The following is a 144,179-nucleotide window of genomic DNA, read 5'->3' on the forward strand; positions in this document are numbered from 1 at the left end:
ACACACCTGGGTTTCTCGTAAACACATAAGCAGCGTTCTTACAGGCTTTTGTAAAGTGCGCATATGCAGGAAAAGGTCGCATAACAAACGTCATAGGATGGAGCCCAACAACAAGTCAACACAGCAGAAAGAATTCAACATTCCTCGGAGTACAGTGGGAAAAGCACATACACAAACTATACCAATTTATACACACCAATGTAATATCAACTGTCCCTCACATTCTCAAAAACAGTATATGCTTGTAGACAGGGGCAATCCCAGAGTTTTATGTAAGAGGGGAAACCCCACTTTTGCAGTGCAATTCCACTGCAGGTCATGATGCAAAGTTAAGGAAACAAACACAGCAACAACTCTGAAAATAATGCAAAGCACAGAAAATAAAAAAGTGAAGTCTTTCTTGGATGCAATGTTTGTTATTTACACAAGCTTTGTGGGGAAATTGCATTGCTGTGGATAAAGCAGTTTACTGGCCGAGCCGCATGTATACAGGGGTAAAGAGTACACCGCTTATACAGTGCAAGCGGAAATGCTACTTTCTTGCAAAAAGCCGCTTTGTGGTGTCCATGTAAACAGTCAGTTACATCATAAAATACAAAAACAGTGTAACCAGTGCATATAATGGATGCCATGAAAGCAGAATGTAAACAAGAGAAATTATACATCATCTATGGCAAACATATTACTTTAAATCATCAAGTTGATAAAACAGCTTTAACTGATCTTGTGAATTCTACTCATAGAATGATGCATTAAGTCACTGATAACACATTTTAAATGTTAAATGTAGTCGTGTGCCTCATATTTAAATTCTCTAAACGCCTCGATGTTTCGAACTTCTGTTTGGCTTGGAGCAAAAAAATGAAGAAGAACTTCTCCGTGAATATGCCAGGGCCTTAATAACAAAGTAGTAACAGATTCTTACCCGGCAGCTAAGACACTTCCATCAGTAGAAAAGGCACAACAGAGGCCATTAGTGAGAGGGGCGATGGCTTGAGGACTCTTCTCATCAATGCTCCAGAACCGCACCAACCTGAAGAACAAGCACAATGGATTGTTCCATTTACCGTGTGATTTCCAGTGCCTTACAAATGTATTTCTTTTAAACGTAAAAAGCAAACCATGAAGCCATATGCTAAACAGGACAATATAAAATTAGACTCAAGTTGTCTTAAAACTTGGCTAACTAGTTAAAATAATTTTATAATTTCATTTTTAAATAAGCAAAACAAGTAATATGCTTAGTCAGGAATATATATTTTTTAATCCCCATGTCCGCCAATTTGTGGAGCACAAACAGCTTCATTTTCTCAGGAAGAGAAAGACGTCTCCACCCTGAACTGGCAGGAGGCACAGCTAGGCAGATTTAGCAGAAACTGGGCGCCTCAGTGATTAATGGATGTCATATGAGAGGCATGTGATCTTTCCCAGAAAGAGGCCCTGCAACATACAGTTGTGTGAAAAAGTGTTTGCCCCCTTCCTGATTTCTTATTTTTTTGCATGTTTGTCACACTTAAATGTTTCAGATCATCAAACAAGTTTAAATATTAGTCAAAGATATCACAAGTAAACACAAAATGCAGTTTTTAAATGAAGGTTGTTATTATTAAGGGAAAACAAAATCCAAACCTACATGGCCCTGTGTGAAAAAGTGATTGCCCCCTAAACCTAATAACTGGTTGGGCCACCCTTAGCAGCAACAACTGCAATCAAGCATTGGCGATAACTTGCAATGAGTCTTTTACAGCGCTGTGGAGGAATTCTGGCCCACTCATCTTTGCCGAATTGTTGTAATTCAACCACATTGGAGGGTTTGAGCATGAACTGCCTTTTTAAGGTCATGCCACAGCATCTCAATAGGATTCAGGTCAGGACTTTGACTAGGCCACTCCAAAGTCTTCATTTTGTTTTTCTTCAGCCATTCAGGTGGACTTGCTGGTGTGTTTTGGATCATTGTCCTGCTGCAGAACCCAAGTTCGCTTCAGCTTGAGGTCACAAACAGATGGCCGGACATTCTCCTTCAGGATTTTTTGGTAGACAGCAGAATTCATGGTTCCATTTATCACAGCACGTCTTCCAGGTCCTGAAGCAGCAAAACAGCCCCAGACCATCACACTACCACCACCATATTTTACTGTTGGTATGATGTTCTTTTTCTGAAATGCGGTGTTACATTTACGCCAGATGTAATGGGACACACACCTTCCAAAAAGTTCAACTTTTGTCTCGTCAGTCCACAGAGTATTTTCCCAAAGGTCTTGGGGATCATCAAGATGTTTTCTGGCAAAAATGAGACGAGCCTTAATGTTCTTTTTGCTCAGCAGTGGTTTTCGTCTTGGAACTCTGCCATGCAGGCCATTTTTGCCCAGTCTCTTTCTTATGGTGGAGTCATGAACACTGACCTTAACTGAGGCATAGTGAGGCCTGCAGTTCTTTGGATGTTGTTGTGGGGTCTTTTGTGACCTCTTGGATGAGTCGTCGCTGTGCTCTTGGGGTAATTTTGGTCGGCCAGCCACTCCTGGGAAGGTTCACCACTGTTCCATGTTTTCACCATTTGTGGATAATGCTCTCACTGTGGTTCTCTGGAGTCCCAAAGCTTTAGAAATGGCTTTATAACCTTTTCCAGACTGATAGATCTCAATTACTTTCCTTCTCATTTGTTCCTGAATTTCTTTGGATCTCGGCATGATGTCTAGCTTTTGAAGATCTTTTGGTCTACTTCACTTTGTCAGGCAGGTCCTATTTAAGTGATTTCTTGATTGAGAACAGGTGTGGCAGTAATCAGGCCTGGGTGTGGCTAGAGAAATTGAACTCAGGTGTGATAAACCACAGTTATGTTTTAACAGGTGGGGCAAACACTTTTTCACACAGGGCCATGTAGGTTTGGATTTTGTTTTCCCTTAATAATAACAACCTTCATTTAAAAACTGCATTTGTGTTTACTTGTGTTATCTTTGACTAATATTTAAACTTGTTTGATGACCTGAAACATTTAAGCGTGACAAACATGCAAAAAAATAAGAAATCAGGAAGGGGTCAAACACTTTTTCACACCACTGTATAACACACCCCTATCACACTCCACTAATGCTTCATGAAAGCTGCTTGCTGCAACACAAACTATCAGTAACCTAGATTCCATCCACTTTGTGCTGTTTCCATTCAAATGGCCTTTTATATATAAAAATGGTGTGCGTAATGTCATGCTTAAAAAACACTTTGTCGCATATGTTTTGGTTTATCGCAAAATAAATCTGCCCTTAAGCTGTTTCCATACAGAAATGTGTGTATTTCGGAAATTGTGTACCTTTTGCCTCCCAGATGACTGTAATTCGTATTTTTTAATTTAAAACATCTCTGTGCACAGAAATCTTTTGTATCATGGGATAATTCCATGAATGCCATCTATTAATTTGAATGGTGTGGAAAAGCAGGTTTAATAAATAAACGGATGGCTACCACGATTAAATTAATCACAAAGAATGGCCATTCATTTGTTCTCCATGCACTTATCAATGACATGTGCATGAGAGATTTGTGTTGGCACTCCTGGAAGTGTCATGACACAGATGTGTTTGCAGCATCAGATCTGTGCAGGTAGGCCATTAAGACCAATCCATAACAGTGCGAGTAATGCTTCACGTACAATAAATTGGCTTTCAAGGATGTACAGTATAACATGTCGTCATGATTAACACAGGCTAACGACTAGGGCAAATTCTATCACGTGACATAATATTTTTGCATTAAAGGCAATTTTCTCAAAAAGTGTTTCCAAACCAGTTTGTCGTGACATTTAAAGTATCAACATACAGTTTATGCACTAAAGTTAAACAGAAATGTATGATGTCGACACCCCCAGATCATCACCGATCCTCCAAATTTCACAGTGGGTGCAAGTCACTGTGGCTTGAAGGCCTCTCCAGGTCTCCGTCTAACCATCAGATGACAAGGTGGAGGATGGGTGAGGATCTGGAGGTTCTTCAGCAAGGCTGGAATCGGGCAGATTCATCTTTGTGAAGGACGCATGAATCAAGCCACATACAAGGATATCCTGGAAGAAAACTTGCTTCCTTCTGCTCTGACAATGTTCCAAAAAACACTGAGGATTGTTATTTCCAAAAGGACAATGTTCCATGCCACATAGACAGGTCAATCAAGGTGTGGATGGAGGACCACTGGATCAAGACCCTGTCATGGCCAGCCCAATCTCCAGACCTGAACCCCATTGAAAACCTCTGGAATGCAATCAAGAGAAAAATGGATGGCCACAAGCCATCAAACAAAGCCGAGCTGCTTGCATTTTTGTGCCAGGAGTGGCATAAAGTCACCTAACAGCAATATGAAAGATTGGTAGAGAGCATGCCAAGATGCATGAAAGCTGTGATTGAAAATCAGGATTATTTCACCAAATATTGATTTCTGAACTCTTCCTAAGTTAAAACAGTATTGTGTTGTTTGCATTATTCAAGGTCTCAAAACATTGCATCTTTTTTGTTATTTTGACTAGTTGTCATTTTCTGCAAATAAATGTTCTAAATGACAATATTTTATTTGGAATTTGGGAGAAATGATGTCAGTACTTTATAGAATAAAACAATTTTAATTTTACTCAAACACATACCTATAAATAGTAAATCCAGAGAACCTGATCATTTTGCAGTGGTCTCTTAATTTTTTCCAGAGCTGTATGTTTCTAGAAATGTACATGAGATGCTCAGAATTTTGAACAGTTTAAAACCATGTAAATAAAAGAAGCAATTTTCATCGGACTACTTTAAGTTGACAGTTTAAGGAATCTTTTCAATTACTTAATTTAAATATGTATTTATAAAATGTCAAATTAATATGTTATATGTACAGCTAATATGTACAAGTCATGGCAGGTTGACATTTTAAGTTCAGTTAATTTACTTAAATTAAAAATTCAACTTAATAAAAAAGCAATGCAAACTTAGTTCTACAAACATAACTTTTTACGGTATTAATAATAAATATAATAAAATGTAATGTTTTAAACGCCACCTATAGAAATTTGTACTTCATTTATTTCAGTATTTTGAATCTATTTTTATGAATTTTCCTGAAAACAATGTGGTGGACCATTTCTGGTGCTATACAGCAAAAAAAAAAATATTTTGATGGCTATGTAAATTAAATTATATATTTTTTAGAGAGAAATGTTATGTCTAAGCTAAAAAAATATCTCCCTGTTAGGGAATAAACAGGCATACTTGGTCAAAAATGATAAGGTAATTATTTGTCACTAAATGTGTCTTGACCGATGAAATAGTGTAGTGTGACTGTTGAAATTCTTTGAATTGCAATTCAGTAAATTCAACTTCCTTTCATTCCAATTCAAATTCCAATTCAACTTCCTGTGGGGCGTGGCCAATTAAATTCAAATTCCAACTCATGAATTGAGTTAATTCTGAATTTTTCACAACCCTGCCCCCAACACTTCCATAGTTTACTAATTTTAAATCATGACTTGTACACATAACTAATATTGGCATTGTATTCATGCTGTTTAGCCAGAGGGGAACTGGCCCCCACAGTGAGCCTGGTTTTCCCCAAGGTTATTTTTCTCCATTAACCAACATCTTATGGAGTTTTGTGTGTGTGTGTGGGGGGGGGGGGGGTCTTAATATAAATATAATTTACTTATTTATTGTATTAAAGGCGCAATTTACAATAATATTTTTTATTAAACCGCACTATTTTGACTCAGACATGACTATATTACAGTTATTTTTCTGTTAAAGCATAATTTTCTGTAATGCTGCTTTGAAATTGTGTTGTGAAAAGCGCTATACAAACAAAAATGACTTGACTTACCTGTCATCAGTGACACTGGAAATGTGCCGACCATCGTGACAGAAGGCAACGGAGCGAACCCATCGATCATTTGCTCCTCCAGCAAATATGGGCGAGGGAGGAGGGAAGAGATGCCTGGAGGAGAGATAAGAGATCAACAACATGAGCTTGAGAACATTAAACCACACCAAGGAGAGAAAAAAAACTGCAAAGACAGAGAGAATAAGAGGAAAATGAAAAAAGCAAAGTCTTTTACCCCAGCTCAAGCAGAATGGTTGCTGAATGAGGGTCCCATACTATGACACGGGTGTCGTAGGAAGCTGTGGCCAGCAGAGCCCCATCAGGAGAAAACTCACAGGACACCACATCGTTATGATGACCCTCTAGCTTACGGACCAATGTGTACTTATCCATGTCCCACAGGAAGACCTGCAATGCAACAAATGTTTGTTATAGCCCACTGTACCATTTCATTCATAAAATAAACATGTCAAGAGTTTCACAAATAAAATTAAACAGCAAGATAAAATGTGCTCAGTGTCATTTTTAGAAAATATTTTAAGCACTACAACCAAACCCAGACAAAAATTGCAAGACAGTAGCACATGCCATTGAAACAGCAGGGCTTAGTTGAAAATGTCAAATCAATGCACAAATTTCAATCTCTACAGAACAGATAGCAGTTGCAAGTAACTTTAACAAAGTCAAATAAAATAAGCATACTGCTCAATTTTAAAAATAAGATGTATGCTAAAAATTACAAATTTGCTTATAAATACTGCAATGTACATACAGAAATAATATTTTTTCTCATTACTACATAATGTGGAAAAAAAAAAATATACAAACAAGTAGTAACTTAAGGTAACATAATGTTACTCCACTGGTATCCCCTTTCAGTTTAGTTCACTTGAGTTTACAATAGGCTTGCACCGCGGCGGCGGAGGCCTACGAAGAGACACAGATACTGCAAGAGAAGAGAACATTTCATGGCCAAAAGGTTGACTCCTTTGGCAAACACAGAATACAGAAACATGTGACTGACAACTTTTCTAAATCACAATCAGCTATGAGATTTTCTAGAGCTTGCTTTGCTCCAGCACAATGCTTCAGTTTCTGGCAAAAATGCAATCAAACGGGCTCCTGTTTGCCTAAGCATCCTTGTTACTCTTTATTTGTTCCAGCTATAGACATTGCACTTGAGCAAAAGCATACATTTCCATTTCAAAAGCTATTTGTAGTTTAAACATCCTGGTGTTGGTAGTGAAACTACAATGCTTAAGTGAGATGAAAGGGCTTCGGTGTGCAAGAACTCTGCTGGTATTCAAATTAAGCAAAGCCAGATATTTTGCAAGACATGGTGTTACTGGTATGATTCCATACATATTAGGAAACTTCTGTTTGCTCCTCTAAATGCTTAGGCATAAGGAGAAGCAACTTATAAACTTTGAGAACATCACAAAATGTGTTATTCAAAAAAACATCCACATGATAATAGGACTGGGCGATATGAAAAAATATTGCAATATCCGATTACATCGTCAACCCCCCTGCCGAGGGTCGGTCAATATTTTTGCTTTATTGATTCTGTTTTAAAAATTAAACTCATTTATTGAAACACAAAAAATTGAATTTATAAATTCAGATTGCACTTTAAACAAAGTAAAAAAGAAATAAAATAACGATAAAAAAAAAAAAAACTTATATAACCACCTCTGCAAATCCAAAAATGTACCATCTCCAACTATCATGCAAGTATCTGCCTACAACAACAGATGGAAAATTATTAATAGCCTACAAATTAACAACTAAAGAGTAAAAAATGTAATGATGATAATTACTAATAAACCATTACCTCTAGAAAGTTCAACACAACCCACTTAATTTCTACTATTTATAAAATTGCTAAAACAGTTTGTTACCTCACTTAGTCAGTGCTTAAACAAATAGAAAAAAAAACAGTTTCTCTCAAGCCAAATAAATTCCTTTGTGTTTCCAAAATAATGCTGCCAAATGTGTTCTCTAATCAAATTTGTGTTCGTATTGCGTTTCGTAATTCAGTTAATGCTGCCTAAAGAAAAGAAAATAGAACTAAATATTAGGTTCAAGGTGAATGTGTTATTTTAAGATGTTTTGTGTTAGTTTCTTTAATACAAATATATATTACACAAACACACACACACGAACCTGCAGAGTTGAGTTCACAATGCATGTTAAGCACGAATTGCTCCGTGGAAATAAAGCAAACTAAACATCACCTCCTGAAATGATCGGAGATCATTCGCTGCATTCGCATATGGGGCTTTTCCACTGCACGGTACGGCTCGACTCTGCTCGTTTTTTGGGGGGTTTTCCACTGTAGATAGTACCTGGTACTTTTTTTTTTTTTTAGTACCACCTCGGTTGAGGTTCCAAGCGAGCAGAGCCGATACTAAAGGAGACGTCAAAACCCTGCAGATCGCTGATTGGTCAGAGAGAATAGTCACTACCAGCGTCACTGGATTTGCGACACGGGACATCAACCCGCTAGTTTTAAAGTTAGCAACAGCGATAGCAGTATCATTTGTTCATGCGACTTTAGAATTGTAAAAAGAAATGGCTGTGCGCAAAACCACGCCATGGTCAATAAACGAGGTGCAGACGTTCCTCTCGTTAGTAACCGAGGAGAGGATCCAACGAGAGCTGGATGACGATCAGCCTATAATCCCACCCATATTGAGGCTGCACTAAACTGCAGTGGAAAAGCAAGCTCAGAAAAGTAAAACGAGCAGAGTCGAGTCGAACCATAACGTGCAGTGGAAAAGTGCCATTAGACAACACTATTCTTGCAAACAGTTTTGAAATGACTGAAACAGAAGAGAAGGAGTGATAACTCTTTACATGTGCATGTTCCATGAGATGCCTCTGAACAAACAAGCGCACCAGAGACACACACTGATGGCTTTTCTTTTTTCTGTTCTTAAAAACTTAAGTGTGTTTCCTCAAGCGCGTCTTTGTCTAACAGCATTTCTTATCATGCGTCATTCGGAGACATCTTACAGGTTGCCCACCATTGTTGCGGGTAGCTGTGCAAAATTACCTGCACATGAAATACCTGCATTTGAACGAGGAGCTTGCAAATAAGGAACTGGATTTGGCGGGTGCTAATTTCACACCCTGGGCTACTGTTTAATATATTGGCGACTACCAGATCCATGGTTTTGCCATTTCTCTATATTGTCGATCATCGTCTGTAAACGACTGTTGCAATCGGCATCGGGATATTTTTAAGATATCGTCGATATCTGATTACTTCTACCTATCGCCCAGCCCTCCATGGTAAATGTTTTCAGCATGGAAAGTATTCACAAATCTGCTTCTGGTCCCAGTCTGGCTTCTTGCATGATGCAACAGGAAATCACAAATTTACGTAACCAGTTTGCTCAGTTATAACATAGTCCCTACTTTTCTGCAAAGTACTGTAATTCCAAATTGGACCCATATTATCGGACTGCAGGCAGACTGTTGGAGCACAAGGAGCCCTTTCATTGCTCACACATACCAGCAATGCTCCCAATACCCCCCCCCCCCAATCAACGATGAACCCTGTTACAAGAGTGTGACTAGGGGTTTTTTAACAGAAAAAGAGACCAGCTGCCTAGCATCGTGGCTCAGAAACACATAGGTGCCATAAGTTCAGTAAACTAAGGCACTAATGAGTGGGGCTCTGTTTCTACTGGTTGGCTCGTGTACACACACAGCAGACACAATGCCTAGGGCTCCTGTTTAAACTGGATGATGTTAGAGGAGAAATGGGATGGAAATGCCACTGAATATAGGGATGGAAAGGAGATAAGGAAGGGAAGGGGGTAGGATGGGAATAAGGAGGAGTTTCACTGCTAGGTAAGTCAACTCTACTAAGAGATTAGGTAGAGGAAGGGAGAACTGTGACAGCAGAGGTAGACAGACATGGAGCAGAACCTACGTACAGGAAACCCTTGCGGGCAAGAGCATGGAAGCCCTTGGGGTGTGGGCACGGGCACATGAGCGTCCAACGGGGGCCGCGATGGCAGCCGTGCCCCACGTGGTCCGCACCGGCTGCTCTATATGTCAGCGCGGCGCTTCCCTCAAAATCACTCAAACACAGAGTTCTGCCACCACCTGGGACAGGGAAATCAAGACACTTATGGACATACACAACCGTACAGTTCAACAACTGCAGCCTGCTCAAGGACGGAGAGTTAGCTAAGAGCTGGAGGCACTCAGGTGTTGGATTTGGGGATGTCTTATTGACAACTTTGAGAGGAAATCTGGAATGCTTTCCTTGGTGTGATGCCTTAAGGGCTTACAACCATATATAATCAGCATGACAACTTAATGTCAAATTGTTTTTGATATTATTTAGAGATCTCATCCGCTATGTGGCCTATATAAGAGAGAAACATACATGAGAACACCTGTTAAGGGTGCATCTCATATTCAAATTCTTTAGAAATAGACCGTATAGCCTTTCACATGCATAAAGTCTATCATGTTATAAACTGTATTTTTAGGTTTTTGGGTGGAGATAAGAAAATAGTCACACTGAAAAGTCATTGAGACATTTGCATTTCTTTCATCTACATGTGTATAATCAGTCACACATACAAAAAACTGAATCTTGAACCACATCTACAGGCAGGAGCAGATTATGACACCGAGCATTATGATGCTTAAAACATTAATTTACCACTCATTGATTGGTCATGGCACAACTAAAACAGGCATTAGCAGACAAACAACCCAACACATTAAAAGAGAGGAATAAAGAACTGTGAAACCTACCGCTTTTCCTGCACCAACAGAACAAAGGACTGATGAATCAGGAGAGAAAGCGCTGCAGTAGACCCAGTTTTGATGGCCACGTAATACTTTCACCATGTTACCTACAAAGAACACAATTTAGGTTTAAGAAATATAGCGATACACATCGCATTTCATTTAGGGTTGCTGCTAGATCAGATTTAACATTTACAGCTAGAAATATAAACAAGGTGAGCTTAATCATAAATATCACTTGATATCACAGAAAGAGCGCAGAGGAAAAGTAAAGAATGTCTAGCTTTGATGCTGATTTTTTCTTTTTTAAATACTCTGTATTTCTGCACGACTTCAGAAGTGGGAGGTTTACCTTCCCAGAATTTTAGATTTCCCAGGGAACAATAACAAATATACTTAAGATAATGTATAAAGATAATTTGATAAATAAGTAATATAAGCTACTTAAGATAATGGTGAAATTCTTTCGAAAGAAGTCCCCATGATGACCATTTTGAGACTGGGGGAAATTTAGATGAACTATGGCCAACATTCCTTCATGCTTTGTGTAAAAATAAAGTTTGTAAAAGCAAGCTCTATTTGATCTCAAAGTTGATGAGATTCAGGTGATCCCCTTATAGCAGCAGTTTGTTGTATTGGAAGGAAAATAAGCAAAGATTCCATTGGGCTTGTTATCCAATTGATTTCCAACCATTCTTTCCTGATTGCTGGATTTTGAGTGGGTGAGCATGTGCATGCTTGAGTGAATGCATGTGTTAAAGTGGGAAATAAAACTTAATGGCTACGAAATGAAAACAAAGGACTGCTGAGAACAGAGCTGAAAATACTTGTTCTAACCAAAGAGAACTTCTATTGAAGAGAGCTAGATAATTTTACTTGGGGTTAAACTCTAGCGTGTTAATCTCAACATGAAAAATCCTTTGCAAAAACTTTAAATGTGATGGAGAATAAATCATTATTGTGTGGCAACTAATTAAGACATGCACAGTATCAAATACAGCTAAATTTGGTCCTCACCGTCATCTTTGAGGTCCCACACACGTAGAGTCTTGTCTCTCGAGGCAGAAACTAGCACTAAACTTCCATCTGGGGCAAATGTCAGGTCCCGCACAATGTCTGTGTGGTCCATCAGGTTCAACAAAAGCTTTCCTGTGTACAGGAAAACAAAATTGAGGATAAAGGTAGTAAAATAGCCTACAGCCAAATCACTCTGGTTCAACTACAGTTTACAGTACAAAGTCCATGCTAATCGATTCTGCTGCGTCAATGCTTTATCCCCATTAACAACAGCTGACCGTTCCATCTTGGGAGCGACATAGTTAAATTCTAGAACAAGTAGGGCAGTACAGGAGTGGTTATACATACCAAATCATAAATTTTGCATTTTAAAAACCTTTTTTAGTCTCTTAATGAATAAAAAAAATTGGAAATATTTCAAGGCACTTTGTTTTGGAGTAAAAGGCAACTGAGAAAATAGAGCAGTTCCACTGCATGGATGCAACTGAATAGCTTGGAGGCATGTCTAAGCACAATAACAGCAACCTGCCAGGCTAATCCGCATTGAATCCCTACAATTTGTTTCATCTACAGTGACTCGAACTCTTAACAAGTATTTCTGAAAATTTGATAGAGGTTAGTAACAGGGCCAATTTGCAACCTGTCAAGCGTGAATACAGACGTTCACTGAGCTTGAAAAATTACAGGTATATGGCACAAGCCCCATCAAGATACTGTACAATACACTGCTATCAGATTTCCAGGGGAAAACGATAAAGGCAACTGGAGGAGGTCTCACATCTTGAAAAGACCAAGTCTCTGTTGAGTAAATTTATGGCACTGAGGTTTTAGTTAGGAAGGAGGTGGAGTCATCTACTGAACAAAACATCTCTAACTCCTCAGAACAACCAATGGCAGTGTCTGTACAGGACCTGCCTACCTATTAATACATTTTGCAGCTGGCAGAAAAATTATTAACTCTGAAGTGCTGCCAATGACCTTCTGCAGTCAAGAACCACCTCCCTGTTTTATGAAATGTCCAATACAGCGTTTGGCAGAGTTCTCCAAACACTGGCTCATGTTATGATCATTAACAAATGGTGGAATGTTACCAGAGGCTAAAAGACAGCACCCCAGTGGCCATTCTCTATGAAGCAATGGAAAAATGGTTCAAAAGTACGAACAGCAGTTGTACTGTGAAAGGGATAGCACACCTCTAAGAATCGATCACTCAGATTTGAATAAATATGTTATAAAGTGTGTTTGTTATTGACTGGTGACAAAGAATTGCACTGAAATGCTAAACAGTGGTCAGCAGGTGTATAAAAGGTGTACATGAGCTGAGCACTATAAAGCAATAAAAAGAACAGGTCAAAATGACCAAAGAAACAGGGCTAATGAGATCATGTCAACACCTTATATAACCACCTCTCCTGCCCGCGCACACATCTGCTGGGAAACTGAAAAACAGGAAGTGACCATGCAGAAGAGTTGTAGTAGAAATTAATCGGTGGAATCACTGAATTTTATTGCACATTTACTGCAATCTGAAATGAATAACAAGCAAGTTATTCTACCTTGCCCATTTTTATTTATGGTATTAATTGCTAGGATCATTAGGATTATGTAAAAGTTGCCACAGTATTTGGACACATGACCTGCAATCTTAATTATAAAAGCCTACCTAACACTAATCTTCCAGTAACTAAAGACAGAAGGATCACATCACCCCTACCAAACTGGATTAATCTTAAATGCTTGGTTCAATAATGCACACCCTGAAAGGAGCCTCACCTGTATAGACGTCCCAGATTTTGATACGGCCATTGTTGAGGCCAGTGGCCAGCAGCAGCTGGTCCTGACCAAATTTGAAGCGGTGCCATTCGATGTTCACGCAGCGACTCTGCTTCTCAGGAACAGAAGAGCCAAAGGCCAGCCCCCACACAATGTCACCGCAATCGATGGTGTGCTCTCTAGGCTCGCCTGGCACCAAACTGCCCTCACTGTTCTGCCGAGAGAGTCGTCGAGGCCCTGCATTGCTCGACCGATCTTCCTTGCTTACAGAACTGCGACAAGGAAAAGAGTTGATTACACATGTTGGTATGATTACGTTGTAGGGCTGGGCGATAGGACGATGTAATCAGATATCGACGATCTTGCAAATATCCCGATGCTAATTCTGACACTCATTGACAGACGACAATGATTGACAATATCGGAAAATAGAAAACCCAAGGATCTGGGAATTCGCCAAGTATATTAAACAGTAGCTCCTGTGACCCACCAAATGCTACAAGGCTGAATCCAGCTACTTATTCACAAGCTCCTTGTCCAAATATGGGTATTTCATGCATGGATTAACTTTGCTCATCTACCCGCAACAGTGGTGGGTGACCTGTAAGACGTCTCGGAATGACACATGACAAGAAATGCTGTTAGAAGACATGCGCTTGAAGAAACACTTTAGTCACTTTCATCTTTGTTTCTTTACTACAAAGATATATCTTTGTATTAAAGAAACAAAAGGCGAAAGTGATTAAATTGTAAAATAAGAACACATTCACCTTGAACATAAAAAATTGTTCCATTTTCTTTTCTTTAGGCAGTAGGGCTGCAACTAACGATTATTTTGATAATCGATTAATCTAACGATTATTCGACTATTCAGCGATTATTGCAACGATTAATCATTAGCTCTTAAACGATTATTAAGCTTGTGCCCCGACTTAAAAGGTTGTATTAAATGTGCTTACTAATAATAAAGAGGACAAAATCATCTTTTAAAAATACCTCTAAATGACATTCACTGAATTAAAGGGGAAAAAACACTTTTTATTAAGTTTAATTCAGTAAAGAAATTCACTGCACTTTTCACTGTGTCTTGTTTTCCATTTAAAAATGTCTAAAAATCCTTATAACAAGATACATTTACTTGAGAAGCAACATAAGGTATTTAGACTTGCTTTAAGAGAATGTATCTTAAATATACCCTACCGGTCAAAAGTTTTGAAACACTCATTCTTTATTATATATATATATTTTTTTTTCACAATTTAGAATAATAGTAAATTCATTAAAACTATGGAATAACATAAATGGAACTATGGGTATTATGTTGTGACTAAACAAAATCCAAAATAAATAAAAACTATTATATTTTAGCATCTTCAAAGTAGTCACCCTGTGCCTTGAATTTGCAGACATGTACTCTTGACATTTTCTCAATCAACTTCTTGAGGTATCACCCTGGGTACTGAACAGTATTGGAGTTCCCATCTATATTGTGCACTTATTGGCTGATTTCTTTCAGGAAGTCATCAATTTCAAAAAACGTTTTTTTTTTTTTTTAATTACATTTTAGTTTTATAATTAAATAAAATTAATATGGTGGCACAATTATGTTTTTGTCTACAAAACTAATTTCAAACATTTAAGCATACGCCTTCAGATCAAAAGATTTTTAAGATCATGAGAAACATTTCGGTCAAGTGTTTCAAAACTTTTGACCGGTAGTGTAAGTGTATTTTGTATATACAGTAAGTGTATTTTTTTCACTTGGTTACACTTCTGCGAGTGCAGTAGACAAAACATACTTATATTCAAGATCTATTCTCTAAAATATCTTATATGCTGTTTCTCAGGTGAATTAATCTTTTTTTTTTCCCAAAGGATTTTTAGATATTTTAAATATTTTTACAATTATATTTCAACATTCTCAGATAACAATTTTTTTTCTTCAGCAGTATAGCTGCTAAAGTAAATGTACGTTGTTTTAAATGTTTTAGATATTTACATTGGAAAACAAGCCAAAACAATCATATTTTGTTGCAGTGTATAATGGGGCGAAGACTACCCTCTCTCACCTTCCTGTTCACTTCAATCCATCTTTAACTCTCCAAAAAACAAATTCTCTCTCATTAATAAAACTGTGTATTGCCAATTTTCTTCACAATAAGAAATGCATGGTGACGCATATATTATGATTCAATATGTCGCGAGCCATCACGTTATAATCTAGCTGCATTAAGTGTAAGCGCTCAAGGGAAAAGCATCCCCGCAACAGTGTATATCAGCCAGGTGCAGTTTCAATCTCCCCCCCTTAGATCGAGACACTTCGCGCAACTCATACCAAAGGTGCTGACCGCACAGAGATATGCCAGTTTCGGAGTTTGTAGTTATTTACATGACCTGCTTCCTTATTATTTGAACTTTAATAAAGCTATAAAGCACGAAATATAACTCCATTTAAGATGTAACGCCGGGGTGTTTCCTTTAAAAAGCTCCGACTCCGCTTATTCCACAACGAGAGTGCTTCTGTATTTACTTATTTTGTATTTTTGCATTATAATTCCCTCATACTTTGTGATCTACATCACCTGAAGTTGTTTGGAAAGTTTAGAGCATCAGCACCAGGCACGAACTGCTTTGCTGCTCTTGCGCATCATCATTAAAGTTTAATGTTATCACCAAATTCAAACAATAAATGTTTTGAAGCTTCTGAATGTGGTGACCAATCCTGCTAATTCAAACAGATGTGCTGCATATAGCGCTCTCTCTCCACGATCTTTAGAGTTCATAGAAACATAATAATTATAAAATAAGAAAGCCGAGACTCTTTTTCACCCCCATCCACATCCCTATCGGAGTTGGGCACAGTGGAGACAGCCTCCGCCACCCTCTCATTTACCCGCCTCGTAATTTGACATGATGTTATCTTAAGCTAAAACTTTTTCTTTGCAGTAATTTTCTCAACAAGAATATCCAGCTCTTGTCTACTGAAGTTTTTGTTTCTTTTCCTCCATGTCAAATTAAAAGTTATCAAATGGTTAGCAGCAAATAAATTCTTCTTTGACGGTTTATGTCATTAAACTAACACATTTCACGCACTTTACATTCAAAAAAATTATCACGAGGTGCTTGCTAATTAAAAAAAAAGAAAAAAAAAAAGAAAAGGTTAATAGATAAACTTATCGTTACAATTTACCAGTGTTGAAGTACTGAATTTGTTGTAGGCTATTAGACAGGGCAACTCCATTAGCAGGCTAATCAGACAATGTCAAAGCTTATCTTTTTATTCTTAAGATGTTCTTAAGAAAATATTTGAGAACGTAAACATTTTTCAAGAATTGCTCTTAGGAACGTCATTATGAACTTATAATTTATCCTAAGAACATTTTTGTGAATCCAACCCCTGGTCTTTTTATGATCGGATAGCTATCTGATGAGTGAAAACGCATGAAGTGGCCAACTGTAAACAGAACCTTGTCGTCACCAGACGTCTGTGATTTCATGTACTGATTCGGATGGGACTAAAGATCTTTGTGTTTATTACAGAGGTGGGAGTGTCTGTTTTTTAGATGTGGGCATTACAGAAGATCATGTGCTCTGGATGCAATCACACTGAACATATTAAATTAATTTTGAAAATTTCTTAAATTTTAAATGATCATTTTAACAATACATTTAAAAAAAATAATTTATTGATATAATTTTAATTTATTAAAGTCTACAAACAATATCCATATTGAAAAGTGTGCAGCAGGCAGAAGAATGTCACGCACAAGTACGATCTTAACAGTAGTTTATGCAAGTCAAACACATGAGAGAAGCGTTGTGAAAATACAATATCAGCAAATCACAGACATTTGCATTCGGACAGGATTAGATTTCTCAGTGGACCCTTGAGTCAGCCGAAAAACAGTAGGTAATTTGCTCTGAAATTTTCACAGTGGTTGTGTGAGGAAAAATACAGACATGTCAGATTCAGATGGGATTAAAAATCACAAAAGTACGTCTGCGACACAAAATTCCTACAAAAAAACTATTCCCGTCCGAATATGGCTAATGACTCTGTTTAAAGTAAGATTGAAATATGAAACAGACAGGCCCATTTTCTATTTAAAGTAGTACCAGAAACTGATCTGGGTAATGCATCGTTAAGCCATCTCTGTTTTTGTTTTTTGTAAACAGATCTGGAACATTTATTTCCTGCTGTACAATGATTTATTTTAATTGCTTTCATTTCATTGTGTACACTCTTCAAATGGTGTCCCTTTTGTGTAAAACTACAAATAATTTGCAACTGAAAAAGGTTTTATAATACCATGTCTTTTATGGATGTAGCATGTACAATGGTTTGTTTTACTTCTGACAGTCAAATAACCTCCCTGTTAAAGTTTAATTCTGTTGTTAGCACTGCTTTTGTTGTAAAACTAGCGGTCTACTTTTAGAAATTATGATGGCTATTTGCATAAGCATTTAATAAATCCTGGGAGAAAAATGTTGCATTAAATCATGTTCTTCAAGTATGCACAGTCCCAATTTATATGCAGATTGTTGAGGGTGAAGTTGGATTGCTGCATCCAACTCTGGCAAAAAACAGAAAAACAAAACGAGACCAATGGTATTTTTAACGTTGAAAAGCTGTTCTGCTGAGGGCAAGCAGCCAAAGAGCATTGATGCAAACCTCATTATGAGGACTTCACATTCTGAGTAGGACAATGGCAGTTTTGGCAGGCCCATGTACTCAGTGGCTGCCCTTCTATTTACGGCGTAAGGTGAGATGATGAGTGGTGACCTATGCAGTGTTACTGATAGAATGCTAAACAGGACCAAACACTGGGCACCACTGTGGTGTAGCCACCATGAATGCCCAGTGGGCCAAACCAGACGACCAACACACGCGAACACTGCCTTTTGTCAGTCCATAAACACACAAGCTGTATTGTATCAAATCACAACAAAGAGATTGATGTGTATACTCACAAGCTTGCTAAACATTTTTTCCATGGTACAAGTCTAACAATTCGATGCCCTTGAGACCAAGCGAAGTAGGAACCGTCAGGTGCAAAAGCTACAGTCCAAGTCTCCCGTCCAGACTTCTGGTCAAAGGGAGCAACAGGAGGTAGGAGTTCCCCGATGAACTTAGCGTTACCTATTACAACAGAAAACAAATCAATATAATCATGAGTAAAAAGAGTTAAATGCCACTATTTTTAAACAATAATTTATACATAGGCTATATGGCATTTAAAGAAGAAAAAGATGAGGTTTTGTTCAAAATACAAGAATGGGTTGAAAATTAAACTAATCTAAGCTATTTGTTTTCAGCAAAGGTGTCTGAATGAGTTTAGAGTCATAAAGGTACATTACAGCTGTATACTTTACAACTATTTTTGTTAAATTAAAATCCTTATATTTGTTGTCAAATTTATTTTTATTTTTTTGCAAATGTTGAAAAATGTAAACATATATAATGATGCATATAAAAATGCTTTTTTTCTGGTGGGGTCATGTGCAACTTTACTTGTCTCCATACAATAAACACAATTAAGCCTGACTTTGTAAACACACAGTTTATATGGTGACTCATTGATTGAGAGAGCTGGTGGTGACGCAAGAATTCTGGAGAGACTGAATGTGGGGGAGACTACTTGTTCTTCACATAGAGTCACATAAAAGATTCGTTCAAAATGAACTACTTTACGCACACGCCCACGCCCACAGCTCGGTGTGCGCTTAAGTAGTTCATTTTGAACGAATCTTTTACAGTAGTCTCAGAGACTGATTCGTTCATTTTGTGTTGGTCGCCTCTTCGTTTCTTACGTGAAAACCGCATAGGCGCTGTACAGGAAACAGAAATGATTAGTTCACCTTTCAACTCTTTTTACGTGACAGCCGTAAACTATATGTATTGCTCACACAGGAAACAGAAATTATTAGTTCACCTCTCGAGTCATCTGGTCCGAGTCGCGTGAAAAAAGAACGAACGATTCGGACAAGAAGATTCCAGAAGTGAACTAATCATTTCTGTTTGTCATAATTTGTCCTTGGCTGCATCATCATTTTTCCTTATTGGGACTATAATCAAAGTTTGCGTAAGTAGACGTGTTGGGGGGGGTTGGCTATTGAAAATGTAATTACATTTAATTTAATTCTGCTCAAATGAACGAAATGACTTGAATAAAGATTCGTTCATTTTGCTGAACGAGAATGTAAGATCCAAGTCAGTAAAATGAACCGATCTTCCCATCACTAGCGTGAAGCGCATTAATGCTCGAGCATATTTCGACAAATTCAAAATAACTGTCATTTTCAAACGTCACATTTTAACGGTTACATGTATTGCAGTCTCGTGCTAGGACTGTTCGATTCCTAAGAGTTGGGAATCGACTCCGACTCCTGGTTTTGGAATCGATTCCAGACTCATTTTCGATTTCGAAAAAAAAAGGGAGGTAAAATTAAATCTCATAATAAACGTGGGGGGTGGGGTGGGTAGTAGTTCAGTGGTAGACGAAATAAACAGTCTAAAAATATCAACCAGTTCCCCCAAAAGGAATCGACTCCAGCTTTGGAGTCCATTCCAACGTTTCAAGTCGATTCTCGATTCCCAACGCCACGGAATCGATTCTCAGCATTGTCTCGGGCATTTGTTTGGGTTCTATGTGCCTCTCCGGTTAATATTTTGCAGGTATGTCTTGATTTACACACTGACAACACAAACAATGGAAGTAGGTGACACGCAATAAAGCCATATAAAAGTGTGATTTATGTTAGATACAATTAAGGAATGTTAAAATAAAGCAAAAAATGAGTAGGCATAAAGACCCCTCCCCCATGTAAAGCAGCAGAAGTAGCGAGATAAAAAAGACTCACCTATTTCATTTTCGTTGACAAAATCTGGGAAGCTTGCCATCTAAATTGAAACGCGTCCCTTAAACCTACGTCTTCTTGGTTACCGAAACAAAAATCTTCAAATGAATGCGCGAAACAAACGGCGAAGGGTTGTATGTGTGTGTCCTCAGTAAATTCGATGCCTGGGAATGCGACGTGTCGAGCGTCGGCTCAGCGCTTAATAGATTTAAATAAACGACAATTAAATACGACTATTCAGAAAAATAAATTAGATTGCTTTTTTCTTTTCTTTAAAGTACAATTGTGCTTAACAAAACTGAGATTAAAAAGGAACCAAAAAACAGCAAATAGTTGTCTATCTCAAACTGCGATGTACTCTGTTTGAAAGCTGTGTTTTACAATGGCTGCAAGCAAGGGTTCTGGGGATTCGAACAAACACTCTAGTGACGTCATACGGGCTGCGATGGCAGAGCACCTCCCTTTGATTTGTGCAAATACTTTTAAGCGTGGCCTCTGATTGGCTGGATACTCGAGAGCTAATGAATGGAATGAAATCGTGTAATAGGTGCTGATATGTACCAAAATATCAGGTAGCTATTAAAAAGAGAGCACCAGACAAATTATCCTTGAATAAATAATATCTTTGTTCTTGTGTCTGTCTCACAATATACAAGAGTGTCCAAATGCTATTTCTGTTTCTGCTGTTATTGTTATCACATACATACTTTCTGTGTGTATGGAATGTTTTGTGATTAGTGTGTGGAGACTCTCATAAATCTGTTATCTCTTTCAGATTTGCTTATCTTCTGCAGGTGTCTTTTGGCTATATAGCTTGTGTCTGCAACCACTAAGTTGGCTTTGCATAGACCCGGCTATGCTGTATGCATCTCCGTAAATCTCAATAAGGCTCGCATGAATCGTGGTCTTGTCTTTGTCTCAACACAGGTTTCATACAACAAAGAGTCCTAAAATGGGGTAAACTGGCAGACGTCACTCTCTTCAGCATTTCACAGAGTTGCATCTAAAGCTAGCTATACACTAGCTGCTTTTTCCAATGATTTTCATGTGTTCGCTTCATTAACATAATAACTAGCCAGGCTGAGGGAGACAGAGCACCTCTCAGTGGGAGGTGTTAATCACTTGAGCGTCAGGACTCCTTGCCGAGTTAATGGCTTCAATCAGGGGCAGACTGGCCATAGGGAGAGCCGGGACTTTTCCCGGTGTGCCGGCTATGAAACAGGGCCGAACAGGTGGCAATAAGCTAAAACGGGCTGCGACTGGCTGAAGAGGGCTGCAAAACAGCGCCACGATATCATCAACTTTTGGGTCATTTTCTATGTAAAATCCAGGGCCGACTTCTCTTTCCAGTCCACCCCTGGCTTCAAGCACTGAAAAGACACATATATGTTTTGTTTGAAAAAATCATTCTGTCACTGAGAAGAACTGACAAGATGACAAGCTGATCTGAACTTTTTTTATAATCACACTCAGCTGCATATTATCACAAACACTGATTAAAATTCATAGTGATTCTGTCATTCTGCAGAAATAATACAAAAGCAACTAATGACGGATAAAAATAACATTGACGAACATTTTAAAGTTTCGGTGCATTTTTAAATATAACCTTGTGAAAGCCATCTGAACCATGAAGGAAATGCAACATTGTAACTATTTTAACGCCTGTTTTGGAACAATCAAGCAAGCTACAGGTTTGAAAACACACCAAATCACTCTATTGCAATTGCAATTTACATCTATGTATTTGGAAGATGCTTTTATCCAAAGCGACTTACAGTGCACTTATTACAGGGACAGTCCCCCTGGAGCAACCTGGAGTTAAGTGCCTTGCTCAAGGACACAGTGGTGATGGCTGTGGGGATTTAACCAGCAACCTGATTACCAGTTATGTGCTTTAGCCCACTACACCACCACCACTCGAGTGGTGCAATTTTACTCATGTTGTTATTTTGTCAGAGAGAGATAGTTGCGGTGAGTTGTTATGTGTGTCACCCCTCCACAATTTTTAATCTGCAAATGTGTCATACCTCTGACTTAAGAGAGCGAGATCTCAGCAAAACAGTCTGCATGTGTGAACCCTTGGCCAAAATGAGTTGTTTTGAGTTTGCTAGTGTAGAGCCAGCTTAAGTATGGCCAAGGTCAACCCCATGTCCTGTGCTTTATAAATGACAACCTGAAACATTTGAAAGAAAAATGTTGTCAGATAAGACTAAAGTTGAGCTATTTGGCCTGAAAGCAAAGCGTTGGGGAGATTTTGACAATCCCAGCCCTACTGTCAATACCGTTTATGTTCAATACATTAATTATGGCCCGTAAGGAGTCATTGTGAAGGAGAAATTTGAGGTGAGTGTATGGCTTTTGTTTAACAATGAACACGAAAGAACTACAGACATTATTTAGAATTTTTGAGTGGAAAAGTATTTTAAAAAAGTAACTTAAAAGTAATTAGATATGTGATTACTTTTTCAATAAAGTAATTAGTAGAGTAATCTGATTACAATTTTAGTGAAATAATTAGTCATTTGTAATGGATTAGGACTATTTTTATGTAATTTAACAACAATAACAACATCATGCATTGGGATTTTGTTTTTGTTTCTGGAAAGTTTATTGCTATCAAGTGGCTGTTTCAAGTTCTACAATTTAAATGAGCATTTTTCAAACAGACATGACCATCAGAACAGCTGTTATAGCTGCTAAAGTGCTGTGTGTTAACTTAAAGAGAGTGAAATAAAGTGTTGTCTTTCATTCTGGAGAAAGGAAGTCTTCTGAATACAAATGACTTTTTAAATGTGTATGTTATAGAGAGGGGGTGGGGTATTCTTGTTGGATCATTTTGGGTGATGGAGACACAGTAGGCACTAGGCTACTGACACAGTAAGATATCTTGCTGTGTCCTACAGATAAGAGAGATACAATAGTTTATATTTGTCTTGTTTGCTTATGCATAATAGTGATTGTTTTATTTTGTCTATAGGTGATAATTGACCCGAGTTGATCAAATTAAGGTCATCCAACTGGGTATTTTACTGTAAATAATTTCACCCAAAATATACGTCATTTAATCTTAAAATCACAGCAGTCAGAAAAACAACCATTTTGTTGTTACTCACGGGTTAAGAAACAGCAAAGTGAATGTACTGCCCTCTTCTGGTTGTATCTATCTACCTCTTACAAGCTTTTTGTTGTGAAAAATGACATGGTCAGACAGGGTACAACAATTTTATTGTTTATTTCAATAGCTAATAAACATCTGGATCGTTAGAAAAGTCTGGAACTTGAAATAGTCTTAAGTAAATTAAGTGATACTGAACAATCACACTTTTTGGACGAGTAGACAAAGACTTGACTATTTTTTCTCTCTCCAGAGATTAAACTAAGGGTACAGAAAAAATAATGCCAAGATCAACAGATTTTGTAAAAAGCCAATTTGGTAAAGGACATACAGTTGCTTCCATATCATAAAAAATAATGAGTACATTCCACTTATTGTTATGAGCCGCTCAAAATCATGTGGCTTACACACAACACCCTCTAAACTCAACTTCCATTGATTTCCATTTAATCTCTCCCATACAAAGATACAAAATTAAACAGGACCTTATTCAGAATCCAAGTAAACATACAAGGACATGTCAGCTAGAAAAGGAACTTTGCTACTGCAGGAGAATTAATAAGTCAACACAGTCCTTGAATTTTTCATATCAGCCTCATGATGGGAAAACAAATCATTAGCACAACGGTTTTATTTATTCAAATAAAAAAAGGCAGTGCTACATGGCCCATTATTGAAACTTCTGCTCTGCAGCTAACTTTTTTCTTCTTTTCGGTTTTAGTTGTGCTTTTACAAGAAAGTGAAATGAGAGCAAGTTCCCTGAGAGGATTAAACATGTTTAAGGAATATTCCAGGTTCAATACAAGTTAAGCTCAATCCACAGTATTTGTGGCATTGATTACCACAAACAATTATTTTGATTAATCCCTCCTTTTCTTTAAAAAAAAAAAAAAAAAAAGCAAAAATCAAGGTTACAGTGAGGCACTTACAATGGAAGTGAATGGGGCCAATTTTTGGTGGGTTTTAAAAGGCAGAAATGTGATGCTTACAAAAGCACATTTATTTTCCAGTTAAACCTAATGTATTATTTGAGGGTATATGGTGTTACGTCGTCATGCCAACAAAGTTCTAAAATTGGATTTAACTTTACAAAGAAAAGGTTAGATTTTTCTTGTGTTTTTTCCTCTAAAACAGTGAGCATTTTAACATTTACAGACTGGCTCCATTAACTTCCATTGTAAGTGCATCACTGTAACCCAGATTATTGCTTTTATTTTTATTTTTTTTAAAGAAAAGGAGGGACAAGTCAAAATTAATTTGTGTGGCAATCAACATTATGCCACAAATGCTGTAAAATGAGCTTAATGTGTTGGACCCGGAATATTCCTTTAACAAGCGTGATGGAAGGAAAAACTCACACAGGCAGCAGTGCAGCCTGTGAATCGCAGGCTACACAGGTGCATGTTGCACACCACTGTAGCAATGAAAAGATATTTGAGGCAGCATTTAGGGTTCTTCAGATGCCACACTAGTGGAACGTTCTGGAAAACCTCTAGGAACCCTTTTCAGGAATGACAGTCAACATCCACTTTCATTGTATGGAAAAAAGATGCAATGAATGTGAATGGTGACTGAGACTAACATCCTGCCTTATCTTTTATATTTTCTACGTTACGTGTATTTTTTCATTTTTACAATGGGCTCGGTGGAATAACTATTACCACTCTGAATCCTACAAGGTTTTGCTACAACAAAACATTTGTTCTTTTAATTCACATAATTTACTAAACAGATTAAAGGAATATTCCAGGTTAAATACAAGATGAGATCAATCAACAGCATTTGTTGATTACCACAAAAAATAATTTTGACTCGTCACCCCTTTTCTTTAATAATAATAAAAAAAAAAAAAAAAAAGGCAAAAATCAAGGTTACTGTGAGGCACTTACAATGGAAGTCAGTGGCAAAAATGAAAGTGAATGGGGCCAATGTTTGGTAAGTTTAAAGACAGAAATGTGAAGCTTTTAATTTTACAAAAGCACTTTAATTCTTCTTTTAAAACTCATGTATTATTTGAGCTGTAAATCGTTTAAATCATAATTTTGCAGTCATTTTAGAGTTTGTTGACATTACATCATCATTGGCAATGAAGTTGTAAAATTGACTAACTTACAGAAACGGTTAGTATTTCATAACATGATATAAAATCACGTTAACACACATTCTGTCTTGTGGCTATACTTTTGAAATAGTATTTTTATGTTTACGCATTGGCCCCATTCACTTCCATTGTAAGTGCCTCACGGTAACTCAGATTTTAGCTTTTTTTTTAGTTGCTAGTCAAAATTTATTTCTGTGGTAATCGATATTATGCTACAAATGCTGTCAATTGAGCTTAACTTATTTAACCTAGAAAAATTATTTAAAGACTTGGTTCTTTTGCCATCTTTAAATAATAATAAAAAAATAAAAAATAACATCAAACAGATATGTATGGCACCGCCACATTTCATCATGGCTATTAACACTTCACAGCACACATAATTATGTGTTCTAGGCTTATGCGTACAGTTTGTCACTGACGATGCCTATGGCAAACTACATAATCAGTTACAATGGAGCACAAATCAATTAACTATTGACAAACACATATAGTGCCTTGAAAAACATGATCATGACTTCATAGATAACAATGCCTTTAAAACAAAATTAGCAAGCTCCCAAATGCATATCTGTAAAATAAAGGACATCGGAACCATGACAAATCAGTAACATAGTGGAATCAACATGATTGAGTTTGTGTGCCTTGGCACATGTAATACTTTGACGTTTTTTAAGTTTTATGATCTATTAAACAAACTAATCGATCTAACTGCTGGACAACATACTACAAACCAACTGATCATTGATGTCACACAAATCAATATACTGGATGCATAACACAAAGGAACATAACAGCACATTCTTATTTGTTGATCACAGTTAGACCTCTGATCTTAAGACATTGTCACGTGACCTACTGGAAGCACAGGGTTGGGGTAAATTATTCAGGGAGATTCACAGGAAAGCATACCACACAGCAGCATTTGGTTGGCTTAAGGACAGCATCACTCAAATTGTTCAATGCTCAAACGTCTTTACATATCGTTCTATTCATTGAAAAAAAAAAGTAACCACTCCAAAACACACTTGGGGAAAAAAACAAACAAACAAACAAAAAAAAAAACAGTATTCCAATGTTTTTTAAACAGATATGGCAGTGCAAAGATGAGGAGATGCAGCGATTTGCCTTAAGTCGTGTAAAAATGACAAATTGAATTTTGGCATTGAGAATTATGTACAGTTGTAATATCATACAATTGATGTCAGAAGTTTACATACACTTAGGTTGAAGTCATTAAACCTCATTTTTTAACCACTCCACATTAGCAAACTATAGTTTTGGCAAGTTATTTAGGACATCTACTTTGTGCATGACACAAGTAATTTTTCCAGCAATTGTTCAGAGACAGATTGATTCACTTTTAATTAACCACAATTCCAGTGGGTCAGAAGTTTACATACACCAAGTTAAATGTGTCTTTAAGCAGCTTAGAACATTCCAGAAAATGATGTCAAGCTTTTAGACAATTAGCTTTTGAAAGGAAGTGTACTGAATTGGAGGTGTACCTGTGGATGTATTTTAAGGCTTACCTTCAAACTCAGTGTCTCTTTGCTTGACATCATGGGAAAATCAAAAGAAATCAGCCAAGACCTCAGAAACAAATTGTGGACCTCCACAAGTCTGGTTCATCCTAGGGAGCAATTTCCAGATGCCTGAAGGTAACACATTCATCATGGGACAATGCAGCCTTCATACTGCTCAGGAAGGAGACGTATTCTGTCTCCTAGAGATGAATGTATTTTGGTGCGAAAAGTGCAAATCAATACCAGAACAACAGCAAAAGACCTTGTGAATTTGCTGGAGGAAACAGGTAGACAAGTATTTATATCCACAGTAAAACAAGTCCAAACTCGACATAACCTGAAAGGCTGCTCAGCAAGAAAGTCCACATTTCAAAACTGGCATAAAAAAAGTGCACAAGGGGACAAAGATCTTACATTTTGGAGAAATGTCCTCTGGTCTGATGAAACAAAAATTGAACTTTTTGGCCATAATGACCATCGTTATATGTGGAGGAAAAAGGGTGAGGCTTGCAAGCCGAAGAAAACCATCCCAACCATGAAGCATGGGGCTGGCAGCATCATGTTTAGGGGGTGCTTTGCTGCAGGAGGGACTGGTGCACTTCACAAAATAGATGGCATCATGAAGGAAAATTATGTGGAGATATTTAAGCAACAGCTCAAGACATCAGCCATGAATTTAAAGCTCGGTCACAAATGGGTCCTCCAAATGGACAATGACCCCCAAGCTTACCTCCCAAGTTGTGGCAAAATGGCTTAAGGGCAACAAAGTCAAGGTATTGGAGTGGTCATCATAAAGCCCTGACCTCAATCTGATAAGACAATTTGTGGGCAGAACTGAAAAAGCATGTGTGAGCAAGGAGGCCTACAATCCTGACTCAGTTACACCAGTTCTGTCTGGAGGAATGGGCCAACATTCCAGCAACTTATTTTGAGAAATATAGTGGCTACCCAAAACGTTTGACCCAAGTTAAACAAAAATGCTACCAAATACTAACAAATTGTATGTAAACTTCTGACCCCTGGGAATGTGATGAAAGAAATAAAAACTGAAATATATCATTCTCTCTACTATTACTCTGACATTTCACATTCTTAAAATAGTGATCCTAACTGACCTAAGACAGGGAATGTTTTCTACAATAAAATGTCAGGAATTGTGAAAAACTGAGTTTAAATGTATTTGGCTAAGGTGTATGTAAACGTCTGACTTCAACTGTACATAGACGATGTGCATGGCCTTACTTGGCAGGCGGTCACTTTGGGTACAACCCTCTTAAAGGAGGCCATCTCATCTGTATCTGTTATTTGATTGTATGAAAATTGGTACAGGAATGGAAATGGACTATTCAGCACCCTAATTTCAGACCAACTTAAGACTGAATGGAGACCTGAATATTGCTGTCATTTCCTTAATAGCAAAGATAAAGATAGGAAAAAGTGTTTTTGAGAGATAAAACTGGGTTACATATTTGAGGAAAACCCTTTGATGTTTAATGTGCAGATTAGAATAATGGGCTAGACTGTGGGAATGGGCAGAGTCCATTAAGAAATTAGGGAATACTAATGTGCCAAAATAACTGACCATTAATTGCTTCATCTGGCTCAAATGCCCAAACATACATGTTTAGACTAGAAACTGAACAGTAATAAACTAAAAATATTTGCCTCTTTTCAAATAGTGACAAGTGGAAAAATTCCTGAAGTAAATTTTATTTTTAAACAAAAATCACAAACCGGGATTTTCGATTAGGATTCATTTTGTAAATAAAACGAAACAAAAAAATATAATTCAGGTCAGGAAATCAGTATTACATCTGTTGAGTTATACATATGAAACCAAATATTAACAAACAGTTACAATCCTATAATTATAATAGTAATCAAATGCAGATAATAATCGTAGGCTCGCAAAAGGCTGCTACAAAATGATAATACAGTTTTGCCTCAGCCAGTCGGGGGTAGGCTGTTCCTCTCGAGTCCATGATTGCTCGCCAGTGAGCCAAGCACTGGATCAACTGAGATAATGAGCTATCAACCATGGGTCATTCTGAGGTCACCATGGAAACCCCAATTTCCCAAAAGCACAGAGGGATCTGGAATGAAATAAGAATATTGAAAGACAAGGCAAAGTCACTACTGTTACTTAACAAGATGTCCGATTAGAGGTAGGTGGAAAAAATGATTAATATTTCAAAGTATCGTGATGCGTCATGATACTGTATAGATATACTAACTCCAAAAATTGATATTTTTAGCTACATTTTAACATTAATATAAGTCTATAAATTGTTTTTATTTAAAAGGATGTTTATACAGATCCTCCATACAGCTAGACTGCAAGGGTTTTGTATAATGATTAACACACTGGAACCAAGGTATGTTATTCCGTCAAAAACCTTTTATGCAGGCTCTATGATGAAGTAAATTTAGGAAGTTTAGCACTTAAAGGAATATAGCGCATACAATACAACTTAGGGTGCTTTCACACTAGCACTTTTGGTGTGCACTCGGGGTCGAATGACGTCAAAGTTCTGTTTGTTTGGATAATGTGAACACTGTTTTCCGAACTCGGGTGCACACCCGCGAACCACAGCCAGGTCCGCTTGAAAATGTAGTCTGGGATACATGGTTCATGTGAACTCTGGTACGGTTCGCTGCTGATATGAACACAATCGGACCAAATCGCTGAAGTGAACCGCTTGTGATGACGTATAATTTGCGTCTTTGCAGGCTGGTGATCGCAATTATTATGGTATAAAGCATTTCTCCAACCTGCTTGTGTCCAAATACACCACCTTCAGAGAGTAGCTCACATTCTTCACATCTCTTAGAATGCATCCGTGGGTTCGCGGCAGACAAACGCTAACATTCATCACATCATTGCATATTCAATGCATCCGTGAGAGACAAACACAAGTGTCTTTCTGTGCATGGCAATTTTTTGTGGTAAATCCAAAGAAACAGACTTTAATACTTCACTTAACACTAGGGATGCTCCGATCAATCAGCCCACCCATCGGTATTGGCCGATATTCACGACCTATGAATTGACCGGTAATTTGGCCGATCGCATAAACCGATCGCTCATGTTGCAAAAGTTGCGTAGCTCATTTAAGACATCAGCAGCACTTTCATGGCATCACAGAGTGTGGGGAATACTGGCATAGTGTTGTAAGACAACAAACTTGATTCAGCAGTTAAGGACGATGCAGTGGGAGAGGTATTGTGAATATGAAAAGCTTTTGTACTTTACTGTTAATGTGGCACATGCAGAAACAAGCACTCTCGCTCAACATTCCTCATGAGAGAGCGCGTGGTCCCCTCATTATAGTTCAAGCAGCAACAAGTGAAAAATGAACCATTAATACAATCATCCAACTATATCAAAAGGCAGGGAAGGAATTAATAATATAATAATTCTTTATACATTATTAAAGATACCATAATATAATGTATTAAATATAATGCACAAATAAACTAATAAAAAAATAAGGAATAATGATTTAAAGTATTTTTAATTAAAGATTTTTTAATAAGCATTTTAAACTTTTTTTTGTCAGCAAAATCTGGGTTAAGTGATATTACTGGGAAGAGGAAAAATGAATAGTGACAGTGTTCAGAGAGCTTGCATACAGCCAGTTATGACAGAGGTCCTGATAAAAGGTGAAATGATCAGTATCAGTCGATCAGGTGACAAGAAGATCGGTGATTGGTATTGGCTGTACAAATCTTTATTGGAGCATCCCTACTTAATACAGTGACGTCTTCGAGTTGTTACCTAGTTACAGTGGTAAACAGCTGCCGCTTGTACTCACGTTGATGATGTAATCGGTCTGTGGTTCGGACCCAAATAATATGATGTGAACACAGACAGTGCGGGCAGTGGGAGGGGGAGGAAACAAACTCAGGTTCGGTCCAAGCAATTGAACCAAGTGTGAAAGCACCCTTTAGCTCAATTGACAGCATTTGTGGCAAAATATTGATTACCACAACATTTTATTTTGACTTGCCTCTTCTTTTCTTGAAAAATCTGGTTTCAAGTGAGGCACTTACAATGGAAGTGAATAGGAGCCAATCCGTAAACTTTAAATACTCAACTGTTTCAAAAATATAACCACAAGACAAACAATACGCATATTAACATGATTTTAGTGCAATAAAATCACTTACTAACCTTTTCTGTGTAAAGTTATATTACATTTTACAACTTCATTGCCATGACGATGTAATGTCAACAAACCCTAAAATGAGATTTAAACAAATTTACAGCTCAAATAATACATGGGTTTTAAAAAAAGAATTATTGTAAGTGCTTTTATAAAAAAAATAAATTCATATTTCTGTCTTAAACCCCCACCAAAATTGGCCCCATTCACTTCCATTGCACGTGCCTCACTGTAACTTCGATTTGTTTTTGTTAAGAAAATGAGGGACGAGTCGAAATCATTTTTTGTGGTAATCAATATTATGCCACAAATGCTGTCGATTGAGCTTAACTTGTAGTGGACCCGTAATATTCCTTTAAAGGTGCTGTAAGCAATTCTTTTCATGGAAAAGTATGCAAAAAATGTTCCTCCTCCCTTAAAGATATTAATGAAATAAGTGTCCTGAGATATTGGTCTCTGTGACAGCTGTAGAGACTTTGTAAACCGTAAATAAAAATGTATCCGAGGACATTGACGCTTTTCACCTGTCAATCATTTTTCTGCTCTTAGTGTTGTATTTGAAGAGGATCATTGAGGCTTTGATTCATAATATTTGTCAGTTGAGAGTGCTATTGTTGAATTTGACAGGCACAGGAACAAACAATGCTGCTCTTTTGCTCGGTTTTGTTCTCAAAATTATCTTTGGAGGGTGGGGTTTTGAAATGAGGGGCCGTGGCCAATTCAATGGCTCAGTCACGTGAAAGCTTCAGAATGCTAAAATCATTTACAGCACCTTTAAGTCTAACGAGGATGAATAAAAAGTAAGTTAGAAAATGATCGCAATATCTCACAAGTGCAGAATTATCATATATCGATGTAATATCGTCTCACAAGGACCCTGCTGATTTCCACCCCTAATATGGTGTAAATGATGTAGGAATCTCACCATGATAGTGGTTCTTTGTGTGGCTCCTCCTCTTCCTGAACAGCCAATCGTCTGAGCTGACTTTCTTCATCTGGAAATACATACCCACGGCATCCAAAATGAAACACAAGTATTTGATTTAGATGCCATGTAAAACCTATCCAAATACAATTTAAACTGCCAAAGAATACTGAGCAAACACAATGTCTTAAAAAGGAAAACAGAAAAAGTCCTACCACATGGGTTTCCTTCAACATCGTCTAGGAGGTTGGCAGTGGAGTTGGCTGTGCCCAATCTGGGAGAGTGGAGTCAAAGTAAACAGCAGACAACAAATTTACTGAACTGAAAACAAGGTCAAGCTACTGTGCCAAGAATCATATATAACATTTGCTGGGGCATTCACAGCCTTTTCAGCACAAAATCGAAAAGCCACTACACTGATTGTACTAATATGCTGCTTACCAGTATAAAAAAATAAATAAAAAAAAGAGCATCATGACTAAACCGTTATCAAATATTGAATAGATCTCGAAATATATCATTGTGTGCCAATTTCTGCACATTTTATGCTTTCTCAAACCATATTTTGATTTTATACGATGTCATATGTGTTCTGATCATACTGTGTTAAATTAGTTTGACATATTCCTGGTACATGCCGAAGGATACGAATGATGCCGCAACAATGTTCTTCTTTTAGACTTCCTTCGCTTCGTCTTTTCTGAGAACCCTCTGGCGATTTCAAACAGCTTCTTCCTGGTTGCTGCAGATGAAAATGCAACAGAAACGATAAGAAGTTCTGTACGTTAAATCCTAAATCTTCAAGTGGACCTGGACACTTTGAGAGAGCCTTACATTTTCCCATGTGCTTTAGCTTGTCTCTAAACAGAGCGTCATCTGAGACTGCTGTGCATGCTTCTACGGATCCAGAAGCATAGTGGTCACCTGTTTTTGTGAAAAAAATAAAATAAATAAATATGTAAAAGGATCAAGTGCCTCATGAATTTCCATTAAAGGGGACCTATTACGCAAAATTCACTTTTACATGGTGTTTGAACATAAATGTGAGTCGGCAGTGTGTGTACACAACAACCCTACAATGTTAAAAGTCCACCCACTCCTCTTTCTTATATTTCTATTAATCTAAAACAGTGTCTCAAAGTGACTGGTTTTCATTTCTGCTCTAACGTGACATCACGATAGAGCTGGCCTCACCCACGACTGGTGATGGACTCCACCCTATTATCATAGATCCTCCCCTGAGTGAGCTACAGACAGTTTGCCATTTTTTTCCACGCTGGAGCAGCTACGGTGAGAAGAATAATGTCTAAGTGTTCTGTTGTTTGCTGTAAAAGTGAACATAAGAGTCTTCATGTTCTCCTGGCATCAGAGCCACTGAAGACGCAGTGGACAAGTTTTGTTTTTGAACAAAAAACAAAAACAAGTTTTGCCCCAAAACATACCAAAATTCGTGTATGTTTGTGCAAATCATTTTACACCGGACTGCTTTGTGAATGAGGGTCAATATAAAGCAGGATTTTCCAAAAATTTTATTCTCAAGCATGGATCAGTACCAACTGTTCTTGTTCCAGCTTTATATCCTGAAGCTGTAAGTATCGCACTTTATATTTTGTGAATGTTTGCAAATCGCCTTTCCAAATGTGCTTGTTAGCTGATTCCACAGCTAATGCAGCTAAAGTTACCATTGTCTCTGATTGTATTCACGGAGACCAGAGCTATGTCGTTATTTTTACGCTCACTGTCTGTATAATAATAGGGGGCGGGGAGCAGCAGCTCATTTGCATTTAAAGAGACACACACAAAAACAGCGTGTTTTTGATTCCACCCAAAAAGAGGCATTTACAACATGGTATAATAAATGATTCGTGGGGTATTTTGAGCTGAAACTTCACAGACACATTCTGGGGACACCCGAGACTTATATTACATCTTGTAAAAAGGGCAATAATAAGTCTCCTTTAAAGGGATAGTTTAACTTCCAATTTCAGAATGTGAAAGTGGAGATTTATAGTAAAAAAGGACTGAAATTTTGATCTGTTTCTCACCTCCACCTATCATATTGCTTCTAAAGACATATTTAACCACTGGAGTCATATGAATTACTTTTATGGTGAACTATCCCTTTATTACGCTTTGGCCTGTACAGACTGAAAAGACATTACAGTAATACATCTAGGTTGCCAGTGCATTGAAATATGCTTGCTAAGGTGTTCTGGTGATTGCAAAGTAGTTGCTTACTGGCCCAAATAAAAAAGAGCCCAAATCTCTATGACATTCTGGTCCCTAGATATGGCTCATGTCCCCTCCTTCAAAGTAAATTAATAATATTTTTGCCTGTTTGATTGTCTTCCAGGAGAAAACTGCAAGTCTGATTGTACACATCTAAACAGAGGGTTTTAAAAATGTACATTATGCACACAAAGTGGGACATACATGCTCACACACACACAAGCATGCACAGACACAGTTAAAAGTGAATGATATCTACCTGTGGAGTTCTCTACGCTAGCTGATGAATGACTGGATTTGGATTTCTTTGACTCGTATTTCAATCGATCTGCAACAGAGATAGCAGGTGTTATGGAAAGAAGGCCTGGTACTTTGACGTTCCGCATTCAACGAGAACATGAAATAGTCTAATGAGGATAGTTTCTATAAAAAGAAGATTGAGACATATCTAGCTGTGAGACTAGCTGTGCATAAAAGCACAATAAGTATCAACTTAACCCTAACCCTAAATCTCGATGTGATAGACACTGCTAATGGCCTTGCAGAAAAACTAAACAGTTGCTGTCAATTTTCTTAACTGGCTAAGTAAATCAGCACTATAATTCACTCTTTAGGATTTGTGTAGGTGGAACGGTGAAAGGAGTGGAAGCTCGGCTGTCCCGTTTAGTGTGTGGGCAAGTGTCTTCCTACCTCTTTCCAAGGCAATGAGGAACTCTCGGTTCCTCTGTAGCTCTTTCATGAACTCCTCGTTCTGTAGGAAGAGAGCAATGCGCTCGTCCTCCAAGTATTGCTTCAGTTTGCGCTCCTGCTCAGAAGCTCCGCTTGTTCCTGCAGCCGCTGCCACAGTCGTGGCCTTCTGGGGCACTGAGGAACAAGAGGAGGAAGATGGCTGGGAAATGCTACTCTGAGAGCCCTGCAGAACAGTAAAATTAGGGAAATTTATAAAAACATTAGACTCTTAATGAAACTCATGATAAAGTCAACAACTGAAAGTAAAACTGTTACACTTGAAGTGTTGGGTTTTAGCTCAGTTCCCTTTAATCAGATTTTTATAAATAAACAGTTCCTGAAAACATTTAAGGAGAACCACTTGTCTACAGCAATTAGGTTAGATGCCAAAACGACTTTTAAACACAAGAATTTCTAGTCCTCCAACTAGAACTGTTCCCATTATGCGATAATAAATGCATAGAGAAAAAAGCATGGTATTTCTGGCCTCAAACAGGAAAAAAAACATGTCCATGTATTTTCACATTATGATATAAAAACATTTGAGGTGAAACTATGCTTACTTGTCATGAAAATATCATTTCATTTACATTTAGTCATTTAGCAGACACATTTATTCAAAGCGACTTACAAATGAGGAACATAGCAAGTAATTTGTTGTACAAAAGACAAAGTCAACAATATCTGTAGTATCGCACTGTCAAGTTCTTAAAGTGGCTGGAGTATTAAAGAAGCTAGCGTAAAAGAAATAAACAATATTATTTTTTGTAATGTTGTTAAATATTAAGTGCATTTAATGTGGATTGGTTTATTGCTCACGGAACAGAAGTGTTTTAAGCTGGTTCTTGTTGAGATGGTTTCAGCAGATTATGTGGAGGTTGGAAGCTCATTCCACCACAGAGGAACAGAGAAAGTGAATGATCATGAAATAGACTTTGTGGCTTTTTGTGATGGGACTACCAGGTGCCACTCATTCATTGACCGCAGAGAGCGAGTTGGGACATAGAGCTAGAGAAGTGAATTGAAGAGGGTGCTGTTCCACAGGCTGTCGTGAAGGCCAGAGTCAAAGCCTCGAATTTGATGCGGGCAGCAAGAGGTAACCAGCGGAATGAAATCAATAGTGGGGTGATGTGAGCCCTCTTTGGCTGATTGAAGACCAGACATACTGCTGCATTCCAGATCATCTGCAGTGGCTTAATCATGCTAGCTGGGAGGCCAGCAAACAGAGCATTACAGTAGTCCAGTCTTGAAATGACCAGAGCTTGGACTGGAAGCTGTGCAGCATATTCAGGAAGGTCTGATTTTCTGATGTTGTTAAGTGCGAACCAGCAAGACCAGGCAGTTTAATGAGATGTGGGCAGTAAAGTTAAGCTGGTAATCTACCACTACTCCCAGTTTCCGAGCTGTCCTGGTTGGCTGGGATCACATTGCAGGCCTTTAAAATGTTCTTGAAAAACTGACCCTATTAATAACAAACACTCTTCTTCACATTAAGCATGTTGGCTTTCTGTGTGAGAATTGCAGTAGCACAAGAATGTCATACTGTCAAATAGTGAATACCAAATACTCACTGGCAGCATTGCTTTATGCTTGAACTTTCTTAAGATGGACAGCTGTATATGTACAAATTAACAAGGATGCCATTATAGTTAGTTTGACCATTCAGAGTATGATATGGCATAAGAAACACCACATTGGGCTCCCTGCTGTATTGCATTAGCATGTTTTAATACTCAAACTCCTGGGTAATAGTGCTTTAATATCCCTGAAAAGAAAAAGGGCTGGAGCAAATCAAAAGGCCCAAACTCCACAATATCAGTGACATTTATAGCTTCAAGCAGTTTTTGGACAGAACACCCTGAGGATGCATTAAAAACAGCTTGAGATCAAAGTTTGCACTAGATAACCAAGAATACAAATGGATTTTAAACTGGCTTACAGGATTACATCTCCCAGGCTGAATTTCAGTCCCTAAACAAGGGTAAAAGTGGCTATGAGACACCATAGCCAGTTATTTCATGTTAAATGCTCACCTGTATACTGTCCAATTGTTGAGGCAGGATTCGTAGGAAGTCATCAGGCAGGTTGCCAAGTAACGGTGGATTCCAGTTTTTGTAACCTTGAACTTGCCTTTGTCCTGGAGGAGGCTGGGCCTCAAACCTGAAGGAAAGCAGAGGTAAAGATCAGACAGGATACACCCTCTGTCATTTATTTAAATGACAACTCACATGGAACAATGCAAACATCTGTCTTATAACTCAATTACAGCTCCAACAGTGTATCTGACCCCTTGAATGTGTCTGAATTTATGGAGACTGTGGAAACTGTCTGTGGATAAATTGGATTTCATGGATGTTGGCTATCACCCGTGGTTGTGTTGAACCACGTATGGCTCAACTGAAATTGCAGTTTGGTTTATGGACACCAGGGGGCATCAATTACAGAACTGTGACTAAAATGAACAAGTAGTCTTGAGACCAGTGATGACCGCATTACATGTTTCCAAGACCAATATTTCTAGCATTCTTTTAAAATTGTTTTCAAACCCTTTTTAATCCTTTTTAGTTTTAAAGGGATAGTTCACCAAATATAAGAAATTAATCATCATTTACTCTCCCGTGTGACTTTTTTCTGTGAAAAGTTTATTGCTCATTTTTGCATACAATGAAAATGAAGGTTGTCAGTTCCTAACAGTCTAACATTTTGTTTTGTGTTCCACAGAAGAAAGAAGGTCATTTAAGTTTGAATTACAATGATGGTGAGTAAATGGTAACAAAATGTTAATTTTTGGGTAAACTATCCCTTTAAAGTGTTTGGATTTGTGGAAGGAATGATTACTAGAGAACATCAAAGTGTTTTTTAACCTGGGTGGAGGGTCAGGAGGGGCATCGGGGTATTTCCTGTCATATATGTGCATGTCATATGTTGGCGGGGAGTAGACTGGGGGCGGCTCCTCATCTGAGCTGTCCGGCTCGAGAGTCCGCTCTAGAATCTGATAAAGGTGAAAGCATAACACTAAACTCAGAGCAAATGTGTGAGGAAATGTAATTAGAGGCTTTCCATTGAAAAAACACAAAAAAGACAATGGGTCTCATTTCCTACTAACTGCATACATAGGAAAAATACATTTTAGACTCCCAAACATTACTTTTGCAAATAGAAAAGATTAGAATAGAAGAACAGGGCGCTCTGCAACAGATAGCATTGCCCCCACAGAGCATCAAGTCAGTCTGGGATTACATGAAGAGACAGAAGCAATTGAGACAGCCTAAATAGTTAGAAGAACTGTGGTGAATTCTCAAAGAAGCCTGGTACTTCCTATCTGCCAACAACCAAGAAAAACTGTGTCCAGGTGTACCTAGGAGAATTGGTGCTGTTTTAAAGGCAAAGGCGGCCACACCAAATACTGATTTAGCTTTTTTAGGTTTACTGGACTTTGTATGATGTTAACTGACAAATGAAAACTCTTTATGGCATTATTTCTGAAGACATCCTCACTATGCAAGTGCCTAAAACTTTTGCACAGTACTGTACATTTAAATTTGTTCTTACACTTGTTCTACTATTGATGAATAAGGATTATTCTAAATTATTTATTTATTTTCTCCCCAATTTGGAATGCCCAATTCCCAATGCGCTCTAAGTCCTCATGGTGGCGTAGTGACTCGCCTCAATCTGGGTGGCGGAGGATGAATCTCAGTTGCCTCTGCATCTAAGATCATCAATCTGCGCATCTTATCACATGGCTTGTTGAGCGCGTTACTGCGGAGACATAGTGTGTGTGGAGGCTTCACGCTATTCTCCACGGAATCCACGCACAACTCACCGTGCGCCCCCCCCGTGAGCGAGAACCACACATTATAGCAACGAGGAGGTTACCCATGTGACTCTACCCTCCCTAGCAACCGGGCCAATATGGTTGCTTAGGAGACCTGGCTTGAGTCACTCAGCACGCCCTGGATTCGAACTTGCAACTCCAGGGGTGGTAGTCAGCATCAATACTCGCTGAGCTACCCAGGCCCCAGCTGCAGTTTTTAATATAGGTTGGCCTAGACTATATGTGATCCTGTTTTGGACCTCTCATTAGCCAACTATGCATTTTTTTTGCAGAAGCAATCTCAGATTATATATATAAAACATTTTGGTTTAGCACAAACCATATTTCGAAGGGTACTTGTGGTTCTGAATTGGTTCGAAATGTTACATTTAGAAACAAATGTTGGTTCCAAATCCTAAATTTTGAAAAAATAAAAGTGCCAACTTCATGAATTATGGTTTCTGTGTGAATACGTTCAGACAGGTTTTTTTTTTCCTTCTCACAAATACATGTGTATGCACAGTTAGTAAATGGGACCCAATGAGCAAGAGAGAGTCAATGAGATTTCCATTATAACGATGCAATCATTATCATTAGCCAGCTATAAAACATGCATTAATAGTATTTAGATCTTTGGTACAAAGTAAAGAATCCTCAATTTATTTTTATGGAATCTTTGTCGCTCAATGCTTGCGGTGACTTTCATACAGAAAGATAAGCTTGTTGAGCTATAAAGTACAGCACATATGCATGCTGTTCCAACACATCCCCATCTAAACAGACGATTATAAATAATGCAAGTTTTAAAAGCAGCTACACATAGAATCATGGTAGAACATATCAACAAAATGCATTGCAGTTTATGCTTCACTTAGGGTTGAATCGAAGTCTAATGGTAGAGCATCTCCACTGGGCCATGATGCAGATGGTTAGTGTGCACATACACAGACAGAGAGACCATAATGTGTCTCAGATTAGTCTCAAAGACCCAGCACTGACATAATAAAGATATTGGTTATTATACGCTGCATTAACAATGTGAAAAGGTGTGAGAGAAAGCCAGACAAAACCTGGCAAATGTTTCTGTAGATATGTTCATGACCCATTTCACACATTTCCGATTATGACTTTCTGTCTGCTCTGATCTTTTGCTAGTGATGACATTGGACCTGTTAGTTTGGGCAGTACAGTCAATATAAGGGATTTCTATATCGTAACTGAAAGCATATTCAAAAATACACAAGGGGCGGGTGGCTGCGTAGAGTTTCCTGAATGATGGGCATTTCATCTTTGCCGAATTCTACAGGCACAAATTCCACATGGGCCTGCTCATTATGACAGAGTGTTGGGCAACTGGTTACCCCGAAGAAGTGAAACATAACAGGTGTTAAAGGGCACTGACCTCTGGTGGGATACTGTCGTCTGAATCAGAACTGTCATCTGAGCCCTGCCCGTCAATGCTCATCTGCAGGAGCTGATCGATGGTGGCGTCTACAGCTCCGTTGTTGGAGCGGAGCACGCACTCTATCACCTCATAGTCCATGCTGGGGAACATGGTTTTAAAGTCCTCCATGGCCTGGTTGAACTCCAGCCGTCGAACTTGCCGGTTGGGCCTGGTATTGTTGAGATCGCCTGCTCCTGAGCCTCCGCCACCCCGAGACCCTCCATTACTGCTGCTGCGTCGGAAAAGGCTGGTCATCCTATGACCAACGCGCCCACGCAGGAAACGATGGCACTGAGGTCAAATGTTGCCCGAGGTCTCCAACTCCCAGTAACTTTCTCAGTCTCTCCCTCTCTCTCTCTCTCTCTCTCTCGTGATTCTTTAGTTTTGCCTGCAATGATTCAAACTCACTTTTTCATCATTGCGAAAACAATCTAGTCCATGGGAGAGAGAGAAATCCAATATTTCTCTTCTTTTGCTCGTTAAGCTGTATCCAACATAGCAGTACGGAATCACTGGTGCGGAGAAGGTAGATGTTTAGGTCTTTAGTATGCTAACATCCAAGACGTAGTGTCCAACAGTGCAATCTCCCCATTAGCTCAGGTTCAAACTGAAAACAAATACAGAAACAAGCAGTTAACAAGGATCTGAATTGAAACGGTTCATTAAAGCAACCTTTGACTGTCAAACATAAACTGTTTAATGGTCTGAATGAATATTTCTCATTGGCTCGCCCTGGAGACCAAAAGACCCCTATTTGGTTGCTAGTTATGGCCACACATGCTGCTACAAAGTCATCTATCCCTGAGGGACAGATATAATGACATAAGCAAAAAAAAAAAAAAAAGCAGATGAAAGATGAGAAAGTGAACTACAATGTGACTAATGAGTAGAACTAAACTCTAGGGTTGGAAATAAATAAAAAGGTGAGAAATCCAGGGGCTGGATGACTGTAAGGATATCCAAATACATAATACTGAAAAGTCACAAGGTCTCATTACCCTACAAAGTTCATTACATTACATATAAATTTCTGCATTTGGCAGACGCTTGTATCCAAAGCGACTTACAGTGCATTCAAATGTATAAATTTTTTCAATTTGTGTGTTCCCTGGGCATCGACCCCATGATCTTGGTGCTGCAAGCACAATGCTCTACCAATTGAGCTACAGGAACAAGTTCACTGTAAATAAATTAGGGAAGATCAGTAAATCCCCATAGAGGGCAGGAGTCTTCAACTTTTTTTAGGTCAATGATATGAAGGTAAAATAATGCCTAAATGATTTGTATGCACAGAGTGAGATTTGTGAATGCGTAAATCAAATGGCAAGTGAAATTTGTTTTGCGTGTGCACAGAATGCTTTGTAAAGGTGGAAATCAAGTTGTAAAAGTAAGAAAAACAAGTTAGCAATACTTTAATGCTTTGCACAAGTGTAATTCATGTGTTGTGAATCCGTAATTTCATATTAACACAGAGTAAATGAGGCCTGTATTCTTCTGACTGACTTTTTTTCCACGCTTACACTTTTGGCATTGCAAACGTGTAAATGACTTGTGTTTGTGGCATAAATATTTTCCAGAAATAATCCGACATACACTGTTCTGTCTCCCCTTTGTTGTGCTCACACTTTTGGCACAAATGTTTCACTGAAAAGAGTTTTGCAAGCGAGAGGGGGAAGGCGGGTCTACCTGCTTCTAGTAACCAATCAAATTAGGTTTTCCTTGATCAGTTTACTCTGACCTGATTGGTCTAAGAACGTGACAGACAGCTTTTTCTTCATATGGCTCAGCGTCCTGCCTCTCTTAAATATTAAACTTAAGTATTAATACATACACAGTCTTTTATTGCGTGAAAAGTTGAGCTGACACCGTTTATTGACATAAATATGAAACTCAATCTGGTGTTCAAATGTTTCTTTTTGTTGCTGTCATTATTTTAATTATATTTTAATTACTTTGTATTATCATTGGCATGGCAAACGGGTGGATGGATGGAACTTGCTGGTATCATAGAACTCATTCTAGAAAATTTATACAAGTAAACTATTTACCTATCTGTTCAGAGAGTTTCGTTTTATATGGCTCACTTAATACATTTGTTTTCTAGCATGAGTTCCATGATACCAGCTAATTCATCAAAATGCCTCGTCAATGATAATTAAAAGTAAATATAATTAAAATAATGAACAGCAACAAGAAACATTTAAAAACCAGATTGAGAATCATATTTATATCAATAAACGGTGTCTGCTCAACTTTACTCACAATAAAAGTTTTTTTCCTCCTCCCCTTTTTCTCCCCAATTTGGAATGCCCAATTCCCAATATGCTCCAAGTCCTCGTGGTGGTCGCCTCAATCCGGGTGGAGGAGGATGAATCTCAGTTGCCTCCGTGTCTGAGACGTCAACCCACACATCTTATCACGTGGCTTGTTGAGCATGTTACCACAGAGACAGTGCATGTGGAGGCTTCACGCTATTCTCTGCGGCATCCACGCACAACTCACCACGCGCCCACCAAGAGCGAACCACATTATAGCGACCACGAGGAGGTTACCCCATGTTACTCTACCCTCCCTAGCAACCGGGCCAGTTTGGTTGCTTAGGAGACCTGGCTGGAGTCACGTCCTGGATTCAAACTCGCGACTCCAGGGTTGGTAGTCAGCGTCTTTACTCGCTGAGCTACCCAGGCCCCCCACAATAAAAGTTTAATATTTAAGAGAGGAGAGATGCCCAGAGGAATGACGCTGAGCCTTATGAAGAAGCTATCTGTCACATTATTAAACCAATCAGGTAAGAGTAAACTGGTCAAGGAAAACCTCATTTGATTGGTTACTAGAAACAGGTAGACCCGCCTTCCCCCTTGTGCTTGCAAAATTCATGCCAAAAGTGAGCACAACAAAGGGAAGATGGAACAGTGTATATCGGATTATTTCAGGAAAATATTTATGGCACAAACAAGTCATTTACACGTTTGCAGTAGTTTATTTTACACATACAGACTAATTCTATGTGGGGAATCCATTTTGCTGTTCTTTAAACGCTTTCTTTGCTTGCATATCGCTGATTATAGGTTTGCAATGTTTTTGCCCATGTTTATTAGTGCCTGACCGATTTATCGGTTGGCCGAAATCAGCCTTTCACCGATACATCGGTATCTGCGTATATGTTTACCGATATGAAAACCTTTTTTCAGAACATATAATGCAGAAAACAATGCTTGAATTGGTGTCATAACGTAGTTTGTCCAGCAGAGCTAACTCCAACTCCATTGTTTACAGATCTGAGCTGACAGAGGCTCTGAAGACAGGGCGGAGTTAAACGGTGCTGGGTTAAGCGGTGTCTTCTTGGTAAGTTGCTAACTAGTTTGTAAAATACATACTGGAAAGTTAACAAACAATGACCCCATCATTTTCCGTTTTCAATATAACTAATATAATGTTAACCTTGTCCCTGACAACCATGTCACTCATGTCTGTTTGCTGTTAGCCAGTTTTAGTTTGTCAGTGCAGTCAGTAATGTAGCAGATTGAAAGGTAAACATCAGAGCATCTTTTTGCAGCTCAGCAGACAATGGTGCGGTAGTGGATTTTGTCTGTTGAGTGTTGATTTCATGCTATGTTGTTACCTAGTTGGCGAGATGCAATGCTGGAAAGTAAATGAAGTCCATCTTTTACTCTCCATGACAATGAGCTTATAGCTAATTAGCTAACCACGTAACTACTTTCATTGCTTGTCAGATGAGTGGAAGCTAATGTGTAAACATGTATTCACTAAACTGTTTTGTTCAGGATTCACAGCTTGGTACCCCCTTCAACCAAACAATTCCAGTCGATGCATTTATCAAATGTAATATTTAAGTCTGGTTTTCCACCATTGAAAGTTTCCCTTGAACTTGTATAGCAGAATAAGCTGCCGCTGTTTATCTCTTGACTAGGCAGGTGTAAATGCTTGTTTTTCAACCTGTCCCTAACTGACTGGCAGTATTAAAATAGTCAGCATTTGACTGATACTAAACAGTAATACTGATGTTTATTTAGCTATTTATTGTAGTTTTATTTATTCTTTATTTAAATGGTCAGTAACTGACTGATACAGAACATACAGTACTGATGTTTAAGCTATTTATTGTATTTTTATTTATTCTTTATTTTCTCTGTGTTCATTTCTAGAATTTGTTGACAATGTATAATAATAATGTCACATATTCTTTGATAAAATATTTATTTAAGAAAGCAGCCTTCTGAGTACATTTGCATAGTCATATCAGTGGAAAATCAGTGCACAATCCACACAGAAAAGTTCTGTTTTCATTCTAGCTCAAAACTTAACTATATCGGGCACCATATAGGTAATCGGTGAATTTTCCCCCTCTAAAATCAGTATCTGTCTCAAATCCCGTATCGGTCGGGCTCTAATGTTTGTGCAAAAACAGTGCCAAAAGTTCAAGCTAAAAAAAAAAAAAATAAAAAAAAAGTCAGAAGTAATATAGACCACATTTACACTGTGTTAAAATGAAATTGCAAATTTGCAACACATGAATTACACAAAGCATTAAAGTATTGCTAATATTTTTTTCTTACGCTTGCAACTTGATTTACACCTTTACAAAACCTTCTGTGCGCATGCAATTAATTTTTACGCTTTTAACCTCGTTTACATTTTTTACAAATCTTACACTGCATTTGCAAATCATTTAGGCACTATTTTACCTTCATACAATGTCCCCTGGGTGGATATAGAGATGGAGCAGGGACCCTGTAACAAACTGTATAAAACTAAATGTTGCATTTTAAGCCATATAATAACATACAAATATGCATTTGGTAAACACTTTCGTGAAACGCAACTTACAGTGCATTGAAAATGTACATTTTGTTTATCAGTGTGCTTGTTCCCTGGGAATCGAACCCATGACCTTAGCGATTGCTAGCGCCATCCATCAGTTAGGCTAAAAGAAAAAATAGTACCATATTAATGTATTTAAATACTTTGTGAGGCTTATATTGCAAATTCATTTAAATAATAATGTAGAAAATCATATACTTGCGAATTACATTTTTATTTTAATTTAGCTTCTTTGACTTTAAAAAACAAACAAACACATTTTCATAAATACTAGTTTGAGATAAAGCAATAAAATGGCATGCCCCCTGCAGTTTTCACATAACATAGCTCAGCTTAAGTAGCAGCAGCACTAGTTTGCATGAACCATGGTGAGTCAAGACTACTGAAATTATCACACATGTAGCAGGCATAGCTCGCTGACATATAAGTTTATGAAAAAGCCAAGTTGAGCTTACCTCAAACAGAGTTAGGCCAGGCCAGATTAGCACTAATCAGTGTCTACGAAACCACAGAGCGAGACTGTATAATGGTTAAGATCAAGGAGCAACCGCATCATTTGGAATGATCTTAGCTCAATAAACTGGTCTGCAAGAAAGAAGGGCTGTAGGGTGCCTTTGACTCCAAGACTTTTGATTTAACCGAGTAAGACTTTACTTCAGCCAGTTTTTCCCTAAAATAACCATATACAATATTATAAAGTTTGCTGTGGAGAAGATACACTCACCGAGCACCTTTTTTTTTAGGAACACTATGGTCCTAATAAAGTGCCCGACGTGGTCTTCTATTGTTGTAGCCCATCCGCCTCAAGGTTCGACGTGTTGTGCATTCCGAGATGCTATTCTGCTCACTAAAATTGTACAGAGTGGTTATCTGAGTCGCCGTAGTCTTTGTCAGCTCGAACCAGTCTGGCCATTCTCTCATCAACATGGCGTTTCCCTCCTTAGAACTGCCACTCACTGGATGTTTTTTGTTTTTGACACAATTCAGAGTAAACTCTAGAGACTGTTGTGAGTGAAAATCCAAGGAGGTCAGCAGCTACAGAAATACTCAAACCAGCCCATCCGGCATCAACAATTATGCCATGGTCAAAATCACTGAGATCAAATTTTTTCCCCATTCTGATGGTTAATGAGAATATTAACTGAAGCTCATGACCCGTATCTGCATGATTTTATGGATTACACTGCTGCCACATGATTGGTTTAGATAATCACATGAATAACTAGGTGTGCAAGTGTTCCTAATACAGTGCTCATTGCGTGTATACACTACACTCTATGTTCATATCTGCATTGTCATAGTAAATGTTTTTTTACAACGTACATGCTGCAGTTAGCTTATAAGTAACTTTGTATTTCATGAATTAGTCAATTATTTCGTTTCTTATCCTAGATAACCTGTATCGTATATAAACTCAGCAAAAAAAGAAACGTCCCTTTTTCAGGACACTGTATTTTAAAGATAATTTAGTAAAAATCCAAATAACTTTATAGATCTTTATTATAAAGGGTTTAAACAATGTTCTCCATGCTTGTTCAATGAACCATAAACAATTAATGAACATGCACCTGTGGAAAGGTTGTTAAGACATGAACAGCTTACAGACGGTAGGCAATTAAGATCACAGTTATAAAAACTTAGGACACTAAAAAGAGACCTTTCTACTGACTCTGGAAAAACACCAAAAGAAAGATGCCCAGGGTCCCTGCTCATCTGTGTGAACGTGCCTTAGGCATGAGGACTGCAGATGTGGCCAGGGCAATAAACTGCAATGTCCGTACTGTGAGATGCCTAAGACAGCGCTACAGGGAGACAGGAAGGACAGCTGATCGTCCTCGCAGTGGCAGACCATGTGTAACGACACCTGCACAGGATCGGTCCATCCGAATATCACACCTGCGGGACAGGTACAGGATGGCAACAACAACTGCCCGAGTTACACCAGGAACGCACAGTCCCTCCAACAGTGCTCAGACTGTCCGTGATAGGCTGAGAGATGCTGGACTTGTAGGTCTTTTGTAAGGCAGGTCCTTACTAGACATAATCGGAAACAACATCGCCTATGGGCACAAACCCACCTTCGCTGGACCAGACAGGACTGGCAAAAAGTGCTCTTCACTGATGAGTCGCGGTTTTGTCTCACCAGGGTGATGGTTGGACTCGTGTTTATCGTTGAAGGAATGAACATTACACCGAGGCCTGTACTCTGAAGCGGGATCGATTTGGAGGTGGAGGGTCCGTCATGGTCTGGGGCGATGTGTCACAGCATCATCGGACTGAGCTTGTTGTCACTGCAGGCAATCTCAACGCTGTGCGTTACAGGGAAGACATCCTCCTCCCTCATGTGGTACCCTTCCTGCACGCTCATCCTGACATGACCCTCCAGCATGACATTGTATAAACAGGACATTAATAATGTGAAAAATTACTATTACAATTTGAAATTTTTTTCAGAATTTCTTAAACAATTTCAGAGTGACATTTCATCCCATGCTTCCTGCAGCACTTGCCATTGATGTGGCTGTCTTGTTGGGCACTTCTCACACACCTTACAGTCTAGCTGATCCCACAATAGGTCAGTGGGGTTAAGATCCATAACACTCTTTACACTACTTATCTGTTGTCCAATGTCTGTGTTTCTTTGCCCACTCTAACCTTTTCTTTTTGTTTTTCGGTTTCAAAAGTGGCTTTTTTCTTTGCAATTCTTCCCATAAGTCCTACACCCCCGAGTCTTCTTTACTGTTGTACATGAAACTGGTGTTGAGCGGGTAGAATTCAATGAAGCTGTCAGCTGAGGACATGTGAGGCGTCTGTTTCTAAAACTAGATTCTAATGTACTTATCCTCTTGTTTAGTTGAACATCTGGCCATACACATCTCTTTGTCCTTGTTAGAGCCAGTTGTCCTTTGTCTTTGAAGACTGTAGTTTACACCTTTTTATGAAATCTACAGTTTTTTGGCAATTTCAAGCATTGTACAGCCTTCATTCCTCAAAACAATGATTGACTGATGAGTTCCTAGAGAAAGCTGTTTCCTTTTTGCCAGTTTTGACCTAATATGGACCTTAAGACATGCCAGTCTATTGCATACTGTGGCAATTCAAAAACAAACACAAAGACAATGTTAAGCTTCATTTAATGAACCAAATAGCTTTCAACTGTGTTTGATATAATGGCAAGTGATTTTCTAGTATCAAATTAGCAATTTAGCATGATTACTCAAGTATAAGGTGTTGGAGTGATGGCTGCTGGAAATGGGGCCTGTCTAGATTTGATCAAAAATGACTTTCAAATAGTGATGGTGCTGTTTTTTACATCAGAAATGTCCTGACTATACTTTGTGATCAGCTGAATGCCACTTTGGTGAATTAAAATACCAATTTCCTTCCGAAACAGCAAAATCTGTACATTATTCCAAACTTTTGGCCATCAGTGTATATATCGTGAAGGAGGGAACAAAACAGATTTATTCACACACATGATGTATTTTCCTGGACGAAATACCCGACCGGTAGAGAATGCACAGATGAAGTAGGTTCTTTGCCAGAGAGATGTTGCCCTTCACAACTGTTGTAAAGCCATCTTTCAAAAAGTTAAACACACATTTTAATTGTACTTAATTTTTTTCCAGTTTCATTTGAATGTTTTGTTAAAATAAATAAAAAATAAAGTTCAAAGTTTGAAATCAAGGTGTCTTGCTTTATTGTGTAGGCTTAACCCTAATCCTGCATAACGAAAATTACAACATTATTAAATAATATAACATAATTGAAAAGTTATTTTTTTGCAGTAATGACTGGTTGACTGTACATTATTACACAGGTTCTAATCAAATAAATAAATAAATAAATGAAGATAATTGTTTTAAGGAAAATGTGTTTAGTTATCTAAGAGACATTAGAATTATACACAAGAGGGGTGGGTGTGTGTGTGGGTGGCTAAGTAGGTAGGTAGGTCGGTCAGCAGACAGACAGACAGACAGACCAAAACTCATAAATGCCAACAAAACTCATTATCTTCTTTCATTTCATATGCAATCATTTACCTTCAGAGACTACTCTGCTGAAAGCAAAACTTCCTCAAATCCTTAGCATTCTCAGTCACTGGTCCTTTCCGCATCTAGTGGCCAAGAGTTTTTCACATATCCGCTTTCTGTTAGAATGTGAAACAGGAATGCAGTCTGCAGAGCAACTTAATGTGCGAGTCTGCAACTTAACAGTGATGTTCTGGGACTTCTTTCCCTTTCCTCCTTAACCCCCTCATTTCCACCCTCCCTTTCACTCTTCTCTCAGTGCAGGGCAAAGAAATTCCTGATCCAGCTAAACAATGCACACAGCCGAGTACGAGCCAAGCCCACATAGCACTGCCAGGACCCATTACCCCTCACCAGCCTCTCGTTGGCATGGCTGCATTTTGTGATGTAAACAGGATGCATTGCCGTGCAATGATATGAAAGCATATGCACGCAAGCAGAGATGCCGACTAGAGAGCGGGGAGTTCTGTTCAGAGCTCAAGGTAAAATTCCCCTCGTAGCCAATTCTGTGGCTTAAGGATTGTATTCTGAGTGAAAAGGTATTGTTTTTGCTCCCAACTGAACAAGCGCCTATTTTGCATCTATTTAATCATTCGGCTTAGACACTGTGATGCCTTGGTGACGCACAACGAGAAAGGTCAAAGAAACAAGAGAGTGTAACCTCTTTGGCAGCCTAGAAAAATAAGCTGAAGACAACAGTGACTTCTAAAAAAATCCTTGGTCTGGGATACGTTTTTATTACGGTGCTTGCAAGGCAGAACTGTATAGATATTCCCCTAACATTCTGTTTAGAGTTTGTTCTTTTCCCTAGCCTTAAGTATTAAAGTTATGCAATTAATTCAGACTCCATTTAAACTGTTTTATAGGTGATCGCAGCCTTTAGGTGTGCCATTTATTTCTGGTTATTGGTACACTTTACATTTAATAACAAATGTAAAAATTAAATGTTGAAAATTTCCCATTGATTTACATTGATAGGGCGGTCACGATTATAAAATTTGGCTGATGATAAAAAAATAAAAAAAACCGTGATGAAGATTAATCTGTTTTGGGGCTTTCACAATCATCTGACTGTTTTTGGGCTTTGATGATTATCAAGATTTATTGTCTGTTTTAGGGCTTTTACAATTAATTGTCATACAAAATGTCATCTGTACTTAAGGTGTATGTGTTCAAGTCATTTATTTATATTTAATTGGGATTCATCTAATAAAATAGGGATAGATGATTTTCTTTAAAGGAAATGACTTGAACAATCATATGTTAAATATCAAAATACTTCCAAATACTTAAAATATCTGTCTCTCTTTTTAGTCTTGGTCCAATTTTTTTTTATTTTCTCCCCTTTTCTCCCCAATTTGGCAAGCCCAATTCCCACTGCTTACTAGGTCCTCGTGGTGGCGCAGTTACTCACCTCAATTCTTGTCTCTGTCCATCATCCATATTGTCAATATTGTTGTGAGTGGGCAAAAATAAACAGTTCATCTGTGACAGCCACTCACTGGTCCAGTTTCGGACGATAAGCATGAATTTACCAGTTTGCGTGAGACCATGAGTGGTGGATGCAAAGTGGGTTGAACTGGACTCATGTTTGACACCACTGATTTAGTGCGCGGCTCAGCTCGAACAGTAGGTGGGGATATTTTACCATGATATGTGATGGTGGCTCAAGCTAAAAAGCCTCACAGCCTCTAAATATGCACGGAAAAACACTCTTTATATTCAAGAGAGCGATTGCTTCATTACTATTGGGAATGTAGACTTTTGATAGGTAATTTTACTAGGTATCACAAATACAAAAGACTTTGAGTGTTTTTGTGCTGCTGCGCTCGTTTGTGTGGACACGCATACACACACTGTACAGATGCGCATCTCAATTATAAGCACAATCTTTTTACCATCAATATATATTTAAACATTAGCTGCTGTATACATCTTTTCACATAAAACCCTGCATTTTCTTCATGTCAGTGTCTCTGTTATTTGATTTTAAAGTAACAGTTTTGGTCAGATTTTCAGCCAAGATTTTCTCCTTTTTTCTTCTCTTTAGGATGAAAACCGTAAATAGTATTTTCGGCCGAAAATTTTCACTAGCTGAAATTTCAGTGCATCCCTAATTTTAAGGCTCTCCAATCAAAACAACGAGTCCTTATTTCACATGAAGGAAGACCTTTAAGATTTTGTGTTTCTTCATTCTATCATCTCCACAGAAGTACTCATTAACAGTGTATGAATCTCATTAGCCAAGAACATTTGACATTATATGAATGCTAAATGAATGTAAAAACAGGAATGTCACAATCCTCATTTAAATTTTTGCGGGAGTTTGGCATGAACCTCCACAGATGGCACGTTCATCACATAGCTTGTGAAGCGGTTAGTCTTCAGACACTCTTCAGGAGCTGCTCTCAATGCGGTCCAAGGTGAGATGCTCAGAGTTCAACTGAATAAGACACACAAACTGTGTGTTCATGGTTTTATATATATTTGCTTAATTTCCTTATTTGGACAGTAAAATGTGATTAGAATTTGAAGTGCTCAATAATCACGGTTACCTCAAATAACAGCTGTACTTTGATCTAACCGCAGTTATTTGAAGTAACTGATTATTGTGCACTTCAAATTAGATAATTATTCACCGTCAGACCCTGAGCGTTTCATGGGAGCAGGACACCGTACTGGCACTTATACAAGCATAAATGAGCTACCCTGTGAATGCGCAATAACGTGGTAACATCTACTAATCATTTCAGCCCTGTTCATTACATAAAAAAAAAAAAAAGAAAATCACTTACCGCACCTTTAAAATCTTATTGCATATTGAATTGTGATTGTAGTATTGCATCTTGCATATATATATATATATATATATATATATATTTTACCATTTAAACCTGACTCACCTGGGAAATGTAAGAAAATGTACCACTGACTACATTGATAGTAGGGATGTGTGAGATAACTAATTTCACTGATGTTTAAACTAAAAATGTTGTAATCAACTAGGCGACTAGTCTAAAAATAAGAAATCATCAGAAAACATTAAAAACTTTGTGTATATGCGATTTGAAATAATCTATTATTTCAACAGCATAATCGGATTCTAAATGCCGCTGAAAACAGGGCATATACATATTTGCCTTGCCTTATGATAATTTAACATTAAACATGACAGATATTCAATGAATCAATGTTAGCCAATACAGGCATATTTAATGAACAACTGAATGAATAGGTAGGGCTTAAAACCTAAGCTTATGTAAACTTTTACACTTTTATTTTCCTGCCTTGCAAGTACTTGTATTTTATTCAGAAACTGCAAACCAAGCAGTATATGATGCGTTTTCTCAGTTTAGTGGTGCAAATATTATAATAATGATAATAAACAACTGTAGGTTTCCCTTTTAGCTGAATTGCATGCTCTGTAAGAACATAGTTCTGTTAGCCAGCCTGTAAATAGTTCCTCCTCAAACCCAATACTATATTTAGGCCAAAGCTCCTCACAGTCTAACAAAATATTTCAGTATGGAATTCTTTCTGTATTCTTTCAACTCCCATCAGGGATCACCTGGAGAGAGGAAATGGGGAACAGGATGCTCTATAACAGAGTCGAAACAGAGACTGGCATATGCATTGCAAAGAATATAGCTTAAAATGTAATCCATTTTAATTTCATTTTAACTAACAGGGCTGTAAACCTGTGAAGATTTCTAATCCATATACAGTATATAAGCTTACAGCTATATTTGGAATTGAATAGCTCTTGAATTAAAAAACAAACAAACACATAATGAGTCAAAAAGAGATGTTAGTTCACTCATCTCACTTGAAATGGAAGGTCAAGTCATGTGCATTGCATTGAAAGATACAGTGTATGACACAGCGCTCTGTTGTATACTGCAAATTTTGGCAAATGCAGTATGTCATTCGGGTTTTCTATTCATACAGATATGCGGGTGCTGTATACTGGTAATACATCGATATTTGATTAACCATTTTCCCCTGAGTTCACCCTGGGATACATAGCGAGCACAGAACCACAGATGAGCCCGAAACAGCATGCACTCCCCTTGGTTTTAAGCAGGCACGTAGTGCTAATTTAGACAGAAATAAAACAATAACTAAAGTGCTTGGGATGTTCATTGTTAAAGATATGGTGCTCTATTCCGTTGATGAAGATTTGGAATTTTGGCATTTGATTAAATCATTCTAGCTGCATAATGACATCCCTTCTATCCATTTTAACAGCAAGGTTACTCCTTCTATTGTGATGTACAGCTTCTGATTGTTGAATATGTTGAGTTGTGTTTGACATGCACTTTATGTTGATGAATGTAGCAAAATAATGCAGGTATTAAATTAAAATGTTGATTTAGTAATGAAAGTTTTTTTTTACTATTGAAATTTAAAAGTAACCCAACCAAATCTTACCAGAATTTGTCACAATAGTACTAGGTGGCTAATTCGTAGCAGAAGTTATACACCCACCTATGAGAGACGCTTCCCTCTACTCCTTTTATTTCATGATGTTGTGTATTTTCGTGTTTATCCAAAACTGTGTTTTCGTAACTTTAACCCCAAACCCCATTCCTAAGCCTAACTGATGAAGTCGGTTGAAATTCAGTCTTACATATGAAGTCATACGAAATCGCCACCTCGTAGTATAGTAATAAAATTAGGCTGAGACTATGTTGTGTAACCTCATAAGGCTTTTCTGTATAGTAAACTAAATGCATCTACAAAGATGAAGTTAACCTAATTTATATGGCTTAATTATTCTTACAGTGTGACTGAGTTAAGACTCCTTTCATTAGGCCCTTATAAGCTCAGTCATCTCTAGGAATTTCTAAAGGCAAATAAAACCAGTTATATTTTTTTACACTCAAAATATTTTAGCCAATCTTAAGGATTTACTTTTGATGCACTTGTCATTTGATGTTGATTAACAGAAAACGGCAGCACATAAACAGAGACAGAGAGGGAGAGAGAGAGTTGGCCAAATCTATGATCGCACCAATGCAAAAATGTCTGCAAAATGTGACAATTTAGTCATAGTCTGGAGCCCTGGAACCATGAGAAATCATTTATTTATTTTTTTCTCCCCTTTTCTCCCCAATTTGGAATGCCCAATTCCCAATGCGCTCTAGGTCCTCGTGGTGGCGTAGTGACTCGCCTCAATCTGGGTAGCAGAGGACAATTCTCAGTTGCTTCCGCATCTGAGACAGTCAATCCGCACATCTTATCACATGGCTTGTTGAGCACGTTACCGCGGAGACATAGTGCGTGTGGAGGCTTCCCGCTATTCTCCGTGGCATCCACGCACAACTCACCGCGTGCCCCACCGAGAGCGAGAACCACATTATAGCGACCACGAGAAGGTTACCCCATGTGACTCTACCCTCCCAAGCAACCGGGCCAATTTGGTTGCTTAGGAGACCTGGCTGGAGTCACTCAGCACGCCCTGGATTCGAACTCGCGACTCTACTCGTCTTTATTCGCTGAGCTACCCAGGCCCCCGAACCATGAGAAATTTTAACCAATACACCCCTAGTGTACAGTATACAATCTATATTCTACAGAAATAGTAGAATTCTATTCCGATCGTAGCCTCTCAGCAACAAAACTGTAGAATATCCCACTTTCCACTCACTCTTCCTTCTTGAGAGTTGCACTTTATGTTTTGAAATACCAAATCCCACCCATCAATATCACTCGATATCGAAGGGCTTTTGATAGATGAACCCACAACCCAGTCGCCTTGCAGTGCATGGATACAAGAGTGTTGGCACAGGCTGCGAGGTTGTGCACAAAGCCAAGGCTGTACATTCCACAGAGCTATTTTTTACGTAACTATAAATTGTATCCAAGAACCATCTCTATCTACTAATGGGATCCAGAGGTCTTTGTCTTACAAGATTTTGCTCCTCCAGAAAACCACCTCACAGTAGTTTATACTGCCAGCACCATAACAAAAAATGCAGAGCAAATGTAAACTAGTCAATTTACATTTGCTAAAATATGTTTTAAAAATCTGTCCAGTTAACCACTTTGGAATTAGGTCTAAAGGGACATTTAACAAACAAATGCAAAAGAACTTTGGGCATTTTAGTTGCTTTTTTGTTGTTTCAAACCAATTCAATACAAGACAAAAAAATGGATACACAATGAATCAAACTCCACAACTCTTATCCATATTTATGCTACTAAGGTTAAACAGAAAAGCTATTAAAATATCATAACACCCTCATTATCGTGAATAAAGTGACTATCTTGCGGAAATTATTAGTCAAATCAAAAGCCCAAATCAGCATGGTCATTATGATGCTGATTAATTTAATATCACCAACAAAATAATAATTGAATTACAGAATATATAGTAAATAATACATTTCCCAACCACAGTTATAATCTCAAAGACAATGCTGAACAACAAACTGTAATAAAGAATAGGACCCATCAGTGAACATGCAACAATTGCCAGGTCTACTGCAGGATAGCAGAGTGTTGGTAGAAACATCTCCAGTGCTTCAGGGCTTTATTTATTTTTACTTTTATCCCCTTTTCTCCCAATTTGGAATGTCCAATTCCCACTACTTAGTAGGTCCTCGTGGTGGCGCAGTTACTCACCTCAATCCGGGTGGCTGAGGACAAGTATCAGTTGCTTCCGCTTCTGAGACCGCCAATCCACGCATCTTATCACGTGGCTTGTTGTGCATGATACCGTGGAGATTCCGCATGTGGAGGCTCATGCTACTCTCCGCAATCAACGCACAACTTACCACACGCCCCATTGAGAGCTAGAACCACTAATTGCGACCATGAGGTGATTACCCCATGTGACTCTACCCTCCCTAGCAACCGGGCCAATATGGCTGCTTAGGAGACCTGGCTGGAGTCACTCAGCACACCCTGAATTCGAACTCGCAACTCCAGGGGTGATAGTCAGCGTCAATACCCGCTGAGCTACCCAGGCCCATTTCCCAGTATAACGAATTCGAACTCGTGACTATACTCGCTGAGCTACCCAGGCCCCCGCTTCAGGGCTTTTTACTAGGGCGCCCACTTTGGAGAAGCCATTTTAAGCAGGTCAAACTGCATCTGATGCAGGCTGCAAAGAAAGCTTGTATGGATGCCTGTGACACCGCATAAAAAAAAATCTCTCTCAACTGCAGCAGGCATGAACTCCTGAACCAAAGATTTAGCAAATTCACCCAGAAGCCAATAAACCCCCACATGGTGTACAGAGGGTTTCCAGATCCAACATGTGATGTGAATTAAGGGGAAAAATCCCACATATCCTGTCTGTGAGCTGCCAGCAAACCAACAGACATCCAGATGTCTGTTGGACATCTGGATGTCCAACAGACATTTAACTCCATTTAGCTCCATTCAGAATAGTCTAAACACCATCACCATGTTGCACCTGCTCTGAGCATACACACCCACTTTCACATACATTATTTATCTCAATTGAGCGATCTCATCGTTTGGACAGAAATGAATTAAAGTGGCCCGATCTTGATGGGTGCAAGGAAGAATTAAACCTATGTCCTGTACTTCTAAAACAAAACACTTGTCAGCTTGCACTGTAAGGTCTGCTTTTGGCCATGACACATAACGCAATTGCATTTTTATCAAGCCAAGCTGTAGCTAAATCAGGCACTGGCAAACATCACTATCTTAAGTCATTCATTAAATAAATCCACACATAGCTAGGCAAAGTCACTAGTTAAATAAGCCCTGGGCTTTCTAGGTCCAGGTACACATCATGAGTCAGGTAACTAGCAGTTTAAGCAATTGGGCCAAGCAGGCTCAGCCACACAGCCTTTTTCCATCGAAACTGTTCTCGTGCCAAGCCTGTGCTCCGCTGGTCGTAAACCGGCCGTGCTTTTCCACAGACCTGAGAGCCAAACGGTGACGTAACGAGTTACTGTATACGTGGTAGTTTCATGTGACTACCTCAAACAAACAAACATGGCGCATCACATAGCATTTGTATACAGCTTTTACTCTTGTTTTTGAGGACATATTTAAACATACAGATTAATGCAATCCATCATTATTACATTGCTCAACAAGATTGTCAGAGACGACAATTATATTGATGAACTATGGCTTAACTTGCTAAGTTCTGTAAACTGTTACAGTGGAATCATTATTAACATTGGTATAGCAGATGGTTCTATTTGGATTTTTGCCATAGCATATAATATTACTGATTGAGAATCCCACCGTTTTCCTTAACAGATAGCTGCGATCCTCCAAACTTAGTGAGTAGCTGGTCAAAAATCCCCTTACAGAACAAAATGCACAAAATAAGATGACAACAGTGAAAGAAAAGCTAACAAAATTGGCAAATATAACAACTTACTGAGATCAGCTGCAGAGGAAACCGGCGATTCACTGTTTATAACAAGTGTTACTGGCATTCAATGCCCGGTTAGTTAGCAGGCTGGTTGGTGTCAGAGTCCAAAATCATTTTGTGGGTTTTTATTGTTGATATAGAGCAAAGAAGTACTCTTTGCTGCAGATGGTAGCTACAGTTGTTGTTTAGGGAAACTTTATGATGGTGACGAAACATTATCCCGCCCTCCATCCCCTGATGTAATCGGTTCCTGCGTAGAGACCAGCAACTTCTTGCGGCCAGTGCGGAACCAGGTTTTCACCCCGGAACGGCCTTTTCTGCAGTGGAAATGCGTGGATCATTTTGAAAATTTGCACCGGCCCAGGACCCGCACCCGAACCATGCCGATGGAAAAGGGCTAATAGGGATTTAGTTCATTAGCATTATGCCATTCAGCCAAGCAGGCCAAGGCACACCTAGCTAGCATATGCTCTTTGGAGCACCAGCAGTACACAAATCTTGGTGGTAGATCTGCTTGTCTGGGGGGTTGGATTTTGTGTTATGCGTTTGTGCAGGTTCCCTGCTTTGTTGGGGGATTGTATTTGTCTAATTGAGCAGCAGCATGTCATTCATGCTTGATGCAGCATGTCTTGAATTTTTCTAATTGTGCAGCAGCAGCATGTACACATGCTTGACTCAGTATGTTCGTGTATGTTCTAACAGTAGCAAGTCTTCGTACTTGCTCTGCAGTAGCAGCGTAGCAGATCTAGTCTGGCAAAAACAATATCCTATCAATAGCCAACATTAAAATTTGAAGCCCAATTTGCATGCTTTCCAATTCACTCAGTTGGATTCTGTTTAACAATCTGGCATAATAGCTTTGGGATATAGCCTGTATCTCTCTCTCTCTCTCTCTCACACACACCGGATGAGCTGATGTGGTGCAGGAGATTGCAGTCCAAAGTAACAAAGGTTTTTGTACTTCAAGAATGAACAAAGTGACACTGATAAGCAGGTTAGTTTATGAAACTGGTGAAACTGTGCAAAGTGAACGATTAGAAATGGTGACTTTTATTATGCAGTTTCTCTATGTAGCCTTGAATAGGCTTTTCATTCAAGCTGTCAATCAACATACTTGTAACTGAAAATACACTATGTAGGATATGAAAGATACATGTTCACAACTGATCATCCAGTGATGTCTAGAGTAAATAGTCTTTGTCCTTTGATTATGATTTGGGTTGAATTTAATGGAGAACTATGCAACTTGCACTCCGTGGCACTGCAGAATTTTGACGCTGAGCATTGGTGGTGTGTGCGTACCTTTTGTAGAAAATAAATAATTATTTTCCATGTCGTCCATCAGACGCATCTGGTGTGCGACCCCCTTTAATTTACCCTGCCGCGTGAAGTGTGTGAAAAGACAAAGACTATTGAGCAACGAGCAGCCCTCTTATATATATATATATATATATATATATATACATACACACATACACTATATTGCCAAAAGTATTCGCTCATCTGCCTTTAGACGCATATGAACTTAAGTGACATCCCATTCTTAATCCATAGGGTTTAATATGACGTCGGCCCAGCCTTTGCAGCTATAACAGCTTCAACTCTTCTGGGAAGGCTTTCCACAAGGTTTAGGAGTGTGTTTATGGGAATTTTTGACCATTCTTCCAGAAGCGCATTTGTGAGGTCAGACACTGATGTTGGACGAGAAGGCCTGGCTCGCAGTCTTCGCTCTAATTCATCCCAAAGGTGCTCTATCGGGTTGAGGTCAGGGCTCTGTGCAGGCCAGTCAAGTTCTTCCACACCAAACTCGCTCATCCATGTCTTTATGGACCTTGCTTTGTGCACTGATGCGCAGTCATGTTGGAACAGGAAGGGGCCATCCCCAAACTGTTCCCACAAAGTTGGGAGCATGGAATTGTCCAAAATCTCTTGGTATGCTGAAGCATTCAGAGTTCCTTTCACTGGAACTAAGGGGCCAAGCCCAGCTCCTGAAAAACAACCCCACACCATAATCCCCCCCTCCACCAAACTTCACAGTTGGCACAATGCAGTCAGACAAGTACCGTTCTCCTGGCAACCGCCAAACCCAGACTCGTCAATCAGATTGCCAGATGGAGAAGCGTGATTCGTCACTCCAGAGAACGCGTCTCCACTGCTCTAGAGTCCAGTGGCGGCGTGCTTTACACCACTGCATCTGACGCTTTGCATTGCACTTGGTGATGTATGGCTTGGATGCAGCTGCTCGGCCATGGAAACCCATTCCATGAAGCTCTCTACGCACTGTTCTCGAGCTAATCTGAAGGCCACATGAACTTTGGAGGTCTGTAGCGATCGACTCTGCAGAAAGTTGGTGACCTCTGCGTACTATGCGCCTCAGCATCCGCTGACCCCACTCTGTCATTTTACGTGGCCAACCACTTCGTGGCTGAGTTGCTGTCATTCCCAATCACTTCCACTTTGTTATAATACCACTGACAGTTGACTGTGGAATATTTAGTAGCGAGGAAATTTCACGACTGGACTTGTTGCACAGGTGGCATCCTATCACAGTACCACGCTGCAATTCACTGAGCTCCTGAGAGCGGCCCATTCTTTCATAAATGTTTGTAGAAGCAGTCTGCATGCCTAGGTGCTTCATTTATACACCTGTGGCCATGGAAGTGATTTGAACACCTGAATTCAATTATTTGGATGGGTGAGCGAATACTTTTGGCAATATAGTGTGTATATATATATATATAAAAAATTATATACAGATATTGACTGTCTCAGAAGCGGAGGCAACTGAGACTTGTGCTCTGCCACCCGGACTGAGGTGAGTAACTGCACCACCATGAGGACCTAGTAAGTAGTGGGAATTAGGCATTCCAAATTGGGAGAAAAGGGGATTTACAGTAGCGGAAACACTGTAAGCAGCAATATAGATGGATATTAGCATCTTTTGCCTAAACACATTGCAGAAAACAAGAATGAAGCAAAGTGAAACTATCTTCATCTGTCTGATACAGTTGAAGTCAAAAGTTTACAAACACTTAGGCTGAAGTCATTAAAACTCATTTTTTCACTACTCCACAGATTTCATATTAGCAAACCATAGTCTACTTTGTGCATGACACGAGTAATTTTTCCAACAATTGTTTAGACAGATTGTTTCACTTTAAATTGACTAAATCACAATTCCAGTGCGTCAGAAGTTTACATTCACTTAGTTAACTGTGCCTTTAAGGAAAATTCCAGAAAATGATGTCAAGTCTTTAAGCAATTAGCCAATTAGCTTCTGATAGGCTAATTGGAGTCAATTGGAGGTGTACCTGTGGATTTATTTTAAGGCCTACCCGCCTCTTTGCTTGACATCATGGGAAAATCAAAAGAAACCAGCCAAGACCTCAGAAACAAAAATTATGGACCTCCACAAGACTGGTTCATCCTTGGGGGCAATTTCCAAATGCCTTAAGGTACCACGCTCATCTGTACAAACAATAGTACGCAAGTATAAACACCATGGGACCATGCAGCCATCATACCGCTCGGGAAGGAGACACATTCTGTCTCCTAGAGATGAACGTAGTATGGTGCAAAAAGTGCAAATCAATCCCTAAACAACAACAAAGGAACTTGTGAAGATGCTGGAGGAAACAGGTAGACAAGTATCTATATCCACAGTAGAATGAGTCCTATATCGACATAACCTGTAAGGCTGCTTAGCAATGAAGAATCCAATGCTCCAAATCCACCAAAAAAAGACAGACTACAGTTTGCAAGTGCACATGGGGACAAAGATCTTACTTTTTGGAGAAATTTCTTCAGGTCTGATAAAACAAACTGAACATTTTGGCCATAATGACCATCGTTATGTTTGGAGGAAAAAGGGTGAGGCTTGCAAGCCAAAGAACACCATCCCAACCGTGAAGCATGGGGGTGGCAGCATCATGTTGTGGGGGTGCTTTGCTGCAGGAGGGACTGGTGCATTTCACCAGAGATGGCACCATGAAGAAGGAAAATTATGTGGATATATTGAAGCAACATCTCAAGACATCAGCCAGGAAGTTAAAGCTCGGTCGCAAATGGGTCTTCCATGACCACAAGCATACCTCCAAAGTTGTGGCAAAATGGCTTAAGGACAACAAAGTCAAGGTATTCGAGTGGCCATCACAAAGCCCTGACCTCAATCCGATTTGTGGGCAGAACTGTAAAAGCATGTGCGAGCAAGGAGGCCTACAAACCTGAATCAGTTACACTAGTTCTGTCTGAAGGAATGGACCTAAATTCTAACAACTTACTGTGAGAAGCTTGTGGAAGGCTACCCAAAACGTTTGACCCAAGTTGAACAATTTAAAGGCAATGCTACCAAATACTAACAAAGTGTATGTAAACTTCTTAAATACTGGGAATGTGATGAAATAAATAAAAGCTGAAATAGATCATTCTCTCTACTATTATCCTGACATTTCACATTCTTAAAATAGTGATCCTCACTGACCTAAGACAGGCAATGTTTTCTATGATTAAATGTCAGGAGTTTAAATGTATTTGGCTAAGGTGTCTGTAAACTTCTGACTTAAACTGTACATGAATATCGATAATCATCAGGAAATTCTTCGATTATCGATACGTGAAAAAGGCCTAAAAGTTAGTGTACTACAGAAGATGTTTAGAGCTACCTTATAGATTTTATTTGAGTATTGACTTTTCCCCCTCACTGCTGCTCAATGGCCCTGCCACAGTGACTTCAGCTCTCCTGTCTATGGGTACCAAACTGGTTGCACTCACCCCTAAACAGATTACAGTTCAACTTGTTTTGACAGCTGACATAGGCCAATTAAACCCTGCATGCTGCGTTTTCACAGGCCTTGGCCAGGGCATTTTAAAGATGCACTTTAAAAAAAAAATGGTTTAGCTTTGCATTAATAATGATAAATCTGTCAGATCACTAAACACTATTTGAGGCCGAAGGACTTCAAAGGAACATAAAAATAGCAGACGAACTCTCATGTAATGATTCCTCAAGTGTGTGCTGTGATCAGTATTTAACCAGGCTCCAGTAACGTCAAAGTACCTTAATATAAAAGTGTTAAAACTGTTTAGGAAGTAGCTACTGTTTAAACCTGATCTTTCAAACATCTTAAAATGTTGACGACCCCAGTGCCATCCGAGGAGACTGTGCAAAACCACCAGTCCACTTTTCATAGAGAAAATAGTAAATTCACAGAAAAGAAAAAAAAAAAACAGCAAAACAAACCAGTAAGCCCTTTCTGAACAAAGAAAAACATGCTTTCTCCAAGAATGAAGAAGGGAAGAAAAAAACATGGGTCTGTTGATGAAAGATCTTTTCCAAGCAGTGTATGACATGATCAAATGAATTCTAAATCTGGATGTTCAAATTTCAGGCGGTCACATTCCTTTGGCAGCCTGACTTCGAACCGTCGAATACAGATTAAAGAAAACGCTTGCTCTGTTGGGTGCAAAATCAATCTGGCATAAAAATATCTAGGTAAACAGATGGAAAATAATAGATCTAGTCAAGTGATAATATGTCATTTACACTGAATTGGGGGGGGGGGCAGGCAGGCAATGAACAGATGAACAGAACAGACCCATGGGAAGCAGGAGAAACTGGAAAGTCTTCACACATTTGCGAGTGAGCCAGTCTGCTCTAACACCTTGGCAGGCGGACAATGCAAAACGAATTGTAAAACAGACCTTAGACAGAGGCGGAATCAATTACACAGTCTATGAAATCTGGCTGCTTTTACTCATATGTGTATGCTCTGAATGAAGGAAGTGTAAAGAGCAAAAGTAGAATTATTCATGCCTGTAAAGGAGTAACTTGCTGGTATCTGTAAAGACGTCTATCGGAATGCTGAATGATTCACTAACTGGATGGTTGCCAAAGAACCACTCATTGGCAAAACCTCTTGAACAGGATTTGATTCACTGTTTTTCATTATATTTGGAACAAACCTCAAAAGTGGATTTGATTGTGGTGGATTTGCCATGGATGGGGTTCATGTTTTGGCCTGAACTTGTCATTACAATAAATGTATGCATTTAGTAGACAATTTCATCCAAAGAAACTTGAAGTACAATCAAGGAATACATTTTTTATCAGTACATGTGTTTCCTGGGAATTGAACTCACAACATTGGCGTTGCTAGAAATATGCTCAACCAATTGAGACACAAACACATTTTAATGTGATTTGAAGAGGGTAAGCAGCATTTTTGTGAAAAGCATTATTATTTCTGACTCTAGGTCAGATGAATGAGCAGAAATCAGACCAAACTGCAGAAGGCTTCCACAATTCCCCTCCTCCTCTTTTTCCTCTGACCTGGTTCCAAAGAGGGTAAGGTCTCAGCCAGAATGAGGGAACTGAGCTTTCGAAACAGGAAGGAAAGAGGTGGAAAACAAAAAAGCTGACTTGACTTAAACCGCAGCATGTCCACTGTCCTGCTTCCGAAAGGGGTTTCGAGTGTTGACCCTGGGTGCATCTGTTAGCTAGTGACATAAAACCAATAATGGTGGTGATGATCGTAACTGACTTTTTCTGGGCCATCTTTCACAAAGGGAAAAGAAGTTTGACACTGTCCCCCCTGGGAGCTAAACACACAAAATATTTGCTATGAACATTTTCTGGAAGTATAGTGGCTCCATTAAGCCAATCTTCCAATACCAACCATAACCAGGGATTTCTTTAAATATCTAAAAATGTCTAGACATTTCAAAATGCATTTCTAAATCTGGTACATTAACTTATGCTAAGCAATATAGGTAATACTATCTGATCATTATTAAAAGGAATATTCCAGGTTCAATACAAGTTAAGCTAAATCGACTGCATCTGTGGTATAATGTTGATTACCAAAAAAAAAATTTGACTCAAAAAATCTAGATTAAAGTGAGGCAACACGCTCCAAAAAATTTGGGACAGTCGAGTTTTTACCACTGTGAAACATCATTTCTTTTAATAACACTTATTAAGCATTTGGGCACTGAAGACACAAGTTTGTTAAGTTTAGAAAGTGGAATTTCCCCCCAATAATCCATTATGTAGGTCTTTAGCTGCATAATTGTATGGGGTCTTCGTTTCCATATGGTGTGCTTCATAATGTGCCACACATTTTCATTTGGAGACAGGTCAGGACTGCAGGCAGGCCAATCTAGCACCCACACTCTCTGCTTACACAGCCATGCACTTGTAATCCGGGCAGTATTTGGTTTGAAGTTGTCCTGCTGGAAAATGCAGGGATGTCCCTGGAAAAGACAGTGCTGGATGGCAGAATATTTTGCTCCAAAATTTGTACATATCTGTCTGCATTCATGGTGTTCTCACAGATGTGCGAGTTACCCATGCCATGGGCACTGATACCCCCCTGGCCCATACAGACACTGGCTTTTGGACCTGATGCTAATAACAGCTTGGATGGCCCTTTTCCTCTTTGGCCTGGATAACACGATGGCTTTGTTTTTCAAAAACTTTTTGAAATGTGGACTCTTCAGACCAAAAAACACAATTCAACTGTTCTACTTTCCATCTTAGATGAGACTGAGCGCAGAGAAGTTGGCAGCGCTTCTGGACAGTGTTGATGTAGGGCTTCTGCTTTGCATAGTAATGTCTTAACTTGCATCTGTGGATGCAGCGGCGAGTGGTGTTCACTAACATAGGTTTACTAAAGTTATCCCAAGCCAATGTTCATGATATGCATTACAGATTAATGACTTTAAGACGCATTCAGAAATGGTTTTCGTCTTGACCTGTACGCACCAAGATTTGACCATATTCCTTAAATCTTTTAGCTATATTGTGCGTTGTAGAGGGTGAAATGCCCCAAATCCTTCCAATTTGTCTTTGGGGAACATTGTTCTCAAAGTGCTGGATTATTTGCTGAAGTATCTGTTTCTGGAGTTTTTGGAGGCTCCTTTTACAGTATACAGTATTATGACACAATTGCCTCATCTGTTTAACATCTCATGTTTCATATCGCCTTATTTCAACTCGTCAAATTGTTATTAGTCTTAAATTGCCCCGTCACAACTTTTTTGGAGCATGTTGCAATCATCTGATTTGAAATTACGGTACATTTTCAAAAAAAATATGAAATTCTCAAGGTAAAACATCATATAATGTTTAGTTGTAGTGCTTTCAACATAGCAAAGGGTGAATATAATTTACAAATCACTCCTTTTTGTTTTTTATTAGCATTTTTCATACTGTCCCAACTTTTTTGGAATTGGGGTTGTATAAAAGCACTTACATTGGTTGGCCTGGGTAGCTCAGCAAGTAAAGACGCTGACTACCACACCTGGAGTCGCAAGTTCGAATCCAGGGTGTGCTGAGTGACTCCAGTCAGGCTTTCTAAGCAACCAATTGGCCTGGTTGCTAGGGTGGGTAGAGTCACGTTGGGTTAACCTCCTCATGGTCGCTATAATGTGGTTCTCGCTCTCTGTGGGGCACGTGGTGAGTTGTGCGTGGATGCCGCAGAGAATAGTGTGAGCCTCCACACGCACTAGGTCTCCATGGTAATGCGCTCAACAAGCCACGTGATGAGATGCGCGGATTGACTGTCTCAGACGCGGAGGCAACTGAGATTCGTCCTCCGCCACCCGGATTGAGACAAGTCACTACGCCACCACGAGGACCTAGAGCGCATTGGGAATTGGGCATACCAAATTGGGAAGAAAAAAGGGAGAAAATCCCCCCCAAAAAACACTTACATTAATTCTTGTCATCATTTTTACGGTTGTTTTAGGGTTTAACGTTATGATGTCATGGCAATAAAGTTGTAAAATTGGATATATCTTTACACAGAAAAGGTTAGAGATTTGATCACATGAAATTATGTTAACACATACTTTGTTTACTTCTTGTGGCTATACTTTTGAAACAGTGACTATTTTAATGTTTACAGATTGACCCCATTCACTTCCATTGTAAGTGCCTCACTGTACCCCAAATATTTGCTTTTTTTTTTTTTAAGGAGGGAAATACCTAAATGAATTTATGTGGTAATCAACATTATGCCACAAATTCTGGCCATCGAGCTTAACTTGGTCCCTGTGCCTGAAAAAGTTGATAACCCCTACACTAGAATAAAAATAAGTAAATAACCTTAAACTTATTGTAAATAAATGTATATGACCGGCCATGTGGTCCTAACATCATAATAAAAACCCAACAGGTCTTTCTAAGCAATGCAAGAATGTTAAATGAGGTATCACACTTCATTTATTTTAAAATTCAAACAGCTGACATTTAAGACAAATCCACTTGTTTCAGAATTGGTTTAGGTATTTTTTTTTTAAATAATTTTTGTGTCCACTGCCAAAACTTCTTTGTCAGTGACATCACTGCCAGTTTAAAAACTAAATAATATACTGTAAAGTTGAGCTCTGTGCTCAAGCAGAGCACTCAAAGGCCAATGAGGAGGGGATCCAAAGGGGTCAACCTACATCCTGTCCCACCCCCTGAGGTGCTGGAATGGATCAGGGAGACAGTCAAAAGAGCTTTCAACTGGATAATGTCACTCAAATAGGGAGGTGTGTAAATGGATACGTCGAGTCCATCAACCCCTCCAGCATCTTTTGAGCAGGACAGAAACTGGGTCAGCGGCCATATGCAAATGAAGACCCTTAAGGGGAGAGGAGTGGCACAAGCTGTTTGACAGACAGGCCTTTTCCACCTCCATCATTATTGGGTAGATTACTTCTGAATTGTAATCTGGTACTGCTTACAAAATAGAAGAATAAAATTGCAGTCAATGACTCCCGGATTACATTTTAAGGTAGTCTAATCTGACTGCTTTTGTATTACTTGCCTAATAAGTATTACTTATTCTTGTCTATTTGATCTCCTGTGTTTTTGAGTAGGATAAGCTTGTACCTTTTTAACAACATTGCTTAAATGCATTAAAGAAATCTTAATTGATCAAAATATGAGAATTGATTTTTTGTGTTTCACTTGCTATTTATCTGTTTCTTAAAAAAGGCACCGGAAATGTTCAAATTTTGGCATTAAAAACGTAATCTATGTGTGGTAACAGATCAAAAGTGTTGTCACAAAAGCAGTAGTGCATTCATGTACATTTTTGAAGCACAGTACAAAAACAATTCACGAAACTAAGACTATGTCCACATTAATGCCGATTTCGTTTTCAAAACGCTCTGTCCACACTGCCGTTTTTCAAATGTTTTCCAAAAGTTGCAGTTCCACACTGAAACATCTGAAAATGCTTAAATCCCCTTACTGCGCATGTGAAAAACTTAAGCGTGGCCCTGTGTCATTTCCATATACGGTATAAAACGCAATTGTCCTTGTGTTGAGTGTGTGAGAAACCAACAAAAAACTAATTGCCAAGCAGCTTCTTTTTTTTAATGCTTTACTTTATATTCCGAGTGATGTTAAAAAGAAACTGGCCACTAAAATGATATCCTTCTCCATTACGAATATTCAGTGTAGCAGTATGGGAAGCATCGCCCACACAAAGGTCACTGCCAAATGAAGCAACTTCTTATTGGTAAACGCCGCAAATTCGTATGTCAAAGTTCACCAAACTTCAACTCCACACGAAATCTGCTAAAAAAAAGATCTTACACCAAATGCTCAAGAAAACATTAAACTAGGCACTGCCATGGGGTTATACTAAAAGGGCTGGGGGGAAAAATAGCATACCTCCCCTGCAAAATTGTAAGAAATGCAAAATAGCATAATGAGTAAAATACTGTCCACTAAAATGCCCCGTTGGCTTAACTGATCTGCTATGTATCCATGCTAATTTATAATTTGTAACCTTGGCTGGAACCTAGGCTAATTCAAAACCTAGCAAACGGACTACATAGACAGCATTTTGGGCATTATGAGTGCCTCCAAAGTTCAAATCGAAATGTTCCAACTTGCCTATGAAGCCCAAAATTTTTATTTGAATGTTCGAACATGCATTCGAAGCCCAAAAATTCGATTCGAACATTCGAACACACATACTCAGCCCAAAAACTCGATTCAAATGCTCGAACGCACATACGAAGACCAGAAATTTGATTCGAATGTTCCAAGGCGCATACATAGCCCAAAAATTCTATTTGAATGTTTGAACGCGCAAACGAAAGGCAAAATTCGATTTGACCGCGCAAGTGAAGCACAAAAACGCGATTTGAATTTTAGCATAGGCAAATGAAGCCCCAAATTCGATTCGAGCGTTCGAATACAAAAATGCAGACAAAAAAATAAAAATAATAATAAAAAATAATAATCCGAAAGCACAAATGAATCCCAAAATACGATCTGAACGCGCCTACGATCCCCCAAAAATGCTGTTTTAAGTAGGATAGGAAGCTCATTAGGTTTTGAAACAGTCTAAATCAGATGCAGTACGATGGACTGCTCTTCTCACATAGTGAGTGATAATTCCGCTCTCTCAAATGTGTTATTTCACTGTATTTGTTTTGACACGTTCGCAAAATTAATCACCAAACAGAACAACACTTACAATTTAGGTGTAAATAAAACAGGAGGCCGCTGTAGTTCAGAATACACTCCACAACAGAAATCCTGTTCTTAAAAACACACGTAAAACAAACACAAAACATCAAGAAAGCAACTGTATCATCTTACCCACTAAAACACTGTTTTACAATCTGAAATCTGTAGAGTTCAATAGAGCTAGTGTACAAACAAAGCTACTTACTCTGAATATGCGAACCCAGCGCACGTTCCCAATCCGTTCCGTTTTCCTCCTTTTATCCAAAAATATTCACTATTTACCCATTTCCATGGCCTTTAGTAGACAATGCATATCGGCATGCATCATCTCTGTCGACACCGATTCAGACACAGTCGGTGTGTTCATGTCCAGTGCCCAAAATCCCAGAGAAACGGGAACTAGCTGTGTATGTTGTTGAGTATGTGGTTGAATCAAAGAGATTGGAAAAAATCTGTCACAGCTATAATGTGTTTGTGAGAGAACAAAGAGCCACACAGCCGCCTAGTGTACAGAGAGCGGAATTACACATAGTGCTACCCATATTCCAAATGTACTTTATCACAGACGTTTCTGCTAAAAAAACAACAATAGTAAATTGTAAAAATCTAAGTATTGTTTATATGTATGTAATTACAGTAATTAGTACAGTACACAAATATATATTTATAACCAGTGCTGGGTAGATTACTTCAGATATGCAATCCGGTACTGATTACAAATTACATGACTAAAATTGCAATCAGTAACGTAATCTCTTGGATTATAAATTTTAGGTAATCTAATCGGATTACTTTTGGATTACCTCTTACCATACTCTTGTTTATTTGAAGTCACATGCATTTAAGCAGGATAATCTAGACTATTTTTATATAACGTTGCTTAAATGCATTGAAGAGAACAGTTTCACAGCTTTACATCAGCAGTGTTTAGTAACTTGCATAATTATTCATCATGAGAAATGGTCTAACGTAAATCAGGGGTAGGATGATTTAGAATGAAAAATGAAAAAGATTTTGAAAAGGAAGAATTAGGGGATCAATAAATTATGAAAATGTGCTGTCCTTGCCTGATTAATATGTAATAATGTAATCCATTCGAAAGTAATGGTAATCTGATTGAATATATTAAAAATGGAATTTAAACTAGCTACAAGTACATGGTTGTAATCTTATGTAATCAAAATTAAATGTAATCCGTTACTACCCAGCACTGTTTATAACTGTTTATTTATTGTATATCATTTGTAAGTTATTGCAACAACACAGGATAAAGGAAGACAGACAAATGCATTCAATGAGCATTCAAATTTAGATTTAACCCTATTGTAATCCTAACACTGTTCTACTCTTAACTGGATGAGATAATTACCCCTTGTATAATTAATATTTTATAATTATTTTAAAATGGTATGTACCAAAATTTGCAATACTGCATATCATAGTAACCAAAAAACCTTTATAATGGTAAACCTCTCAGGTTTCTTAATTGATTTTGTTAAACTGGAAACGTTTTGAAAGATTTACAGATGAATTGCAAACACAGTTTACACACGACAATCGTTATTGCTCATGACAAGATTAGCAAACTTATGACATGACATCCTCATGTTGTCATTCTGTATGGTCACATCTACAAATACTGTCTACCTACATGAAACTAATTAGGAAGAGTGAGTTTAACATTGATGGATGGATTGCTGTCACTTCTCAACTACTATTTATTTTCATCAGTGTAATGAAATGTAAAAACGTATTTACTGTAAAGTGCTTAATTTTGGATCCAAAAAGTGAACTAGACAAAGAATGCCTCTGTTAACTTAATCATCATTGAATCAAATTTTTTTATTTAGGGTCTGGGTTGGGTCATACTTAGCAGGCAATCGATATTTCTGGACAGACACATTTCTTTCTTTTAACACCAATATTGCACTATTACGTCAATCTACAATGGCAAAATTCCTTGCAAACAGAAGCTTCAACAAATCTCACAGGATATCAAAAAGAAATGAGCCAAAGCCATACTCAAGTTCTTTTATTTAGACAACCCAAATAAAAGGCACGTAAAACATTGCGCAATGTGTTTACATAATTCTTGACATACATTAAAAAAAAAAAAAACAGGAATGTTTTACCTTTATGCTAACCAAAAAAGCCTACTCTTCATATATACAAAATTACCAATGTTAATGTTCTAATACAAAAAGTCTTATAAAAGGTTATTTTACTTGTGTTTTTTCCTTGCATGTGTCTATCATAACTACCACATTCTCTGAGCTAAATGGTTTTGTACAAAGATATACATTCATTGGCCTTCGCATAGGTTTGCCAACTCATCATAAGGACACAAAAGAAAGGTCTGGACAAAGATTTTTAAATCTCCAATCCAAAACTGAAGTCTTTTTTTCCTTTCCCCCATTTAAACAAAAGTGTTCTTTATAAGATACTGACGCATAAGGAGTAAATTCATGTCAACAATACTTTATAGGATTAAAAAAAATAACAAATTCATTATTTCTCAAACATGACAACTTGATATTTCATATGCAAAATAGATTCTAAATCTCCACACACATTTGGTAAACAGTTAAACCGCAGTTGGCCGCCCAGGCAGTTTCCATTGCCGAGCGCTGCTAGCCTGGCAGAGAAGACTTGTGTTTCACTGTGGCATTTTCAGACATGCAGTTCAGGCACGGAAGTGATGCCATTGAGGAAGGACAGACAAAATCAAAATCAAAGTACAATTATAAACCTTATTTTCATTTTATGTAGTGTTTTTCAATCAATCACATTCCTCAAATTCCAGTTCTTGAAACTCAGTCAAAATAAGATACCTAAGGGGCCGTTCACACCCAATGCTTTATTGTGCTTGCATGTCTTTGACTGTTGCACTGTGTCTGTTTTTTCAGCATCTCGCATAGTATTGCCGCCTTTGAACTTTTAAAATACTTATCTTGTGACATTCTTTCAGCTTCTAGCTTTTTAAGAGCAACAATGCATTACATCTGAACGGCCCCTAAGCTAAACAAGGCAACATTTATAAAAAAATATAAAAGGAAATATTGTTCAGGCCATTGAGTGATTTCAGAGTTTACAACCCTACATGTCAGTCCATGTAATGCCAATTTAAGACTACAAACTTTTCGCTACCAGGTTCAAATAGACAACACTGTCATAGTAAGTTGAGAAACACTGGGGGGTGTCAGTTAATACAAACTAAACTCTCTTTTGGCAATTAATTCCCAGACAGTGGTAGCTATGAAATCATTATTTAAAGCGTGATCACATTCATCTGGTATTACTCTGGGTTTGAAAGTCATTCATATCACACAAGTTCACACAACCCTAGATGAGAGGGCAACACATGACAACATACCTTGCAATAGTTTCCCCATACAATAACACAAAGATGGGCAATACAGTTGTCTGGCTGGGTGAACAAGAGGACTAAGAAAGGCATATTGCTTTAATATCTAAAAGGGAGAGGAAAGCAAAGAGAAAAGCTGCTTTGAAAATATTTCTTATGGCCTTATCATCATGTCCTTGCCAGGCGTGATACAAGTTTCACAAGCAATTTGCATGTCCACACTGAATGTGAAACTGCTGCATGATGTGACAATCACAGCCTATAAGAAGATGTTTGATGTACAGTTTTTGGCCAATGACATTTCACAGTGGGAGGGGCTAACCAGTGAGACACCACTGAAATAAAAACCAAGTGATCGATAAAATGTCCTGTCGCTCGTGATTTGACGTGGTCGCGGATGGTTAGGACATGGTGTACAAGTTTGACATGCTTAAACCAAAACGAACATCAATGTCCAAGTATTTTGACTCTTTTTGAATTATCGTCAAACAATTATTTGGAGCAGGGCTACAGTAAACGATGAGAAACCTGAAAATTCGAAGGCAGTTTTGGTTTATACTGTGACTGGGGTAAACGAACACACAACGAAGGTTGTTAACTTTTTACTCCTGTGATGGATGACCATGTCAACACCTATAAAGTTCTTGGCACCCTGGCCTCTGAGGTGCATCTCAGTTTTCATCAAAAAAGGCAAGAATATGAAGTGTGTATGATGCTATATACTACAAGAGTAAGTGGGACACCCTCAGCAAAGTTCCTGAGCAAAAGGTCCTTAGGAAAACAGCCCTCATCCATATGAGAGGAAGAGCAGAGAAGTCACAGTTACAAAACTAAATGTTCTTAGGATAAAATTCAGGATAAAAATGGACCTTTCAGTGTGTTGAAGTTGGCCATTAGATGACCAGGCATCTATATGAATAAGTTTAACAACCAACACTGAAAATATTTTATCTGAAATAATACTGCCGTCAGAATATCACCAAAGGGATGTTCAGTGCAAGATTTCATCAGATTGTTACTGTAATGTCCGACCCCTCTAAGCAGAAGAATATCCCAGCTATTGAACCATGAACATAATTATTCTACAATCAGGAATGACCAATACCAAAGATTTGAGTCTGATGAAGAGCATGTAGCTCGAAACATCACATTTGTTAATTTCTGTTGTGAGCTCAATACATTTTTTGGAAGCAACAGTGTGCTGACTTTTCTAGAGTTTTTGTGGATGTACGTTTTTGGTCATGCACCTGTATTCATTATATTGTTTGGATGTGCATGCTTTCTACGACTTTTAATACCAAAGATTACCTATAAAGAATAATAATTATTATAATAATACAAATAAAATCACAGCTATAGATTAAAAGGCTTTCAACTGAAGGAGGCCTTATAAAAACGTATACTAAACTTTAGTTTTCCTCATTTCATAGAGTATTGTCTTAACACAAACAAAAAAACAAAAAACAAAAAAAAAACCCCTCTCATCTTCCATTACTGGAAGCCACTGTCCCTTTTGTTGTACATGACTCATTAAAATGCATAAAACTATGAAATACTGATAAGCAAGCAAATGTAACAAAAATAAAATCCTCACAGTTAATATTTGCCAAAGTCCTTGAACCGTTAACACTAACAAATGTACGCTATCTGAAGAGGGCAATCTGCTCCGCTTCAAATAGCCGACTGGCAAGGATTTTCTAGCACTACAAAAGTGAAATCACCAAACATACAGCATGTCAGTCTTCCACTCCATGCAATTACTATTTTTGTCCTCACTAAACTCTAGACAATCTGGATCTGCTTATCCTTTAATCGACCAAAGGAGACACAAAGTGCCAGCTAACTTCCACATGATATCCGTAATCCTAGATGCTGATGACTGTCTTCATTGAGACATTCCTTATACTCGCCAGGCTCTTTTTCCTCATAGCTGGAGAGGACTAAACAGGAGACATGAAGTTTACGAGGAAAAGTGGGCTTTTTTTTTTACCAGGGTGGGGAGGAAGGCAGTACCTGCGAGAGGAAAGACATGCTATCCATCGAACGCATGGCGATGTTAAGGGGACCAGTGATGTTCATTGACATGGGAGAGGTGATGGCGACAGGGTGGGCGATGTTCATTGGCGCCGTGGCTGGGATGTTGACGGAGGCGATGTTGACGGGAGCAGTGATGGTGACCGGGTGCTGCAGGCCAACAGGGGAGGTGATGTTGACCGTGTTGGTGGTGATGTTCATCTGGGCGGCGATGGTGACGGTGTTGCTAGTGCTGCCACGGTTCATGGCCGTAGTGTTAGACGCAGAAGAAGGAGTGACTGGCATGGCTGAAGAAGAGTTGCACACGTTGTTAGAGTCTGGGTGAATAAAGTGGGAAGGGAGTAATTAAAACATTTTACTTTAGTTTCAGTTTAGTTCATTAGTTCACCCATAAAGGTTAGGGAATCTGTCATCATTCATGCATACACATATGGGACAGTTTACATGTTGCGGACCGATGCCCCGGCTTGTTCATGTACCCCTAGACCTGGCATTGTATTAGGGATTTTCTGATGCATAGTGATCTTCATTTGAATGATCTCAATTTCGATTCTTCAATCCCAAGATCGATCTTTAACTCTAAGCAGCAACCCTCTACAATGCGAGAAAATCACTCACAGATTCAACCAAATTTTGCGCAATGCGTCTAAAAATGTCAGATTTCACTCACCAGTGATTGAGTAGTATAGTGGCAGAGAAGTTTAGCAGTGAGATCCTTTTACTGCGTGTTAGGATTAAAAGTTTGGTTTGACTTTTTCTGTGTAATGTGTGTCCAAAGATGAGATACACGCAATCATTTTTGTCATTGAATAATGTCTCTTTTAATATCCTTTGTTCTTAACAGTCAGTTTTTTCTTAAAAAACAACAAATCACACATAGCACTGATGAGAAGCTCTCATTAATGGATGCTTCTTATTTCTTAAACTGTGCATCCTTGTTTCCTCGCTCCTCCGTCCTTGAGCCTGTGACCTGGAAACCGATAAAAGTCTGCCATCATGAACAACAGAACCAATTCTTTAAATTCACCGTGAGGAGGCGAGTACCGAGGACAGAGGAAGCTTCCCAAGGATGCTTGAATGAGGAACAACAAGAGCATTCTATCTGGAAGACTTCTTGATCGAAACACCTGACACACACATACAATTCTCCTCCCCTTCAGATCTGACACAACAGTTTTATTTCATGTTTCACCTTTGCGGTTTAAATAAACCATAATTGTCACATACTTTAATGGTGATCGAATTGAATCAATTTGAAATTGGGATCAAATCGATAGCTTGTGAATCGGAATCAAATCAGGAAATCTGTATAAAAACCAAGTCCTATATTGTATCATATATCCTGGCAGGGTTTCTCCTGTCGTGACATTTTTTGGGGGCTTGTGCAGGATTGGAACTGCGTGTTCATTGCCTGCAGGGTGATTTTGTGCATTGTCTGGTTCATTTTTAGTTGTTCGAAGTTCACTCTGAGTGTTGTGGGTTTAATTGCGAGTGCTTAGCCGGTGTAGTAATTTGTGTGGTGTTTCTGGAGTAGGGATTCTCGTATCATTGGGACAGTTTATATGTTGCAGGCAGAAGCCCCGGCTGGTGTATGTGCTCAGTGGACCTCATCAAGAGACTCATCCCAGTGGACATCTGAGATTTGGTGGACCAATAGCTAGTGTAGACCAAGAGATGGAGGAGTAAGAGAAGGTAGGTGTGGACTGGCATACCTTTGTTACAGGGAGAGTTGAAGTTGGCCTGCCCGTGGGTCTTGAGGTGGCTGGTGATGTAGGCAGCGCTCAGCATCTTCCCACAGATGTTGCAGGTGACCTTGCCCTCATGCCGTATCATGTGTGAGCGCAGACGGTCTTTGGTAGCGAAGGCTGACGTGCAGGCCTGCGTGCAGGAGAGACAAATTACTATTGTGTGAACAAACTGTATCCGGTACATGCATGCTTGAGCAAACACTTAAGAGAGAAACAGCTAAATTCTTCAAAAGTTGACTGGACAGAGCCAAAATTAAGTCAAATGTAGTAACTAAAAGCAAATGCTTGGTGTGCAGGAAGGAGAAGGGCATGTATTGTCTTACCGTTACTTGGCATTTAAAGGGTCGTTCTGTGGAGTGCACATGCTTGACATGACAGCTAAGATGATCTGGCCTGTTGGAAAAGTTATACACAAACAAAATTACTTCAATGTACATTGGACACACATTTTTCATTACCAGTTTCTGAAGAACAACCATGATATCTTAAGGATCCTAGTTTTCCTGTAATTCTTCCTTTTGTTTGCAAAATCAGAACATCAAATACTTTCATATCTGATCTTGGATTTCCAAGAGAGAATTTAATCATTTGGTCATTTAGGTAAACAATCCTGAAGCATGCTTTGGCCGGATTGTAATAATGCAGAAAAAACATCCCTGACCCTGAGCGCCAATGACCAAATTTTTGCTTCTCATATCATAAGCCAGAAACCACTTTGCTTTAGTCCAGAGGTTACCTTACCTTAAAGACATATAAATTATTGCATTTTCTTCCATTTTTAAATTCTAAAGTTTACATTTGTGTGATTAGTTAGCAAATTTATCTAAATTGGCTAAACTAGAAAAGCTACCTAAACTCAGCCATGAATTGCTCCACCTACCGAGAGAAGCCCTTCCCACAAACGGAGCAGATATATGGCTTGTGCACACCGCCGTCGTGAGAGCGCACGTGATAGGTCATACGGTCCTTCCTCTTGAAGCGCTGGTGACAGATGGGGCACTCGAAGGGCTTCTCGTCTGAGTGTGAGAGCTTGTGACGATTGAGGTGGTAGACATCGCGGAAGGCTTTACCACACATCTCACAGCCGTGGTTCTTCTTCACCGGTTTGGGAGGCTTCTTGGGTACGGCTGGCTGTTGCTGAGGCAGGGCCGACATCACACCAGTGGCCGTGGACGCGGAGGTGGTGGCCGTGGTGAGGATGCTTGCCACTGTGGACACGTAGGAGGGAATTCCGTTGTTGTCCCGTGGCACAGTGGAAATGAGAGGCACCATGGTGGGCGCCGTGGTTGTCTTCTTGGGCCGTGACACCATCTTAATGCCCGTGTGACAGGACTCATGCCGCCTTAGGTGGTAGCTGTCCCGAAATGCCTTGTTGCAGTAGCCGCATATGAAGGGTGTTTTTGACTTGGGCTCCTTCTTTACAACCACCAGACCGCCACCGCCACCACCACCGCCACCTCCTCCTCCTCCTCCTCCTCCCCTTCCACCTGCCCCAGTGGTCATGTTGTCCTTGAGGAGGTCACTAACTGGGGGCTTCTGGTCGAGAGGGATGGGAAGAACAGGCTTTTGATCCTGTGGCTCATTCCCAGAGTTGAGCAGCGGCAGCAGGCTGTTCTGATGCTGGTGGTGGAGGGCTTCATTGGCCTGCTAGAAAAGAGAAATTGTACATCTTAAAGGTGCTGTACATTTTTTTATTTACGTGACAAGCAGAAGGCACCTCTATTACCTGTCAGATATCCCTGAAATACTGTAAGTGCCATGAAATATCCTACCTGTCTCTGTAATAGCCCTAGTCTTGGTAAAAAGCGGCAAAAAAGATGTCCGTGAGCTGTGGTCAGATTTCACTATTGGGCCACTTTTCCACTATTGGGCCAGTGCGAGCCAGGGCTTTCAACTGGTCAGCCAGGGCCAATAGCCTCGGACCTCAAGCAGCGAGACCAAAATCGATCTGCATTTCCACCAACAGGCCAAAAGCCCCGCAGCGTTGCTCTAAAACCCGCCCTTAATATGGCGCCACACACCCTGCCCATTCCAAAAGCAAGAGGGAAACTCAACCAGAGGTATCAGACACTGGAGATCAGCCAGCCCTCGAAATGAACATGGATTTGTACTTAGTCCCCCCCCCCCCCGAACCTATACCATTGTGTGCTGGATACACAACTTGGTAAGTTCTGCAACAATATACTTAATCATGTTTTATTTCGCCAGATGCCGCCGACCTGACGTTGCACATTTTCATCAGCCCAAATATTCAGAAGAGCCTTGATTTCATCTACTGACCAGTACTGACGATTCTCCATTCTCCATTGAGGTAAGCTGGTAGCTACATATGAAATATTGGGAAATGGGCCTGGGTAGCTCAGCGGGTATTAACGCTGACTACCACCTCTGGAGTCGCGAGTTCGAATCCAGGGCATGCTGAGTGACTCCAGCCAAGTCTCCTAAGCAACCAAATTGGCCCGGTTGCTAAGGAGGGTAGAGTAACATGGGGTAACCTCCTCATGGTCACAATTAGTGGTTCTCGCTCTCAGTGGGGTACGTGGTAAGCTGTGCGTGGACCGCGGAATGTAGCATGAGCCTCCACATGCTGGGAGTCTCCGTGGTGTCATGCACAATGAGCCACGTGATAAGATGCGCGGATTGATGGTCTCAGAAGTGGAGGCAACTGAGACTTGTCCTCCACCACCCGGATTGAGGTGAGTAACTGCGCCACCACGAGGACCTACAAAGTAGTGGGAACTGGGCATTCCAAATTGGGAGAAAAAGGGGATTTAAAAAAAAAAAAAAAAGATTGGGAAATGAGTATGTGCTGAAACCTCTGACCTTACTCTCCATTTTTGACAATCACCCCACCTCAATCCCCAGTTGGCTTTCTTTGGCCCCAAGAAGGCACGATGAAGCCCCAGAAGTGAGAGTGGGATGCCCTCATTTGGCCTGATATTGGCTAATCATTGTACACGTTCACAGGGCAGCCCATACAGTGTCCCATGAGTGCCAGTATGGTGTCATGAACCCGCAAAATGCTCACGGTCAGATGGCAAAATGCTCAGGGGAACCCCCTGCTCTCAATCTGCTCCTACAAAATGGTCTCCAAGTGTGTCTGTGTGTGCGTGTCTTTGCAGTGGAGATTTGAAAAGAGGGGGCGTGGCTAATTCAACAGCTAAGTCTGGTGGAGCACCCTTAACATGTTTATGGACTTGGTTTAGATTGCAGTAGAGTGGTTTAGAAGCTTTTAGGCCACAAAACATACAATGCAATTCATAACACAACTCAAGCATGTGTTGCATTCTCAGCGTTGCCGCAAAGGGCACTATGGCAGTCATTGCAATATGAAAGTCATTGCAGGTTTACAAATGTATATTTTCAGTTGATTCATTTGTTGTATTTAAAGCTTTTACTTTGTGTTTATGCTTAAAGTAACACTTTCATGTCATTTTAATAAGGAAAATGTAGAAACTTTTGCCAAACAATTTAAAAAATGTTAAAAAAATTTTTGACCAAATTTGATTACTCACCATAAATCTCTAAAGCTGAGGCTGATTCAGCTAAAAAGGGACAAGCTTCATCATTCAGAACTCAGTTAATATGAATAAATAACATTCAAAAAGTTAGGAAACCTTACCAATTTAATATAAGCCTAACAAAGTCGATTCTAAATAATTGGATATCGCTATCGGAACACAATTTTTTTTTTTATTGTTGCATCCCCATTTTCAATCGTTATGGCGGAACAACAGTTTGAAAAGAATCTTGGAGCAAGTTTAAAATTAATTCCACACCAACATGTGCCAAATGCCAAATTTTTTATAGCTATTTAATGGCACAGCAACAGACATTTTATGGCACAGACATTTGAAGGCTACCACTATTGACCCCTTCAGTATTAATAGTATTATATTAGTATAATAATATTGTAATATTGTAATAGTATAATAGTAGTATAATATACTTTGCATAGTAAAATCTTTGTGTCCCATATTCTTCATCTTCACACATTATTTTAAGCAGGGCTTAAAATTAACTTTTTGGCTCACTGACCACTGTGGCTTGTGGTGTTCCAAAGTCATTAGTTTGAGATATTTGACTTCCTTCAAAGCGCTGTAATGTAGAACAATCTGTGTAAAATTTCTAATGGGTTGCACAAGTTTTATGATCCAGATATAGGATAGTGCAGAGCAGTTCACTAGCGCAAGGGGGTCTGTGATGGCTCATGCCACACTACCGCGAAAACCAGGCTTCAATCGCGTCACACAAAAGACATGCCAGTGTTTCAGAAGAGAAGAATGTTTAGTGTTTATAAAGCACTGAACACAAGTTGTACATAATTGAAGTTGCTTCGGTGGCCCAACATTCCAAGTATTTTCAGTGCGGTGAAAAAAACCCTGAAAACGTCACCCACCAAAGTGGCTAATAAGAGTGACGGAGTTACCCGGCACTGTCTTTTTTACCCACATTTGATGGCTGGGCGGGTGTTAATGTTTTTGCGGGATTTTAGGGCTCTCATACTAAACCCACGAGCCCTTATTTTGCATGAAGTCCTTTGAGATTGTGTGTATATTTTAAAATATTTTTCTTCTTTCTGTCACCTCCTCAGAAACAGAGTAATCAGGCATCTACTCCTCCTGTGTCCCTTTCTTTAGCACTGCTTGTATGAACCCTCAATGAACAAGAACATTTACCATTAAATGATGGTTAATTTAAAATGAAACCAGAGCGCTGTGTGTTCACTATCAAAATACCAGTTTATTTTTTCGAGTTTGGCGCAAATTATTCTTAAAATTCCCTTATTTGGACAGTAAAATTTGAATGGAATTTGAAGTGCACAAATAATCTCAAATAACCGCGGTAAGACCAAATAACCGTTATTAGACAATTATTTAATAATTGCGACAGGACTAATTGGAATATCTAGTTCATAGGCAAGGATATTGTCTAATAATAAAGCATGATTATGCATTATTTGCTTTGTATGCATGAACTGAATTCCTGAGCAGTGAGAAATGACTGGATGCGATATGAGCCAGTGTTGCTATTGGACAGTATGAGGTTGACACAACCTCAGCTGAGAGAGTGTTAGATGTTTAGCAAAAATAGAAACTGTCTCATTTCCAGGGCATCTGTGCAACTAGGAAAACAAGAGAAGCCCTGACGGGGACGAGTCAGCTGTTCAGCAAAGTGCATTATGACTAATGACATACTAGAGAAAGAGAATGAGGAATTTTTGTTCCGATATAAGATAACATACATGGCCCATCAAAAGCAACTGACACTATGAAAATAATAATAATAATAATAATAATAATGTAAAAATCATATGCTAAGGAAAAAAAAAACAATTTTGTTTACCCCAAAATGAAAATTGTTATAATTTACTCAACCTCATGTTGTTCCAAACACATGACTTACTTTCTTCCATGGAACACAATAGGAGATGATAGGCAGAATGTTAGCCTCAGTAACCATTCACATTCATTACATTTTTTTTTCTCCATTAAATGAATGTGAATGGTGACAGAGGCTAAACCTCTGCCTAACATTTCCATTAGTGTTCCACACAAGAAATGCAAGAACTATCCCTTTAAAAAAGCTAATCCCTGTTTGACTAACAAGAATGTATAGATCATGTCACTAGTAGGGATGGAAGTTTTGAACATTTTGTCTACTCGAGTACTCGAAGTGATTACTCAAGTACTCGGCTGCTGCATTGCATCTCGTTGTCATTCCAGTGTCTTGCATATTCAATATTTAAGCAATATCAAACGAGCAAGAGTGTGATATGGCCCTACATCAGCACTGCTGTGATTCGGCCATAGGTAATCATGTGATATTGCTTATATACAACAGTTCAATGAACAAGTAAATAAAATAAAAAATTTTGAAAAACTGAGTAAGGTCATAAAAAACACATTTATGCATGGAACTACCTTCTTATGCAATGGATCAAAATCTGCTGTTGCTGGTTCAAACCAAATGATGCGTCTAAACCTCCGTTAGAAATTAAAAAATATCACTTTAGAACTAGTATCACGGCTTGGGCTGTTTCTAACAAGTTATCTGATAAACAAGGATGGATGTGTGTGTGTGTGTGTGTGTGTGTGTGTGTGTTTGAGTGTGAGAGAGACGGAGCATGTGCGATCACCTGTTGCCACACCCAAGTAGAGATGCTGTCAGCTTTCTGAAGATCAGCTTTCTCAGTGGAAATGTAGCCATCCAAGGGGGGGCGGTATTTCTCCCCATTCACTATAGAAACCGCAATGTCATCTGCCATTTTAAACAGCACGTCCTCTCCAGTGTGGAAAATCCGGTAAGAGGTAGTACTGTAATTAATCAGTTCTGCAATTAGTCTGTTGTGTCTCTCAGCTGTGATGAGCCGTAATGCTGAAGTTGTTCGTTTAAAGCTATTTCCTAGCTTTAGTAGTGTAGTAGTAATACGAGCGATCATGGAGCGCTGTTGTATGTAAACACTGGCTGACGCGGATTCACTTCACATCACCTAACTAGCTCATATTACACACAAAAATGATCTTTTGCCACCACCTGCTGGCTAAAATATGTAATGTAAAAACAAATAAAATACATTGAAAAAAGAGACACATACAGTAGCTCTTAACAAATCTGCACTGCTCTTACACTTTGGTTTAGAACGGCACGAACACAAGCTGAGTGATACACACAGTGAAGCGTCCGAGTGCTGATGGTGTGAGACCATCAGTGCTTATGGAACGTCTCTCAACCAATCAGGTTCTACAATCCGGAACTAACTGTTGTACATTATGTTATAACGTAGTCTATTACAAAAAGTAAAAAAATTGCATAATTAAAATATAATGCCTCGTATTCTGTCATTAAGTGAAGACTCGCTGGCCAAGTCACTAAAAGAACACTCAGAAATCTTATTTCTCTGCTCTTCCAACAGGTTACCGTAATCATTTTAATAAGCGCACACCACTTTGTTCGTCATGGTTGGCTGAACATTGTATTTTCAAACTGCAGTTGGCTTTACTGTAGACCATAACCATCACGTTTTTAATACGGCGTGTCAAGTAAAAAAATTGTATAGACCCCTGCGTTCTGTTCCATTCAGCTGCACTCCGTCTAGCTCTATGAAAGGAAGAACTTGCCTGATGTGTGTGCGCATCCCCAGAGCGTTGAGCACTGTCTCTGCCATGAAAATAAAGTCATGGTGTGCTGTGTTGGAGCTTGTTGCTGTGATGATTTAGACTGCAAGGTACTGCTGAAAATTATAATCTCAAAATTAAAAAATAAGGCCCCTCTTTAACATGTTTGTGTATAGTTATCACTGAATTTCGAATTAAGTGAAAGTCTTGTCACACATGATCATTATCGATCATCGTTTTCATGATCGATCATTGCTGTCACTTCTGTGTACCGGTGCCCATCCCTATTCATAGTAAGATGCAACTGTGCAAAATATCAAGCAGAGATTTCAGCAATTGTGCAAAAGATATTGACATAATAATAATAATTCCTTACATTTATATAGCACTTTTCTAGGCACTCAAAGCACTTTACATAGTATAGGGGTAATCTCCTCAACAACCACCAGTGTGCAGCATCCACCTGGATGACGTGATGGCAACCATAGTGCGCCAGTATGCCCACCACACACCATGGAGAGAAGAGTAGAGAGATGTAGCCAATTCAGGGATGGGGATTATTAGGAGGCCATGATAGATATCGGCCAATGTGAGGAATTTGGCCAGGACACCGGGGTACACCCCTACTCTTTACGAGATGTGCCCTGGGACTTTTAATGACCACAGAGAGTCAGGACCTTGGTTTAATGTATCATCCGAACGAAACCTTCCAGCAACCTTGAAAACATAAATCTGCTGCATGTAAAATGATCTGTGCCTATAATGAAAGCAGTACTTCATGTGACTAGCCTTTCAGATCATAAACTGCCCAGGCTCAGGATTATCTGCTAAACTTGCATGTTATATACCACAATAACATGGCGAGACTGCAAGGTCAAAGCAGGTTAGAGATTGTTCACACAAAAATGAAAATTTTGTCATAATTTACTCACCCTCGTTCTGTTCTAAACCTGCAAAACTTTGGGTTCCAAAAGTGAGTGAGTGAAATTGTAGTTTACATACATACATTTTTACTACATAAATATTTTTTTTAATAAAAACATATGTTGGTAAACAATCGTTAAATATTCTCCCTTGTATCCATTTAGTGAAAACATGGCTTCATTATTTGTAACTAGGTTTTTAATTCATGCATTAAACATTTTGAATCTGTTTGGAAACAATGGCTGTTCAAATGATGGTTCATTTCAACATTTAAAACAAACAAACAAACAAACCTTTTAAGCCATTTCAGAACAAATCTATAATTACAGATAAATTTATGAAACATCGTCAATAGCCTAAAAAATATTGAGATATAGGCCTAATCTTTGTAGCTATATCGACCAGCCCTAGATGACTAAAATCAGGAGAACCTGCATCAAAAATGCACAATTTATTATAAAGTTTTTCTTACACTACTGGTCAAATGTTTTGAAACACTTACTCTTTATTATAATTTTTTTTTTTTAATTTATTTATTTTTTTCACATTTTAGAATAATAGTAAAGTCATCAAAACTATGGAATAACTATGGGTATTATATTGTGACTAAACAAAATCCAAAATAAATCAAAACTATTATATTTTAGCATCTTCAAAGTAGTCACCCTTTGCCTTGAATTTGCAGACATGTACTCTTGACATTTTCTCAACCAACTTCTTATCATCCTGGGATGCTTTTAAACAGTATTGAAGGAGTTCCCATCTATATTGGGCACTTATTGGCTGCTTTTCTTTATTATTTGGTCCAAGTCATCAATTTCAAAAACGTTTTTTTTAAATTAAATTTTAGTTCTATAATTAAATAAATTAATATGCTGGCATAATTATATTTTTGTCTACAAAACTAATTTCAAACATTCAAGCATACGCCTTCAGATCAAAAGATTTTTAAGATCATGGGAAACATTTCAGTCAAATGTTTCAAAACTTTTGACCGGTAGTGTATATTTATTTTCTGTTTTTACAAAGTTTAAGTTTTGAGTGAAATTAAGTACATATTAGTGGTACACCGATCAGGAAATTTGAGAGGGTGATACAGTTCCCGATTTTTTTTTTAAAGTGCCCTTTGCCACACTTTTTCAAGTTATATGTTTATGCCCCACAGAGTAAAACTGCATTAATTGTGAATTTCTAAAATTCCTTTGTATTGAAAACATTTAAGAATAGTTCTGTAGTCACTTTCAAAGGTCATTGTGACATCCTCATACAAAGCCTTGAAGTCTGATGTCTGATGCTTGACAGATTTCAATTTCATTGTGTAAAACAGCAGTGTCAACATTCTTCTAACCTTTTCCTTTTGATAAAGAAAATTATATGGGTTTGAAACAAGATGAGGGTGCGTAAAATATACCAATTTCATGAACTAATTCTTTAAATGCAAAAACAGACAGAATAGTTGAGAACTTAATGCTTTCTCATAAAGATATGTTTAATTAAACATATAAGTTGAGAGAAAAGAAAGGGCTAATCTTACTTCTATTTTGTTAAAGAGAAGGAAAAGCAAAACCTACACCACAGAGCGTCATTATAAATGAAAATAAGCACAAGAAATTAGTCAGATTTTATCTACATATGACTCAATACACACCTGCATTAAGAAAAACAAGACAAAAATGTGATATCTGGCATGAGGACAAGAATGAGGCAGTATTTCACAATGCATAACTTGTAATATAATACTGCAATTCTAAAACTAGATAAAAAAGTTTGTCAAGACAAACTTTGATGTTGGCTTGAGAAAGCCTAGCCTGAAAGTTTGTAGTTGTAAAAGCTTGAAGTTTGAAGGTTTTAAGTTAGGTTTTGAAGTAGTTACAAGTTTAAGTAGTAGTTTTAAAAGTTCAAAGTTTAAAGATTATAAGACCATTCAGTCTATCAGCTAGATAGACAGATAGACAGAGATAGATAGATAGCTCATCTGGTTGCTAGGCAGTTACCAAGGTGATACTCAAAAGGCTCCTTGCTACCCTGAGTCCAATGAACGAAACCAAAATTCTCTATGATGTTCTGATGCAGAGATATGTGATTTGTTACTTGGTTGCTAGGGTAACCCCATCTGGTTGCTAGGCAGTTACCACAGTGATACTCAATAGGCTCCTTGCTACCCTGAGTTCAATTAACGAAACCAGAAGTCTTTACTTTGTTCTGGTGCAGAGATATGTGATTTGTTACTTGGTTGCTAGGGTAACCCCATCTGGTTGCTAGGCAGATACCACGGTGATACTTATCAAGGCTACTTGCCATCCTGTGTGAAATAAGTCAACCTGGAAGTCTCTATGATTTTCTGGTGCAGAGATATTTATTTTGTTACTTGGCTGCTAGGGTAAGCCAATGTGGTTGCTCGACAGTTACCAAGGTGATACTTAACATGGCTTCTTGCTATCCTGAGTGAAATAAGTCAACCCGGAAGTCTGTACAAGATTCTGATCCTGAGATACCCATCTTAGTGATTTTGAATGGACGTCAATGGTGTTTGGTTGCTAGGGTGCTCTAAATGGTTGCTAGGGCGTGGCTAAGTAGTTCCCATGATGATAGTTGCTCACCTAATTAAAACAAGCCAACTGTCATGTCTCTAGGACATTCTGATCCGAAGATATCACACTCTAATTGAAAGCAATAGAGTTGGTTGCTAGGGTGCTCTAAATGGTTGCCAGGCGTGGCTAGCCAGTGAACAGAGTGATTTTAATTGGCTGCTTACTAACCTGACTCAAAAGAGCCAATCCTCAAATGTATACAACATTCTGTTCCGAAGATATCCTTCTGAGCCATTTTGAATGGAAGTCCATGGGGGCGGTTGCTAGGGTGCTGTAAATGGTTGCTAGGGCGTGGCTACACCATTTCCAAGATGATCCTTAAAGACTGATTGGTAGCCCGATTGAAATGAGCCCGCCCCCATGTCTCTATGTCATTCTCATTGGGAGATATGACTTTCTTGCATTGATTGCCATAGTAGGGAAAAAAAAATGTTTTCATGGGCGAGACCCTTGCCATAGTATGCCTATGGGAAAATTCTGGGACGTTTCTTGCCCCCCAGGGGTGCACCATACCCCCAATCCCTTAGAAAAGTCATAGCACAGGTGTCGTCAATAGGCCGGTCGATTTGACACCTAATTCATGGGTCTACTACAAACGGTGTGGGACGAGTGCTTCGCAAGCACCACTAATAATAAATATGTGAGATTACAATAGTGATGCTTCGCTTCGCAAGCACCACTAATAATAATAATAATAATAATAATAATAAGTATGTGACATTACAATAGTGATGCTTTGCAAGCACCACTAATGGCAAGTATGAGATTACAATAGTGGTTCTTCGCAAGTACCACTAATTATAATAATAAGCTTATGTAATAGATCAGTATGTTGGCTTTCTCAAGCCAACATAATAATGTTCTCCATTTTATAAAAACACAGCAGTTTTTAGCTTGCTGTTTAGATTATGTTTGCTTAAAAAAAAAAATCATGTTTGGGGCTGAGGACTGAATGAGTGGAGGCACTGCATAACTTGCTCATAATGGGGGGGCGGGGGGCTGACAGCCCTGAGCATGGGGCCTAAAACAAGAGCAGCTGAGAGACTACACGACTATAAGGCTCCCCATTCTGCAGCTGCCTGCATTGTCTCATTGGTCACGGCATCCAGTTGGTGGGGTTGGGCATTCACAAACACAATTGTGCCATAGAGGAATTATAGTAAGGCCTACAGTAATGAAAGCTGCAGAAAGAACCTGCCTCCAATGATAGCTGGGGAAATGCTATGTCATATTTAAAGGAATGTTCCAGGTTCAATACAAGTTAAGCTCAATCAGACAGCAATTGTAGCACAATGTTGATAATCTCGTCCCTCCATTATTTAAAAAGCATAAATGGCAGTTCCAGTAAGGCCAAAAAAAAATACCTCTAAATGACATTCACCGAATTAAAGGAAAAAATATATACTTTTAAGAAAAAATAAAAAAAAAAAAAAAACAATCACTGCAAAAAATCCTCAATTGTTTTGTTGTTTTCCATTTAAACATATCTAAAAATCCTTAAAACAAGATACATTTACTTGAGAAACAAAAGATATTTACACTTGCTTTCAGAGAATATAATTAAATAAAGCGAGTCTAAAAGATCTTATGTTGCTTCAAAATAAGCGTATCTTGTTTTAAGGATTTTTAGATATTTTAAAATATATAATATTATATTCAACATTCTCAGATGACAACATTTTCTTCTGCAGTATAGCTCCTAAAGTAAATGTATGTTGTTTTAAAGGAGTTTTAAATATTTATATTGGAAAACAAACCATATTATGGGCAAAGACTACCCTCTCTTTTGTTTACTTTGATCCATCTTTAACTCACAAAAAACAAACTCTCTTCTTATTAGAGCTGCATTTGTCCGATTTTCTTTATGATAAAATACACACCGCAACACATAAATATTTTGATTCAATATGTCATGAGCCACACGCACGAGGGACAAGCATCCCCACGCCAGAGTGTGCATCAGCCGCTTTCAATCTCTCCCCCTTAGATTGGGTCACTTCACGCAACTCGTAGAAGAGGCACTGACCGCAGAGAGAAAAGCCAGTTCCAGGGTTTATTCTTAATTACACGACCTGCTTCCTTATTATCTGAACTTTAATAAAGGATGCATTAAAGATATAATGTCAGGGTTTTTCCTTTAAAGATGCTCTGACATGCAAGTTTTGCTTAAGTGGAATGGCAACTCCGGCTCTGCTTTATTTCATGAGAGTGCTTCTGTATGCACTTATTTTGTATTTTTGTATAATTCCTCATACTTTGCGATCAATATCACCTTAAACTGTTTGGAAAGTTTGGAGTGTGTCTGTAAGCCGTGTTCTTTCTCTCCTCAATCAGGCACAAGCTGCAGTGCTCCTCTCGCGCACCATCATTAAAGTTTAATGTAGTCTCATGTTATGTTAAATAAGATCAAACGACTCTTCGACAATTAAATTTTTTTCGATAATGTTGTTGGTAACATCGACTAACAGTTCAGCCCTAGTATCCAGTGCACAACGGTACAGTTCAAATCCGTTAAAACGCACAATGGAGGAAGCGGTGCCCACTGAAATAACTTTCCATGGTTCGAGATCATGGAAGGTGTTCTGGGACATCATACAGTTGTTAGTGGAGACACCATGGCAGTGATAGTTGCTGAGTTGTCAATGCTAACTTATCTTGTTAGCTATCTAAAGTTTACAACCAATATAAACTCGATATTCTAGATAATATGATACCTCAGCTTGAGTTTCCCTCTTGCTTGTGAAGAGAGGTGTGTGATGTTAGCACCAGGGTGGAGTGTTAAGGGCGGATTTGAGGGCAATGCTGCGGGGCTTCTGGCCTGATGGTGGGATCGATTGTGGTCTCACAGCTCGAGGTCTCGTGGCTATTGGCCCCGGCTGGCCAGTTGATAGCCCTGGCTCGCACTGGCCCGATAGTGGAAAAGCGGCTAGTGATTATCATTGGTGAATTGCTCCAACGCCTGAAATATGATGAATTTTGATAGTATAACACTAGAGGACAATACCTGATAAAACTTCATTGTTTCCCACAGGATTTTGTGAGACTGTAGTGGGTGGGCCTCAGACCCTCTAGGGGGTCCGGGGGCATGCTCCCCTGTAAGAAAATTTTGTACATTTTAAAGTTAAATGCATCAATCTGGTGCACTTTGAGAGCAAAATTAAGAGGCTAGATCTATGTAGACATTTGTGCTCTTGTAAACAATTTTGTGCTCTAGTAGAAATTTAATCAAACACATTGGTTGTATAGATATTAATGGTGATGACACAGCAAAAAAGTCACACCCACAAAGCATAAACAGTTCACAAATGGTCAAAACACAAAATCAACTAGGGCATACATTTGAGCCAGGGCTAGACATTAAGCACTGTCATGTGCTTGTTCTCCGGACAAGTAAATTGGTCATTCACTTGTCCGAGCAAAAAAGTTACTTGTCCGGAGAGAAAAAAGGACATTGAAGTTACATGCTCCAGTAACATGTCAAAATTTATGTTGTGTATTTTTCTAAAAGTATGACCGATGCCCAACCTAATAGTGTACCTATGCAATCGACTAAATTCTCTGCGACAGAAATGTAAAATGCACTGGGTAGGGGGAGGAGACTACTGTCATATGATAATTATTTTATGTTACGTATGGTAGTCAAATAAAGGAAAGCCTCCATCACCAGCATTAACAGCAGGGATGCTCATAGTTCTATGGAATGAGATCTACTTTTTCATCAAGTTATTGCAGCAAGATCTACCATGTACAATAAAGGCTATACATTATTACAATACCAAAATTTCAGTAGTCGGTAGTGCAATTTGACGATTCTCATTACCAGCTTTAATACCACAACAAATAACAACACTATGTTAATTATGGAAGAATGGTATCAAGTTCTTTAGTAATTATTTAAGACCAGTAAACAGTCAGTAATAAATAAATACAAAATAAAAAAACAGCAATGAATAGAAATAGATTAAAAATAATAGAACAAATAATACAAATTAAAAAAATTCAGTTCTTTTTTTAACAACTTTAAAAGTTAACAGCAGTAGGCTATCAAGTATTCAAGGAAACATTCAGAATGAAATGCAACATAAAACTACTACTGGTCTTCACTGTATGATAATAACAATACATTAATACTTTTTAAAGCTACTAAAGTTACCCAGTCAAGAGCAATGAGTGTTTTCTCGCTATAGTTGTTTGATTATTATAATGACACACTAGACAGCAGCAGGTCTATTAGCTTTAGAGCCCGACCGATATATCGGTCGACCGATTTTATTAGCCTTTCACCGATATATCGGTATCAGCGTATATTTTACCGATATGCGCCGATATGAAAACTTTTTCAGAACATATAATGCAGAAAACAATGCTTTAGAATTGGTGTCATAGCGTAGTTTGTCCAGCAGAGCGTGCTCCGACACCATTGTTTACAGAGCTGAGCTGACGTGGCTCTGCAGACAGGGCGGAGTTCAGCGGTGTCATCACAGTAAGTTAACTAGTTTGTTAAATACATACGGGAAACTTAATAAACAATGACCCATCATTTTCCCTTTTCAATATAACTAATAAAACGTTAACCTTGTCCCTGACAACCATGTCACTCATGTCTGTTTGCTGTTAGCCAGTTATAGTTTGTCAGTGCAGTCAGTAATGTAGCAGACTGAAAGGTAAACATCAGAGCATCTTTTTGCAGCTCAGCAGACAACGGTGCGGTGGTGGATTGTGTCTGGTGAGTGCTGATTTCATGCTATGTTGTTACATAATTGGTGAGACACAATGCTGGAAAGTAAAATAAACAACGTCCGTCTTTTACTCTCCGTGACAACGAGCTTATAGCTAACTAGCTAATCACGCATTTGACTGATACTAAACAGTACTGATGTTTATTTAACTATTTATTTTATTTTTTATTTATTCTTTATTTTAATGGTCAGCATTTAACTGATACTAAACAGTACTGATGTTTATTTAGCTATTTATTGTATTTGTATTTATTCTTTATTTTCTCATTGTTCATTTCTAGAATTTGTTGACAACGTATAATAATAATGTCAAATATTCTTTGATAAAAATATTTAAGAAAGCAGCCTTCTGAGTACCTTTGCATAGTCATATCGGTGAAAATTCCACATAGAAAAGGTCTGTTTTCATTCCAGCTCAAATTAAATATATCGGCCACCATATCGGTAATCGGTGTATTTCCCTCTCTAAAATCGGTATCGGTCTCAAAAATCCCATATCGGTCGGGCTCTAATTAGCTTACATTTATACTTACAAGTCCGACATTTTAATATCTTTTTTCTCCACTGTTTACGTTCACATCTGGCATCACTCTCCGTGTTTACATGAATACCTCACCAAGATGATCATTTTGGCAAAATTTTGAAATGTATTTGACCGTTCAGGCGTGCATTAACATGAGCATTTTCGAAACACACGCACACGTTCAGCACACACACATACGCCGCCTGTCAATTAAACGGGGCGCAGCTGTTACTAGAGCGCTTGCAAATTAAAAAATGAAGTGCTCTTGATTACTTTCAACAGCAGAATAAGAATATGTACTTCCTAATAAGTAAAACAGGCCTAGGCAATCACAAATATAGCCAGTTATTTTTTTATTATTGATGTTTTAATCAGTCTGCTTGTCCGGTCAGGCAAGTAAAATTATCTTTCACTTGCATCTTCAAAAATCCACTTGTCCCGAACAAGCGGTAATGTTGAGCCCCATGAGCCATCAAAGAAATGAAGCAAAAATGTTTACCTGTGTTGAACTTGCTCCTCAGATGCTGAAAATAGTTATGTTGTCAGAACCGCTGCTAATAACGTTAATGTTAGATAACAGGTTCCAGTGCGTGTGTGAGTGTGCTTTGCTGCAAACACAACATTAGAGATCTTTTATGTTATTATGAGAAATGTACAAATATTTTTGGTTCATTATGAAACTGTGGCAGGACAAATTAGGCCGCCACAGTCTAGGTAATTAATGGGAAACACTGAACTTTAAATAAGTGGCTAGAATGTACTGACATTTTTAGTGGAAGAAAGATATTTTTTGACATGTACAGGACTACAGATTAAGAAAATGACTTAGGAGCCATTGGCTCCTAAACTGAAACATTAAGAAGCCAAATGGCTGTTTTTAGTAGCCAAATCACAGATTTTCTCGATTTAGATTGCTGTTCAGAAACAAGATAAAGCTGAAGAAAAGGAAGTCAGCTGATAACCCATTAATTGGAGGTTTAATGAACAGTATATATAGTTGAGAAGTGTGCATTCCCTTTTGTGTCATAAATGTTCACACCCCTTTCGTAATTTATACAAATATAAGAGATAAGATTTTTTTTATTTAGTACTGCTCTTCAGAATCTATATGACAGATATTTACATGGAGTATGCATATAGTAGTGTGTTGTCGTCTTAAAGCATCAATGAATGTTTGCACCTTGTGTAATATTTCTGTACAATTCCTTCAATTGTCCTAAGTTTATATGTGTGTGTGTGTGTGTGTATATATATATATATATATATATATATATACACACACACACACATACATACACACACACACACACACACACACACACACACACACACACACACACACACACCCCCAACAAAATCTTTTGATCTGAAGGCGTATGCTTAAATGTTTTAAATTAGTTTTGTAGACAAAAATATAATTGTGCCACCATATTAATTTATTTCAATAAATATACATTTTATTAAAAATGTTTTTGAAATTGATGACTTGGACCAAATAATAAAGAAAAGCAGCCAATAAGTGCCCAGCATATAGATGGGAACTCCTTCAATACTGTTTAAAATGCATCCCAGGGTGATACCTCAAGAAGTTGAGAAAATGTCAAGAGTACATTTCTAAAAATTCTAGGCAAAGGCTGACTACTTTGAAGATGCTAAAATATAACACAGTTTTGAATTATTTTGGATTTTTTTTTAGTAACAACATAATTCCCATAGTTCCATTTATGTTATTCCATAGTTTTAATGACTTTACTATTACTCTAAAATGTGAAAAGAAAATTATAATAAAGAATGAGTGTTTCAAAACTTTTGACCGGTTGTGTGTGTGTGTGTGTGTGTGTGTGTGTGTGTGTGTGTGTATATATATATATATATATATATACACACACACACACACACACATATATCAGTTGCGATTTCTCAGGGTCAGCAAAGCCTTCTCTGCTGGCGTAACAAGCCTAATAACTAAATATTTTTCATCCTTTCATTCTCATTGACCTTTTTGCCTATGTATTTTCAATCGCTTTCCACTCCTAATTCATCTATAAATGAATAACAAAAAACAAAAAGAATCAGAATTTATTCCTCAGTGCTTACAAGCAAAGTGTGACAATTGTTTCACAAATCGCATGCCCGAAGCAGCGCGTGAATCTGAGCTCCACCCCGTCAGGCCTTCAGAATTTACACAGAATCCCTCAACAGTGCAGTGAATAGGCATCTAAAGTCAGACTGTCAGATTCATTAGCCAATCAGATTTATTTGTTCTTGCTGGGTGTGGTCTTAAGGATTTGTCCCAGTCCAGGCCTTCTAGCTGGCCTTGAGTGACGCAATCATGCTTTAAGTGATGTATGTAATTTGAAAGCGAAGAGTGCGAGATCTTGCTGACGAGCCAGCTGTCATCACTGTCTCATCACCATTGAGAAAACAATCCTTATGGATTTAAAAACCTGAGATGTTCTGCATGATCTTGTGATTGATTCAATAAACAGGAAAGTAGGGCTGATTTTCACTTCAAGTAAATTGGTAAGTGCTTTTTGCATTGTTATAGCAACATCAGGAGTTTTCGAAGTGTAAATTAGGCTGCTTGAGCATATTTGTGTCGGATCAAAACACAAATATTATTAGAGAGCTTTTTCTTTGTATTAGACCTCCTTGGTTCTGGCTTTCGTGCGTGTTTTTAAAATGTCAATTTGTATTATTAGTTGGCTGCGATGTAATGTATAATGCATACGGTGTTTGATTCATTGTGAAACTGTTTTCTCTTAATGACAAGGCCTAGACTTAAAATGCACAGGCCGGCTGATATATATATATATATATATATATATATATATATATATATATATATATATATATATATAAAAATTAAAATATTGCCTTAATCTTTCTTTAATGTTACCAGATGGACCCAGACAGAAAGACTACAAGAGTACAAATTGAATGAAATCCAAGATGCAGTTTATTGTGCTACACAAATCCCAATCAAAAGAAGAAAAGAGGTGCACAATACAGGACCTTTAATTATAAAGAAGCCCGAAATACACATGGTTGTGAGCTCACTGACGGCTGATTCGCCGAGAAAGTGAATCTGATTCAAACTGCTAACCTGAGCTCCTGAGTTCAAACCCTCAGATCTTTTCGGGTGATTCATGAAAAAGACCCGGTTCAAAAGAGTCATAAGTTTACGAGTCTCTTGAGCTGGGTTTGTTGTTGCGTGCAGTGCAGCGAACTCGTCAGAAACAGAATGGGTGAAAAGGGCCACGAGACACACTGGTTGTGTGCGTTCTAAAAATATATTCAATAACTCACAAGATGATATCTGACGAAACCGCATATGAACGCATACAACCTGACTGTTGCCAGTGGCAAACAGATTTTAAATGATTGGTCGCAATCAATTATTTTTGGTCACATTTGCATCACATTTTAGTCGCAGTCTGGAGCCTGCATGTAGCATAGGTTTATTTATTATTTCCTTGGATATTGTAAAAGTAGGGCCCTATGAAATCGGTTTTATTTTTCCCAAATTCCGTTTTATTTTTCCCAAATTCCATGTTTTCCATTTTATTTTCTCTCAATTCTGGGTTTTAAAGTTTAATTACATTTTATCATTAAAAAAAGTCTAATAAAATTAATATAAATATATATATATATATATATATATATATATATATATATATATATATATATATATATATATATATATAATTTTTCTTTTTTTTTTTTCTCCCAATTTGGAATGCCCAATTCCCAATGTGCTTTTAAGTCCTCATGGTCGCGTAGTAATTCGCCTCAATCCGGGTAGCGGAGGACGAATCCCAGCTGCCTCCACACCCGAGACCGCCAACCCACGCATCTTATCACGTAGCTTGTTGAGCACGTTGCCATGGAGAAATAGCACGTGTGAAGGCTTCACGCCATCCACCGCGGCATCCACGCTCAACTCACCACGCGCAACCACGAGGAGGTTACCTATGTGACTCTACCCTCCCTAGCAACCGGGCCAATTTGGTTGCTTAGGAGACCTGGCTGGAGTCACTCAGCACGCCCTGTAATTCGAACTAGCGAACTCCAGGGGTGGTAGCCAGTATCTTTTACCACTGAGCAACCCAGGCCCAATAAATTAATATAATTTTAATAAAATTAACAGAACAATTACTTTTTAACATACCATTGCATTATTTTGTATTAAATGAAGAGCATCTATACTGATCTTCACAGCACAATCTAAAACTCAATTTTATTTTTTATCTATTTAATTTAATTTATTATTATTATGGTCAAATACAGTGCTACAGAGTAGAGCATCACAGTATTAATGAAAGCAGTGATGAAACTCTTAAGATATTGCTTAAATATAATGTAATTATTATTGATATATTATTATTAACATCATCATCATCATCATTATTAATACTACTACTATTACATTGAATATTACATTTTACTATACAGAAGTAAAATATTTCTGTCTTATTTTTTCAATTTCACACATCTAGTTATATGGCGCTTTTATTTTGGTGGAAAACCGGATGTTTTTGACGGCTTCACTTCTCACCTCCGGAAAGCAGTTCGCTAAATGGACCAATGTGCTTATTAAACTGCAAAAGGCTATGATTTAATTATATAAATATATATTGTATATATGTGCTGCGCTTCATAGTGAATAAAGTGATCTGCTTTTTGTCATCAATACACACAGAGAGCACAGGTAATGTTAATCATGCGGTTAGTGTATAAGCAGTGGCTTCTCACAATCACTTTCTGTTGAAGCTTATGCAGTCCATATAGGCTATTTGTTTAATTTAATCTCAGCCTTTTGTGCTTTAATCATCACACTAGAACATATCACAATTTTAATGTGATTAATTGTGTATTTATACATTCATTTCATCCCAAATGTGTCAAATTCCATGACATTCCACGTTTTATAGTTAATTCCATTTTTATCAATGGATTCCACGATAACATTTGTGTTTTCCGCAACGCGAAAATCATCGGCCCTATAAAGGCCTATACAACATTATTGTATTTAAATACACTCACTGAGCATTTTATTCGGAACTCTTTGGTCCTAATAAAGTGCCCGATGTGCTCTTCTGCTGTTGTAGCCCATCCGCCTCAAGGTTCGATGTGTTGTGCATTCTGAGATGCTATTCTGCTGACTACAATTGTACAGAGTGGTTATCTGAGTTACCGTAGCCTTTCTGTCAGCTCGAACCAGTCTGGACATTCTCCGTTGACCTCTCTCACCAGCAAGGAATTTCTGCCTGCAGAACTGCTGCTCACCAGATTTTTTTGTTTTTGGCACCATTCTGAGAAAACTAGGGATGCACCAATCCGATACCTGGATCGGTATCGGCTCCAATACTGACGTGTTTAGATGGATCGGGTATCGGTCCGATGAGCCCGATCCAAATCCGATACTGTGTGTTAGTCATGTTCGTTCCTGTCAAGCTCCAAAAATGACATAAGAACCATAAAAGCACCATTGAAGTAGTTCATATGACTTGTGCATTTTATTCAAAGCCACTTGAAGATGTACAATAGCTCTGTGAATCACAAAAGGCTGTATTTAATAAGTAAATATATAATATGCACATGCAGCATGCACGTTATTGAATGGCACTGCTCTGTTTACACACACACACTTGTGGCTATTTTTAGCCTTCACGCATTGCGCAACATTTGAGCGCTACTCACGAACAACATCTCAGATGTAGATGCTCAATAGTTCAGTTAACTTATAATATGCATTTAGAACAGTGCCGGAGGTGCATTTTACCAGAATTTGAATAAGAAGTGAATTAAACTACTGTGAACCTGCTTACAAACAGACACAAACAGGACTTCCTGGAGAGTTCAGAATGTCAAAATAAAAGCCAGAGGGTTTTAAAGTTAAAGGTGCATGATTGAAATGTATTACTGTTGTATTTAAAATTCTAAAAGTCAATAATAATAAAAAATAATATAATAATAATAATAATAATGTTTTATTATTATTATTATTATTATTATTATTATTAGTTTACTAATTATAACAATATTTAAGTTTAATGGGTTCCAAAAAATAACTGTGAATGAAAAGTGAACTGATATCTTACAACTAAATTGAACAAAGAGAGTTTTTTTTTTTTTTTTTTTTGCAAAAAAACAAAACAAAACAAACTGCCTTCTTTTCTACTGAACACTTCGACTGGAATTACTATTAATTTTGCTGCAGCATTATCCAGTAGACTAGTTAACAATAAAGTTTTTCTTAATAGTTTGTACATATTGAAATATATGTGTAGTATATTGAAATAATGTGTAGTTAAAGGTTTGTGTTTCTTTACATATAATTAGCATCACTCAGTGAGGTATAGATATTCTAAACTGATTATGAAAAAAACAACACTGGTATCGGATCGGTATCAGCCGATACTGAGATTTCAGATATCGGAAGAGAAAAAGTGGTTACAGTGCATCACCTAGAGAAACCCTAGAGACTTTTGTGTGTGAAAATCCCAGAAGATCAGCAGTTACAGAAATACTCAAACCAGCCTGTTTGGCACCAACAATCATGCCACGGTCGAAATCACTGAGATCACATTTTTTCCTCATTCTGATGGTTGATGTAAACATTAACTGAAGCTCCTGACCTGTAAACATATCTAAATGTTTGGATTTGGGGAGGTGGTTAAATATCACTTTGTTATTTTAATGCTTTTTTCGTTTAAAGTGCAATTTGAATTTAGAAAATGTCTTTTGTTTATGTTTGTTTCAATAAATGAATTAAATTTTTAAAGCAAAATCAACAAAGCAAAAAAAATTCAATGTATGTGACCAATTATTAGTTATGTACATTCAATTGCCACAGTGGAAAAATAAATCCTAACCGTGCCAACTGGCCCGGATCAGCGTGGAACAGGATGGTTTTGCAACGAGAACCGTTCGGCCCGATAGTGGAACATCGGCTATAGTGTACTTTAGGGCTGCACAGTTAATCGTATTTTAATCGCGATCATGATTTCTGCCTCTCAGTTAATTAAGCATAATCATCTGCAATATTAGTGAGCTAGCAAACAGAAGGTGTCAGCCAGGTAAAGCTGTAAATTGTTGTTCATTTTCATTAAAGGCTGTGTCTACGGATGATAGACCAAATCACAAGCTCTTTCCTAGTCCGTTTTCACCTCACCTGGCCAATCTCGCTCTCTTCAGAAGTTCACTACTGACCAATCACGTTTTCTCTTTCGAGCACATGCTGAAATGCAGAACCGCACAGCAGATGTTTATGAGTCTCATATGTGCGCCACACGAGGATAATGATACGGTGTTCTGTGCTCGATGCACATGAAATGAATTCCATCTTGTGCTTTGATATTGTATGTTTTATACAGAACAGCTGTGCTCGGAGTTCGGATCGAGCACGTCGCTAACGTGCACTGACCGGGTTATTTTTTAGGGCTACACATTTACCTCAGTTGCATATTTGCCTAATTCCAAATATATTTGGCCATAACAAGTGTGTAACAAATCTAAAGTAACCCCATGGCACCGGGGTTGTGTGGAGCAAAGAAGAGAAAAGAGCATTTCTCCATGTATGGAAGGAGCACAAAATGCCACTGTCACCTCTGCTGGTAACACACAGAAACAACACTGTCTTCTTTCAAAATAAAAGGCTTGATAAAATAATTAAGCTTCCATCAAAATAGATGCTTGAGACTGTATAGCAATTCTGCACGCTCAGTTATTACAGAAATATATTACTATTAGCCTATATATTACTGTAGGGTATGGGGATATAATAATAATGTTAATAATAATAATAATTTAAAGAATGGATCTTAAGAGGATGCAAGTGTAAACACCAGAGTAACTGTTTCTATTAGCAGTAAAGAATGGGCAAAACATGCCTTGATTTTGGTCAAAAGGAATAATGTACAAGTTTGCAGTTCTAACAACTTGTTTAAAATGAGAGCTACCATTTAATGTAACTATGTTTTTTGTTCTTTTAGAATCAAGATCTAAGCAGTGGCAACAGTATTTATTTGAAGAAATTGTGCAGCCCTGTAATTAAAAAAATGTTTTCAAATAACAGAATAATCGTGATTAAAACTGAGCAAAATAATCATGATTATCATTTTCACCATTATCGTGCAGCCCTAGTGTACTTTAACATTTATAGACTGTCCCCATTCACTAGAGCTGGGTATTGATACAGATTCCCCAATACAATTTGATCTGGATTCACAATTCTAATTCGATTCCGATTGGATATCAATTCATATATGGGTATATTTCAGTTATAGTGTCCCTTTCACTTACATATAAAATAAATTCTCTCCCAGTTAATGCTATTAATTATACAGGGGACCTTCTTACTAGGCACTAGAGCCTGACCAATATGGGATTTTTTAGACCGATACCGATTTTAGAGAGGAAAAATTCGCCGATAACTGATATGGTGACGGATATGGCTAATTTTTGAGATGGAATGAAAACAGACCTTTTCTATGTGGATTTTTCACAGATTTTGCACCGATATGACTATGCAAAGGTTCTCAGAAGGCTGCTTTCTTAAATATTTTTATCAAAGAATATTTGACATTATTAATATACATTGTCAACAAATTCTAGAAATGAACACTGAGAAAATAAAGAATAAATAAAAATACAATAGCTTAATAAACATCAGTACTGTATGTTTAGTATCAGTCAAATGCTGACCATTAAACTAAAGAATAAAAAATAAAATAAATAGCTTAATTAACATCAGTACTGTATGTTTAGTATAGTCAATTGCTGACCATTTAAATAAAGAATAAAAATACAATAAATAGCTAAATAAACATCAGTATTACTGGTTAGTATCAGTCAAATGCTGACCATTTAAATAAAGAATAAATAATAATAATAAAAATTAAAAATAATTAGCTAAATAAACATCAGTACTCTACTGGTTAGTATCAGTCAATTGCTGACCATTTAAATAAAGAATAAAAATACAATAAATAGCTAAATAAACATCAGTACTGTTTAGTATCAGTCAATGGCTGACCATTAAAATAAAGAACAAATAAATAAAAAAAATAAATAGCTAAATAAACATCGCCAGTTGCACCAGCTATACATACGTTACAACTTAGCCTAGTTGTGGCGTAAATGGGCACCAAGTCACAATTTACGCTCTACTAAATATTTGAGTGTTGCACCATTAAATTTATGTAGAAAGTAACCCTACGCATAAACTAAATATATACGGCAGCCTCCGACCAGGAGTAACTGATGGAATCAAAAAGTAATTTTTATGTCATTTAATGACATCAATGAGCTCATGTTTTGGTTGACAGGCATCAGTTCTTTCGACATATATGATGATGTTGGCATTTACACTCATTTACATATACGAAAAAAAAATGTACTTTTAAGCGGCTCATCAGCATGAAACTGATCTAACACTGCTGTTTTTAGGGTGCGTCGCCCGGTGTCAAGTTTCAACACATTCAAAATATAATATATAGGATATTAAAATGAATTATTGTCTATTTTTCCAGCCTGTTGTATTAGTATTTATCACCCCTCATTTATTTTAGATACAGTTCCTAAATATTATTATTTACACAGGGCGAATATACTACTTATTAAATCCACTTTTATTACGCATCCTATGTCTGGAAAACCACACTTTTAAATATTACATTTTGTAAATGTAACAACTGGAATTGTTCGGTTGAAGGGGGTACCAAACTGTGAATCCTGAACAAAACAGTTTGGTGTATACTAGGGATGTGCGAGACTAGTCGACTAAATGGTTCTGATGCTGCTAGTCGACACTGGAATTACTAGTCGGTTAATATTTCCCCCCATTAAACTGATAATAATTTTTACACATTTATGTTTGGCTTTATATTTTTACAGAGGCTGCATTTAAATTACTGTCATATTAATGTTACATATTTTAAATAGAATAATACAAATATTATTTAAAAAAAAAAGAGGATATCTGGAGCAGATACAGAGTTTAATTTCACCTCAGGCTGCGCGTGCTTCTTCCCTCTCTCTCTCTCGCGGAGCGTGAGGGAAAATGTCCTCTCGCTAGACAAGTAAACTCAGCAAAGTAGTTATGAAATCACTTCGGTGGTGCGGGAATCAGCTTTCCAAATGTTTGAAAGTCCCTAAGGATGTTTTCACATTTGAGTCTTCTTTAAATCTGTGCATGCTTGTACGTTATTTTTCCGCTGAGCGGGCTTTTTCAAGCGCAGGATAGCCGCCTCAGGTGAGTCAAGTCCCGTCTTTCACCAGACCATGTCGACGTCTTAATTTTACTCATCAAAAAATTTATGCTTTTGAGTAAGTAGCCTAGAAAATAACTGTTTTAGACTAGGTATGCCATTTTTTTAATCTGCTGATTAAGAAGGCTATTTTCAATGAGGTGCCGACTGCTTAACGTGTTAAACTATCTTTGATTCTGTGTGCACGTCATGTTTAGAATACATTAGATTTATTGCAGGCTACATCACAGGCCTATTTTTTCTATCCTATAGCTACTTCTATCATAACTCTTATTGTTTGACGTTCTTTACCGAACAGCTGTCATATTAGATCAATGGCACGACGATGGGGTTATTTTTTATTAACTTTCCAGTATGTATTTCACAAACTAGTTAATTTAAGGAAAAGAGACCGCTCAAATCCGTACCGTTTAAATCCGCCCTGTCTGCAGAGCCACAGCTCTGTAAACAATGGAGTCGGAGCGCGCTCTGCTGGACAAACTATACTATGACACCAATTCTAAAGCATTGTTTTCTGCATTATATGTTCTGAAAAAAAGTTTTCATATTGGCACATATACGCCGATACTGATATATCGGTGAAAGGCTAATATCGGCCAACCGATATATATCGGTCAGGCACTACTAGGTACATTATGAGAATATTAATTTTACTAGATGTATTTTATTATTTTTTTCTTTTTATCATTTTGGTCACATTTTAGATAAAAAAATAATCCATTAATTAAATCAATAAATATAATATTATACTGCATATATTATTTTTTTATATGTTTTTTGTTTTTTGTTTTTAAATGGCATAATTTGTACTAAGCCTATATACAGGTATTTACGATTTGTTGAACACGTGCTAAAAACCGGTGCTACCTCTTAAGAAAACCGGCATTTCTGTAAAAAGCATCCGTTAATGAGCACACATTAAGGAAAGAGACTTGAATGGCTTTACCTCACTTACTGTACAAAACAGAAAGAGTATTAAAAGAGACATTATTCAATGACAAATGGGTTGTGTGGATCTAGTCTTTGGACACACACACATTACACAGAACAACTTTTACTCTCAACACATGAGAAAGGATCTCGTTGCTGAATACTTCACCACTATACTACACATTCACTGGTGAGTGAAATCTAAACATTTACCAGCTAGCTGCCAAATATATACATTTTAGTCGCATAGCGTGAAATTTGGTTGCAAATGCGAGTGATTTCCTCTCATTGTAGTAGCATAGAGTAAAAGATTCAGCTTAACTTGTATTGAACCTGGAACATTCCTTAAGTTTATAGGTTTGGACAGATTTGCTATTGCAATCATGCTCACAACAAACATGTCTGTGATTGGTTACAAGCTTAATTACTGCAAAAAACATATTGTAAATAGACAATATTTAGTAGACCTACATGGAATCCTAAAATTGACACTTTTCACGATTAGTTAATTGCAGCAGCTGTAATTCAAAACTCCGATTTTTTTTTTATTAATCCTGCAGCCCTGCATACATATACTAAAAGAACATCTATAAGTTTGGTTTATGTGTTTTATTCTAATGGTCTTTAAGGCCTCATAGGTGGTCTTTGTGGGCTTGATTAGGTGACCTCTCTTGACAAATGTGTAATTAGACAGAATACAGTTACCTTGAGATAATTTTAAGCCTGGAGAGGCACACATTATCTGCTGGGCTACCGTTGGTATTGGATGTACCATTAGAAACAGCACTTTCAAAGTGTGTGTATATTTGTATTTGGATGAATAAAAGATTGCCAAGCAGCCAGATAAGCACTCAAACCGTGACAGTGAAAGGACAGCCTGCTGAGTCTGCATGCTGCTTTGATGATTTTGATACAAATTCAATTTGAAGGCTGTGGTCACTCCAGCATTAATAATATGGAGGCAGAGAAGGGCACAGAAAATAACAGAAAATACCAAGAAAAGCAAGAGCACTTCAAAATGCAGAATCATATCTGACAAGCATGACTAAAACCAAAATGAAACCTCAAGCAAACTTTGCATTCATTTAAAATGCGATGCTACAGTCAACCTACATTTGAATGACAGGTCACAGAGAATATAGGTTAATCCACATTGTGTGAACATGCTTAATATGGGAAAAAAAAATAAAAAAAAAAAAAAAAAAATCCACTATATGATATAATGTCTTTATATGCTCTCTGATTTGCTGTAAAAATCTCATGTAAAAGAATTTGCTTGTGATAGGTGGAGATAACAGATGCATGGATGAATCTGTAAAAGCTTATTACAGGTTCCACTGCCCAAAAGTGTGGGGAAAAAGACATTAATCAAACCAAAAAACAATACCAAAATGAAACATATTTAACATCAAAACCAACATATCTACTCATGTAACCTGTCAAAAAGATGACAAGAACAAGAGCAAATGGAACTCCTTCACTCCAAAGAGAAAACCCTGTGAATCAGTCTTCTTGTTTGCCACAGACGCATTAGGAGATGCCTGTTGAGAGCTGGACAATGCCTCGCACATGAATAACCTCTGACGCCTGCAGAACAATGAGTAGTGACGCGCTAGACCAGCGGTCACTAATTAGCAGACTGAGGTCTGGGACCGGACCCCAGCTTGGTATCATCCGGACCACGAGGCATCATGACAACGGTTGCCCCATCTTACAGTTTCTACAGTTTAAGTGAGCAACGTGGCAAAAGTACGGAGCTGTACAGACCATGCTAATTAATATTTTTCTCTACCGCTGAACGTGCTTCATTCCCGCTTCCTGCGCGTGGCGTCTCTCTCCCTGCTATAGACATAAGGTGCCATATAAACCCTGATAAGTAGAGTTGCAGGCGCGGTTATTTTAACAACAGTAGCGGGAGGGGGCCTAGGTAGCTCAGCGAGTATTGATGCTGACTACCATCCCTGGAGTCATGAGTCTGAATCCAGGGTGTGCTGAGTGACTCCAGCCAGGTCTCCTAAGCAACCAAATTGGCCCAGTTGCTAAGGAGGGTAGAATCACATGAGGTAACCTCCTTGTGGTCACGATTAGTGGTTCTCACTCGCAATGGGGCGTGTGGTAAGTTGTGCGTGGATCGCGAAGGGTAGCATAAGCCTCCACATGCGCTACGTCTCTGCGGTAACGCGCTCAACATGCCATGTGATAAGATGCGCGGATTGATGATCTCAGACACGGAGGCAACTGAGAAGCATCCTCTGCCACCCGGATTGAGGAGAGTCACTATGCCACCACGAGGACTTAGAGCGCATTGGAAATTGGGCATTCCAAATTGGGGAGGAAAAAAAAAAAATGTCATCATCTCTGTCATGGATGGCAAATAAAGACAACCAAAACTTTGAAATGACAAGTTATCCTAGTAGTTCTCTGCTGTTGAGAACGTTTCCATTATTTCATAGTCAGCCTATTTAGACCTGCAGCCCATATATCTATACAAACATTATTTTTATGCTGCACTGTTATGTAAAATGTTTGTTTGTGGTAGTAGATTGTCACTTTAAGGAATATATAAAAATGGTCCATTCAGACTTGAAGTTTATACATTTTCTTTCAAGGGACACCCTTGAACCCCCATACAGTATTTTTGGATCTATCAAAAGGCCTCCTATGTCCCATACATAGGTATGTATTCTGAATGTAAAAAATATATTTAAACAAAAACTGGACTGCTGTCATTCAGCTTAAAAACAAACTGTTGATCTTATCTTTTAATATTCATATCAAATTGCCCTCGACTGATGAACTCGATGAAATATTTTAATCTTTTTGTAGAAAAGATATATAAATACACACACACACACACACACACACTACCGGTCAAAAGTTTTGAAACACTCATTCTTTATTAAAAAAATGATATTTTCACACTTAGAATAATAGTAAAGTCATCAAAACTATGGAATAACAAATTAAACTATGGGAATTATGTTGTTACTAAACAAAATCCAAAATAAATCAAAACTGTGTTATATTTTAGCATCTTCAAAGTAGTCACCCTTTGCCTAGAATTTGCAGACAAGTACTTTTGACATTTTCTCAATCAACTTCTTGAGGTATCACCCTGGGATGCTTTTTAAACAGTACTGAAGGAGTTCCCATCTATATTGGGCACTTATTGGCTGCTTTTCTTTATTATTTGGTCCAAGTCATCAATTTCAAAAACTTATTTTTATAAATTACATTTTAGATTTAATGAAATAAATTAATATGGTGGCACAATTATATTTTTGTCTACAAAACTAATTTCAACCATTTAAGCGTAGGCCTTCAGATCAAAAGATTTTTAAGATCATGAGAAACATTTCAGTCAAGTGTTTCAAAAGTTTTGACCTGTAGTGTGTGTGTGTGTGTGTGTGTGTGTATATATATATATGCGTGTGTGTTTCATAGCCATACTGACTACTGACATCGATTAAGTTATTATTATCCGGACCTTTGCTGGGAAGGAAATGGAGAGATCGGACGTCTTGAAACTTTAATTGAATACCCCTGCGCTAGACTGTCATCTCATTAGATGCCTCATCACATGGATGGAATCAAGCAGAACAATTAAGCACTTTTTTTACACCAGCTTTTATGGGTCTATAAACCAGTTACCTGATATACTGATTATAAAGCTGATCCAAGTTTATTGAGGTGTAAAAGTTTTGTGGCCAAAACCATATTATGATGTTTTAAGTCATTTAGGGAAGAACTCTGTTTCTAAGAATTAAGCATGGGGGTGTTTATCCCCTAAATGGTCAGTGAACCCTGACAAGGTCCAGAGTAGTCAGTAAGCTTAAGCTTGTCTATGTATTTTGGGTTATGACCAGTGTAGGAAAGATGTCACAGGATGGCAGGATTTTAGTAGTCAAAAAAGCATAGTGTGGTCAAGAAATTAGCACAGTCAATTAATCAGGCAACAATGAATCTATGCTCAGACAAACATTAAAACTGATGCTGAAGCTTATGCAAAACAACACTTAGACCTGAGATTTATTATTGATCAATTCCCAAGATCACAATTTACATTAGCCTATTTGAACCCTGATAAAAACAAAGGTAGACGCAAGCCTTCCTGTGAACATGGTCAACTCGCAACAACTTTCTGGACACTGTCTGCTTCTCTCCTTCAATTTTTAAAGCAACTGTATTTAGGCAACTTTTTTTGGAACAAAGCCTAGAGTGTCTTAAATGTTTTCTCTCCCAAGGGAAAAGAAGACAGACAGAAAAAGCTACATTAAGTCACTACTTCCCTATACCCCCAAGAAAAAGCAGAGCAGTAAGGCTTAAAGTAACATTCCAGGTTCAATACAAGTTAAGGTCAATCGACAGCATTTGTGGCACAGTGATGATTACCACAAATTCATTCCAACTTGTCTCTAATTTAAAATAATAATAATAATATAAAAACAACAAACCACTCGAAATTATTTTTTATTTTTTACTTTTCACGACTATTCCTGGGCAAACTCAATGCGTCTCGAAACCTTAGGAGACTAGACAGCATTTTAGGAAATCATAAGCGTGTTCGAACATTTGAATCGAAAATATTTATCATTTTTGGCATTATATGCACGTTCGAACATTCCATTCGAACTTTCGAATGTTACCATTGTGCCCCCAAATGTTGTCCAGGTAGGCAAAGTTACTGGGGTTTGAAACAGCCATTATCTCCATATTCCCTCCAATAAAAGTAACCAATAATAATAATAAAAATGCGTTAACAATAAGAAAAAGAAAAGGAACAAAAAAGAATGGAGTAGCAATAAAACAGCAAGAAAGAACTACACTAATTCCAAACTGCACTCAAAATACACACAAACATCGTGTTTTTTTCATTTCTACGCAGACATGGACGCTGCGTCTGGCCAAAACAACCAAATTGTGTCACAACAAAATCAATGAGTACATACGACTAAGTCTTACGCAGCCAGATAAAGTGTTTAACTCAAGCTAAAAAGCAAAGAATCATGTAAAAGACAGTGTAAATAGGCAAGAGGAGGGAAAAGAGGGAAATAAATCCCTTGTACGACACCCTCATAGTTCACAGCTGGAAATCTGGGAGAGATGCAGCATTAGCGGCTAATGTGAGCTAGCTTAGCTAACATTGTTTTTACTGCCTTAAAATTGCCCTTAAAACCTCAAATCTGCGCGGCTCGCGTTGTCTTTAAACGTCCCGATCGATTTTCTGTTTTTACCCGCGCGGGTGAGAATTATTTCAAACGGTTGGCTTACCTGAAATAAAAATGAACTCCAGCTCGGCTCCATTGCAACCCTTAAAAAAAATCTGCAGGAAACCTACAAGAAATCTACAACAAAGCAGCTAAACATGGCAGCTGCAACAACTTCCTGTAACCCCGAGGGCTAAACCATTTCATCTGATTCCGTGCTGCTGGTGCTGCTGTTGCTGCTGGTGCTGTTGCTGCTGCTGTGATTCTGCCAGCTCACTCCATCTAAGCACAGTACTCACAGACACTTACACATACACTTTAATGCAGTTATGAAATATATATTAAAATATACATTTCTTATAACATTAAACGACTTTGTACATCAACATCAGATAATTTAATATAATCTGTATATTTTAGGTACAAAGTAAAAAACTGACATTGAGTAAGAGTAATGAAACTTTTAAAAACCTAGTTAAACTTTTATTTATTTATTTATGTGTGTTTTTTCTTGTTTGTTTATATATATATATATACACTGGTGGCCAAAAGTTTGGAATAATGTTCAGATTTTGCACTTATGGAAAGAAATTGGTACTTTTATTCACCAAAGTGGCATTCAACTGATCACAATGTATAGTCGTGAAAAATTACTATTACAATAAATAAAAAAATAAAAAATAAAAAAATAAAAAAAATAAAATAAAAAAAAATCACTTTATCAAATACAGTTGTATGTATGTATGTATATACAGTATCTATCTGTCTATCTATCTATCTATTTATCTATTACATTGTTAAATGTTATAATTTATTACATGTACCACTGTTGCATTTACATTTAAAGATATAGTCTCGGCTGATGTTTTGCCATGAAAGTGAACATGGTCTGTTGTCGTCAAATATGTTTTATTGTGCTTTAATAAAACATATCATAAAGTATATTTTATCTTTTTAACTAGAGTTCATAGAGTATAAACTTATCCCAAAGCTCAGACCATCGACTCATCAGCTAGCCTTCGGACTCTGTGATTTCTACATCAAATTATCATGTGCAGCAAAGGAGTATTGATAGCCATACATATAACTCTATATGCTACCACTAATCCCTTGAGTGAGGAATGGTGGCTCATGGTCTAATCAATTTAATATTGCTCTCAAAGATTATTAGTTTTGCTGTTTTTAACAGAAATGTGAAATGATGTGTAGTGTGTTTGTAATAGGGTTTGCGATCAACATATATTATGAGGGACACAGTTAACTTACTATAACATAAGATGAGAAAGGTAAGTTAAATGTAATAGGTAAGTACTGAATTAAAATGGATTAGATGTTAGATGTGAGTCTGTGATATATAAAGCATACTAGTTAAAAATTTTAATGTGCAGAAAATAATTTAATCGGCTTTCACACTTTTAGAGCAGGCATAGAAAACATTTCTCATGAATTAGCATTGTTTCCCCATTCCAGCAAGTTCTTTTGAACAATTTGTTTTGACTGTTCATGGACATTCATAGAAGTTGCATCCCATTGTATTTTTGGATCTTTGTGACATTGTATATTGAGTCTCTTTATCTGAATACAGTACAATGAGGGTTTTGGATGGATGCCTGTGGTCAGCCCATTTGCCCCCTGCTCACTCACAAGTCCATTCCCAGTGACAAATGTAGCAATGCAAATTGCATGTTTGAGCATTTTGTCAAATTTGTATCAACAAGAGATCCAGAGGTGAGTGTTTATTTTTTATGCCTATTTTTTTCTGTTGTCATTTTAAACATTAGCTTAAAGGAATATTCTGGGTTTAATACAAAATGAGCTTAATCGACAGAATTTGTGGCATAATGCAGATTACCACAAAAAATAATTTCAACTCATCCCTCATTTTCTTTAAAAAAGCAACAATTGAGGTTACAAAGGCACTTACAATGGAAATGAATGGGGCCAATATTGGAGGATTTAAAGACAGAAATGTGAAGCTTATAATCGTATAAAATCACTTACATTAACTCTTCTGTTAAAACATGATTATTTTAGCTGTAAAGTTATTTAAATCATCGTTTACTGGGCATACAATGTTTATGGCGTTACGTCAGCATGACAACAAAATTGTAAAATTGGATATAAGTTTATACAGAAAAGGTTAGCAAGGAATTTTATCACACTAAAATCTTGTTAACACACATATTGTTTATGTCCTGTAGCTATACTTTTGAAACAGTGTGTATTTTAATGTTTATGGATTGGCTCTATTCATTTCCATTGTAAGCACCTCACTGTAACCAAAAATTTGTCTTTAAGAAAAGGAGGGATGAGTCTAAATACATTTTTTGTGGTAATCGAAATTATGCCACAAATGCTGTTGATTGAGCTTAATTTGTATTGAAGCCGGAACATTCCTTTAATGGTCACAATGTTGTTCTATTACATTGACACAATTTGATAACATTGTGACTTAGCAATTAGTGAACCATTTTTTGTTGTATTGGTAAATATGTCATTGATCTACCAAACTAAATAATGACTGCACAGAGGATAATTGTAGAATGCACTTATCATCTAGTTCCGGCATGCACTGTAGATTGACTTTGAAAGATACATTTTCAACATTATTTATAGATAAATTATATTTATAACATCTACATTTTAATTCAAAGTAATTGAAATATTGGCATCTGAACACACAAAACAGGCGGACACTGTTTTACGTTGCCTAAACTGTGGATGATGTAACTCTCAAAGAGAAATCTAACAAGTTTTAGATTATAACAACATAACATCATAGCCTTTGCCTTGCACAGTTCCTTTGTCTTCTCCAGATTAAAAAATGGGGGACTGGTCAATATTGGGCCGCTTTCTAGCAGAGGTGCAGAATCATTCAACAGTCATTGGAAAGATCTGGCTCACAGTGCTCCTGATTTTTCGTATACTGCTGGTGACACTGGTGGGAGATGCTGTGTACAGCGATGAGCAATCCAAGTTCACCTGCAATACACTGCAGCCAGGCTGCAACAATGTCTGCTATGACACTTTTGCCCCAGTCTCACACCTACGCTTCTGGGTCTTCCAGATTGTGCTGGTCTCAACACCATCCATCTTCTACATCATATATGTCCTCCACAAAATCACCAAAGATGAAACGCTGGAGACAGAGAGGGTTCAGGCAGAAGCCAAGCACCCACTAGGAAACTATCCTGGGCAGCTGGAAGGGGAGGGTGCCAAACCAGCATATGTGCCCCAGGGGGTAGGGTGCTGTGGCCAGGATGAGGGGAGTGTGGAGCAAAGCCTACTGCAGCAAGATTTTGGTGAGGTCAGCAAAGACCCAACCACACTCTCAAGTCAAGTTCTGCTGATCTATATTGTACATGTGCTGATCCGTTCGGTCTTGGAGATCACCTTTCTTGTCGGTCAGTACTACCTGTTTGGATTTGAGGTGCCTCATTTGTTCCGCTGTGAAACCTACCCCTGCCCGACACAGACGGATTGTTTTGTGTCGCGAGCCACTGAAAAGACTATCTTCCTTAATTTTATGTTTAGCACCAGCCTGGGCTGTTTTCTCTTGAACATTGTGGAGCTTCACTACCTTGGCTGGATCTATATTTTCCGGATGCTATGTGCTGCCTGCTTCCTGTGCTGTAGGCCCGAGAGGGAACTGTACCCTAAACATAATCTTTTGCTGCAAAGGTTTAGACACTCAATGCGGGGCAGGCTAGTCCTGCAGTCCCCCACAACAGCACTGTCTCAGGAGAAGACAGGGACATCTTTGCTTTCAAATGCCCCAGCCATCTCTTTTGAGACCGACTCCTCTCTGGAGTGCACTTCAAAGTGGAACCCAGAGGAGAGGGAACGCATGAGGATGAAATTGGCCAACATGGCTAGATTTGGTGGCAAAAAGTCCTGGTTGTAATGAGTAATGATGGTTTTTAATTTTTCGTTCTTATACGAGTATATAATTTTGTTGTATACACTGCAGTTCTTTTTGTCTTATTTTCTGGTAAAACTTCTTTAAAACAAGAAAAAATTACTAGAAGCAGAATGACATATGATATTAAGTCTAACAAAATTTAGTGGAGTTTATGCTTAAAACAAGAAAAAATTATTCGCCACTTGGGTAAGAAAAATAACTTGTTTTTCCCTTTGCATCAACCTTTTTTCTTACCCCATTAGCAAATAGTTTTTTCTTTTTATTAGTATTAATGAAACTAAATTTTGTTAGATTTCTCTGAAAGCAAGACAAAATATCTTGTCATTTTGCTAAGTAAATGTATCTTGAGAATGTTTAGATACAGTATTTTACTGGAAAACAAGACTCAGTATGAAAATGATTACACTGCAAAAACAAACAAACAAACAAACAACAACAACAACATTTTCTTAATCAGTATTTTGGTCTTTATTTATTTATTATTATTATTATTATTATTATTATTATTGTTATTATTATTATTGTTATTATTTTACTATAAACATCCTTAAAGAAAGATACATTTTCCTGAGAAGCAAAATTGTGAAAGGTATATGTTTTCAGACAATATATCTTGAATCAAGCTTATTAAATTGTTTTTGTTTTCTTGTTTTAAGCATACATGTCACTGATTTGTGTTAGATTTATGCTTAAAATTATAAAATAAATCATAATTAAAAACAATTAGGCAATAGGGTAAGTAAAATAAAATTAATTCAAAGTGTATTCTGTGAAAACAAGACTTAATATCTAAGATGTTTAGATATGATATTTAGATGTTTCGATTTGACTGAAAAACCAGACAAAAATACTGATGATATTTGCAGTGTTTACACTTCTTCATTATGGACACTTTTATCCAAAGTGACGAGGTAAAGTACAAGTATCCAGTCAAATGAGAGTTCACTTGATCAAGGTTGTGTTGTTGTCACAAAATTTTGTGTTTTATTTAATTACTTTTCATGCTTGACCTAAAAATAAAAGTTCCACCCATTTAGACCTGGTTTTAAATCAATCCTTAAGATAAGCACCTTTCAAAATTCTTGACATGTCTACCATAAAAATGAATATTATATATTCTGCTAAATGTTATAATATGATTATTGAATTATAAATGTATCATATCTCCTCAATTGTGCAATTACTTGAAAGTCATTTTACTGATTAGGTATGTAGAATAATAACGTTTTATCTTTCTTATTTTGTATTTATTTTTGGCTCTGAGCCACACATGATGTAGACTACTTGAGGAAAGGAAATTTAGAAGTGTAATATTTAAAGAAGGGAGTACAACACACAAAAACTCCACAATGCTTTATCTGTGCATATAATACTGAACACATGGTTGATTTGAGTGAATTTTTGCCTTGTATGGAGTGCAATATCTTCTGTATAGGCACTACATACTGTATTGGGAGTGCATAATTGCTTGAACTTCCTTTGTGGAAGGGCACTTTTTTGCACATAATAATAGAGACCATACCTAAATGACACTGTATGCAATCAGAAAGCATATTCAGTAGTATGTGAGATTTTAACTTTAGATTCCAATGTATTTGTATATTTTGAGAAATTGCAATAGTTAAGTAAATATATTTTAAGCTGAACTTCTCTTAGTTCTCATAATTTTGTTTGTTTTGAAAATTAGGGATAAAGTATCAGAGACATAGGAAAATACCAAAAGGAGGAAAGGGCATTTACAGTTGAGTTTTTAGTCTGAACTTGTTTGTAATATAGGAACAATGTAAGTATTTCCAAATGTTGTTTATCCAAGCATTTCTCAAACCAATTTCCTGTACTTTACATAGAGGAGTGGTGGTGGATGTACAATTCCAATGTATTTCATTCTGTAATATGTACCATCTTCATTAGCTCATTAGGATGTGTCATACAAACATATTTCACAACTGCAAACATAAAATGAATGGCTTAATTTGAATTTGGTTTGATGGAATAAGAGGGGAATAAAAGAAAAACCATAAACAAAAATATGAATTTTCACATTGCCCTGAAATTATATTCGGCACTAACAGCAAGAGCTGACCTCTTCAGCTACTGATTTCTCTCCTCCAGGCCATAGGGGGGCACTGTTTATTTTGGATCCCATTTTAACAGTTTCATTCTGAACACTGTCTGTCCCAAACCTCTTTTGAATTTCAGAGGCCATTGTTAAAAATGCCTTTTCTACGTTGTTTGCATTCTTGGCACTTGTCTCCAGAAATGGGATTTTGAGTGACTCAGCAAATTCCTGAAACCAATGCATGGAAATTATGTTTTTTTGTTTTTTACATTTAGGTATATTCTGGTTTAGAATTTGTATGTCAACTCAACAGGACAGACTCTACCAAAAGTTTTTTAGTAAGCAGAGGGATTACCTTTGCTGTTGTGAAGTCCACTAACTTTTTAGTGGCAAGGTCAATTTTGTTCCCAACTAGCAACTTGGAGACATTTTCACATGCATAGCGATCGATCTCTTCTAACCATTGCTTCACATTATTGAAAGACTCCTGTCAAAAGCCAAGAAAGCAGATGTTTTTAACTTGATTAAGCAACATTGTCAATACAGGAAATACTTCAAACTTAAGATTACCTGCTCTGTGACATCATAGACTATTATGATACCATGGGCTCCGCGATAATAGCTGGATGTTATTGTCCGAAATCGCTCCTGTCCTGCTGTGTCCCACTGCAGGACAGAGAAACAAAAAGCATGGAAGATGTTGAGAAAATTCTGAATATGTAAGATGCACTAAAAAAATGTTTTTATATTGTTTTGCAGTTAAAATAAAACAATATATATATATATATATATATATATATATATATATATATATATATATATATATATATATATCTATATATCACTTCAATGCCATTGAGCCAGGCACTTAGGGCCTATCCGCTCCAGTGGGACCAACCCTAATTGATCTGTTAGTTATTTTGGGTACAAGTTAAGTGGAAAATTATCAGTTATTGTGATTGTACAATAACTGGATTTTACAGCTCGATTTTAAATATTCTGTTCCGCAGACTTCTGTTCAAAAATACCATCGCATTTTTTGTCTAAAAAAAACAAAAAAACAGATATAGCCAGGTACAGTAGTCTCAAAATACAAAGTTAAGTAAATTTCTTTAACCTTTACTCACAATTTGCAGTTTGACAGTCTTGCCTTCCATTTCAATAGTTCTGATTTTGAAGTCTACACCAATAGTGCTGATGTAGCTCTCTGTATAAATGTCATCCTGTTGGAATAATTGTGTGTTGTCAACAGAAGTGTCAACACAAAAGGACTTATTTATAATTGCAGTTCTCTTACTCTTTTAGTTAATTTACTGACTATATCTCTAATAGTAGAGGGCACTTGTTGCATAACAGGGTTGCAAATAAATTTGTGACACCATTTACAAACAGAAGAACTATTGTGCCTTGTATGTCCCCAGCAACTGGTATAGGCCTACTGAATCTAGGCATAACTTAGGTTATGCATAAGCAGTAGTCCTCAGTTACATAAAAAGAGAATAATATTTGGCTTACAGCAAAGCGTAGGAGTAAACATGACTTTCCCACTCCAGAGTCACCAATGAGCAGCAACTTGAACAGATAGTCACTGAGGAAAGCCAGGATATCTCATGTCATTCTCAAAAATGCATGGCATATTATTCTACAGGCTTTCATACCCAGGGTGAACTGCAATGTTTACTTATTAATTGTGGTTAAAAAGACAATACTGATGCACTTAATTAGCTCAGAATTATTGGCACACACATAAAAGTAGTTTTCTTTTAGCTACAGGACAATTAGCCTACTTACAAGGCACACTGTCTGTTAGTAACACAGTCTATTGTAAACAACAAGAAACTACCACCCCAATAAGGTAAACAAGCAATCTACTTACTACTCAGGATTCATTATTAGCAGTGTCAATGCGCCGTACAAAATTACTTCAGACAGTTATCTTTGTTTACAGCTGCGTTCTGTTCTGGAAAATGCAAATGGCAACAACCGTGGCAATAGTGAACCCAGATACAGCATCATTTATTCAAGCCTCCGATCAGGTTACAAAGTGGCCAATACTTGTTTTTTAAAGTTACAGGTGTCGAAAGCTAAAGGCATGGCACGTAGAAAAAAGCATGATATACTGATGTATACCATATTTTGGAGACATGAAGTTGCAGCATATTAACCGACCAGCATCATTCATTATGCAATTAATGACTAAACTATAAACCTCAAGTTGTTTTATACATCAACTTTAAATCCCATTTGGTTCCCGACCATTCAAATCATGTTAATCATTAATCAAATGTCAAACGCTAAACAAATTAGTCATAGAGAAAATAAACTTCACATTGACTGTTGAGAAAAATGTGTGAGCCCAAGACCACCAACAGCTTTCGAAAAACATGTAATTGCCATCTGCTGATACTAGAGGCCGCTAAATAATAAGGTAGATTCCAATCAGAATATCGCCAAGTTTGATCATTCAATTCCAAAACATTAAATTCCAAAATCCCTACTGGTAATACAAAGTAGTAGTATTACCGGTAGGGATTTTGGTTATATAATGTCTTAACTTTTTGCTTTAAGTCTCTATCAATTCGCAAGCCACAGTCAGTTTATTCAAAACCATACTTCTAAATGAAGTAAAATATTATATATATATATATATATATATTACATTTATACATTTATCAGGTGCTTTTATCCAAAGTAACTTTGTAAGAGATTATTAATAAATGAGGAATAAAACATGCAATTAATCATAAGGTGACATCAATATTAGCCGTGCTGCAATACAAAATTTAGATAAGTAGAGAAAAGGAGTCATTTTAAAAAAAATGATAATATAAACTTCCTTCGTGTATGTGACATAGTTATGCATTAGTGAAGAGTTCATAAAAGAGGTGTATCATATACAGTACATTCATGTTTAAAATGACATTGTTATTTTTCAAGTATGTTTTCTTGTTTGAGTACTTAGAAAAATAATAACAATTAATTTATAGGAATTTATAATTATGAAAACAATGTTTCTTGAATACTAATAATGACACTAACAGACACTGAGGTGAAAGAGGCTGCCTAAGCCCCAAGTCAATTGTGTAGTTGAGAATTCAAAGCATTTCAGTGCAAATCATGCTGTCTATCACCTGTATGAATTTCGCCAATAGATTGATATTATTTATGCAACCTTACTGGCTCATAATATATGAGCCCCCTGGCAAGTATTTCTACTAAACATTTTGAAAAGACTGTTTCATACATGCATGCAAAAATGATGACATCATGTCTCCGACAGTTTTAATAAATGTAAACAAAATATATGGTATGATTTGATTCAGTTCTGTCAATGTTACACAGTGTTGTTATTGTTGTTACTATTACAGTTTTTTCAATCAATTTGATACATTTCTCCAAAGTATAGTCAATGCTCTCAAAAGAATTCACACAGCTGATGAAACAGACACGCAATTTTGCAGAACAATTAAATTTAACTGCATAATGAAGCAATGTATTCTTTTCTGATAATGCATTTATTAAAACTAAATACTTACATCAAAACTATAGATGTGTTCTCTATTGAATTCATAACATATTCAGCTATAGACACACAACTTTAATACTGAAATAACACATTTAACATCTTTTTCTTCTTCTTATTCTTCTTCTTCTTAAGCATCATCCAATTCTTCATCATTGTTTGCTCTGAATTTTCATATTTGACCATTTTTATAGATAGCAAATCATGATAGTTGTGTGAAAAATTTAGTAAATTGCATTTTCTTTGCTGTGTGCATTACTAACACATCAGATACCAATATAAAGGCATTTGACAACCTGACGTGCATTTGAGAATATGACTTTAATTTTGTTGTCTGTTTTAACTGTTTTGAAAGCATGAATCTTGGATCAGAGAAATTTGTATTTCAAGAAAATGATGAAAATAAAAAAAAATTTACAATCTGTTTAGGACAATTACAAAGTGTTTAGATTGCTGTGTTAATCGTTTTGATAGCAGTGACCTGAGTTTGGAGAAATTTGTAAGTAAACGAGTAAAACTGTAAGTAAGTCATGAATTTCCGTATTTCATTTTTTTATATTGGAATTGTTTGTAAGAAATCTGTCTAATCATAATTAAGGAACAGCTTAAGGTGATAATCTTGCTGATAATAGATACAGTGACGCAACAAAACACTGCAGGCCTTGAATTACTGTAATGTGTTCCCTGGACTCTAATAGACTCAAGAGAGTTGCTGCAAAACACAAAATGAGTTACAGTAATGTATTGTTTTTCTTTCTAATGTGCACAAAGCTCAGGAGATCATTGATCATTTATTTTTTTAATCTTTTATTTTTCTTTCTTTCTCCCTCCTTTCTTTCTTTCTTTTTCTTTCCTTTCTTCTTTCCTATTTTCTTTACTTCTTTACTTAGATAAACTCAGCAAAAAAAGTAACATCCTCTAATTTTCAACTGCTTTTATTTTCAGCAAACTTAACATGTATAAATATTTGTATGAACATAAAAAGATTCAACAACTTAGACATAAACTGAACAAGTTTCACAGACATGTGACTAACAGAAATGGAATAATGTGTCCCTGAACAAAGGGGGGGTCAAAATCAAAAGTAACAGTCAGTATCTGGTGTGGCCACCAGCTGTATTAAGTACTGCAGTGCATCTCCTCCTCATGAACTGCACCAGATTTGCCAGTTCTTGCTGTGAGATGTTACCCCACTCTTCCACCAAGGCACTTTCAATTTCCCTGACATTTCTGGGGGAATGGCCCTAGCCCTCACTCTCTGATCCAACAGGTCCCAGGCGTGCTTAAAGGGATTGAGATCTGGGCTCTTCGCTGGTCATGGCAGAACACTGACATTCCTGTCTTGCAGGAAATCACACACAGAACGAGCAGTATGGCTGGTGGCATTGTCATGCTGGAGGGTCATGTCAGGATGAGCCTGCAGGAAGGGTACCACATGAGGGAGGAGGATGTCTTCCCTGTAAAGCACAGCATTGAGATTGCCTGCAATGACAAGCTCAGTCCGATGATGCAGTGACACACTGCCCCAGACCACGATGGACCTTCCACCTCCAAATCGATCCCGCTCCAGAGCACAGGCCTCTGTGTAATGCTCATTCCTTTGACGATAAACGCGAGTCTGACCATCACCCCTGGTGAGACAAAACCGCGACTCGTTAGTGAAGAGCACTTACATTTACATTTACATTTATTCATTTAGCAGACACTTTTATCCAAAGCAACTTACAAAAGAGGAAAACACAAGCGAATCATCTTAAGGAGACAGTGGTATGAAAAGTTCCATATTACAAAGTTTCACTAGCATCAGAATAGCATTCAAAACAGATTAAATTGCAACAAGGATTTTTATTTTTATTTTTCTTATTTATTTATTTTTTTTGTGACTGGTTATGTGCTCATGGAAAAGATATGTTTTTAGCTGTTTTTTTGAAGACAGAAAGTGAGTCAACTTCATGGATGGAGTTGGGAAGGTCATTCCACCAACATGGTATGATGAAGCCGAAAGTCCGGGAAAGTGTTTTGGTGCCTCTCTACAACAAGGCGACGTTCCTTAGCCGATCGCAGGCTTCTAGTGGGTGCGTAGCTCTGCAGAAATGATTTTAGGTATGCTGGAGCAGACCCAGTGACTGTTTTGTATGCCAGCATCAGAGCCATGAACTTGATACGTGCATCAACCGGCAGCCAGTGAAGAGAGACAAGGAGTGGTGTAACATGCGCTCTCTTTGGTTGATTAAAGACCAGACATGCTGCTGCATTCTGGATCATTTGCAGGGGTCTAATTGCACATGCATGGTGGCCTGCAATGAGAGCGTTACAGTAGTCCAGTCTAGTTATTACAAGTGACTGAACAAGAAGTTGTGTGGCATGTTCAGAGAGGAAGGGTCTTATCTTCCTGATATTGTAGAGTGTAAATCTACATGATCTTGCGGTCTTTGAGATGTGGTCTGTGAAATGTAGTTTGTTATCGATGGTTACCCCTAGATTTCTGACTGTTTTGGAAGGCGTTACTGTAGTTGCACCCAGCTGCATGGTGATGTTGTGTTCAACAGCAGGGTTGGCTGGAAAGACAAGGAGTTCGGTCTTGGTTGGGTTAAGTTGCAGGTGGTGTTCCTTCATCCAGGCCGAGATGTCTGTCAGGCAGGCAGAGATTCGAGTAGTCACTGGGGTATCATTGGGCTGGAAAGACAAGTAGAGTTGCGTGTCATCAGCGTAGCAATGGTAAGAGAAACCATGTGCCTGAATGATAGGTCCCAGTGATGTTGTGTATATAGAGAAGAGAAGTGGCCCAAGCACTGAACCCTGAGGTACCCCAGTAAGTAGCTGATGTGGCTTGGACACCTCTCCAGGCTACCTTGAAGGACCTACCTGAGAGATAGGAATTAAACCAGTCAAGCACAGTTCCTGTGATGCCCAGCGAAGAGAGGGTGGAGAGTAAGATCTGATGGTTGACTGTGTCGAAGGCTGCAGAAAGGTCCAGTAGAAAGGTCCACTTTTTGCCAGTCCTGTCTAGTCCAGCAAAGGTGGGTTTGTGCCCATAGGTGACATTGTTGCCGGTGATGTCTGGTAAGGACCTGCCTTACAACAGGCCTTCAAGCCCTCAGTCCAGCCTCTCTCAGCCTATTGCGGACAGTCTGAGCACTGATGGAGGGATTGTGCATTCCTGGTGTAACTTGGGCAGTTGTTGTTACCATCCTGTACCTGTCCCGCATGTGTGATATTTGGATGTACCGATCCTGTGCAGGTGTTTTTACACGTGGTCTGCCACTGCGAGGATGATCAGCTGTCCTTCCTGTCTCCCTGTAGTGCTGTCTTAGGTGTCTCACAGTACAGACATTGCAATTTATTGCCCTGGCCACATCTGCACATCTAAGGCACGCTCACGCAGATGAGCAGGGACCCTGCGCATACTTCTTTTGGTGTTTTTCAGAGTCAGTAGAAAGGTCTCTTTAGTGTCCTAAGTTTTTATAACTGTGACCTTAATTGCCTTCCGTCTGTAAGCTGTTAGTGTCTTAACGACCGTTCCACAGGTGCATGTTCATTAATTGTTCATGGTTTATTGAACAAGCATAGAAAACATTGTATAAACCCTTTACAATAAAGATCTGTAAAGTTATTTGGATTTTTACTAAATTATCTTTAAAATACTGTGTCCTGAAAAAAGGACATTTCTTTTTTTGCTGAGTTTGGATAGATAGATAGATAGATAGATAGATAGATAGATAGATAGATAGATAGATAAATAGATAGAGAGATCATTCCTCAAGATGCTTAGACTGGATGCTCAAGGGCGAGGAAGAGGAAGTGAAAGTACATATGCGAGGTGCAAGATAATTGAGAGGACTGAAGACCCAGAGCTTATGCATGTATGCATATTGAATCAGCACATACAGTAACTTGTGATTTGTTTATGTAATATGCACTGCAGTATATCCTGCACATTCTGGAACATTTTTGTAAATGTTAGATTCTGAAAAAAATGCTTTGCAAAAAAATAAATATAATATATTATGTTGTTAGTATTTAGTGTTTTTAAGGTCATTGTGTTATGAATGACAAATTGTGTTTGCTAAGTGTAAAGGTTTGTTGTGTAATGTTAGAATGCACCAATTTTGTGACATGCATGAAGGTTTTTGGTGGTTTTAGTAAATTTAGGAAGATAATTTAATTGATGTGTTAAGCTTTTAAGTTGCAAAAGACAACTGTGTGAAGTGTTTGCCAAAACTCAATATTTAGAGAAGCATGAAACCAATTGTGAAAAACTGTAATAAAAAAGAAAAAATTATATCCATTGCTCTATTTTTTCTTCTTTTGTAAAGATGTGGAAACGGGATAGTGGGATTGTTTCTTTTACTGTTGGAGCAAATGGGAATGCAAAAATAATATTTGCTCTGGTTTTCCATTCACCGCTCTAGAAGTTTACCCCATATAGTTTACTTCTGCATTCCAAACCTAGAAATGCGAAAAGGGTCCATACTGTACATTTTGTGCCATTAATCTGTCATATCCAAATCAGGTCAAGTAGCTTTGCACTAATAAAACAATTATTTGAATCAGGTGTGTTAGATAAGGGATACTACAACTAATGCTGAGACAAAAGCATGGATACATAATGATGTAATAAAGAACACATGAGTCAGAATTTTCTTTTATGTATATGCAACATGTTCTTTTATGTAACAAGAGCTTTGGTATCACTCTTGAATTAATTATTGTTGTGCATTCTTAGTACAACAAACAGGAGGAAGAAATCTGTGAACTAATGCCTGAAATCTGCCTAAGACATGTTCTAGTTTTTAAAAGAAGTACTCTACTTCTATAAACAAAAACTGTGAAAACTTTTCCCTTACAAAGAAAATCTTAGTTGTCAAAACAGTTCATGATTTAAATTAATACTTGCCACTTAGGCTCTGTGAAACAGTCCCCAAGGTTTTATTGCCAACATTGTTCATTAGGATACTGGAACAACAGGATTGGTGAGTTTACTGGAAGCAAGAGGGGTTAATTACCAAAGGGTTTTTTACATGTAACAAGACAAAAGTAGATGTAATTAAGAGAATCTCCCCCAGGTCTCATTAATCAGACTTTTCAAGATAAGATGACGAACATCTGACATTAGTAAAAAGACCCAATGGACTGATAAATACATAGGGCTACTATTTTATATTATTTTTGTCTCATATATTATATATTTATTGAATTAAAGTATACAGTATGTCCATATTTGTTCTACTAATGGAGTGATTAATTCACCCATGTACCTCTTTCCTCTTCTGCATTGGTCTCAGTTGGGGGTATTGTTAGTAGCTGCCATTTTAATTTTATAACTTGGTTTATCAGATCAAAATTTTAACTATATTTCCTCTTTGTAATAAATTACCAACCTATGTCTTCAGGGAAAGCATTGCTTATAAAATGATAAAGTTATGTATGACAAATGTGTAATACACAGATTTAAGTAGGTATACTTTGTATCAAGCCATGTTTGAGATGAACTGACAACTGATCTAGTCATTATAAATACATGTTGAAAATAACCCCAAAACAATAAGCATGTTGATATTACTTTCAGTTATGTTTAGATTTACTCTTAATATCCACTTTATGTTGTTGTGCCAATGATGTAGTTCCAAAGCTTTACTATTGCCTCCTGCTGTTGACCATAAAACTGTAAAACCATTGACTTTCAGTACCATAAAAGCTCCTAATAATTCCTATTAATTTATCTAGGTCATAATTATTAGAATGTTATTGCTATTATGACTGTTGGTGCAGAATTATCAGTGTTGCAGAATGAAACAACAAATTTTTTTTTGTTGTTGAACTGATGAATACACATTATTAGCAGTGTTGGGTGTAATCCAATTACAAAGTAATTAGTAACTGTAATCTAATTAATTTTAGTCAAAAAGTAGTGTAATGCATTACATTTTAATTCTTGTAGTCACATTACAGTTACTGACTTTCAAATAATTTAATTAATTTTATGTACATTATAAGATTATGATTATTTTTAATATATTATTTATGTAGAATATATGAATTGTGGCCCCATAACGAGTCATTGTGAAGCAGAAATGTGAGGTGCTAAGTGAATGTCTTGTGTGTAACAATGAACAAGAAAGAAACATAATTTAAAATGGTTGAGAAGAAAAGGGTTTTTGAAAGTAACTTAAAAGTAAAGTAATTAGTAATGTGATTACTTTACAATTTTGTAATTAGTAAAGTAATCTGATTATAATTCTAGAGAAACAATTAGTAACTTGTAATGGATTACTATTTTTAAGTAACTTGCCCAACACTAATTATCAGCTGTTGTATACAGCTAATACAATTAAAACAGGTTAAATTTGGAATTGCATAATATCTCTATTCAGGAACCTTTACTCTTAGTGGTCATCATGATGAATCCTCAGTGAAAAGGCAGATGCAAGAATGACAATTTTCTCTTTTGAGAAAATGACCATATGATTAAGAAACAGGAAAAACGTAACTTGAAAAAAGTGTGAGATTTGTTTTTGTTACAAATCTTGAGACTTATTTTCTTACCTTTATTTTCCTCCAATATAAAATGCAGAAGTGCATGTATCACTGTCAATATTTGAAAAATTTCTACTATGAATGTAATTATATGGTGATCATCATTTATCATTTGGCAGTTTCCACCCCTTCTACATCTTTCCTCACTTTTCAGTGCATTTTACAAATGAACAATATACAATAAGTTCAATAAGTTTACAATATCTTTGTAACACTATTTGTTATGCATATATGGGGAAGCATGTCTAATTAAGAGAGAAAAAAATACTTTTGAATGCTCAGTGTTTCAAACCTTTTCATGTTTTGCAAAATATCTTTGTAGCATTGATACAAAGCATTGTATTTGTTAAAAATGTTTATGTTGTGTAAATGAATTGGACTACATATGACATATCACAATGACAGCATTACATTTAAAGTTATGTATACACACACACACACACACAAAAAAAGATTTTTGCTGCTTGTTCAATTTACTTAATTAAAATTACCTTAAGCAACACAATTCTAGAATTTGTTTTACAACTTGATTTCATCGCATTCTGTCCTATTACATTTGTAAAATGAGTTGGGACTACATGAATATTTTTTGTGGTGTTAATGTAGCATTGATGAAACTGGGCAGGTGATTTCCATTTCCCAGCATGCTTTGCACAGAACTCAATAAAACCGGGTACATGTTAAAAATGAAGCGTTATTTTAAATGTTTTTGTGCAAGATGAATATAAAGGGGGATACTTGTTAGTGTTTAACGTTTTGTTATGTTGAGATTTAGAAAAGTTTCTGTTTCTGATTTTTGGGGGTTACTGTTATGGTGAAGGTTGGAGCTTGAGCTAATGATTATGACAGGTAAATGTCACACTTGAAATTGATTCCTTGCTTCATCGAGCAATTACAATATTAACTATAGCATTGTTACTGAGCTACACTCTGTAGTGCTTCCAATCAGTGTGTATTTATCTAACAATCATTTTAACTAGTTATTCCATAAAGACAAAGTGTTTGTGTCGAGATTACATAGTAATTTTAAGTTAAGAAAACTCATTTCAAACACGTGGAACCACTGTCCATGACTGAATCAAGTTCAGCCAAAGAGCTATTTTTCAAATTGTATTTGTCAAATGCTTTAAAGGAGAGTGAAACACTGAATTCTATTTTGGTCACTTTAGTGTGAAAAACGAATAATATTTTTGTCTGCAATAAATATATAAATATATAAATAAATAAAATATCTTTAGAGATGATCTTTGTTCAACCTGGTTCTGCAAACAGAAAATAATAAGGTTGAGGTTACAATGTGGCCTCTTTCTTAAAGTTTGGTGTTTCCTATTGTCAGCATTTTGCCCCAATAGGAAATATTCCCTGCGCCTCTTTCCAAAAACATTATTAGTTTCAAAACTGAATATCTAATATGATATTCAGAATTGTATTAAAGGGATAGTTCACCCAAAAAAATTTACATTCTGTCATCATTTACTCAACTTCATGTTGTTCCAAACCTGTATCACTGTCTTTTTTCTGTGGAACACAAATGGAGATATTAGGCAAAATGTTAGCCTCAGTCACCATTCACATTCAGTGCATAATGTTTTACACACAATGAAAGTGAATGGTGAGAAAAAGTATTATGAGTTTAGAACAACATCAGGGAGAGTAAATGATAATTAAAATTTCATTTTTTTAAATACTATCCCTTTAAGGGTGAGAGCCATCAGGGACAACATTATAGGGCTACATTTTTTTAAACTATAAGCCCCCATAGTTGAACTACTTGTAATGCTGAATGTCCAAATAATTGTGTAAAATATTACTGATTTAAAAAACTTAAAATAAAACTGCTACCATTACTGTTACATATATGCTACTTACATAATACTTGTTAAAGGCTACTCAAGTAATAATAGTTCCATTATAGTTTTTGTTTGTGTCTATAATATCACACATGGATATATGTGTAAAAACATAATGCATGCGAATGACATTCTAATGCATAGTCAGTGGCCATAGCCAAGAAGAATAGGAATGCTAACAGATAGGTATCTGCATGTATTATAGTAGACCTCCTTGGTTGAATGTAAGTAGTGTCACATGTGGTGACAGAGTGACTCAGGTTTGACCCATGTAGGACTCTAAAGCCTCAAACTCACAAGAGGCCTAAATATACTTAGAAGATAAATGACCTGGGGCTCAATTCACTTAGTCAATGTAGGCCCATGCTCTCTAATTAGCTCATCGTCTATGTCCCTTAACCAATGCTTCATTGACTTAATAATTATGTCTTCTTTGGTCCCAACTCCCAGTAAGATTAGTGTTCCATGGCACTGTAATGTAAGTTTTTGAGAAACCTTTGGAGACTTGATTCCCTTAGAAACTCAGCGGTGTTATAGAACCATTCAGTCGTCTCGTACCCAGTACATGTGATTGAAATCACCAGGTTTACACTATCCAGTAGAATAAGTAGCACTCATAAATGGATGATAAATTACAACAAAGTGAATCTTAGCAGGACTAGTAACTGTAAAATCATGATATTCAATGGATGTATTATTGCAAAGAGAAAAGTCTGTAGTGAATTTCCAAGAGTTGGAAATGAGCAAACCTGTTCCCTCAACCCACCCAGTCAGTAGAGGGCCTAGAGGTTTCCAGTGTTGTGTGTACAGATCCATGTCTTAGTCAGAGCTAAAACATTGAGGTCTGACTGACTGGCAAAGGCAGGGATGAAAACTGCATGCTTTAGCAAGATACACCATGAAAGGAACATTACACTAAAGTAGAGCTTCAAGAAACTTCTCTTTTACTAGGAAAGAATTAATTGTAATTGTTATTGTAATGTAAAAATGGTAGAGAACAACACTTACACAGTCAGGCTCTATGAAATAGATCCCAAAGGTGTTAGTGGTATTGTTCATTAGGGTACTGGCCTGGTATCACATCAACACAATTAATGAGATCACTAAAAGCAAGAGGTGGTTAATTATCAAGGGTTTATTACATGTGACAAACAAAGTGGATGCCATTAACAGAATCCCTACAGGTCTCATCAAGATAAGATGATAACATGGTCTGATATTACTACAGTAAAAGCCCAATGGACCGATAAACACATCAATGTGAAACTGGTATTTATATTAATATACTTAAAGTATGAAATTACAGATTTTGTCTAAATAGCTGCCCTAAGTATGTTAGTCTTCAAATATTTACCAAATTCTCTTTACTTTTTACACTGCAAAAATCATTTTGTATCTCATCTTGTTTTCCAATAAACATTTGTCATCATTCAGTCCCCCTCTTGCCATCCCATATATGAATGATTTTCTTTCTTTTGCTGAACACAAACAAAGATTTTTAGAAGAATATTTCTGTTCTATAGGTCCATACAATTCAAGTGAATGGTGAGCAAAACCTTGCAGCTCCAAAAAGCACTCAAAAATGCAGCATAAAATTAATCCATAAGACTCTGCAGAAAAAAGAAAGTCATGCACATCTGGGATGGCATGAGAGTAAATGATGAGAATTTTCTTTTTTAGGTGAACTATTCCTTTAAGAAGCAAAATGCTCCCCTGGAAGATTTTTATTTTATTTATTTATTTGCAAAAACTGCACCAACGCATTTATTTCTGGTGATTTTAGGAGCAACATTTGAACATTTTCTTTAGTAGCCTACATGTATTGTGTAGCATTAATGAAACTATGGACTAAACACATTGACACCTTTTCACATCACACAGCACAAGATGAAGTATCAAAGTTACCTTTCTCAAAAAACTGCTGTGGCAGTATCATGGTACAATATGGTAAAACCTTGGTATTTTTCATAATTTATATGGTAGGCTACTCCAAGGAACATGTCAAGTAAACATGGCATTGGCTTGGTCATTTTTGGTACTTTTAAGTGCTTTCATGTAATGTTAGTATTTTGATAAAATTTTATGTAGAAAATCTACTGTTTATGACTGTTATTACCTGCAGTAGACAGTCACTCACAGGCTGCACACACACTCACATATGATCTTCTTCATCATTGGCAAATGACTGAATGCAGTTGCAGGTTTTGTTTCAATGAATTGTATGTAAATATCCAATTTGTTCAGCGTTGTTTTTGTTCTCGGTCTTCTCAAGCATCCCGTTACAGTTTTACTGCATAACAAAGCTCTTCAAACGATTCATTCCGCAGGTTAGACAAATTAATTAAGAAAAAGTGAAGAACCTACTCAAAAGATTGATTATTTCACACATCAGGCATCGCTCGTGAGTCTATGGCCGTGTTCAGAATGGCATACCATCCATACTACTCTCACTGTGTTTGCCAAACACATATATAACAGAAACAGTAAATGAAGTATGGTAGTAATGCATTCAGAAGAAAAATATATAACTGCACACCAGGGGCAGATTGGGAGGAGAAATTGACCCAGGATTTTACATAGAAACTGACCAAAAATTTGTTGGGGTGGGGGAGGGAAATCTGGCCCAAAAGTTGTTGAGCAGGCGGTGTCGCTGTCCTTTTCAGCTTATCGTGGCCCATTCGGCCCCGTTTCAGAGCAATTATTTAAGTATTGGTGAAAAGAGTCAAGTTGTTCAACACTTCCCTTAAAAAGACAGAAGCAATTAAATTTCAATTTCACTTCATTGTTGGAATCTCTTCCAAAAATTGTCTCGCATCTGACAGCGTTTACTGTGTCACATCAATTCACATCAATACACATCCACATCAAATTATAAAACACAATACAATAAACACCACTTAATACAAAAACCACATATAAATATGTAAATACACAACCAGCTGCAGTGCATTGATTTAATCCTTTCTATTTTTCAGAATTATCCCATACCTGACATGATCTCTTCAGCTCTCGGGGAATATGATCTAAGAGTCCAGGTGCCAAACATAAGCCACTGTCCTTTGCGAAGCCCTGAGATACCGTGAGTCTTACTTCAAGCAAGGATTCTCTGCTGTACATAGGGTGACCATATTCTGGTTTTCCAAAAAGAGGACACCTGTCCTTTTCGCGGGGGGGGATTGTGGTGGGGTGGAATAATAGGGTTCAAAACAGTGTTACTATGAATGCAAATTTAATACAGTGAAAAAGACATTCTATTATCATAACATATATATATATATATATAAATAAATTTTAACATAGTAAATGTCCATGTACTAAAATAAAATATTTGATGCCATGAGTGTACATTAATTTGCTATCACGATTATTTTGAATGGCCATGGAAAATGAAGCAATGTGATAATTTTACCTGGTCGCAAAAAGTAGTCCATTAATTTTAACTGATGAACTTTCACCTTTTGCTGAACCTTTGTGCTTCGCAGAGCTAATGTGTGCTTCTAAATCACTTGCACCTTTATTAGCAACTGACATATAAGTGCCAGCTTTACATGTCATACATTCTGCTTCCCACAGATCTCGACCTGGACGAAAGCATGGGAATATTTTGTGCAAATCTTCTGTAAATTTGCACTTTCGTTTGGGTATTGCTTCCACTCAGCTGTCATTTGCTGCTACTGTCAAGCAACTGTTTGGCATTGTTCAGACTGCCATCAAAAATCTGATTTTTTGCATATCCAGATTGTATGCAGATGAGTTTTTGTAGTTTGGACAGCAAAAAAACACATAAAATTGGATTTTTCTGAATCTGATTCAAACCACATCGGGAGGTGGTTTCAAATGCGATTTAAATCAGATTTTTTCAGATGCATCTCAGTCCGGACGCTCTGGCTGCTCAAATCGAATTTCAAATGGTCTTTTGCGTCACTCTTTACGCGACACACAACAATGACGTCAAAAATCGGTGACTGCAGCACGGAACATCACAATATTTACCAGTTCTGCACCGCGACTGTACAGGGTGCTTATTTGGAGAGTGAGATGATGCACCTCCATTTTTCTCACATCTGTTTTGAAAGCATCGTCACGTGGGTACGCCTATGTCGTTTCCAAAGCAACCTATGCAGATAGGTTGGTTATGTCTGAACGCGCAAATCTGATTTGATCACTTGCAATTAATAGTGTGGACAGTCTGCCTGAAAATATTTGATTTGAGAAAAAATCAGATTTGCCTGCAGTCTCAACATAGCCTTTGATGCCAAAAACAATAACGCTTTGCGCGTTCGCGGAGAGATTGACAGGCAGGAATTTAGCCAATAGTTGCTGCAAGCCTCTTATAATCGACCAATTGGTGTGCGAGAAGGCAGGACTTACAAAGAGGGGTTAAAGCAATGCAAATATGCGCACGCACACAATGAAGTATTAGACCAGATGCACATCATAATGCAACTAAAGCCGAATCCCAGACATTTTCGGAAATTTAGAAATCCCGGCCAGACGCTTTAAGGTCCGAAAAAGAGGACATGTCCGGGAAAAAGAGGACGTACGGTCACCCTAGCTGTACACAACAGCAGGGCAAAAGTCCCCGATACGCCGATCCATATCAACCTCACCACATGTCCGTTGTACTTGCAGCCACATAAGCATATGCACACCTTCAGCCATGCGGAAAAACATACTTCGCCCGTTCACATGACACAAACAACAGAAAAAAAGAAAGGAAAAAACAACGAGACAGACTGCCTGGATGCGGTTCACAGTCATGCCGTGCACTGTGATCATCCAAATCATCCAAATATCTCTTCCAAATCAACACATTAGCACTAAAGCCATCCCTCCTTTAGAAGGAACACCCCAACACTGACCACCCTCACCATTCTAAACAGCACTGTGGCAGCAGTGGAGTCATTCAGGTTCCTGGGCACTATCATTTCACAGGACCTGAAGTAGGAGACCCACATTAACTCCATTGTGAAAAAGGCCCAGCAGAGGTTGTACTTCCTTTGCCAGCTGAGGAAATTCAACCTGCCACAGGCGCTGCTGATACAGTTCTACTCAGCAGACATTGAGTCTGTCCTCTGCACTTCAGTAACTGTCTGGTTTGGTACAGCTACAAAATCAGATATCAGAAGACTACAGGCTGCTGAGAGGATTATTGGTTGCCCCCTGCCCCCCCTTCAAGAACTGTACACTTCCAGAGTGAGGAAAAAGGCTGAAAAAATCACTCTGGACCCCACTCACCCTGCCCAATACCTTTTTGAACTGTTGCCTTCTGGCCGACGCTTCAGAGCTCTGAGCACCAGAACGGTCAGGCACAGGAACAGTTTTTTCCCTCAGGCTATCCATCTCATGAACAGTTAAATTGCCCCATTGAGCAATAACTATGTGCAATACACAGTTTAATCTTTCTTATATTTATCCAACACATCCAACCTCTTCTGCCATTTCATTCCTCTGAAAAAACATTTGCACTGTACAAAACAGATTTGTATTTACATTGTACATAACAGATTGTATTAGATTTGCACTATCCATGTGTATGTATGTATGTGTGTATAATTATTTTTTATTTTCTATTATTATCTATGTCTTGTTGCTGTTTTTGTATTGTTGTACACTGGAAGCTCCTGTCACCAAGACAAATTCCTTGTATGTGTAAGCATACTTGGCAATAATGCTCATTCTGATTCTGATTCTGTGAATAGACAAACTTTTCTTCACAAAGATCCATATATAAGTTTGCAAAAGAGGGTGCAAATGCACTCCCTATGGCCACACCCCTTTTTTGGATAAAGATATCATTCTGAAAAAGAAAATAATTGTGAGAGAGTAAAATTTCAGTTAAGGTGTTAATACCTTAATCACATCGTTAATAACAATCATTAGAGGGAGCTGAATCAACATTACGTTTTGATAAAAATAAGTCATGGACTCAGTGCCTTCTTTATGTGGTATACTTGTATAAAAGGATTGAACATCAAAAGATACAAGTAGAATATCATTAGGGACAGGAATGATTGAATCAATAAAGGACAGCATATGGCTAGTGTCCTTTAGAAAAGATGGCATTTTTTTTTCTTCACAAAATGGTCTTATAAAAAAGTCGACAAAGGTAGATACAGAAGATATTAATGAGCCAATCCCTGCTACTACTGGACGGCCAGGAGGAGAATCAAGACGTTTATGAATTTTTGGTATAAAAAGTCAGAGTAATAGGGTTCTTGATCTTTAAGAACTCAAGTTCCCTTTTAGTAACCTCACCAGTTCGAAAGAGTGAATCAAGAATTTCATGAAACTGATCTTTAAATAACATAGTCAGATCACCTGTTAATTTTCTGTAAAAATCCAAATCCGAAAGTTGTCTTTCACATTCCTTTACATAGTCAACAATATTCTGAATGACATTTGCGTCTCCTTTATCGGCTGGTTTAATTATAATTGTTTTATCAGATTGTAGCTCATGTAGTGCATTTCTTTCATCTCTTGACAAATTGTCATGTCTTATCCATTTATTTTTGTCACTTAATAGGATATCAATATCATGTTCTACTAGTCTACAATAGGTCTCAACAGATGTATTTCGATTTGGAGGCGGAGTAAATGAACTTTTAATTCTAATAGGTCTCACATCATTTTCACCATTAAGTGATACTTGACAATCAGGTTGATCAGACTGTGTATTAAAATATTCCTTAATTCTGATATTTATTCTGATAAATCAACTTTATTGTCAAAATCCTTTGCTTCAAAAGTTGGAACAAATGATAACCCTTTATTAAGAACCGAAATATGAGATGTATTCAGTGTCTTTCTAGAAAAGTTGAATACTGTCACTTCCTGGTTGTCGGCCATGATCGAGTCCATGGTCTACTGCTGGCTTGTCTTCTTTCCACGCCTAGTGCGTGAGAATTGTCTTCTCAACCTGGATTTATATGATTGCGTCTGCGTTGACCGGCAGATAAAAAAAAATTTAGCTAGATGTAGTAGATGAGGAAAGGTATTTCAAGTCAGATGATTGTAGTTGTTCTTGTTGGTGGATATTGGAGTACCAGTGGGTAGGTTTGTTTTCGGAAGTTCTCTAGTAGTAGACTCTACCTTCCTGTTTCTCCCTTTTATCCCTATTGAATTTTTTGATTTTCAGCTCTTTAAATTGTTGAGTGAGTTACTGTTGTTGGTCTCGATTTGTGTTCAGGAGTTCAAGCACTTTATCTTCTGATGTGGTTGTTCTCAAAACCTCAACTTTTTCGTCATATTCTTTCTCTATATCCTTCAAATCATTCTTTAGCTGATCCACAAGTAAAGTCATTAGATCCATTGAGCACTTATTCAGGATAGCACACCAGCATCCACAAAACTCCTCAGTGCGTTTACCCAACATTGGTTCTTTTTGCCACCTCAATCCTCTAGGAATAATCCCTTGTCTAATATAGTCAATGAGAGTAACTACATGTAAGTGAGTAATGCATTCAGTATATGGTCTGTATGTTCCATGGAGGATGTTCTGTATGTTCCACCACTACACATTACCAGAACGCACAGGGCATATTTTGTTCGACACAGATTGGACACATGCTGAAATTGGGTCGGTAGATCAGCGCCCCCGAAACGATGGCACCTTATGTTGCCAAGTGGGTTAACCGGCCCTGCTTGCTAACCACAATCTACTGTATCTATTTAAGGAAAAAAATGCTATTCTGTATGTCTCAAAATAGAGCTGTAACTTTGCATGAAACCATATTTGTGATAGAATAGAATCTTAACTGCAAACCCTAATGTTGTCATATCTGGAAAAATCAAGTTGTCTTAATTAAACTTGAAATATCAAGTTTTGGGCTCACAAGTCAAATATCTACTGTATGTTCCTTGTACTTATTTTTCAGAAAAATCTATAGACTTAAGATTTTAAGTGATTATTAATAAGGGAATTATTAATAATCATTGAGTACAAAAATGAAGCTGTGGGGAATACCCGTAATGCCTTGTGCTTGAATTATTTAATTATGTTTCCTTGGTCAAAGGGAACATATGGGGGATTTTAAATAGTTGATATTAAGAATTCATAGAGGTTTTAGCTCTTTTGTAGTATTATTTATGTTGTTTTGTTGCAAATGTTGGTTTCGTGTGATGTCACCAATAGGGTGATCTGTGTCCCCTTGGGACCCTGTTAACATTATCTCAGTTCTTCTTGTGCATGTGCAACTGAAATGCAGATGTCTATGGATTAAGAGAAAGACATTTATTAAATGATTTACCTAGAATCAGTAATAATTTTCTTTATTTAAGCTGTTGTATGACCTAAATTTGAGTCCATTCAATAAAAATGATTAAACTAGTAACAGGAAGTTCTCTCAGAAGGTTTGTTTCAATGAACCAGTTAAAAAAAAAAAAAAAAAAAAAAAAAGATTAAGCAGTTCTTTTATGTCATTACCTAAATATGTCACTAATACGCATGGCTGGGAGGGTTACTTTTTAAATTTATTCCACTACAGAATACAGAATACATGCTATAACATGTAATTGTAACGTATTCCATTAGATTACTCAAGGTCAGTAACATATTCTAAATACTTTGGATTACTTCTTCAGCACTGGTAGATTTTTTTCACTTGTTTTGACTATAAAAACTCTGCCACTACAGTAAGACAAAATACACATGTTTAAAATACATTCTCTGAAAAACCTAAATATCTTATGCAGTGTTGTTTCTAAAACAAGATCAATCAAACTGATCTTGTTTTAAAGATTTTTAGGTATTTTTACAGGAAAACAATACAAAAATAATCATTATCAGGGATTTTTGCCCTGATATCAAAGGTCTTACTAGAAAAAAAGAAATTATGATCCAACGTGAATTTTCTTGATAAAAAAAATATGTTCGTGCCTGGAACATGTGCATGTAAAATGGCTAGAAACAGCATTTTAGCTTAGCGTAAAGCTGACAGTTTACACAAGGTTTATTTCTATTTCCTCTACTCCAAACTTACTTCAAACTTACTTCTCTGTCTGCTCATATGAATGTAACACATCATAAGAAAGTGTTTCACCGCTGTTCAAATGCACTTTGGATCGCATCTTTTATATGTTTAAATGTTTTCCATCTGAAAGGACTAAATATTAAATGAAACAAATGACAATAAAATGCAAAGTAATCTCTTCAATTATCAAAATACTTTTTGAATGTAACTGTATTCTAATTACCAATGATTTAAATTGTAACTGTAGTGGAACACATTTACTTATATTTTGTATTTTAAATTCGTATTCCCTTTACATGTATTCCGTTTCTCCCCAGCACTGCTAGTACGTAATTCTAACATCCTGGTGTCATGGTATTCTCGCTAAAACATTCAAATAAAGCCATATGTTAACGTATATTGCTGATTATTACCTTTCATACAACTGACAAATATTGATTACATTTTGAATACATTTTCTACATTAAAGTTTTGCACCTAAAGCACCCAATACAGACGTATTGCGTAAACGCAGATATATTTTACTTGTCTAAAGCATTTAAAGAAAATTAACTAGTCTTAATCAACTCACCAGAAACCATGATTGAGCTTATGACAACTTCAAATATTGTCATGTATTCCGTTTTTTTTTTTTTTAGACTTTTATGTTGAAATTCTTGTTTAGTTCCCCGTTCCTGTTTCCTGTGTTAGTTTTGTAGTTTTATTTCATGATTGGTTCTCCCTGATTGTTTCCCCAGGTGTTCCTCGTTCCCTGATTGTTTCCCCAGGTGTTCCTTGTTTTCCCTTGTGTATTTAAGCCCTTGTTTCCCCTGGTTAGTTTGTTAGTTTTTGCATGTGTTTGTTATGTTCTGTACTTGGTTCCCTGTGTTTTCTTTTTTTAATAATCTGAGTTACTTTGTTTATTAAAGCTATGTTCAGATCCTCATTTCTCACCTGCCTCGTTGCAGAAAGACTGATCAAAAATGGTTGTCAGAATTCTGCTCCTTAAACAAGGGGACCGTCCAGTTGAGGATCGCGTCCGTGAGTTTTTAGCACTAGTGAATTTAGTGCACTATCCAGACCACACTCTGGTGGTGTTCTTCCGGACTGGTCTGAATGGTGCACTGAAGGAGCTAATGCCTCTGGCTGATCCTCACTGGACACTCTACAGATATGTGGAGAAGGCTCTGGAAATATGCAGTTCCCTTTACACAGTGGATTATGGCGGGAACCCCGGGCCAAAACCTGCCCATGTTCGTGACCACTGTGGTCGTTTCCCAGTCATCCAGGACTCTTTGTCTCGAGCCTCCCATGGCTCCGCGTGCCTTTGTTGGGCCTCTCCTGGCTCCATGTGCCTTCGTCGGGCCTCTCCTGGCTCTGCCTGCTCTCCCAGAGACTATTCCTCCAGTGGTTCCTTCTGCCTGACCCTGTCTCGGCCCTGCAGCCGTCTCCTGTGTTAAGTTTACATGCATTTAGTTACCTTAAATAGTTAAGTTCATTCTATATAATCACCAAATTAGGTGAACTTAATTAGAAAAGTCAAACACAGCATGCAAGGAGTGCTACTTGGGTGTATAATAATTCCCACTGGTGCTCTTTGGATAAAGGATATTCTGTTCAGATGCTCTAGTAGTCCAAGGCACTCAGAGTAGGGTTTAAATTTTTTAAAAGCCTTTTAAGTCATGGCTATTGGATTAAAACATACCACAAACTGACATGTTGTTGTGGAGTACAAAGCCTTCGTCAGGGTTACCTGGTTGGAGGTTTTTATAAGGTGGGGCTAACTGGTGTCCCATGACAATGTCACATGGTTGAATATTTTATTTATTTATTTTTTTTAAAAAGGTGAAGACAATGCAAAATATGTGTGTGTACATTCACAGGCATATACAAAAACAAACTCCTCTTAACAAATATGCATATGCAAATAAATACACACAACTACACTACCAGTCAAAAGTTTTGAAATGCTTGACTGAAATGTTTCTCATGATCTTAAAAATCTTTTGATCTGAAAGCATATGCTTAAGTGTTTGAAATTAGTTTTGTAGACAAATATAATTGTGCCACCATATTAATTTCATTATAAAACTGAACTTTAAAGTTTTTGAAATTGATGACTTGGACCAAATAAAAAAGCAGCCAATAAGTGCCCAACATAGATGGGAACTCTAATATGGTTTAAAAATCATCCCAGGGTGATACCTCAAGAAGTTGGTTGAGAAAATGTCAATAGTACATGTCTGCAAATTCTAGGCAAAGGGTGACTACTTTGAAGATGCTAAAATATAACACAGTTTTGATTTATTTTGGATTTTGTTTAGTCACAGCATAATTCCCCTAGTTCCATTTGTTATTCCATAGTTTTGCTTGATGTGTGTGTGTGTGTGTGGAGATTTTGAAATGAGCAAAGACTATCTCCAGTATTCTAACAACAAAAGTATACATACAGTGTATATATACACACCTATATAAATATTACTTTAGCCCTTCAGAACATGTTTAAACATAAGCAATGAGCAATTATTTTTATTTTTATTTTTTTTTTAGTCTTGAGCTTGGCATATGTTCAATACCACATTTTCAATGTATCTATACTTCTATGATCAGCATCGCTATAATGCAAGGCCATAGGGTGTTGAGGGTTACCGGTTCAAATGGCATTTTTATGTTCAACTAATCTAGTTTTCAATTTTCTCTTTGTCCTCCCAATATAAAAACTACCACATGGGCATTCCAGCCTATTCACAACAAATGTAGTATTACAATTTAATAAGAGACTTATTGTCAAACTTATGACCTGATGTTACATCTATAAGTATTTGTATTAATAATGTTTTCACAATGATTGTAATTACCACATCTGTGGTTACCTGCTCTAGGGCCCAGCCAGGTATTTTGTTTCAAAGATGGGAGATGGCCCTTTACCAGTTTGTCCATTTAAGGTATGTGCTCTCTGGAAGAGCTTCTCTAAAGGAAGCATCACTCATCAGAATATCCCAGTTTGTTTTGATAATTTGCTTAATTTGGCCTGCTTCCCTACTGTATTGTCACAAAATATACCTGATCTACAGGATGTTGTAATTTGTTTCTGCACCAAACACTGGTTTCTGCTTAGGTCTTTAACCTTGCTATAAGCTTTGTTGATAACATTAGATTTATAATTTTTTTTTTTTTTTAAACCTATGGTACATGTTTCTAGCATTTGTTCCACAGAGTCACAGATACGTTTCAACCTCTGGAACTGACCAAAAGGGATATTTTCTAAAAACTGGTATGTGTATTCACAGATAGTGAAAACTATCTGCTCTTAAAATGGTATACCGATCTGTTGTTTTTCAGTAAATACTAGTATGTAAATCACCATTAAAATCTTCAAATCTAGGAAATTAATTTCAGTAAGTGAAAATTCCAGACTAAGTTTTAAATTAATGTTAATGTAGTTTAAATAGAAATGAAACAGCAGTGAAGTCATTCAAGGAAATCTGCTTGCCAATTTACAGTATTAGTCCTACATATTCAATTGAGCAGAGGTGTGCAATTGTTTTGGTACAGAGGCCACATCAGCCGTTAAGTAGAACATGGAAGAGAGAAGATAAAAATTTCTGCATAGTTGTATCTTTTAAGCCCAGAAGTAGTAGTGCATTCATGCACTCAATAAATGGTGCACGATTTTCTGAAGTGTATACAGACTGATGGGACCATTCTGTGATTTCTTGAAGTTAAGCTGCTACTTTTCTATCATGTGTTAGTAAAACTGAATAAAGGCTGAATAAAATTATTTTACCGTACTTCAATGCAGTGGTAATTCAGTATTCAGTTTAACAATCTAGCCTCTGTTTGGAGACAGCGTTCCCTTTCCGCTGTCCGGCAAATCAGACAAAGAGCTGCTCAGAGCGCCTAAAGCTCTGCGTTCAATTCAAGTAGATGTGCAAAGTACGCACTGGACACAGCAGCGACAGGGCTGGGTCAGCCTCCTCCTGGGGCAGCGCTTGCAGGTTCACCACCTGATACCTGAAGGGGGTTGTGGGAACCTTGAGCACATAGCCCGGCTGGGGTCTCAGGATTACGTGACAGTCACCTGGACCAAACTCCAGGCAGGTATCGCTGACAGAAAACGCTCCCAGGTCCCAGACCCTCTTGATGGAGGTGAGTGCAATCAGGAGGGCCGTCTTCAAGGAGAGGGCTTTCAACTCGACTGACTCTAGCGGCTCAAGGGGGGCTCCATGAAGGCCCAGGAAGACCACAGAGAGATCCCATGAGGGGAATAGGCATGGCCTATGAGGTTTCAGCCTCCGGGTGCCTCTCAGGAACCTGATGATCAGGTCGTGCTTCCCTAAGGACTTACCGTCTACTGTGTTGTGGTGTGCTGCTATGGCGGCCACATACACCTTCAAGGTGGAGGGGGACAGCGTTCCTCCAGCCTCTCCTTTTGAAGGAAAGCACTGTCTTCAGCTCGGGAAGAACACCAATTCGCAAACCGACGCCACTTCAGGGTATAAAGCTGCCTCATGGAGCTCTGGCCTGAGTGATCATGTCTACCACTGCTGGTGGTAGGCCACTTAGGTCTTCCATGTCCCATCCAAGGGCCAGACGTGGAGGTTCCAGAGGTCTGGGCGCGGGTGCCAGATCGTGCCCCGTCCCTGAGAAAGAAGGTCCTTCCTCAGGAGAATTTTCCAGGGAGGGGCTGTTGCAAGGAGCGTGAGGTCTGAGAACCAAGTCTGGGTGGGCCAATACGGGGCCACGAGGGTGACCTGCTCCTCGTCCTCCCTGATCTTGCACAGGGTCTGTGCAAGTAGGCTCACTGGGGGGAATGCATACTTGCGCAGCCCCCAGGGCCAGCTGTGTGCCAGCGTGTCTGGGCCGAGGGGGGCCCCTGTTGGAGAATACTTGAGCGGGCAGTGGGAGGTTTCTTGGGAGGCAAATAGGTCTACTTGTGCTTTACAGACTCCAAATCAGCTGGACCACCTGGGGGTGGAGTCTCCACTATCCCCTGAGCATCACCTGCCGTGACAGCATGTCCACTGTGGCGTTGAGGCTGCCCGGGATGTGAGTGGCCCACAGCGACCTCAATCATCGCTGACTCCATAGGAGGAGACGGCGGGCGAGTTGCGACATGAGCGTAAGCCGCCTTTGCGATTTATATACACTACTGTCGCTGTGTTGTCCATCCGGACCAACACATGCTTGCCCCGGATCAACGGCAAAAGCCTCCGCAGGGCGAGCAATACTGCCAGCAACTTGAGGCAGTTGATGTGCCAACACAGTCACGGTCCAGGAGCCAGCAGCTGCGTGCCCATTTCACATGGTGCCCCAGCCTCGCTTGGAGGCATCTGTCTTAATGACAACGCATCTGGACACTTGCTGTAGGGGAACTCCTGCCTGTAGAAATGCAAGGTCTGTCCAAGGGCTGAACAAGTGGTGGCAGATCAGTGTGATGGCCACACGATGTGTGCCGCGGTGCCATGCCCATCTCAGGACTCGAGTCTGAACCCAGTGCTGAAGCGGTCTCATATGCATCAACCCTAGTGGTTTGACCGGCGCCGAGGATGCCATATGCCCCTGGAGCCTTTGTAAGTGTTTCAGTGGAACCGGTGTTCTCTGCTTGAACGACTGCGCACGCTCGCTCGTGAGGCGCGCTATCATCGAGATTGAGTCTAACTTCATGCCGAGAAAAGAGATGCTCTGAACTGTGGAGAGCTTGCTCTCTTCCCAGTTGACCTGAAGCCCTAGCTGGCTGAGGTGCCTAAGCACAAGGTCCCTGTGTGTGCATAGCAACTCTCAAGAGTGAGCTAGAATCAGCCAGTCATCGAGGTAGTTGAGTATGCGGACACCCACTTCCCTTAACAGGACAAGAGCTGCCTCTGCGACTTTCGTGAAGATGAGAGGGTACAGGGACAGGCCGAAGGGGAGGACCTTGTACTGATATGCCCGGCCGGCGAAAGCAAACCGTAGGAAGGGTCTGTGTCGAGGTAGAACCGAGACGTGAAAGTACACGTCCTTCAGGTCTACTGCCACGAACCAATCTTGACGCCGGTCACACGCCAAAATGTGCTTTGGAGTCAGCATCTTGAACGGGAGTGTATGCAAGGCCCGGTTCAGAACTCGCAGGTCCAAGACTGGCCGCAACCCACCGCCTTCGGTACGATGAATTAAGGGCTGTAAAACCCTTTCTTTATCTCGGCTGGAGGGACAGGCTCTATCGTGCCCTTGCGCAGAAGGGTCGCGATCTCCGCACGCAAAATGGCGGCGTTCTCGCCCCTAACTGAAGTGAAGTGGACGCCGCTGAACCGGGGCGGGCGCCTGGTGAACTGAATCACGTAGCCAAGTCGGATGGTCCTGGCCAACCACCGTGACGGGTTGGAAAGCGCTAGCCTTGCGTCCAAGCTCCGGGAAAGGGGCACTAAGGGGACAATCGCGTTTAACGTACCTGTGGGTGGGGCCTCGCGGCGGGAGGGAGCAGGGGATGCCACGTCGAGTAGCCTTGCATCATCTCGAACTCGTGGCTGCGCTGAGGGGACCCTCAAAGCACTTACCTTGCTCTATGTACCCAGCATCGGGGGTGTCAGCAACGGGGGAGGAGGGACTTTTTGACCGTCCTCATAGTCCGTCACAACCGCCTGGCCATGAGTGTGGTGCGACCGGATGCGCGATGGCGGGGGGCACGCCTTCGCGGCGTCTAAGTCGCAGGTGCTCAGTGCCCGGTTGCCATGATAACGGCGGTCATAAACACTGGCTATATGATCCAGGGAGTGAGGAAACTACTCTTGAGAATGTGGGTACCGCAGCCCGTTTGGGGTGCGGCGAACATAAAAGAAAAGGAAACCAATGATTTATCTCCCGGCCCTCCACCGGGGGATGGAGTGGTCTGGATACCAGCTCCGGGTTTGCAGCAGACATCTCACTCCCTGGGTCGTCCGTCTCAGGGGTGCTTAGGAGCCTTCCGGGTCCTCGTGCTGGCCTGTGAGGCGGGGGGGGGCGTCAGCTTCCTGCGGGGGGCTCTACGCTGGGGCCGAGAACTGGGCTCGGGCAGAGGCGGAGCTGTCTGTGCTTTTGCTGCCGCAGGGGGACGCTCTCTGCGAGCAGACAGGATACGGGATCTTGAGCCGCGCCAGGGCAAGATGTGTTGTATAGCCTACGTCTGCTTCCTCACCGCTGAGAACTGCTGGGCGAAGTCCTCGATGGTGTTGCCGAATAGGCCGATCTGGGAGATGGGGGCGTTGAGAAAGCGAACCTTGTCCGCGTCCCTCATCTCGACCAGATTCAGCCACAGGTGCCGTTCCTGGACCACGAGGGTCAGGAGAAAAAAAGAGGAGTATAAGGTAGCGATACAATTATCAGAATCCTTAAATTTGTTAAATCCAATCAGAGTGATTAAAGCATTGAAGGAAGCTGTTGGTAAAACTGAAAATGCAAAAATATGAGATGGGAGATTGCTGATATTTTGTAAGGATAGTAAACAGCAAAAAGCAACACTAGGATTAAAATACTTAATGGGAATTAAAGTAGTCAGAATTAGAGGGGTAATAACAGGAATTGCCACGGATGTAACTGAAGAATCGATCAAATGGAACCTAACAGGGGCCGAGGTGATAAGTGTTAAACGATTGAAGATAACCAAGAATAAAGAAAGGACAGATAGTCTGTGAGTTTTGATTCTTTTTGGTGAGAAAGAATGCCGACAGAGTATTTCTTTGTTTCCTGAGTTATGCTTATCGGTGGTGGAATGTATGGTCGTACAGATGTTTCAAATGTCAGAAATTTGGGCATGTGGCGGCTGTGTGTAAGGGGAAACAATGTTGTGCCAGATGTGGTGGAGAGCATGAATATGGTAAATGTGGGCATGGAGTGGGCCCGAAATGTTGCAACAGCGGAGGGGATCATAGTGCTGGATATGGCGGATGCCAGGTCAGGAAAGGGCAGAGGAAATTCGAAATAAAAGTTCTGGAGGGAATGACATATGCGGAAGCCAGTAAGTGTGTTCAGAGGACAGTTCAAAATAAAGAAAAAAAAGAGACTGGTACAGTAGTGATGGAGAGGAACAGTAATCAATGTAGAGTGAAAGAAGCGTCAATGATAGTGGATAAAATTCCTTTCATTGCATTTATGGCGGAAGTGAAACTGCTCAGCGCAAACTGAAAGTAGGTCTGAAAGAATTGGAATAATCATAAGGGCAACCGGGAAATACTTGGATGTTGAGGGAATAACAGTGGAACAAATAAATGAAATACTAAAGGTACGGACTGCAAATTCACAGGCGTCATGTGGTGGCTCTAAATGGTGTTTATAATACTTGAGTGGAATGCTAGAAGTTTAATTGCAAATGGATTGGAATTTAAGAAATGTGTAGATGATTTGGATGATAAACCTCAATTAATTTGCGTTCAGGAGTCATGGCTTAAATCCCATTTGAAATATGTCTTGCAAGGATATATGGCAGTACGTAGAGATAGGAAAGTTGGAAATGGTGGTGGGGTGATAACTTTCATTAAACTTGGAATAGGGTTTAGAGTTGTGGATATAAGCACAGAATATGAAACAGTGGTGGTGGAGGTATGGTTTGGGAATCAGATCATTAGAGTAATTAATTTTTATAATCTGTGTGAGAGATTAAGCAATGAATTATTAGGAAAAATTGGGGTGAGGGATGTTATAGTGTGGTGTGGTGTGGAGATTTTAATGCACACAGCACATTATGGGGCCGCGTAAACACTGATAGTAATGGCCATGTAGTAGAGGATATTCTGGATTCAAGAAAGCTGGTGTGTATTAATGATGATAGTTATACAAGAATGGATGCAACAAAAGGGAGTTATTCGGCAACTGACCTGCCAATAATGTCACAAAGTTTAGCAAA

At 38.1% G+C, this 144,179-nt stretch overlaps 5 protein-coding genes across 8 annotated transcripts in view; 1 reads left to right on the top strand and 4 right to left on the bottom strand.

Annotated features, from left to right (window-relative positions):
* Window positions 1-20,661, bottom strand: part of LOC127421932 (WD repeat and SOCS box-containing protein 1) — a 24,802-nt gene extending 4,141 nt beyond the window's left edge. The window contains exons 1-8 of the mRNA XM_051665165.1: window positions 20,266-20,661; window positions 18,376-18,544; window positions 13,405-13,676; window positions 11,632-11,763; window positions 10,621-10,721; window positions 6,074-6,246; window positions 5,839-5,952; window positions 926-1,033 (exon numbers count right to left, since the gene is read on the bottom strand). Of these exons, the coding sequence (XP_051521125.1) occupies window positions 926-1,033; window positions 5,839-5,952; window positions 6,074-6,246; window positions 10,621-10,721; window positions 11,632-11,763; window positions 13,405-13,676; window positions 18,376-18,544; window positions 20,266-20,305 (1,109 nt within the window). The 5' untranslated portion in view covers window positions 20,306-20,661. The remainder of the gene's footprint in view (window positions 1-925; window positions 1,034-5,838; window positions 5,953-6,073; window positions 6,247-10,620; window positions 10,722-11,631; window positions 11,764-13,404; window positions 13,677-18,375; window positions 18,545-20,265) is intronic.
* A 2,812-nt stretch (window positions 20,662-23,473) lies between these two features.
* LOC127422207 (CUE domain-containing protein 1-like) lies at window positions 23,474-69,448 on the bottom strand. 3 transcript variants are annotated; one of them, XM_051665540.1, is made up of 12 exons: window positions 69,234-69,448; window positions 45,166-45,262; window positions 40,276-40,924; window positions 37,921-38,048; window positions 37,090-37,216; window positions 35,018-35,240; window positions 34,587-34,655; window positions 32,933-33,022; window positions 32,747-32,840; window positions 32,314-32,372; window positions 32,099-32,168; window positions 23,474-29,100 (listed from the first exon to the last, which is right to left on the bottom strand). In XM_051665540.1, coding segments are annotated over exons 3-12 (1,158 nt in total). In that variant the 5' UTR covers window positions 40,573-40,924; window positions 45,166-45,262; window positions 69,234-69,448; the 3' UTR covers window positions 23,474-29,099. The 3 variants fall into 3 exon arrangements, with proteins under 3 accessions (XP_051521500.1, XP_051521498.1, XP_051521499.1); XM_051665538.1 differs by lacking the exon at window positions 23,474-29,100 and adding an exon at window positions 29,110-31,248; XM_051665539.1 differs by lacking the exons at window positions 23,474-29,100; window positions 45,166-45,262 and adding an exon at window positions 29,110-31,248.
* Window positions 69,449-72,218: 2,770 nt separating this feature from the next.
* LOC127422196 (vascular endothelial zinc finger 1-like) lies at window positions 72,219-108,772 on the bottom strand. Of its 2 annotated transcripts, XM_051665528.1 has the most exons (6): window positions 108,545-108,772; window positions 89,812-89,900; window positions 77,055-77,821; window positions 76,498-76,567; window positions 76,139-76,304; window positions 72,219-74,743 (listed from the first exon to the last, which is right to left on the bottom strand). In XM_051665528.1, exons 2-6 carry the CDS (start codon window positions 89,824-89,826, stop codon window positions 74,379-74,381), a joined length of 1,383 nt encoding a protein of 460 aa, XP_051521488.1. In that variant the 5' UTR covers window positions 89,827-89,900; window positions 108,545-108,772; the 3' UTR covers window positions 72,219-74,378. The 2 variants fall into 2 exon arrangements, with proteins under 2 accessions (XP_051521488.1, XP_051521487.1); XM_051665527.1 differs by lacking the exon at window positions 89,812-89,900 and having other exon boundaries at window positions 108,545-108,771.
* A 1,311-nt stretch (window positions 108,773-110,083) lies between these two features.
* Window positions 110,084-114,397, top strand: LOC127422197 (gap junction delta-2 protein-like). Its single transcript, XM_051665529.1, has 2 exons — window positions 110,084-110,208; window positions 111,297-114,397. The coding sequence occupies exon 2, from the start codon at window positions 111,305-111,307 to the stop codon at window positions 112,382-112,384; it is 1,080 nt and encodes a 359-aa protein (XP_051521489.1). The 5' UTR covers window positions 110,084-110,208; window positions 111,297-111,304; the 3' UTR covers window positions 112,385-114,397.
* A 70-nt stretch (window positions 114,398-114,467) lies between these two features.
* Window positions 114,468-116,574, bottom strand: LOC127422198 (ras-related protein ORAB-1-like). Its single transcript, XM_051665530.1, has 6 exons — window positions 116,338-116,574; window positions 115,977-116,049; window positions 115,589-115,684; window positions 115,032-115,127; window positions 114,817-114,948; window positions 114,468-114,689 (listed from the first exon to the last, which is right to left on the bottom strand). The coding sequence occupies exons 1-6, from the start codon at window positions 116,349-116,351 to the stop codon at window positions 114,468-114,470; spliced, it is 633 nt and encodes a 210-aa protein (XP_051521490.1). The 5' UTR covers window positions 116,352-116,574.
* Between the last annotated feature and the right edge of the window lie 27,605 nt (window positions 116,575-144,179).

This window comes from Myxocyprinus asiaticus, chromosome 31 (genome assembly GCF_019703515.2).
Source record: "Myxocyprinus asiaticus isolate MX2 ecotype Aquarium Trade chromosome 31, UBuf_Myxa_2, whole genome shotgun sequence".
Taxonomy (NCBI): Eukaryota; Metazoa; Chordata; class Actinopteri; order Cypriniformes; family Catostomidae; genus Myxocyprinus; species Myxocyprinus asiaticus.

Bases quoted from the DNA above. Each gene is read 5' to 3' on its own strand.
- LOC127422207 (XM_051665539.1), bottom strand. From the start codon at position 40,572: ATGACCAGCCTTTTCCGACGCAGCAGCAGTAATGGAGGGTCTCGGGGT. The intron at 32,841-32,932 runs GTAAGGCTCTCT...TTTCATCTGCAG, and splicing joins GCTAAAGCACATGGGAAAAT to CAACCAGGAAGAAGCTGTTT. The intron at 32,169-32,313 runs GTAGGACTTTTT...ATGTATTTCCAG, and splicing joins TGTTGAAGGAAACCCATGTG to ATGAAGAAAGTCAGCTCAGA.
- LOC127422198 (XM_051665530.1), bottom strand. The intron at 114,949-115,031 runs GTAATCTTAAGT...GGCTTTTGACAG, and splicing joins TCTATGATGTCACAGAGCAG to GAGTCTTTCAATAATGTGAA. The intron at 114,690-114,816 runs GTAATCCCTCTG...CATTGGTTTCAG, and splicing joins TGGACTTCACAACAGCAAAG to GAATTTGCTGAGTCACTCAA.
- LOC127422197 (XM_051665529.1), top strand. From the start codon at position 111,305: ATGGGGGACTGGTCAATATTGGGCCGCTTTCTAGCAGAGGTGCAGAAT.
- LOC127422196 (XM_051665527.1), bottom strand. From the start codon at position 108,577: ATGGAGCCGAGCTGGAGTTCATTTTTATTTCAG. The intron at 76,568-77,054 runs GTAGGTGGAGCA...CTTTTCCAACAG, and splicing joins TGTGGGAAGGGCTTCTCTCG to GCCAGATCATCTTAGCTGTC. The intron at 74,744-76,138 runs GTATGCCAGTCC...TTATTCACCCAG, and splicing joins CAACTCTCCCTGTAACAAAG to ACTCTAACAACGTGTGCAAC.